The 144,179-nt window shown below is 37.3% G+C and overlaps 1 protein-coding gene across 1 annotated transcript; it reads left to right on the plus strand.

Moving 5' to 3' along the window:
* Positions 1-21,309: 21,309 nt before the first annotated feature.
* On the plus strand, positions 21,310-113,300 carry LOC115434372 (contactin-associated protein-like 4). The gene is made up of 24 exons (XM_030156292.1): positions 21,310-21,581; positions 45,360-45,470; positions 58,656-58,849; positions 65,841-65,988; positions 66,622-66,822; positions 73,092-73,267; positions 73,388-73,540; positions 74,783-75,050; positions 78,812-78,961; positions 79,198-79,369; positions 87,203-87,309; positions 89,155-89,274; positions 89,434-89,634; positions 89,758-89,920; positions 92,017-92,144; positions 93,649-93,819; positions 96,011-96,229; positions 100,269-100,508; positions 102,085-102,315; positions 104,379-104,512; positions 106,875-106,962; positions 107,919-108,134; positions 109,477-109,548; positions 112,217-113,300. The coding sequence occupies exons 1-24, from the start codon at positions 21,497-21,499 to the stop codon at positions 112,411-112,413; spliced, it is 3,945 nt and encodes a 1,314-aa protein (XP_030012152.1). The 5' UTR covers positions 21,310-21,496; the 3' UTR covers positions 112,414-113,300.
* The last annotated feature ends 30,879 nt before the right edge of the window (positions 113,301-144,179 follow it).

The raw sequence follows: 144,179 nt of genomic DNA on the forward strand, positions 1-144,179 counted from the left end.
AGACTTAATATAAAGACAGATAACATGGTGCTGTTTCATGCTGCTGTCAAGAAGAAAAGACACTTCTCCAAACTTCCCTGTCAGTTCATGAAGTAGAGCAGCAGTGACATAACCGAACAGTACTTAGAGCTGTCAAACATGTATTTAACGCCTCTGCCCGTCTGCACCTGTGATTAGACAAAGTCTGCATCATGGAGTACATTTTCTACAGTCTACAGGAGTACGTATAATAATTTTTTTTTCTCTGAACACTTGAAATAGAATATGCCCAAAGTAAATTATGGACTACCTTTCAGCTATTAAGCACTGCAGCTTTAAAGTTTTAGTTTGTATGATTAGGGTGAACTCATGTGCAGGAGAAGATTTGGTGTATGATCTGAATTTTATTAACCCTGAAATGAGGGAAATTCAGGGTTTTTGGTTCTACAAAGTGAAGTCGGTTTAATTCTGAATCATTAAACCTAACCCGCACTTTGCCTTTGCATTCAGTCATGCCGATGAATCAGCATGTATAAGCAATTACCAAATAACTGACAATGTCTCATTATAAAAATTGTCTCAGTAATAAAGTTGAATAAGTACACTACCAGTCAAAAGTTTGGACTCACCTGGTTTTTCTTTATTTTCATGACTATTTACATTATATATTCTCACTGAAGGCATCAAAACTATGAATGAACACATATGGAATTATGTAATTAAAAAAGTGTGACATAACTCAAAGCATGTTTTATATTTTAGATTCTTCAAAATAGCCACATTTTGCTTTTATTACGGCTTTGCACATTCTTGGCATTCTCTCGATGAGCTTCATGAGGTAGTCACCTGAAATGTTTTCCAACAGTCTTGAAGGAGTTCCCAGTGATGCTGTGCACTTTTTGGCCATCGGTGGTCCATCTCATGTCATTTAAATGAGAAGATGAGTCCAAACTTTTGACTGGTAGTGTATGTATTATTATAGACTGACCTCTGACCTTGTGGTTACATATTACACTTACATGTACGCTCAGCACTGACTAAAATCAGACAATTTTCAGTCTTTTGGGTAAGTGGATTGAGGATAAAAATGTACCATGTACACTCAGAACTCTGTTTGTCAGGACAGTTCACCTACAGGGAAACATTGAAAACATACATTGTCACTCTGTTTAAGTAATATAATATAAAAGAACACCAAGTCTACAGGTATAATAGATATATAATTAACGAATCATCTCTGTTGTGATGTGCAGAGTCACACTGAAGACGAACTCAGCTACATTACAGTAACAGGATAATGAGAACATTTAAAGAAACCAAGTGTTGCAGTTTAAATTGTTATGTTTAAATGTCCAATCCTGCAACATGTTCAGCAACACAATGTGGTTTTAACTGCAGAAAGTTGAGATTAGTTATTTTTTGGTGCATTCTATATTAACCCATAAGGACCGTACTACTTTTGTGGCAGTTCCCAAATAATTTTTTTCTCCAAATCAAGTATTTTCTCATCAACTATTGTAATATAATCTTTTTTTTATTTTGGGTTTTTTCAGTGTAAATCATGTATTTTCCTATATTTCATTCACTGATCATGTAGATGTTAATAAAAGCTTTGGCTATTATAACAGAAACAGAGAAAACTGAAGAAAAAGTGAATACTTCAGTAAAATATATCATTAACTGAACATAAACCAAGTGTCTCCATCCACTGTCATTTATCCAACTCCATGGGTTTTACTGGTGAATCAATGTTATAGAAGATGTTAGTGTTTCCACGTTCAGTACAGAGCCTCTGAACGTCCAAATGGACCATATCTGATGAAATGAAAAGATGACAAACTGCATTTTACACCAATTATTTACATGTATTGATAAGATTAGTGGATCAACAGGTATTAAACAGTTTAGATCAGTAGATGGTCTTGGTCACCAGTGGCTGTTTGGGTCTTTATGGCATTAAATTCTTATTGGATTATGAAATTAATTAAACTTCATTATGGAAATCAGTGCAAAGGATCAATGAACAACCCGTGTTAAATACGTTTTTCATGTATTTTTGGACATATTTCTATCTTGACTTAATTACCATGGTGGCTCTGCCTTTTGTTCACCCATTGCCATAGTGAATCATCATGTCTTACGTGCATTGACAATGGTTTTTCCTATTCACCATGCACTGAACTCATACTTCGAGTTGACTGAAACTACTGAACGGGCGCTCTGGAACCAAAAAAAACTCTGAGTTTCACATCTCAGAGTTTGGTAACACAGAGTTCAGGGTTAGACTTAGAGTCAGAGGAACCAGGGCCCAGGTGTGAGCTGGATGTTTGCTGATATCTGACTCTGTATCTAAGCTAATGGTAGCTGGTGTTTCTGTAGAGGTGTGAGGATTTTCTACATAGATGTCAGTGTATAAGCTGTTGCCAGAGATGCATGCAGTAGCTCAGAAAACACTCTCAGTTAATGTCAATAAACAGCCAGCTCCTAAATCCATAAAAAAAAAGTTCCACAACAAACTTCATGTAAGTACACAAGCATACACACATCTCATATTGAACTTTAAATGAGTTTATTAAAGAAGAGAAAAGACCAATGATGTCTTATAGATTTTGCTCAGCCTCAGATACCATTATGACCTCCAACAATGAAATCCACATTCCTCCTTTGCAAACTCCACGACTACACACAGATAAGGCCTGAAATGACAGATTCACCCTGCAGTTTGTGATCATCTGTTACTCCGACTGTGTAGCACTGTTTATTCATCCGAGCTGACTACCAGATAGTATCATAAACACTCTGTTGACACTGTCCCCATACAAGAGGAACCACTTCTGCTTGTTAATGAGGAAAAATAACACACTCTTCTTCTTCTCACATAATTTTGCCTCTTACAGTAGAGCGTTTTAATGTTTTCCTACTGCCGAATGGTGCTTTGTGTGAGAGAGACAAACCGAGGGAGATGTAGTGACATGAAAAGAGAGAAAGCAGAACAGACAGACACAGAGTGGGAATACACAAGAACACAGAGCATATGGAGAAACAGGTGGAAAGAAATCCTCTGTAGTTCCACTTCCACTCTTTGGTTGCTATTCATGCTTGTGCTACGTTTAACGCCTCAACAATTATCAAACCCTTAATTAAACCACACCACATCTCTAGAGTTTAGTAAGGACAAGAGGAAACAGAAATCAAACTCTGTCTGGGTAAGAAAGTGAAAACAGTGGGGAGAGAACATTTCTCACATTTCTCTGAGCTCGAAGCAGCACATCTATAATTACACAGTGATTAACACTGTTACAAAAAAGTTAGAAATGAAAACAGTGCATAAATGAGACGAAGAAAAACAGGTCAAAACTGTTTTCTGAAAATGAAAATGGTGCTGTCTTTGGGGACTCGTACCAACACTGTCACTGTATCATATCAATTTGTACTAGAAAAAAGAAATTTAACAACAATTAAAACAGTTCTGAACTTGAAACAATCATAACAATCAGGAATCCAAAATCTGATGTTTATGCATCATTGCGAAGTCTTATTGTAGCCTCTTAACCCTGTAGAGCTTGAACCATTAAATTATTCACAGAAAAATCCAGTTCTTTGAAACTGGAGCCTTTATTAGTCCTTCTGAACAACCCCAAATTTTTTTTTTCAAATACCATTTTCCATGTATGGGTTTCAATTTTGTATCATATTTGATACATCAGGTCTCAATGCTCAAATATTATTTATGAACAAACAAAAACATAATATAACACAAACATGTCTAACAAACTGGTAATTCCTTTTCAAAATTGTTAAAGTTCTGCCTCCTTCCTCATTAATGACGATCTTGTAGTGTCACTGGACAGGCCTCTGGGGAACGAATTCCTCCCCCTGGTGGATTGTATGTGTATTGCATGTATTTAATTGTATACATCAGGTTTTTCAGTGAAAAATATCACTCTGATCATGTAGAGGGCTTCAAATCTCATGTATCAAATATGACACGTTCAGCGATATAGGGTTAAGCCCAGTTGCCTTTGGCAGCCATAGTTTCATCTGTGTTGCCATGGTAATGCTACACAACACCTGTAGCAATATACACATTCTATGCATCCTTGTAAGTAGAAGAATGTCAGTCAACGTCACTTAAATGTGCAAATATTTAAAACAAGGTAAGTCTGAGACCAACATATGTCATGAATAATTTAATAAACCAACAGACCAATGAGACAAACTTTGCAGCACTGAGCTAACAATAAGCAGATCCAAGTGTTAAAGTATTACTTTTCTTTTGCTAAAACTCACTGAACGAGACAAATAAGAGCAAAAAAGGTCATGTTGTGAAGAGATTATGATGAATTTTGTCTTACTTTTGCTGTTTTCTGATCATAACTAAAAATGAATGAAGCTTCTGCTATCAGCTAATCTATTGTTTTGTGTTACATTGAAATGATTCCCTCTAGAAACAAATGGCCCAGGGCTTAACAGGTTTTGCGCAATATTTCAGAGAACTTTGAATATAGGTCTAAAATGGCTTGAACTAGCCAAAAAATACTCAAAGTTGAGAGTTTTGTGTCCCAAAAAGATAGAGAGAAGTGCATCCACACTTTCATTATCCAGTGGAGTCTATTACTGTAATGGTGTTTTAACTGGACTCTAACACAAAAGCAGTAAACGGCAGAAGCTCATTCAGAACCAGGACCAAGAGAACACAACACATAACACAAGGTCTAAAACCTTTACACTGGCTTCCAATAAGTTACTGAATAGATTTTAATGAGCTGCTCCTAGTCTACAAATCACTGAATGGTTTATGCCCAGAATCAGTGTTGCCAGGTCCTCAGTAAGGAAAGTAGCTATTTGCTGTTCTAAAAGTCGCTAACAGACGTTGATGTGGTTTAAATTGCACACTCAGTAGAACCTCACCTCATCCTTCTTCCCCCTGAAAAAAATTGCAACCGGGGGGGTGATGGGGGTTGGAGAAAGAGAGTTCTCCGTATGTAGCATGACATACATTAGTTTGGAATGCCACAAAAAGTACCACCACAAAAAGTCACTGGATTTGTTGCTAGTCACTTTTGAAAAAAAAAAAAAAAGTCACCTAGAGGGTTTGAAAAGTCGCCAGATTCAGTGACAAAGTCGCCAAATTGCCAACACTGGCCAGAATACATTAGTGATGTGTTTAAGGAACATAAACCAAGTAGGACTCTTAGATCTATGGACCCAGATCAACTGGTCTAGTCCAGAGTTCAGAATAAACATGGAGTAACTGCGTTTAGCTGCAAACAACTGGAACAAACTGTAAGTAGAGCTGAGATTTGCCTCATGACATTTTTTGTCCAGGTTGAAAACATTTTCCTTGTCATTTGTGTGTGAAAGAACTCTACTCTCTATTCATGTCACACTGTAAAAGTCTTAATTAATTCTTACGGCTATGTAAGTCTGGAGGACTATATATTCTTCTATAATACTGTTTTATGTACACTGTTTTCTCTTCTTATTGTATTTTTGAATATTCTGATCTTCTATTGTTGTGGATGTTCCTGGTATTTATGTAAAGCTCAGTGCATTGCCTTTGTGTATGAAATGTGCTAAATAAACCTGCCTTGTCCACGACATGATGAAAGTTAAGCCAAAAGCACCAAGCTACTCATTTATTCAGCCAGTCATGGGTTAGTCCTTAAAGTCAACTCTATGTAACTGCTCTTGCTCTTCTGCTTTTTGACCACTACACTCTGTTAAAGCGTCTGTTTCCCAGTACTGTTGGGCAGCTGGCACTGACCTGTGACCTCCTTAGAGTAAGAATGAATAAAGAGGCAAATTCTCCATGGGGAAGGTTAAAGAACATTATTATGATTAAACCCACTGTAAGCTCTTTGCCTTGAAACGTTCAATCGCGGGACTCACCTTACACTTGACCTTACTGCTTTGCATCCCTCTTGTCAGTCATTCTGATGAAGTGTCTGCCTTGAAACAGGATCCAGTCTGAGGCTGGAACGACTCTGTTAAAGCACCACAAGTGCTGAGGAAAGCAGTCTGTAGGGAAAACAGGAGAATTATGTTGTTCACAGTGTTTCATGGAGATTTTTGCATTTAATTTGTGCACATTTTGATTGAGTCTTTTTGCTTAACATATAATTTCCTTAACTTCAACATTAACATAAACCAATACACATACATACAAAGAGTACGTGGCAAAAACAGACAAATCTGTTAAAACTGCACAACCAAAATAAAGAAAAATCACTAGAATTTGAAAATGTAAGCTTCATTCTGCAGCTCTCTCCTCTCTGTCCAAACTGTCAATTTGTAGATTGACCAATTATATCTACTTAGGAATGTACATGACCTGCTGTAATTTCATACTGCAATGGAAAAGAGAAGCTGCTTGTCTAAACTCACAGCCATGGAGCAGAGTGGTAGAGCTCTCAGAGTTTTAATAGGAACTGTCTGTCTGAAAACACCTGTTATGTGGCAAGAAATGAAGAATAATATTAAGCAAGCACATTTATTAATAATAAAAAGAGCTCTATACTGGTCACATACAGTAATTTTGTGGATAGATTGCACATCTTAAGTTGACCAGCTGCAGTTTCATGTTTATATTTAGTGCTAAAATATGCACAGATAGAGGTTAAACTTCTTCACTGCCCTTTGACGTAACTTGCTGTGAAGGAAATATTGTAAAGTTTTAGTTCAGTTTTCACACCACTGTGATTCAGTGCAGTCCAATAGTTAGCCTTTGGAACCACATTTCATGGTATGAATGTGTGAACCTCCATTTCATAGCCCACTAATGAGAGTGCAGATTGCCGCTTACAACTCCTGATTAGGGTGAAGGGTGTGTGTGTGTGGTTTAGTGCGGACGATGACAGGTAAACTTCACAATCACAGATTCCTTCGAACAAACAAGAGGAGCTAAATCAGGATGAAGTGGGCAGAATCTTCTGCCAAGTCTGACAGAAACTTTAATTTTTGTTTCTTAAATGTAATCAAAGCTTGTGGATAGGTTTTGATTGTGCAGAGCATCCAAAATAATACAGTTTCTGCTTCCACAATCATAAACAAAAGACTAAATAGCAGCTTTGAACAGCTGTGTGCTGAAAGAAAAAAGACTTTGAAAAGCCTTTTGAGACATTTATTTATTTATTTACACTCTTTAGATTGGAAACTAGACTCACTTTTAAGTGATGATGATAAAAATGTCTCTTTACCCATTTAAGAACAGGTGAATGATGGACTATCATAACCTGCTTAATCTGTTATATTGTATTTATTATTTACAAACTGCTAAAGTTTTTGTGGTGATGATTTTCCAAAAAAGGTGCATCTTTTCTTCTTTGCTGTATGCTATATATTATTTGTATTACAACTGAAAGAAATCAGATTTTACTCATGTCATTTTGAATCATTTTAAACTAATTTTTTTGCCTTAAGCCAAGGTCCAACTGGTGCCGTTTCAGTGTTTGGGAACTCAGTCAAAGTGTTTTCATGATCCATTTAGATATTGACTCCAGCTGACAAAAATCTGTTGAGCTTTCTTGAGAGTTTACTGAAACCATTCCAAAACTGCACATTATTATGGTGAGAACAAAACTGAACATGAGCAGAATATATTAACAGAAGCATCCAGCTTAAAAACGTAACTGGGAAATCAATCTTAAATCTTTGAATTATTTAAAAATGGTTACCAGTAAATGTTGCAGTTCATAAGTTGTGTTGATAGACAATGATCAAAAAACATTTATATCATCTATTTACAAAAAAACAGCTGATGAACCTCAATTTTTCTCTGGAGTGAGTGAAACCTTCTAAAACAAAGGGCAACAAGAGGGGAAAATAATTTTCAAACACTTGGAAAAGATCCAAGCCTCCCTTTTCCATTTCCCTTATCAGTGTTTGCAAGCGACAAACTGAAATGTAACAAATGACAAATTTACAAAGGGACAGGAATGCATTAAGCAGCCTTTTTGCTGCATGGCCTGAGCTGAACACAGTCCTTTTCCTTTTCACAATCATCAAATAGATACGAATGACTCTATTTAAACTGTTGGTCAATGATTTAAACATCAGTTTTGCAGCCAGCTTTCAGTCACTTGTGTCTCCCTTCAAGTGTCTCAAGGTTTCAAGTATATTTTAATTTCTGGCAAAACTGAGTCTGAAACACCACAAACAACCAAATGCATCCACACGCTGAAAAAAACTGCATATGGATCTAAACTGAAACTCTTCTTACAGTAAGTCAAAAATGCAAGCCACACATATAAAATTAATTTTTACATGCCTTCAAGTGCAAAAGCAAAGTGGGGCAGATTAATCCATTTAGAAGTAATCTGATCGAAAATAGTTTCCCCAAGTAATTATCCTGTTTCTGTAAAGTTAAAATGAACGTCAGGGTATAAAATAGATAAGAGCATCAAAACAACCGTTACATTTATTTGCATATATATCTTTTAAAATGTATTTCACTCATTTTTAAAGAAATTCAGGGCAGCCGAGATGTAGCTCCTGAAAAGTTTTAACTATGACCTTTACCAGGACCTTTCAGAAAACTGCACAGCTTTGAAGACTGAGTGCTGGATTCTGATTTAAAACCTAATTAACAAAGCAATACAGCAAATAAATCCTTCTGTAGCACGTCAGTAGAGGTCACAGAGGAAATCGCCATAATAAAATGTGTCATGTCTCAGTTTGGCAACAATAAAGTTTTTAGTCTCGCTTCTATTCTACTGACCCTTTTACCCCCACAGACAAAAGCAAAAGTAAGTTACCTGATTTATCGTCCTCTTCCTCCAAACAGACAGAGAGACAGAGATAAAGGTAGGCGGGAAAATTTCATTTCAGCAGAGATGAAAAATTGCCCACATGACATCCTTCAGTGTAACAGTGAGCAAAAAAAAACACCAGGGAAAAGATGCAAAGTGCAACACTGCCATATGTACGCAGCCACAGAAAGTAATGAATAATAAGAGGGCATCATTAAAAATGTGAGCAGACAGGCTAAATGGTTGTGTGAAAAAGGCTTAGTGATATTGTTTTACTACTGATTCCAGGCGATCTGTTTTTCTTAACATGACAAAATAGTCTTTGAACACTAAAGGCAAACTCTTTTTCCTGTATCTAAGGGGAAGGTTATAGATGAGAAAATGAGCTTAGCAAGCCTACAAATGCAAAACATGTTCGCCTGTAGTTATCCAATTTAGACTACTTTCAAACACTTCTAACATTATCAATTATGCATGAATGAACACAGAAGTCATTTGCATTTTATACTAGCATTTTATTATACTACAAGCCCACTTTCTGGCATATTTACACACTCCATTTAGAGTAGCCGTGTGTAAATGTATTAATAAACACCATTAAGTCTCTGCCTTTAGATGAAACATACGCGGCTACGTACAACTTTGTGGTGATAAATCTGTACAAACTGTAATGTGATTAGTGGTAATATTGTGTACTGGCTTCAGAGGCATCAAATAAATAGCAGCGGTAGTAAGTGCTCATTAAACCACATTGATTTACTTAACATTAATCTAAATAGGACTGTAGATCATATTTTTATATTAATACTATACATTAATTTACTGAACCACTTAGGCCATGTCCAAATGAAACCGCATCTTTTCCTATCCAATCTTTGTCTTTGTTGTTTTCAAAAAAGTGCTCTGTAAACACAGAGTTGTTTCAGGAAATATCTGCATCCACACGAAACCCCTGAAAACGATGTAGTACAAATGCCAGGCCTGGATGTGGCATTGTAATGCTCTCGCAAAAAACAGAGAAGATGTGGAGCATGCGCGTGGAGCATGCACTATATACAAACCATAGACGAAGAACAACAACTCTCTGCAGTAGATCCAAGAGCATGTAATGAATATTGCTAGCTATGGTTGTTTGTTGCTCATTGTAATGAAAGAGTAGCTGAAGATTTTGATTTAATATTTCCAGTAAGCTCAATAGTTGTTGTAACACGAGCACTGCTCTGTAGTCTGCCATTGTTGATGTTGTTGTCGTTGTTGTGAAGTGGCATCTTGCTTCTGGGGTGAAAGGTTAGAGAGGTGGGGCTATGATATCATTGTTTTAGAAAAGTTGCGGTTTGATCGCACAGATGAAGAACCGGCGTTTTCAAATTTACCGGGACCCAGTTTCAAAAAGTTGCGGTTTCAATAATTGAAAACGCTGGTTTTGTGTGGACAAAAGGTCTATCCGATACAAAACTTTTGTGGGTACGACCAAAACAGTCTTCGTATGGACAGGGCCTTAGTCCTTGGGAGGGTTGCAGGGATGTCAGAGCCTATCCCGGCTACCTTTGGGCCAAGATGGGGTAAACCCTGGACGTGTTCCCATTTCATTGCAGGACTGACATTATACAGACGAGCAACCATTCAGTCTCATACCTACACATACAGGTGATTTTAACCTCTTAGTGTATGTCATTGGATAGTCTGAGGGAGCTGGAGTACCCAGAGAGAACCCACGCAAAAATGGAGAGAACATACAACTCCACACAGAAAAGCCCACTCTGACTTACGCTGGAATCGAACCCAATTAACCTTCTTGTTGTGAGGTGAAAGTCCTAACCTAGCCACTGCACCAACATGCTGCCCATTAATATCAAGTATACACTTTGCTACAAAAAAATCCCAAAAACAATTAAAGTGTTATTTTAATATAACTTTAATAAAGCTCTTACACTGAATTAAATGGTGTCTAAAGCAAAAGTGTAATATTCTGTGATGTGATCAGAATCAAATATCATCACCATACCTCAACAAAAAAGCATTTCAAGGATCTCTTTTTTATTATTTAGAAAGCATACAATCAGAAGTTCTTGAAGAAGTTGAATGGTTTGCGGCAGAATAAAGGGGAAGAAAATGCATTAAAATAAAGTAGATAAGGATGTCTGACTTTCTTCTTCTTTTTGTCTGATTTGTGGCTGCCAAAACTTCAGACAACTTTTAATACACCATAACAAAGACAGATGATTCATCCTTTGGTTCCGCTCTTTTTCTGTTTTCCTTTATCATTTCTCCTCCTTTTTCTCCTCCATAACGTGCTTTCCTCCTTACATTGCTCTAGCAGTAATACCCCATTAACCCTGTGAACCTGGTGCTACTGATGCACAAAGAGCTCCATTACCATCTTGTACAGTCGTTAGGCTCTCCATTAATTCGTCACCTCTATACTCTGCCGGTTTACCACAATAAACCGGCAGCAGTAGGCATTTCCAACAGCTGACTGATTAAATGCGCACATCTTGAGTGATTGAGATGGATCCTTCAGCAAAAGACGGATTCAGAGGTGCATAATGTCTGTCTCAGATGCAGAAGAGCTTTCAGACTCTGAAAGCCTGTGATGAAAAGTGATGAGTGCTTTCCATATGCTGATGCACTTCTATTGCTGCAGGTGTTGATTTTCATGTTTGGCAACAACCGGGGTTTCGTGTCAGTCTTGATTTTGTTTGACAATATCAGAAAGTTTTTGGGCTTTTTATGCATGCACATGAGAATGTCACAAATACAAAGAAGTAAATGGTGCCAGAGCTCCTCTTACATTTTTCTACTTAATTGTTGGATACATGGCTTCAAACACATTGGAAGCAACAATTAATCCTAAAAGACCGAGAGCTATCTTTGTGGTGACTTCCAAATACATTTTTCTCTTCATTCAACCTTTCTTAGAGTAATGCAACACCATTTATGATGATATTTTTCTCTGAATTTTTTCAGGGAAAATCAGGTATTTTCCAATATTTAATTTACTGAACATGTAGAGCAAGGGTGCCCACATTTTTTAGCTTGCAAGCTACTTCTAAAACCAAGTCAGAATGATCCACAGTACTAAAAATAGCTAAATATATATTTATTTCTATACATACTGAGTATACTTTATATGTACACTATAATTGCATAAACCTTATGGCACAATACAATTCAACACATTTGTAGTCAGTATCTTACTCTGATCACTTGCACTTAATGTAGTTAGCCAGGCTTGAATAGACCGCACAGTAGATGCTGGTACCAGCGACAAGCAGACTTCCAAATGATCATCAGTCATGGAGGAGAGGTATTTGGACTTAATAATCTTCATGTGGGAAAAGTGACTGTTGTCTAATTAAGTGTGATATTAGTTCCCTAACCTTTCTTTCTCAGCTTACTTCACAGAGGGAAGTCAGTGTTTTTATGAACAGTTAAGTATAATAGCAATAATAGACTGACAGATCAGACATTTTGGTGTCTTATTTGGGCTAGATCTTCCACTCATTAATGTTAATTAAGGGACCCTTATAGTAAAATGTTACCCACCCCTTTTTAAACTGGAAGGCTAACTGGTTCATTTAGCTCGCTGGAGATTTTCAGTCGCTCACACAGCTGATCCCTGTGTTAAATCTAAATCTACAACCACTGCCATTTGTTAAAATATGTTTTGTTTTGTTTTTTTACCGCTGAGTCAATGTTTTTAAAAAACTAATGCTTCATAGTTGACTACATTGCCTCTAAACAGCAAAAAAGACACATCTGATTCCGTGAGAAACTGCATTTTACCAGAATTATTAAAATGTATTGATAGGATTCATGGTCCAACAGTTACTAAACAATTTAGATCAGCAGTGTTGGGAGTAACGTGTTATAAAAGTAATGCATTACAGTAACTGATTACTTTTTGCTTTAACGCAGTAGTATAATGCATTACTAATCAATTTTCAATAATATTTTACTCTGTACATGTTCAATGGCACTTGCGTTACCACGCACTTCTCTCCCAGAATTTAACTGCTCAAATGAAAAAAAAAAAAAAAACCTCAAAAAACAGCAAAGCCATAGGACCTTAAAGCAGCGTATGATGTTCATCACCAATTTTTCATCAGATCTGTAAAACCTGAGCCTAAGTATCAGGAATCCGTTAGTCTTTCTGTGATTTCACACCTGAATCACTTCCCTCATGGTGAACAACTTCGATGCATCACAAGCAGTCCATTTATTAACCTACCAAGCCAAAACTAAAACCAAACCGTCACTCAGGCCTTTTCGGAATTCCACGCAGCAGCAACAAACATGGAAACGGTTTCATTGTTTCTTGCTCCTGCGGCTGCATGGAATTCCGAAAAGGCCCAAGTGACGGTTTGGTTTTGGTTTAGTTTGTACCATTCTGAAACAGTAATATTGTAAGGTAAGGAATTACTTTTAAATAACAGTAACACTTAAACTGTAATGCATTACAGTTTGGAAGTAACTTGCACAACACTGCAGATCAGTAGATGTTTTTGATGGCTGTTTAGATCTTTGAGAGTTAATCAAACCAAACTGACATGATGGATGAGCAACTAAAACTAGAGATGTTCAAACCATCTAATCACATGCAAAATAACTACTTGGATATGCAGGTTTTCCATATCTGGTTAGGGATTTTAATTAGTTTTATTGTTGTGTTGTATTATTAAGTTTGTTTGTGAATTGCATATGACAGCAAAGGTTCTGCAGAGGTTGCTTCTCTCTGTTCCTCACAAAAGGAAGACCTGTTTGGTTCACTTAACCCTGTTCTTGTCTGGAGGAGGGGAAACAGCTGTCAGCAGTGACAAGAACGACATTATGGAAATGACCAAGAAAGACAGAGACAACGGAGGAAAAACACAGAGGACTGAGGGAAACAGTGAAACAGAGAGAGCCTTGATGTGGATGGTGAGTGGGTTGAGAAGCAGAGGTTATTTCGCTCTCAGTGACAAATTTGCTTGTTCCTGATCACAGAAAATGGCAATCTGCAGAGCAACCGCAACCAGAGTTTTACTGCCTTCGTAAATTTGATGCAGCAACCACAGAGAAATGAAATAACAGCCAGGGAAGGGGAGGGGGTTGTGGTGCTGCTGAGCTGCTGCATCAGACAGTGAGGAAGATGTGATGAAGAAATCTGTGGGTCAGCTTTACCGTGAGATTACACACAGTTCGGAGGATGTGTGAAAACTAGAGCAGGAGAATGAATGTAATGGTGTTAACAGAAACACATGCTATGAATCTGTAAACCAATGTCTGTGAGCATCATGATGTTTGTATGACAGAACAGAGAGTTGTTATACACAGATGATTGTCAGTGCATCAGGGTTCTGTCAAAAACAACCCCTGAATCTGTATTTCTCAGATACACATATGCATCGTGACTGTAAAACCTTCAAGAAGAGGAGGTGATTTACTTTCCCTCCACGTCCAGAATGAAGGTTTTTACATTTTTACTTTCCCACCTTAAACACCTCAAGACCTTAACCAGGAAGACTTTAAAATATTAGGATGTGGAAGTGCGACTGGTCTATAGGGGGCGCTGGGGAAGAAGGGTGACGTAAACATAAGACTATATATAGCAAATAAGATCTCTGAAAAAATGTTGAAATGATTATAATACTAATCATGTGCTCTACATTTCATGTTAATATTTATTAAGATTATTTTAAATTGCATTTACTTTTTTTTCTGTGCGAAAATGTTCACTTCCTGGTTGCACAGGTGTACCCTCAGTCATCAGCCCCTTTTACACAGCAATTCTGTTACGGTAATATTTTGCCTTTATTCCAGAATGACGTCTGTGTAAACAAAATGGTGGGATCATTTGGTTCCATCTCTGTCACGCCTCTAGAAGTAGTAACAGAGCTGTGATGAAGGTGGAATCATGATACCAGAATTCTATGTAAACAGAACACCTCTCATTCCACAACCGAGGTGTGGCGTTTCGATGATGTATTGCGTGTGCGACCCCCGCGAAGGGGGAATTCAAAAATTAATGAGGGCCGTGTACAATAAACAAACATATTAACGTGATCAGAAAGATGTCGAACTGGGGAAAAGCTGAGATCTGCGAGCTGTTGTCACTTCAGGCGGAGGACTCTATCCAGGCTAGCATTTGTGGAATGGTGAAAGACGGGCCAACTGGAGAGGTTAGCAACACCGGTACGCTCGGGGTATTTCCAACACACAAGTTATACGTCACACTATACATTGCACTGCGTCACCGCTCCTTTGATTCTGGAACACAGGTCCACTGTGTAAAAGTCCAGCCTGTCTCACCTCTGTTACTCCTTTGGCCTGGCTGTGTAAATCGGTCAATGGTGGAAAAAAGGCGGGATCACCATCTCACCTTTTTCTGGGATCTAAGTGTAAAAGTGGCTATCGTTTTGTTGAAGTCTTTTCACTGACTGGACTCATGACATGTTAAAGAGGTATGAAATAAATCTGAATTATAGATACCATGGCAGGAGAAGAAGTTCTTCTGTTCGATGTTGTATTCGTTAAGTAAAATGACCAAATGTGCATTCAATTTTGTGTGTTAAATGCTGTGTTCATATTCTCCTGTGCCCCCCTCAGTCCTATTTAGCACCATACACCACTGTTTATGATAGATCTTTATATATTCTAATGAAAAATAATATATATATATTATAGTTAATGTATGTATTATAGTTAACCCATGCAGTTATTACTGTTTTGATACTGGGATATTTTGACATCAGGTTTTTCTACATAAAACATATCTAAATATGTTGGGTAAACATGACTTTTAATTTTTTTTCCTTCTGTATAACTTTATTTAGAATTAGCCAGTTTGGATGTTAAACCCTACTACCACCAAAGGACTCTTAATGATGTTAAAATATAGAAGTGTTTCCAGTTTACTGAACCTCATGACCTGATGCAGATCCACCTGACATTGACTTGGATTTAATTTGTGGTCTGAATTAAATGTGGGGGAGGTAAATTTTGTTCATGGATGCTGTAAAAGTAGCACAATAGTAACAGCAGTCATGTAAAACAAACACTGGCTTGTTCATGAAATAAAATGGCTTTCTGGCCCAGACAGAGTCGAGTCTTTACATTTGGACTGAGGTGTGTACCTGTGTCAGTTTGTACATGCATGTTATCATTAATCTCTCTCATCTGACAGTTCTGCTCTCTGCATACTGCGCTCCTGTTATCTAACCAGTAAAAGTTGCAGCTCGAAGCGGTGTTTTCTTCCAGCTGAGTAGCCCTGTCAGTCTCCGCCGACGGGTCAGCGATGCTTTGAGATCGTTAAGGCTATGAGGTTCCCAGCACGAAGAGCTGCACCTAATATCACGCTTCACATCCCCGTCAATACCCTCCAGCACTGCAAAAAAGGCAGCCAACTCAGCCTAAACTCTCCCAGAACACCAGAGGACACACATTCAATTCCCCTCTGCTCACAGAGGTCAAAGCCACTGAGAAGAAATCAGCTGTGAGTTGTCGGGAGCAGTCATCAGTCATCACAGGAGGCAGTGAGACAGTCAGTAAGACAGGCATTTAGCTATAGTCCAACAGTTACTGAGTCCAAGAGTCAGACAGCCAAACAAGTGTCAGACACTTTGTGAATCAATAAGTCAGTCATTCACCCAAACAGCTTCATTCAGGCAGTGATTCAGTCATTTAGCAAAGTCCAGATCTTAGAGGCAGTAATTCAAGTTGCCTTGTAATGTCGGCCAAGTGCTTGTCAGACCTGAAGGACTAAATTCACCATTCAACGTATTTAGTCAGTGTATTTAAATGAGTCCATTTATTAACTGAGTCACAAAGGACACAAATAGGGGCAAAATATATATGTCCACACAGACCTCAGAGGAACATGAATCTAAACATCACAAAACTTTAACACTAAACCAAAAAAAAAAGCTCACAATGGGATGGATGGGACACTTACAATGACATTACACTCTAAAATAATCTTCAGTAAATGTAAATGAAGCCCCCCAAAATATTAGGATTTCTGTGAGTGATATCTCATTGTGCACTGCAATTGTACTGCATGAAAGTTATGAATTTGGCTAAAAAAGGTTCCATAATGGTGGGATTTTGCATTCTTGGAAAATCTGCTGGGACTATTATTTTTTTTTATTATAACCTTTATTTAACCAGGAAAAAATGCTCATTGAGATTAAAAAATATCTTTTTCAAGAGTGTCCTGGCCAAGACAGCTGCAGCAGCAGAAGTTACACAAAATGGAAATCACAGCCATACATTCACACTAGGTACATACACACAATGAAATTCTGTACTAAAAACAAACTTAAAACTGATAAGAACATGCATGTAAAACATCACCATTATTTTAAAAGGTAGTGGGAGCAGAGTATTTAAAAGCTTTCTTTCCCAGACCCCTTTTCTGAATGTCTTACCACTGGTAGTTTCCACCAACTGATTAACCCCCTAATCTGTGGAGCTTTTTTTTTTTAAATTTTCATTTATTTTTTATTTTACTTATTTTTGACCTTTTGTCCCATGTTGTTTGCAGAGGAGCATGTATGAGTGTGATATGATTTTGTTATGTGTGATATTTGCTGTATCTCAACCAAAAAATGGACTGTGCTGACAACATGTACACTTTGTACAGTTTGTACTAAATATGTGTATAAATCTGTTTAAGATCAGCTGCATTTAACAATCAGAAGCATCCACAGAAGGTTCATGGTGGAGCAATGACATTTTTAAAAAATAGTGATAATTTTGATAATTCATTTACTACAATAGGTCTTTTACCAATCAAATGTACTACAGATACTGGTTTGAGCTTTTCCAATGTGGAGATTATCTATTTTTCAGTGTGTATTTTATGGATGGTTAAACAGGACAGCCTTATTACTGGGTTTTGTTCAGTTTTGCTGACATCCAGCAGCTCTACTTTTTGTCCCCTCACTTTGCCTTCAGATGACTTTACAGATCTGAACATCTGAAGACTAATGCAAACCAAACTGTCAGATATCTTACACCGAGTACTGGAGTAACCTGAAATATACCATTAAAAGTATGATACATACAGAGGCTGGCTCAGAGATTTCAGGCTCGCAGATGGACTCTGGATCATTCTTTTCACTGATGTTTGGTAACAACATTCGTGAGAGGAAAATATCCAAGGTAGCTGTTTGGAGGTTGGTTGTGGCCAGAGAAAGCAAACATTTCTTGTACACAGCCAGTAAGGGAAACTAACCTAAACTCGATAAGAACACACACAAAAGGACAGACATAACCAGCAAACTTTATGCAGAGTGTCTCCAGTGTTTGTTGTTCACATTCAATTAAATGTAAGAAATAGTCTCGTTTCCAAACTGCAAGTGAATGCACTTTTCTGGGAGAAAAATGTTACAGGCGGCCCATTAAACAGGGCTTTTCTCTGCTGTGCAGGGCCTTCCTGTAAACAAGTAACTGTGCATGTAGCAGGATCATCTTTCTTTCATATTCAAGGTGACCAAAGCCTCAGAATTTGCATTTTATCCATTTGCACTTTATGTTTCTTTTTGGTACTTTCAAACAGGTGATGAGAAAATCATGAAAGGTGTGTGTGATACAAACAAAACTGGAAACAAAATAAAATAAATTGTTTTGGACTTGCTTTTTCTTTCTCTTTGCTGAGTACCTTTGCTGTGTGTTAGTAAATCAGGTTTTTACCCCTGTTTAACCTTAGATGGTGACCCTTTGATACTGTAGATGTAGACCACTCCACTGTGGTGTGCTGTGCTGTCTGAAATGCTCACAGCATATTAAAATGCTTGTAAATATGATCTTTTCTACGCCAAAAAATAAAAGATGCATAGAAGTGTGTTTCTGTGGCCTGAAATGTGAGCTGACCAGCAGCAGCAATTTACAGTCAACAGCAGCATCATCTTGTCTTACAGAGAGAGAGAGAGAGACAGAGACAGAGACAGAGACAGAGAGAGAGAGAGAGAGAGAGAGAGAGAGAGAGAGAGAGAGAGAGAGAGAGAGAGAGAGAACTTGGGTCAAGCCCTTATGTCCCTCTGTATTTACAGTGAAAAGTTAACACATTCTTCTTATTTTTGCCTCTCTCAATAAAGTTTCCAACTCCCCAAACTCTTTTCTGTTTTGGCTGACCAAGCTTCAGGCCAGGCCAAAAGCCCTACAAAGTCTGCAGCAGGTGTTTTGAATATAAAGTAGAATTGAGAGTGCATCAGTCATCGTCTGCAGTCATTTGGTATGCAAAATAAAAATGAGTTATACAAAACAAGTGCTAGCAGGAGGCTGAGGAGGACCTCAAATGCAGCTGCACAGCAAAATGCCAACGTCAAAGCCAAACAAGCTCTTTAATTTATTAAGAAAAAAAAAAAAAAAATCATAATATCAGTGTAATTTAAGTGAAGTAGTTGAAAGTTGAGGAGGTTGAGCTGGTTAGTTGGAGTTGGTGATAACTCACTATCACTATAAGATAAGATGAGACTACAGTGTGCCAGGGTGAATTCTTAAAACCACGTCTGCTTTAACCTTTTATCATATAAAATCCTCTGCTGTAAATTAAATCGACTACAACTTTCCTCATCTGTAAACATTTTCTTTTCCTATTCATGGGCAGTTATTAACAGTGATCCAATAATTTTCATTGATTCAGTGATTAATAATCCAACTTTAATCCATGAATGTCTGGTGTGAAATCAAACAAAAGGTAAAAGAATAAACCTAGTAAGAGTTTAGGTTTTGTCTCTAAAAACAAATATGCAAATATTTCACCCCACATCTTTCCTTGCTTATCTCTCCTTTATGCTCTACAAAAAAAAGGTTGCAACAAACCTCAGTTTATGCAACAACGCAGATGTACGAGGCACCATTACTCTCTGTATCTGCTTCCTCTAGCACACAAGCCTGCCTCATTCACATGCAACATGCTTCTCTGCCCCTGAAAAGCCTCTCAAACACCCCTGCAGGGCTGTAGGGTAAGTCATCATGGCAGATAAAACAAGGACTGTGACGTGATGCAATAGTAATAATGACTGTGATACACAGATAAAGGCTGTAGTGTAATCTCTGTCTTTGCTTAGCAGAACTGAGATATTTACACAGTAGTCAAATAAAAGAGTGGAAATCCAATTTGGTGAGAGAAATTGCTTCTCTCGCCTTCTCATTGTGCTGTGGTTTTTACAAAACATGTGACTGTGACATGATTGTTGCCAAACTTTTTGATAAATCAACAAATGAGACATCATCAGTTCAGTTCTTCGTCATTCCATTTTTCAACCATAAAGGATGGAAGCAACAAACACTGTCTTATGAAACGTTTCAATACCAGGATGGATAGGCTTTGGCTTTCTTTGTCTAGTAACTCTTTTTTTGTAATACAACTATGTTAGTTATGTTTGGTTGTTTATTTATTTTTTAAAATCCTCTCTTTAAATTAAATTGTAAATTAATACACCCTGAAAATTGATTGTAGAAAAGAAGTGGGTGTAGCTACAAGGAAGTCACATATTGGTGTTGGGCGACATTTTTCATTTTCACCATCACCATCTTGGCTTTTTGGAGGCAGAAGTGACTTCCATATATAGGCTAGAGGCAAGGGCTGGTGAGTGAGTTAATATTAATGCAACTTATTTACTCAGTAAAGTGTTAAACCTGAAAACTGAAACATTTGAAGAACTGATTGTAGAAAAAAAATATTAGAGAAAGAAGCGCCAAAAATCAGACTTGGCCAATGAGCAGGTTGTCACAAACACCACTTAATCATTTCCTAACATAGCCCTAAAAGCTCCTACTTGCTAAAATTATATGAATATAAAACCGTCAGAAAAATTATGAGAAGATTCAAACAGAGGGACTCCTACAAAAATCTACTGTCTCAGAATTTCTCAGTAGGAGTTCAGTGTAAGTCTATGGTCAATATTATTCCACTTTGAGATAATTCTGTATTGGCTTCACTTTCAAGCTGAGGTTATCACTACTTGCAAAAAGTTGTTAGCCAAGAATTTCCGCTAGCTTACTGAAGATTACCTACTTCTAGCAAAAAATAGCATCTGTCACCAACTTCACTTAAACACACAAGCACTGGAAAATCTTACATATTGAACCTTTAAGTAGAGATAAAAATCTTGTAGATTTTATACTGATTGTGTTTATGTACCTGAGTGGCCTGGGCTTCATTTTACATAGCATCCAAGGAAAAGAGTTCAAATAAAAACTTTAATTTGATATTTTCTCAGAAGACAACTATGACAGCCAGTGTTTTATAGTAATGATATTATTGGTGAGTGTGCCAGCAGAGCTGAACGTCAGGACTACACAATGACAAACAGACTGTGCACAGCAGCCTGGAGACTAATGGGACATAAGATGACTCTTTCTCAAACATTGCTGGAGCAGAACAGTCTCGCCTGCAGTAGGCTAAAGGATTTGGCAGAGCTGAGGGTCTTCCAGACATTTTAATGACTAAAGAACCTTTCACTGTTTCACCAGAGCTGTGACAGTAATGAAAGCTCTCTCTCTCTCCCTACTCTCTCTCTCTCCCTCCCTCGTCCCTCGCTCCCTCCTCCTCTCTCTCCTATCCCCTCACTCTGCAGAGTGCAGCTGAACAGAAAGCAGCCTCTTACTTCTGTCATTCCAGGGGAGGCAGGCGGATGCTGCTGAGCGCTGTGGATGCAGGACTTAGAAGAGCAAAATACATTAGAGGTCTTTGTGAAGAGTGTGGAGGAGGAGTGAGGTGAAGTTAAGGGGAGAGGCAGTCTCCTTCCTTCACTTATCAGCAACATCCTACCATCATCATGGATCTCTGGAGTAATAAAGTCAGTGGAATAATTGCACAGGTTGCCCTTCTACTTTTCTGCACATCTGGAACAACGAGAGGCGGTGAGCTCTGGAAATGTTTATTGTTGGACACTATAGTCATGTAGTGACAAATTATTTACATGAAAATTATTATTATCTGAAATTTTGTATGAAATTTATCCAATCAGTTTTTTACATGTGGGCGATTTTTCCTCTTTTAAATGTGAAAGTCACTTATTTTTCCAGGAATATTGTGAAAGTAAGTGAGTTTTGGGAAAGCTCCTCTATGTGAGTTGGAATATGAGTGCAGAAAGTGTTAACACCTTATTCACCCATGGTTTAGAAAGTCTTTGGCTTTTGGAAAAAGCACTTGAAGAGGTGCAGCAGCTACAGAGGTCTATGTGTGCACTTGAAAGATATACAGTCCTGGAAAAAAATATTAGACCATCAAAGTCATCAAAAACAATGGTTATACAATCAAGTATTTACCCCTGTGTGTATCATGTGACTAAAACAGACAGAAAAGAAAACATGGAATGCCTAAAAGCACTGTTTTTGGCAGTACAATGCCATAGCTATTGATGTAAGAACTGAAGTGATTTTGGTTATTATCAAGAAAACCATGGAAAATGGCTAGATATCAGCTCTGAAATTAAACTCTGATGAGCTGTTTTTGTTGTTATCATTACATTTGTCCAAACAAATGTACCTTTAGTTGTACCAGGCATTAAAATGAACAAGAAACTGAAGAAAACAAGGGTGGTCTAATAATTTTTTCCACAACTGTATATAAGATTTTTTCAGTTATTTGTGTTTTAATTGTCATTGATGATTAAACTGTGACTAATTACATCAAGTGGAATTAAAAAGGCAGCTGAGGGAAATCTGTTGTCACCTGTGGCAGTGTCTCAGGCATACACAAATTTACATTTGTGGGCTTTCTGCTTTGTCAAAAACTTAAAAAACATGTCTGTAAATAATCTAACGCACTGTCGATTTTGCAATAAAACCTCCAATATAAAACAATTGACTCACATAAGCCCATACGCAACAGATTTTTTATTTAGGATTATACAGTGATAGAACAATATTAAGGAAAGCGTACTTTTGCCCATTTCTAATACAGTTGCTGGTTAATGTGCATTTGTCATAAGGCTGCTGCTGCATTACATCATTTTCTGGTTCAACCTGTTTGAGCAAATAAGAGTTATGTTTTATCAAAGAAAATAAAAACCCAATGATGGACTTAAGTCATAAAGAGGGAAAGATAAATGTGTAATTCATGTTAATATTCTAGTGCACATGTAACATCTGTTAGACTTTGAAAGATTAAAGTAAAAGAGCCAATATTGTGGCCTTCAGGACATGGGTTTCAGGAACAGAGAAGTGACTATGAGAAGCTATAACCAAAAAAGCAGCAGTATCTCGCAAATCAATGATAAGTGCTCAAAAAGCCTTCTTTGAGAGCAAACATACAGAACATCATTCACTTAATAATCTCTTTTGCCCAGACGCCTCTCCATATTTTCTTTGACTTTGTGTTAGTGCTGAGCCAGTGCCATGGGCAAGGTCTGACTGAAGCTATTTGTCAGAGTGAACAAAGGAGGGAAAATCATCATGAGAGGGCAGATGTTTATGCCTCTGTTACCACTCACAGTGACCCTGCACAGCGGTGAACCTATATCCTGTACTGTTGTTTTCTCTAAGTGGGAAAAGTAGTTCATGCAGTGAGCCATAGAGTTTATTCCTGCTGATAACATTATTGTATACAGCCTTGTGTTAAATTAACCTGTTATGTTATTTTTGCACTGAGATTACATATATTGTTATTGGCTGATAACTCACGACCAGGGACCAAGTCAGTGAGTAGTAGGTCACAACTTAATGCAGTGGTTCCCAACCTTTTTTGGCTCCTGACCCCATTTTAACATCACAAATTTCTGGCAACCTCAGACATTCAAAACTTTTTTTGCTAAAATTAATTTGTTTTTGATCATGTAGTAGTTTGCAATACTATGTTGCAAATAAACATTAATTTTAGACAACATTTAGGATATATAATGTATATTATTGTGGACAGAGGCCGAAAAGCCAGGTTGAGATTACTGCACAGAGTGAGAATTTTATTTTCCTTGGTCAGGATTTACAAGGCTGCAAATTAATATTGAAAAAACAATAACTCAAACTATGAATTATGAAAGAGCTGCAGCATCTTAAACTGGCCACAGTAAACATTTGAAAGGTAAACAGTACCACAGTGCTTCAGTTTCAGCCTCAGAGTTTGTCATGTCTTTTATGTATTGTGATTATCTCTCTCAACTCAACATATGTTTTTTATTAGTAAGTTTTAATTTTAATTTTAATTTTTTATCAATTACTAGAAATTTCAGGCGACCCCATATGAATTCCAGGTGACCCTACGTGGGGTCCCGACCCCAAGGTTGAAAAACACTGGCTTAAGGGGTTAACAGCGTTGTATGTGACCTTTAACTGTGGTGCACTGGTTTTCCATTCATGACAGTCTCTTTCGCAGAAACATACTGTATAAACTGCAGCGTACTGACACATTACTGTGGAAAAAATGGCTTAAATGAATGAATAACAACATAAATAAATTAAGCAGCTGTTTCCTATTATTTCAGCTCATTTATTATAAACATTATTGGATCTTCTCTGTCTGTAAATGTCAAAGTTGTTTATCATATTTTTCATATTATCATTTTAACGAAAGATGCTCATACATTATTCAGGAATAGGTTTTCAAAAAGAAGAATTGCTGATTCAAAAGCAACAAATACTGGGTTCTATGCTCATCCCTGACAGATGTAGCTGAGAGGTGTGACTTATCTGAGATTATCAAGTTTAGGACAGAAATTACCTGACTTGAAATTCTTTAATGAAAGCACAATAAAAGTGGAGCTCACGAAAGAAAACTAAACAAAACATGGGAGCTGGTCAGGGCTGATTAATGGAGATGGTGTTGATATGACTAATGTAATGTTTTTTGGCAAACTGTTGAAGCTTTCTGTGAGAAACATGACCAAGCAGATAGCCAGGTACTGATTTCAGAAAAGAAGCTCAAAAAACCCATTCCAAACCATCCACCAAATGACAAACAAACCTATGAAAGAGGAGATGATGTACAACCCAAATAAAAAAAGCAGGGATGCTATTTAAAATGTAAATTAAAATAGAATATAATAATTTGCAAATCTTGTAAACCCATGTTTTATTCACAATAGTACATATATATAGATAACATGTTAAATGTTTAAAGTGAGAAAATGTATCATTTTTAAGGAAAACCCAGGTAGCTTTGAATTTGATGGCAGTAACACATCTCCAAAAAGTTGAGGCAAGGCCATGTTTATCACTGTGTTAGTATCCCCTCTTCTTCTAACAGTCAATAAACATCTGGGAACTGAGGAGACCAGTTGATAGGGTTTTGGGAGAGGAACATCCCATTCTGGTCTGATATTGGAATCTAACTCTTGGATCTTCTTTGTTGTATTTGTCATTTCATGATACAACAAATGTTTCCAGTTGGTTAAAGGTCTGGAGGGCAGACAGGCCAGTTCAGAGCCCAGATTCTTCTACTATCAGTCCATGCGGGACATGATTTAGTATTCTCTTGCTGAAATATGCAAGGTCTTCCCTGAAAAGGACATTGTCTGGATGAGAGCATGTTGAACTAAACCTGTTTATTGATTTCATCATTGGCTTCATCTGACCATAGAGACATTTGTCTGGACTATGTTCATACAAGGCTTTGTCTTTGCAGGATAGAGATCTTACCGGCATTTGCAGATGCCACAGAAAACTTTTTTTTTTTTTTTTTTTTTTTTTTTACAGATAAGGATTTCTCAGAGGCTTTCTGAGCCCATACAGAGTTTTCCATTACAGATTAATTCCTGGTTTTAATTCAGTGCTGCCTGAGGTTCCACAGATCACGGGCATCTACTACTACTACCTGCTTTTCCAATCTTTTGTTGCCTCCTTTCACATTTTTTGGAGATGTTTTGCTCGTCATCAAGTCAAAATTACCTTACATTTTTCTTAAAATGGTACAACAGCTTAGTTTAAACATTTGATATGTTTTCTATGATGTGTTTTGAATAAAAGGGGTTAATGATATTTGCAATCATTGCATTCTATTATTTACATTTTATGCAGTATTCCAACTTCTTTGGAACTGGGGTTGTACAACATATGGATGGATGGGTTTGTTAAAGCAACAGACCTCAAGAGGTTGAGATCTACAACGGTTTTAGAATAGCTAAGGGTTGTTCTTGGTATGATGGGAACTCAACCCCTTTAGTTGTTCTGTAATGACTGTAAATTATGACTTGACATGGCTTATTGTTTTTATTAAAGAGTTACTACATGAACCTGGCATAGTTTCACAAGTGAACACAAAATGAAACAAACTTTTCACCAAACTATGTAATTTCACTAAACTATACAAAACGTTTAAGAGAATGATTGCCAAGAAATACATACATGAATCAAAGATTATTAAAATTTATCTGGATTTTCCATAATTGCAGTAGTGTCCATTTGGGTCCACACTCTTCTTTTCTTGTATTGGGCATTGTGAATCTGAACACAATACCACAGTGGATGATTTTTTTCCCAGCATATACTTTCTTTGGTGTTTGAGGGCGATAGAAACTTTGCATGGATGATTCACATCTCCGCCCCATCACTGACATGATTTTATCGGAGAGTTTTTCTTCAGTTCTTGGCACAACAGGTCTGAAAATAGCAAATGTACCTCATAGTCTGTTTAGAAGTCATTTCTTTGGATCTTGACACATCTAGCAATTTTTCCCTCATTAATTTCAGCCTGTCTTCTTTGTGTTTTATCTTCCTACTCCATCCGGTCCATTTCTTTGCACCACTCATCTACAGTGAGTTCACCCTCTAAATCACAACAAAATTGGACATTTTGTTTGGCACAGTAATACTGCTGTAATTTACTCACAGGTGTGTGTTTATAGAGAATTTCACCACAGCTCTGAAAATGGTTCAGCCAATCATAACAAAAACAGGAGTGCCAGGTGTATGTCTAACCAAAAAACTATGAAAATAGGTGGAAGGTAAATCTGAATTTCTCTTTCTGCTTCCATTGTGGCTCATATGTCCTCTAGGGTGTTATTATCTCTAAGCTCACCTGATTTGGAGTCACTGAAGTGTGTGTCCTAATGTGTAATGAAAGATAATACTGCTGCTCTTGTGTGTTTGTGCATTCTTGTGAGGATGTGTATGTGCTCACCAACACCACTTGTGAACATGGTGAGAGGAGGATGCGGAAATTAGGGATGCACCGATCTCACTTTTTCAGTTCCAATGCTGATACCGATGCTGGGACCTTGTGTATCGGTCAATACCCGATAACGATCCAGTATCATTGTTGATTTAAGAAGCTACAGTCTGTAGAGCAGGGGCCACCAACCCTGGTCCTCGAGAGCTACTATCCTGCATATTTTAGATGTATCCCTCTTCCAACACACCTGATTCAAATGATAAGCCTATCATCAAACTCTGCAGAAGCCTGATAAGCCGTCAGGTGTGTTGGAAGGGGGAAACATCTAAAACAGGCAGGACAGTTGCTCTTGAGGACCAGGGTTGGTGACCCCTGCTGTAGAGCATCTACCTAGTTAGCTGTGTACTACCTCCAGCAGCAGCAGCAGCTCCTTTTGATCTGCTGAGGCGCTGGAATTCCTCGTGCTCCTTTGCGTGGTGCTTCTGCAGGTGCTTAATTAAATTTGACATGTTATATTTGGCAGTGCTACCACCACCCCTGGCAACATTCTCTTTACAAGCATTACAAACTGTCGTCAAGCTAGTTGCTATGGTAAAGCTGGAATGCAGTCGTATTGTATGTCACACCAGTTCTTATGGCATTTGGCGTACGATATGTACACATCTTCGACCTTTTGCGTGTTATGCAACACCATTTGGTAGCGTGCCAGTTTACGCCAAGATCTCTGTTTCACCTAACCGTAACCCCTAACCCTAACCCTCACCATAACCCCTAACCCTAATCCTAACCATAACCCTCACTGTGTCATATTCGAAGTGGTGGAACGTACACACAGAAAGCTTATAATGCGTAAAGATAACACGATAATTAAAAGTGCCGTGTATATTTACGCGAGTCATGATACCACGTTAAAATCACAGACCCCTTAGTTTGCTCCATGTTGCCTGTCTGTATTTCCAACAACTCCACTCAACTCTTGGAATGTATGATGTAGCCCGTGTCGCACAAATTTAAAGGGAAGGTTCGGCCTTACAGACCGGTTCCGTTTACAAATCCCCGATCCAGCTAAAATACTTATATGGGGACGATATCCGATCCTAATATCAGATAGGAGCAACCTTAGAGGGAATACTAAGCATCACTCTGGTAAGTTAGCCAGGATTTGTGTGTTGTGTCCAGATAACAAATGATTCACCACACACAGTTAAGTCTCCAAGGAGAGATGTTGAAGTTAAAACTAATGAGTCAGAAGGTGCCTCACTGAGACAGAAGACAGAGAGTTAGTTCTGCTTTGATTCTGTTGGTTCTAACCCTTAGCTGTTTTGATGTGGGAATTCCTTGTTAGTGATACATGCTCAGCTGTAGATTCTACTCTACACATCCTCTAAGTAAAATATATGTTTGGTTTGTGTGGAGACTCATCTTCTACATTAAAGAACATTTTTAATTATTGGGCATGCAATATTGTGGAGCTGCAAGAGTCACCTTGTGCAGCTTTTGAGCCAGATGCCAAAAGAAAAATTAGAAACAAATGGAAAATTTACCGTATCTTTATCTTATCCACTGTACATAATGTAAAAAAAATGTCTGTCCTGTTTTATACAATATACTATTTAAAGGTGGTATGGATGTGCCTACAGTTCTACTGTATTACATGCATAGCAATTAATTAATTTCCTTTTAAAATTATAGTTCACCTCAGGTTTTGTTGACTTGTGGTTTGCAGCATTGCATGTCTTTCACCAGATAAAATATTCAGACTTCAAACTATAGTGTTTTGTCCTTTATTTTACATTATGGTGTTAACTCTTCAATCAAACTATATGAGTTTATTTTATTTATAGCTATTTACAGCTTTTATAGGTAGCTATAAAAAATATTTCAGACCAGCCACATTATTACTAAACTCTTAATAGCTATGATAAACTCTTAATAGCTATGATATAATAAGACAGTATATGTACAGTACGTACAGACTCATGTCGTACAAAAAATATGGTAATGCTGATTATACATTAAATGAGGTAAAGCTCATCTGTCAAAGCTGTTTGTCGATTCCTTAAGCTCCAGCACCGACCATTTTAAAGTAAATTATGCAACTATTTTAATCTAATCTCTCTGATCCTTTTAGGCGATGATGAGCAAAGTTTAAAATATCACGCTTACCCCAATGCTCTCATTTTATGAGTCATTTAACGACGAGGACAAAAGTACATAAAGTACTATTTCACCCACATTTCTCAGCCTGGAAGCAATGTGAGTGGAAAACTGATCCACGTTAAAGCATTTATCTTCTGAAGTGTCCTTGAGCAAAGCTCTGAATTCCCAGAGCTCCCATGACACTTTTCTGCATCTGTACTGAATGGCCTGAAACCCCTCTGGGGAGGGGAACAATCAAAATGTTATTATCATTCTATTATTAATACTTTGAAGGACAGTCTTGTTGAAATAAGCTTTGGAGACAGAAAGGACTATAAGAGAAATTGGGAGAGTGTGATTATTCAAGTAAATGCTTTCAGTTTGGTTTGCCCAGATGTGAGGTTTTTCTCTGTAAGAATCAAAATATCAGGTGAGCGGGAAATATCAGGGCTTAATTTAATATATCCACACAATGGTATTTATTATGAGTTTTACTTGTTGAGTGGGAAAAACAAACATCTAAGCACTTTGCCATAAATAATTTTTGCATTTTGAGGGGTTTTATATTGTTTGCCAACAACATGGTCATGTGCCAGTATTGTCAACCACTCAACATATAATGAGTGTGAGTCACTGGTGAATATTGTCTCTTTACAATATTACTGTTTTGTTATTTGGACATCTGTTCAAATGTACTCCATGCATGCATTGTGCAATTATTTTATTCCAAGATAATTGCCAGATAAAGATGGTGTTCAGTTTTAAATTACACTGCTAATTTCTCCAGAGATGTTGCTTCCTGCTGGGTAGGCCTGAACGTGTATTGTCTTCTTTCAAATTAATCTACATGATAATTACAGGTTCTCTATATTATCAAAAGTGAAGCCAAAACATCTCAATTAGGTTGAAGCTTAAGCTACACTCCCAACCTTTTAAAGCACGAGTAAATGGGTCATGGGTCAAAGGTGAATTTTGTCTTTTTTGTTTGATTTAATCAGGCTGATTTATGCCCATGTGCTCATTTTATTCTGATTTATTTGTTTTGATGAGTTGGAGGTAATTCCAACTGAAATAACCAATCACTGCTGAAACTCTACAGATGAAGTGAATCAGAACTCTGACCTATGGACGTCATATCTCACACCTCTAATGAAGCCAACATGGTTGCACCTGCACAATATTTTGGCCTCAATTTTCCATAGTGACAGGAAGCGTTGTTATGTGATCATCCTCTATATGTGGTCGATGGGTTATAAAGAGACAGAGGCTTTTTGCTGATTTAAGACTGAAAAGAGTCTTGTTGCACCATTCTGGGATGCTGTCCAACTCTACTGTACTGGAAATTTCACTCAAAACATCCTAAATTACTCTTTTCCAGTGAGAAGGGTGTCTGTCTTGTGATCTGATAATAGTAGAGTGTGAATGTGTTGAGCATTTAAGTGCAAATCTCCACTGCTCTTTACAACTCATGGTAAACAGCAACAGAACAGATTTTAAAAAAGAGAGAGGAAGCCATGGAGAAAGACTAGCTCATTCTTCTTTTTTCGTGTCATTTATGAAAATGTATTTTGGAGAAGGAAAGCCGTGAATAGGATGTGATGAAGTCAAGGCTGAAGCAAACGTGGAGCTGTCATTCACGAATCTAGATTTATCAGCCCTGAGACAAGTAGTTAAGTGATAAAGCTGACAGAGGACCACAGTCTATCCATCTGAGTTTGTGACACATTGATATTTGCTCAAGGCCAGTCCCACTGGAGCTCTGGCTCCCTAAACACACTCCTTTTTTTTTTTTTTTTTGTTAAATAACCCTGCCGTCACCTTAGATGATAGGTGGTCCAAGAATCTGTCCATTTCTTTTAAGGTCAGAGAGCTTTGTCACTATGTGTCGCAGTGGTTGAGCCCTGTTAAAACTTCTGGTACCGACGGAGATAAGTCCATGGTACAGGCATAAAACTTCTTCACAACTGGGTTTTCTTATCTGTTTCTGACACATATCACATGCTTAATACATGTTTACAGTTGATTTTAATTACAGAATTGCTTTTGTCCTTACGATGAAAAAAATTCCAATCTATCTGTGACATATTTCCACTGACTAAAGTTTTGATCACAGATTCATTCATTTATTTATTTGTTTTGAGCAGAAGAAAAAACAAAACTTTTTATGTGTACAAGGAACTAATAGCAGAACAAATACATTAATAAATAGAGGTGATCAAGACAACTGCATAAACATAAACATGAACATAGACATAATTGCCATGTACACTAGTAATAACAAAATAAATCCAAAATGCATTTTTGAAAAGGAGTTGGAAGAAGACAACTTATTAAATCCCACCCCCGTCTCTTTTATACAACATAACACATTACTTTTGCTTCCTTAATGATAAAGTTACATCTGTTTAGAGTCCTAATAATGTAAATAACAGATAGTAAACAGATTAGGAAAACTGATCTATATTACACATAGTAACTATCTGAATGATTGTCTCCCTAACTTACAATACAATATATTTCAACAATAATCGCATACCAACAATGGTAATGGAAGTGACACATACCAACATGGTAAACAACGGCAAGCACATACCAACAAAGGTAAGAAAGAGCCAGGAATGTCATGCCCCAGCAATTAACAATAAGCCCCGCCCTCCCTGTACCGTGACCAAACCATATATTTGTAAAGTGCCTTAAAACTGTGGATATTTTGGCATTGCTTGTGATGAAGATCCAGACTGTTCCACAGTTTCACCCCACATACAAACAGACAAATGCACTTCCAGGGAGTTCAAACCTTAGGTAATGCAAAATTTCCAAAGCCGCTTATGCCATAAGTACTCTGTCTAAGTACAAAAAGCTTTGTATGTTATCTGGTAGTGATTTGTTAAATGCTTGATATTTTCCTTCACATATATTATATTTTTCAGAACAACAGAGTGAAAAACTATTTATAATTATACAATTTAAGGGTAGTTAGTGCCATAATCAACTTCTGAGGGTATTACAGGATTCCTGAGCAAAATATAACAAAATTACTACAAAGTAGAGCTGTTTGCATATTACTTTAGACTGTAAATCTCCATCTGTTCATTCTTACACTCAGGCTGCCACAAGGGATAATTAGATTGGAAGCAATGGCTTGGTAAATGCAAGTGCAGAAGAAACGCTGCTGGTACTAAGACTGTGGATGAAACTGAAAACCGCAGGACAAAGCTGAGTCAATGCCAAAACTTTAGGATGCAACAAAGATTAGGTATCTGATGTGAGATTTAATGACGCAGTTAATGGGGTGGAATATATAGGATAGAAAGAAGAGAACAGACCTGTGGGTTTGCTTCTGAGGTTCTCTCTGAAGCTTTGCTCCTTTTCAAGGTGTTTCAGGTCAGGGTCAGTTTCAGAAGAAAGTGGAAAGAGGAATATCTTACACTCTCCCAAAAAGTGTCACATAGACATTTCTACACAGCCAAACAGTTTCCACTATGAGTTGTCATCATTAGTGTGGTCTAAAATGCAGTCTTTTTTCACTCATGCAGGGTTCATTCATTTGATGTTGTCTCATGCCAATTGCTTTCTGCTGTTTTCATCTTTTCTGTGCTTGATACTGCAGTGCATGAGAAAGTTACAGATATTCCACAAGAAGCAAACATCTGATATTGATCAGACATTCTCCAATGATTAAAATGCCTCAGTGACATAATAAAATAACATTTCTAGAACACATCTGACTTGTCATATCTTTATGTGATGAATCTGGGCAAAAACAGGTTAATAGTATAACTTTAAACCTCTGGGTTAAGGACAATCGACAAGTAAAAAAAAAAAAGGTCAGGAGTGAAAAGTGGAGAATATCCTTCACAGTTTCTTAGTAGCATTAAGGTTATACTTAATATTTTGTGAAGACTGAACCACACTTAATAAATATTTCAAGAAACGTACTTGTGCCCTTACATTCTGAGCTCTAAAGAGGGACATATTGTGAAATATGCATAAGCATAGTTTTGCATGGTTGGGGAAATGTGATGCAGGGGCCAAAGCTGCTTTTATCACAAGCTACATCTGTTTAGCTGTAGTGTCATGTCAAATGAATGTAATAATAATAAAGAAAAAAATAATTTGCATACATAAACAGTCAGTTTTACTGTACACATGGAGTTATTTTTACAGCCCAAGAAGATGGCAGCTTATTCATATTTCAGTGAAGGAAATGTGTTAGTCTTTATATAAAAACATGTTGCATAATAGGTTGCTGACCGGCGGTTGCAGCCTAATGATGGATGTTCGAAAAACCTGAGTGTAAACTACAGGAACCATGGTACAGATTAGGAGATTGCTTTTTACACAGGGAGTACAGTGAGCATACTCTGCACTGAACTGTTTTTGCATATGATCCTGAATCCCTGCCAAGTGCAAAAGTGCTGATAGCTTAGCCTGTGTGTTCATCTACTTGTGATTTAGTGCTTCATGAATCAATAGAGTGACACAGGAGAAGATGTTGGCTATCGGCACAAAACTTCACTTTAACAGGAGATGTTGTTTTAATGTCTGCCTGGTTTCAAGAGACTGTAACATGAGGCCTTAATGTAAAGTATGCGGTGACACATGACCCACATTCACCCACATACACAGACACACACATATACACACTGTGAATGTCATTAATGGGTATGTATAATTTATGGTTACGGTAATGCTAATGGTGACAGATTGAATATATGTGATGTGTCTATAATAAGATGGTACACAGACACAGAAAATCCCATATTTAGTATTGCATGGTGCATATGGTGTATTTATGCTTTAGACAGCTGAAAAATTAGAACATTACCAAGGGCTGCACTGGGTCAGCAGTGATCATCTTCAACATCCTACATAAAGATGCTGCTGGTTAATTCTATATGTGATGATTGAAGTCACTTGACACATTGAATATGCCCTGAGTATGTTTTCTCCTACTTCTCTAACCTGCTGTGTTCCCTGCATATAAAGTTATTCATTAATGGTGACATTTCCAAGGGATTTGACAGAAATTAAACTCACAATTTGCCAAATTAACTACATTGGTGGTATGGCAAAGGGCAGAATGTGTTGATGTGGACAAACTTATGAGAGCTGCTGTTCATCAGATAGATACAAATATTTCTGGGGTAAATTCTTTCCTTATATATTGGTGGGGTGACGTCCCTTCCTGCCTCATGCAAACTTCGCCCTTTCTGTTCAGCCTCCTAATGATGAAAATCCATTTCACTGGTTGGCAGATTGACAGAGAATCAGAGTCTGTCTGATCATAATATGTAGTAGTACTGATATTTGAAATTCAACAGCATGGGGAGGTCGGATCATTGAACATACAGTCATGGAAAAAATTATTAGACCATAAAAAGTCATCAAAAACAATGGTTATGCAATCAAGTACTAACTCCTGTGTGTATCATGTGACTAAAACAGACAGAAAACAAAACATGGAATGCCTAAAAGCACTGTTTTTGGCAGTACAATGCTATTGATGTAAGAACTGAAGTGATTTTGGTTATTATCAAGAAAACATGGAAAATGGCTAAATATCAGCTCTGAAATTGAACTCTTATGAGCTATTTTTGTTGTTATCATTATATTTGTTCAAACAAATGTACCTTTTATTTGTACCAGGCATTAAAATGAACAAGAAATTGAAGAAAACAAGGGTGGTCTAATACTTTTTTCTGCAACTGTATTTACAGCTGCCAAAACCATGACTAAATGCAGATCCACTACAAATCCATAAACTGTATCACTGAATAAAGTATAAAGCTCATTGCTTAGCCAGATCTATATTATCATTTCATCAAGTTTTTGACTTCAAACAAAAACTCTTAGCTGCTTATTTTCACAGTTCTTCAAAAGAACTGTTTCACACTCTCCATGTGCTGTGTCATCTGATTATATAACAGTTCAGTTAGCTAAGATCCATTTTCTGTATGGTTTGCGTTGTCAGTAGCTACACTAAAGATCTATTTGGAATCATCCAAACAAGGTGAGAACTGTCACGGTTTAGTAAACTTATGAAACTCAGTAACACAACAGCAACAAACTTTATATCCCCATAAGGTTCATAATGAAACTCACCCATGTGAAAGCATTGCTGCCATTTCAGCATTAAACTCCATTCTTTTCATTTAGAGCTGTAGTAGCAGTGAAAACAACAACAGTGTTTCTAGCTTTTAACACTTTGTCACTTTCTTTGACTCTAAAAGTAGTTTCTTAGTGGATCTCACCCCTTCTCACTTTCTGACACAGAAAGGCCATGTGGCATCAGTTTTTTTTTTTTTTTTTTTTTTTTTTTTTTTTAAGACCTTTATTTAGTTTTCCTCACCATGGAAGACCAGCAGAGTGACTCATTCCTCCCTCTAGTGGCCACATAAATCCACAGTTGATATCTCTACAGTCCAATACATTGTCTTCTTTTCCATAATGTCAGGACTCTATATTCTACACACTCTAATGCTAGTTTTAGATTATACTTGATATATTTAGGTTTATATTTAGTTTTTTTTATATTTGAGAGAATTACATCACGTAACCCCTTTAAGTCAAGGATAATCCAAGCTCAGAGGAGTTGGCATCTGGTCAAAGATAACAGGTATTCTGTTCAAATCTTTTACAGTCTACATGTCACCTTATGTGTCACATGTATGGAGCCTTCAAATGTGCACCCTATTCATTCAAGCTTTATTAAGGACACAGAAACTAGGTCCATAGGATAAGATAAAAACATCGCCTCGATCGCCAGTGAGACCAAATTTAACTAATCTTGGGACAGACCGGGGCTTGTACTATTGAGTTTGATAATTTTGTAACTCTGCACATGAATGAATACGTAAAATGCTGTATAGCAGCTGCACAGCATCGAACATCACAATCCACAAACATCTGACTGGCACTATAATGTCTTAGGACCCTCAGCGGTATCCTCATTGAGTCATATATATATAGATTGGCACTTAAAATAAAAATGATTTGGGCTACGTTACAGCTGAGTGCTACCATTCAAGTAGCTGCATTTTATCAACAGAACAAGATAGTGTTTTACAAGCATGTGTTAAGGTAAAAGGCTTTGAGAACCCTGCTTACACAATGCTATTGTTGTTAACAATAAAAAATTAACAAAGCATCAGCACTTGAAACTACCAGCTACCTCAGTACTTGTGCTTCCTAAGCTGTTTTCAGTTCAGTGTCCTTGTCCTAAATTATATGTGAGTAGGGCACTGAGAGCACTTAGAACATGCATCACTGAACACAAGAATACCAGCAACACAGACAGATTTTCCCTCCCCTGTTGTTTATAATTTCCTCTATGCAGCATGAGTAGCTGATCACAGAATTATAGCCATTACAGAAATATTGCACACAACAGGAGTTCAATGTGGACATAATGATTTTTCGATTTTTTTTTAAGTCATGCTCTTTGTTTAGTCTGTAGGCTATGGTATGATTATTTCTAGTTGAAGGATTTTGAAACACAAGATGGATCACTTCATCTGCTTCTCTTCTCACCCTGATGCGCCCATCACTCTGGAACAGGGTCAGCCTGGACTCATCAGACCACATGACCTTTCCCCATTGAAACCAATCTTTATGCTCTTTATCAAACTGATGGTTGTTTAGAAATGAGAAGCTCCTCACTGCGTCCAAACTTGTTGCAGCTCAAACATATTAATCACTGCAGTAATTTTCCAGTGGAAGGCTCTAACCTATTTGCTCAGTGAAATCCAGGTGGTGACTTTTTCTTTGGCTGGACAGTTTATGATTCATACAACAGCCTTTTTTTCAATCAGATGTGGTAGATTTTTGGTATAGTTACATAATGTGATGCAATCCACACAAAAAAACAAACAAAAAATAAATGTGTAGTTCAGTGTAAATAAAATTCACAATCTCTTATACCATGCCCATACTAATGTTTTGCAAAACAGATCTTTTTCTCTATGTTTGGGCCTCACGTCCACATGTAAATATTTCAGGTCCCTAAAACAGGCACTTTGCCATCAAACCCCAGTCCACACATGGCTATTGTTGCGTCCACCAGAAACACAAAATACATGAAATATAGGTGTTTAATCAGTGCACCTGCAATAGATGACATTCAACACAGATACATTTGTGAGACAGACATGTGTATTACGTAATCTACATAATTTAAAGAACACCATTTGACAACCAAAACCAATGCTAAAGTTAACTTAAGCTTGTAACTGTCATTGCTGTTCAAGTTCTTGACAGACTAAAGACTCTGTGTCTAATATTCTCTGCTTTGTCCACAGTTTAATGTTCACCAGAGACAGTGGTTTGTCTGAGTGTTTAACATTGTAGTGTGGGAGTCTATAAAGTTAAGGTCATATGGACAGAAAAACAGTGAAGGAAAAAGCCTGTTCATCAGTGTGGACAGGAAATTTGTTTCCTACAAACAGCCAACTCTATAGACAGTGATTTCTATTGAGTGGATTGTGCTGGGATTTCCTGTGAAAATCCTTACTCTTATTCTCAATTTCCTCAAAGCATTTGTACGATTAGTTTGGATGCAGAGTCAACAAATGATGATGAACAACCACTTCCCAACACAGACTTCACAAAAAACTCACATAAACACAGAAACATGAGCAAATGTTTCATATAGATCCTATTACAAAATTGGAATGACGTGCCTCTGTCCATATTTATGTATATGTCCACACTAGGGCTGTCAAAATTAATGCGTTAATGCAGATTAATCCATCATCATGATTAAGCTGATTAATAATTTTAACGCAATTAACCCATGTGCAGCGCAGAATGACTCTGAATATCTCTGCCAACACATTTCGGGCAGTTTGTCCTAGTAGAGTTAGTGTCGCGCATATGCAAATGAGCAGTTGATCCGGTAGTGACAGGCAGCAGAACCAGCCCATAAAGATAGAAGATGCTAAACAGCACGTCAGCCCTCTCGATGGGAAATTTGAATTCCAAAAAAAAAACAAAAAACAAGACAGAACAGTCGACCAACATAAAGTATTATGCAGACTCTGCAGGAAGGAGCCTTCTTTTCACCGAAGCACTTCCAGCTTATGCTAGTCAGGGATTCTGCTAACATTTTGGCTTGCAACAAACACGTTAAGTGCATGTATATTCCCTTCTTTCTTGAGTCTGTTTGCTCATGTAAAATGAAACACAATTCATATAAATTAAAAATAAATGATATTTAATCGTGATTAATCAAAATTAATCCACAGCAACCCCGTGATTAATCTGATTAAAAATTGTAATCGTTTGACAGTACTAGTCTACACATGACTCTTATTTCACATGTTACAGTGCAATTTTGTTTCCTTAAAAAAAAATCAAATAAAATAACTTTGGAGTAAATACTGCTGAACCTAGCTTAAAATGATATCTGGTGACTTTCTAGGAATAAATGTGAGAGTATTTTGTTTATATGATGGAGCCTTTTTTACAGTCAACTGGTAATGTCCTGATGCATAAGGTGAACAGTGCAACTATTGGGGCCAGTTTAGCTTGTTTGCTAAATCCTTACTGTTTTAGGTGTAAATGACTTTTACTGGTCATATATAGTACAGAACCTTTACCACATCTACTTCTGTAAATACTTACTCAAACAACATATCTCTACTTCAGATGTTAAAAACACTGAAGACAAGTAGCATCGACATTCTGACAGGCAAATAAAAAACGGCAGAGAAAAACTGGAGTTGTTTTGAGCAGTGAGTGTGCATGTGCAGATCTCAACAGATCAGTAGGTGCTGGATCGACAGCTGGATTCCTGCTGAGAGTGAGGCAGGCAGGGCAGGGCAATGTGATGAAATAACATCTGCATTATCAGCTCAGCATGTCATATTGGGTCAAATTATTACTCCATCACTGTCAGACGTCTGGTGTCTCAAAATCTTCAGTCAAGGAGGAGCCAAAGAGATTTCTCAGCTGAACGCCTTTGTTTTATCTGCATTATCAGGTGCACTCTGCAATATCATTAAATACTTATTCTCAGAGAGTAAATAATGTCAACTATTTCAGATGAAGTAGTTGACATGAGTTGACATGAGTGTGATAACACTGAGGCAAATGTATGTAGCAACGTGAAATTCTGACTTAATTAGCAGTGGTTAAAAATCTCAAATAATTGCAGCTTCTCATTGTTTTTCATGTTGTGGCACAAAGGTTGATTTTTGTGATCACTTTGATCAGTACTTCATGATTTATTGTCAGCATTACCTAGTTATCGATCAGTACTAAACTACAAGTGCCAATAAATGTTTAAGAGCTCTGAAATCCTTGATTGTTATTATTTAGATTAGATTAGATTAGATTAGATTAGATTAGATTAAATTAGATTAGATCAGATCAGACTTTATTGATCCCACAAGAGGGGAAATTAAATGGTCAAGGCAGCAACAGAATAAAGTGCAAGAAAAAACAGTGTACATGCATAAAGATAATGCAAAAAACAAGCAATATAATGCTGTAGATAAGAAAGATGCATATCACTTTCATGGGGTCCTAACTGGAAGGCTGTGTTGTTGACAGAGACTTGGGTGGATCAAACAAGACAACTAAAGTGGACTGAAAATGAAGGGAGCACAAGCTGGATGTATAATCAAACATTGTCTTTGGTGAATGAAAAATGGTTGTGTCAAGGTTATAATAATTTTGGATTTTTTAATATAATTTAGTTTTATTTAGTTTTGACTTTTTTTTCTCTCTAATTCAGTTAGTTTTAATTAGTTTTTAGAGCAGATTTGCTAGTTTTTATTAGTTTTTGTTATTTTCTAAATGCTTAGTTTTAGTTTAGTTTTAGTTACTTTATATATTTTATCTTCTTCACCGTTGAATTCAAATAAATCCCAGACAGGACTCTGCTGCTTTCTCCCAACTTTAGTCTCCATGTTACCAGGCAGAGTGGGGATGAGAAGACGCCTAAACGACAAGTGACAAGAAGTGACGGACGGTTAAATATCATATGGTGCCAGCAGCTAAAATTGCTTGAGGGAAATAAATTGATTTTATATCAATCTGACATTGACAAAGACGAAAACGAAAGGAATTTTATCGAGAATTTTTATACGTTTTAGTTTTGTAAACACACAATACAGTTTCAGTTAGTTATCTTATTTTTCTAATTATAGTTTTTATCTATTTCAGTTAACGAAAATGTTTTTACAATTCTAGTTTTCGTCATTTCGTTAGTTTTTGTTAACAATAATAACCTTGGGTTGTATATGTTGCAATTAACAAAACCTGGAGATGTTGAAATGTGACATTTGTCTGTCAATTACAAGCATTTCAGTAAGGGAAGTTCATATACTATGAGACAAGTATTAGTCTGTGCCTTCAAACTAAATAGGACACAAAGGGAAGATTAATTCTATCAATGTCCAAGATCCGTCAGGCGAACACATCATTAGCACCAAGTTTCATAAGACAGAGACTAAAAAAAGGTGCCAAATGGATTTAACTAAGCAAATATGGATTTTATTTTTTGCCGGGTAGTGTATTAAGAGTGTACCAAAACCAAGTGGGAACCTTAAGGACCAAAATGTGAAGCCAACATGGATGTGTCAAGAACTGCAGTACCTTGAATGTCCACTAGAGGCTGACTCCAAAGGTGCATCAATTCTCATAGAACCCCATGTTAAACCTTACAGCTATGAACATTCAACAGTCTGGGGCAAAAATCCCTTATATCAGTTTTATTTATATAGAACAATATCATCAATCTCAGATTTGCCTGAATGATTTATGAATGAATGTTGAATTATTATGTAAGTCAAGCTTTAAGATTATACTCAGGCTGAAAGTTATACATTATTAAGAAAGTGATCGCTCAGGCGTGTGACTTCCATCTGTGCTTGACCTGTGGGTTTGGTTTATAGCATGCTTGGGTGTTTTACTGGACTTTTGGAGCTTGTCTCGGTGGATCTAAGTCCTGTTTAGCATTACATTTGGTTGATGTTTTCCACTCGCTCTTCCCTTCTTCTACTCTCCTACCACTTTTTCCCAAAAAACTAACATGTTAAAAGTGATCTGAAGAAGCTTTGTCCATTGTTAACCCTTAGGGGTCTGAGCCTGTTTTAGCTGTTTTTGAGTACTTTTGATTTTGCCTTTATATACTATATAAAGAAATGTTTATTATACCCATGTTTGGTATCTTTTTTTTTTTTTTAGCACAACTTCATCTATCTCATCTGCCTATTATTTTTTCACTTTAACCTCAACAAAAAAGGCCAAAAACTACACAAAAAATATAGAATCCGATTTGAAAAATTTATATCACCAATAGCCTAGGTTAAAAGTGAATGTATGAAGACAGGGTTACATGATCATAGTGAATTAATATTCTGTTGTGTTATGTGGTATGGTGTATGAAAAATGTGGAGCACTTTAACTGGACATTTGCTAATACCTTAAGACAGATGAAAGTTTGAGAGAATTCAGAGGGGTTACATGGTCTGGTAGATAACACAATGCTGCTTCAGTCCGATGTGGAAAAAAGAAGTCAAAATATTGTACCTGTGGCGAATTTTGCAACAATGAGTTAATTTGGTCGAGACACAAGGCCATGATGTCACCTTTCTCCCCTCAGCCTCTTGATAAGCAATTGGTCATTTCATCTGTTAATAACTGTATTTTGTATTATTAAATGGTGAAAAACTAATGAAAAGCAAATCTATGAAAAGGTGTTTACTTGAAATACAATTCAGTTCAACAGAATGTAGATTAAAAAATACACAAATTACCTGAAGTACAAAAATACAGCATGTAAAATTCTTCATTGTTAACAGTTATTTGCCACTGTCCTTTGAGTAAATTATCTGTGAAGTTTTTCAACACAACTGAGAATTACTGTAATTGAGCAAAATCCTTCCATCTTTATGGGGCTTAACTGCACTCTGTCACAGTGTGTTTGATGTAACACACACCATGCACTGCAGATGGAAGATGAATATAATAATCCTTATTATGATGGTGTGCGGGTGGCTCATGAGAGCATATGATGAAAACCAAAGATGAATCTCATTACAATAGTGCAGGTACAGCAAAACATACAGGGGGTTATATCACAAAACTTTAAAAGATGAGTTTCTCTGCACACTTTACTTTTATTCTCTCCAGACAACGAAGCAAAAAGCTTTCAAGTGCAGACTTGGCATTCTCTGATTTCTTTCTTTTTTTTTTTTTTTCCTTTTTTTCTATCAAATATTCTTTTTGATATCTAGACCCTTCCCCCCATATCCACTGCCAACAATACATGTTTTTATTTAATGAGGGTGTACAGATATGTTTACTTGGAGCTTCCACAAAGGATATTAATATATTAAATACAACAGACTGGAGTTATGAGAATTGCATCTGGAGTGGTCCATTTTTTTCCCCTCCAAATTAGCCATGACTAGTCTCAAGTATGTGCATCATGTCCTCAGTAATGGGAAATGTCCTTGATCTCTTGAACATGAATAATATGTAACAATTTAATTTAACAGATGACAGATTATGTCTTAAGTATGATAGAAGCAGCAGATCGTAGTACATTACAAACATAGCAAAACATTCAACAAAATACACTTTCAGGCACTAAAGTCAAGCACCTTAAAATACAATATAGAGCATTTTTCCTAAAAAGCAATAGACCTTTACAATAATAATCATTTTCAACCATCACTTCTGACCCTCTGTCAATGTGTGGTGGTGTATTCTACCTGCAGGAACCCTGCCCTGTGCCTGTTTTTCTTTTTTTTTTTTTTTTTCATTTCTTTTTTTTGTGTGTTCTGGAGTCTTCTAAGAGCTGTGGACCTTTTGGGCAGTGTGTTTGTGTCTCCATCCACTAACAGCATTTTGCAGCATGTGCAGGCAGTACAATATATAAAAAAACTGCCTTTCTTACCTTCTTACACTTAGAATGACAGCAGTTCTGTCCCAAAAACAAAGCACTGGGCAGAACACACAGTGACACCTCTCTCACTAAAAATATACAAATGTAATAATATAGAAATGCAGGACCGGAAGGAGAGGAAACAGAATGGAAGAAGCTTGAGGACGGTGTTTTGGATGTTTTTCAATCTACAACATTTCCATAGAGTTTGGCAAACATGTGAGTGCATTTGTCATGTTACAAGTGTTTTTTGGAGCAGAAAACCTGTGAAAAAATCTGAAAAAATGTGCTTTTCTATCTCGCAGCTTTCTCTCTCCATTCAGTCTATTAATCACTTGAACACTACTTTTTCTGTTTACATAACAAACAGGAGCAGAAATGTTTATGTACTTTGCCTTTAAGAAGCAAAAATCCATTATTAAAGCAGAGTTAGTAAGTGAATCTTGATATAAAAAAGTTAACATCCATCATTTATAATATCCCATTCAGCCTTCAGAGATGTCTTACTCTCTAAAGGAAACATCAGTATACAATGCAACGCAACATCATTATTATCGTCACTATTGTCTGTGACTGTCAAAGCATAAGAGGCATTAAAAAAACATTAGTCACTTTATTGGAGGCCATTTTGTCTTATTAACATGTTTTCTCCTTAATATAAGTCGGACACCATGTATTAGTTATCTAGAACCAAAGCACAAGGGTGATATGATGATGAAATGATAATATAATATGAATATTAAGAGAACTGAGGAAAGCCCCCTCATTCGGTTTTGAGCTGAATGGCTGTAGAGGTGATAGTGACGGATCAAGTAAATGTTTCAATAATTAGCCAGATGGATTGCAGTGACACTTTGTACAGGCAAGAGCACGATCCATCAAATGTGGTGATGTCCTACTTCTTATGCCAGAGGCAGGGTCACATTCAGTTCCATGGCACAGAAACAGTGAGTCAATGATAGTGAGACAATATTGGAATATTTTGTTTACAATTTATAATTTTAAGTCATCTGTATTTGTGCTGAATTGCTTTTTTTTTCCCCTTTCCAGTTTCACAAAAGTGAGTGTTGTTACACCCCTTAAGAAGGAGGGTTAAAAAAACAAAACAAAACAGCAACTTATCATAAGAATATACAAGTAAATACTTTAGTTTTATTATAAGTAAAATTGCACCAAGATTGCTTAATTTATCCTATAATCTATAGTAGGTTTTAGCATTACCTGTATCAAAAAGTTAATGTTCATAATGTAGTGTAGTGGTCCTGGGAGAAGTTTGTTTTTTTTAAGTCATCCAGAAAAAGGCCCTGTCTTAGAAACAGTGACATGTAAGACTACTCTATTTAGTTTATCTAAAATCCATCAGTAGTATTTGATCACTATTATAAAATTATCATGATTTGATCAAGAGCAGTTTGTAGGCATTACTGGTCACACAAGCAGCAGCATGAATGTAAATGTATTCAACATGAGGCAAACATAGGATAATGTTAGCCTTTCTTAATGTTAGTATTTCATAACATTAGCCTGTCATAATGTTAGCCTTTCTTAATGTTAGTATTTCATAATGTTAGCCTTTCATAACGTTAGCCTACTAGTCACACAGTTTAACTGTTAGCGACAACATCTCTTCTCCTCCAAATGTGCAGCCATATGACTAGTAGATTAAACAGTGACTCATTTGGAAACCACCTTAAAACTTACCTCAGAATTATGTATTCCATGAAAGTACGTTCTCTCAATATGTGTCACTCACTTGAAAGATGTTTATTCTGCCTTTTGCTTTTCCAATAATTGTGCATTTGTCAATGAGATGTGCAGTGACCTGTCAATCAACTGGGGTGGCACTGGAACCTGAGGTGGCCAATCAGGCTCCAGAGGTGGCCAGCGCTAGCTAACAATGTTTTCCTCAGCATGACCCGCCCTACTCTGCCTCTGATTGGCTCATCAGTCCTCATGCCTAAAGTTTACCAATCTAATCAGTGAAGGCAGTGAGTACTAGCCAATTACAGGCAGAGTAGGGTGGGCCATGGCTTCACCATCCTAGGGGAAAAAATGGGCAATTTGGCTCAGATACTACAGAATGGTATGCATCAGGGGGGATTTAGAAGTGGGTATATGCAATGCTGACTGAAAAATAAGAAGGTGACCGGTGTATACCCTGGATTACACCGCTGAGTGTAGTGACTATTAACCTGCAAACAGATACTAAACATGGCAGACTATACATCCAGCTGCTTGGAGTCAGTGAGTATGTTGGTGTTACTGGTGTTAGCAGGTTTAAAATGTCTGTATTTCTTAAATGGTTAATGCAGTGTGTTTGTTTACTCCCTTGAATTAACTATGAAAGTTCACACAATCACATCTTCATTGATAAATTTCAGATCTACTGTGATGGTGTACAGAGATAAAATGACAAAATCTGTATCAGTCCAAATACTTGTGAACCTGACTGTATATGTAAACTTGAAGAATTATACAGAATTTGAACTATGACAAAGAATTGCTGTATACCAGGAGTACTAAACGCTTTATATATTGTCTCCTCTCTGATTTCCAGATATGTGTGACAGTCCCCTGGTTTCTAATCTGCCACCATCATCCTTCAGAAGCTCCTCACACTTTTCAAGCAGCCACGGGCCCGGCTTTGCAAAACTGAACCGAAGAGAAGGTGAGTGCCATAATGGTGCAGAAATTACTGCTTCTGGCTGCTTTCAGTTTATGTGACTATTTTCATATGCAGGGTGGAAAGCTCAAATACTGTTATCTAAAGGCTAATCATCCTGCTGTATTAAAGCCCTATAAATGTAGTAGATCTGACAAATCACTATGATTTTATTGGATACTGAAAATCTGGAGGATATCGAACCATATTTCAAATAAAACAACAGTCACTTCTTAGCTGTTTCTTTTCCTGTCTGATCACCTGATCTGTTATTGGAACACACGTTTGTTTTGGATTAATTTATACAAACACAGAAGTATGGGCTCAGTGTGCATAATGTCACATAACACTGCACACTGAGTATCAGATTTAATGTTGTACACTTGGTGTGATTGATTTGATGCTTTTTACTTCCGATGTGTGTTGATGTATAATGTCAGTTATTTCAGCTAAGAAGTGTTTGAATGCTAGTGTTAGCTGTTTATATTGTTTTACCTTGAAATATGGTACAGTCCCCCTCCCTGAATGATCTGTTGATTCCCTGCGTTTATACAAATAGATCACAGCAGTACCATTGCATGCTTTTGCTGATAATATTTGGCTTTGGAGAAGAATGGCTCCCGTGTGTTGTGTTTCCTTTTTGGCAGGCATCACCGTGTCTACATACTGAACAGTCAGTGAGTTTTGTAAATGCGCTCTGCCGTTTCTCAAGCCGGGTTTTGTCTTTTCTCTCTCAGGGTGTTGAGAGCGAGAAGGGAAATAAGGAGGATTATTGTAGGTTGTATTAAGATTAAACTAAATTAAACCTTACACTATGGTTTTATGGTTACATGGGGTTTCTTATTCACAACAAACAGACCTGGGAAATGTCAGCTGTGCTACTCTGTGATCTTTAACTATTCCAGCCCTCCTTCAGCTATATTCCCCTGTATTCACATTTAAAATTTAGCAGTTTAACATCAATAAATTATGCCGCATTCAGGTCTCCTTTTCTTCTATCTTTTTTTATTCGCTCTGTGTTTTCGGTGGTTTTGCAGATAGCCTGTGAAGGGAAGCTCCCCTCTGTCTTTGTTCTGATGTGTTCCAATACCATAGCCCACTTTATGACTCAGTTCCTGCAGGACCAACGTCACATGGCTTCAAAGTCAGCTCTCAGTCAGATTCACAGTAGATGACGTGGAGTGGAGTTTACTTAGTCAGTGAGACGCAGATGAGGCCAGATATTTATGAACACATACAAACTTAGGTTTCTTTGCTGTTTTTTTTTCTGCTGGAGGGAAAGAACTACCTCGTGTCACAACTCACCTAACAATATAAACAATGTGCAGTACTTCCCGACATTTACATAACAACATGCACATAACATTGTGCAATATGTTTCATTATTCGTATTTCAACATAACAACATACAATCTGGGTATCTCTGAACTGTTTACACTACACAACCACAGTCAGTTGACAGCTGGGAACTAAAATCACCTATAATATGCTCTTTTCACTTTATTGTCTATTTGAAATTTTATTATTTATTATATTATTTATGACTTTTTATGCCTTTTTTTAATATTTCCTCAAACTTTGCTTTTTAAATTAACTTGGGGAAAGACAAGGATTTGAATGTGCATAACCAAATGTATACCAAATGACAATAAATTCTATTCTATTCTATTCTATTCTATTCTATTCTATTCTATTCTATTCTATTCTATTCTATTCTATGTCAGTTAGTTTCCAATTACTGTAGGTACTTTAGCTTGATGTTGCAACATTTCGAGGTATCAGTGACAATGTTTCATGTAAATTTTTTTGTTTTTTTATTACTTCCCCAGTCTTTGGATTTATTTCTTGTTTTACTCTGCACATCACCTTTCTTGTGTGCCCTTGCTTGTTTTGCTTTCTGGGTATTTCTCAAACTCAGCGATACCTTTGTATACCAGACAAGAATCCTTCCTACTAATAAATGGATCCCTGATAAAGATACAGATACAGATAAACTTTCTTCAGGGGAATTTCATTTTTCATGAACAGAACGTCATATTACTCTCTTTTAATATTATTTAATCTATTCTGTGGTTTCTTTGGTCAATATGGCTGTGTGTAATGATTTCCTTTTCCTCTAGATGCAATATTTATTTATAAGCACAGTGAAGTGTCTTCATGCATGAAATGTGCGAAATAGTGTAAATAAACTTGCCTGGCTTTGCTTAATCAGATCACCTAATTGAAATGTGGTGAAGCAAGCATCTCTTTATTCTTCTTTGCTGAGGTTTCTTTAGTGGCATATTTTAAAGACTTACGCAGAGGATTGTGGGAGCTTAAATGGTGCTGAAGATCGCCAAGAATCCACAGAAGCATCCTTGAGAATCCAGCCTTTGGAGAGTTGATGACGGAGCTTTATGTAAATGAATCCTTGAAGGATCCTTCCTCGACTTTGAGAAACACTGTCTTTGTGTTTTTCCATCCACTTCTCTACACCTTCTACTTTCCTGGCCATTCTTCCAGCTGCAGTTTTCTCTCCTATCTTTGGTCTCCACCCCTCACCCACCTGCTCCTCATTCCATAATACAGTCTATATATACCACTCACCTTCACTTTGTTAGTTGCTGCTTTTTTAATGCTTGCTTACAGTGCATGGATCCATCAAGTTCACACAGGTTCACCTCACAATAACTCTGTGTTCATGGACTTCTGGGTCTGGGTGCTTCCATTTGTTGCTGGCATTCACATTCTCAGAGGTTTAGAAGTTTGTTGTCACCATGCCACCACACAACAACTTGCAAGTACCTGGAAATGAAAAAATGTGTATAAAAATGTAAAAGAAAAGAAAAAAAACTTTAAAATGTAACATTTATCTGATTATTATCACTGGAAATCAGTTAAGGTCATGCTTTCAACTGAATTTTTGAGCATACCTTCAGACCTGGGTTTGATTATTCTTTTTATTATATCACGGGAAGCTCTAAAATAAGTCTTTAAAAAGATAAAAGAAGATCATTGAAAATAAATGATATACTTTTCCAAGTCTGTTTCCTATTTGGGCAAAACTTTCAAAGATTTGGAATGAACACTTTCTTCTCAACAACAGTCAACTAATATAAAAACCACAGACTATTGTCAATATGTGATTTTCAATCTAAAAAATAAGATTTTAAGTAGTCAAAATCTTCCTAAAGATGATTTTCCTACAAGCCTCAAAACAGCCAAGAGGAGGTGAAAAAGTCTTGATTCTTCCAACCACTTAGATCACAATATGCTGAAACATTTTGAAATTTTTATCCAATAAATAATGCATACAGAGGCTTTACCAGAGTGCATGTAAACTGAGAATAGCCTGGTTAGATTAAAGTGGAATAAAAATGACTGTTTCCATTACATACAGTAAATGGCTGGATTATCATTCTCCTTTGTTCCTATTTTTACATACAGTAAATTCCAGAATGACAGTGGAGGATTACAGATGTCTACAACACTGACACAGAGCTCAGTGTGGAGATTGATCTGAGAAACTGAGACTGAGAAACAGAGAGAACATGATAAAATGATAACAAATTCAGATTTACCTTAGTCATCCAAAAGGACATTCATTTAAAAAAAAAAAAAAAAGCTGAAATGAACCCTTAAAACCCCCAGAACTATTTCTGGGTGACTTCCAAATGCGATTTTTCTCATCACATCTAACCTTTCCTAAGTAATTTTTCACCATTTATCATAACATTATCCACTGCACTTTGCATTTTTAGTGTAAATCCGGTATTTTCCTGTATTTAATTTACTGAATATGTAGATGTTCATAAAAGCTTGATATGTTATATTATATGAAAACAGAGAAAACCGAAGAAAAGGTGACTTTTCAGGAAAATGTATGATTGAATGAACATGAAACAAGCATCTACAAGCACTATCATTTGTCAAATTACATACGTTTTACTGGTGAATCAGTGTTACAGAAGATGATGCTGTTTCCATGTTGACTATGGAGCCACTGAATGTCCTAGATTGGTTATCTGATGACCATGAGAAGCTGAAAAACTGCATTGTACCTGAATTATTTACATGTATTAATAGGAGTTACTGTGCAACAGTTATTAGATATTTTAGATCAGTAAATGCTTTTGGTCGCCGGTGATCGTTTAGGTCTTTAAAGCTTATAATATTACTTTTACTCATCTCAGATTTCACAAGTAATAAATCTGAGGGAAAACACTGGAATGGTGAAAAACCAACATTAAATACATTTTGGTAAGGTGTACGAAAACTTCCAGCCAGCCACCCATCTTCTGACTCATCGGGGTCTGGGTCATGAAGGCAGCAGCTAAAGCTCCTTCTGGAAACTTCTGACATCAACTGTAATTGAAGCACATGCTACTTTATAAATGCTACCCCATTACAGTGATTATAGTCGTCTCTTTCTGCTCTGTTTTTAGGAACATAAATTACAGCTAAATTAGACAGTGCATCATAGCTTTCACCAAAGGTCAGCTTTCATCTTCGGAAGAATGAATCTTTCGTTAACAAGTGCTAAAAGAAGAAAGAAAGAGAGAGAGAGATGGAGGAGGAAGAGACAGTGACAGAAACAGTGCTGATGTAGGGGTTTAAGAAAACAAAGCTTTCTTTTAGGTGTGTTCAGCAGAAGGAGTTGGGTTGTTCACACAGTGATCGGATAGACACGCTGTGATGTCTTTGTCTTCCGTACAACTGAGGATATGAATGATTTCCACCACCTGGGAAACTACAGGAAGCAGTCTGTGTCTTGATGTTTCTTTGTTGTGTTTGATGGAGAAAACTGCGAGACATCACAACCTCTATGTTCTTTTATTTCAGTCAAACTGCTCTGCCTGTTTAGCAGTCAGAGTGTGATCTAGGTAAAGGAGAGTGAGAAGCATCTGAAGATAGTTTAGATGCACCTGAACATAACATAATTTCATTTAATTTAACATTTGGAAAAACAGGAAATTAAAGAGATGAAAAACAGCCATTTATCAAGGAGACAGAGGAGCGGCGCATCCTTGTTGTGGTGGGGAACATTTCAGTCCTGAACTATTAATGAACAGTGAAAAAACACACTTATCTTATCAAACAACTGAAATCTGCCTTATATGTTATTTATTTTTTACAAACATAATCAGTATCTTGACCATTCTTTCATGTGACCCCTGACCCACGGCAAGAATTTAGTTAGAATCATCTGACGTGTTGAATAAAACCTGGTGTAAAGCATAAGAAAATGACTGCAGTAACTTGTGTAGACAAAAGGGTTAAAGACATATTAAGTGCAAAGCGAGGTGCCACTAAATGTGACCAGTTTGGTTTATAGAAGTTGTTTTTAATCCCTGAAATTTGTGTGTTTAGTGCTGTACATACTTCCCATATATAAAGATTGTGTCTTAACCCATAAAGACCCAAACATCCACCACCAACCTAAACCATCTACTGATTTAAGATGTTTAATACCTGTTGATTTACTAATCCTCTCAATATATGTAAATAATTGGTGTAACATACAGTTTGTCATCTTTTCATGGTCATCAGATATGACCCATTTGGATGTTCAGAGGCTCTGTAGTGAACATGGAAACACTGTCATCTTCTACAACACTGATTCACCAGTAAAACCCATGGAGTTTGATGAATAACAGTGGATGGAAATGCTTGGTTTATGTTCAGTTAATGACAGATTTGACTAAAAAAGACACTTTTTCTTCAGTTTTCTCTGTTTTTGATATAATAAGGCTCAAATTTAGTCTGAGCTTTCATAAACATCTACATGATCAGTAAATTAAATACAAGAAAATACCTAATTTATGCTGATAAAATGCAGAATACAGAGGATAATATAATAATAAATGGTGATTAATCACTTAGGAAAGGTTAGATATGGAGAAAATTTCATTTGGCAACTGACATAAAAGGCACGATGGGTCTTTATGGGTTAATACAGAGATTGAAAATGAATATGTGTGGTCATTAGAACTTTACTAAACCAACAAACCTAATTTTGGCCTAAGGATTTTGTACAGTACTGTATATATATTTATTTATAAATTATTTATGTTCCGGTTAAGACTTGTTTATTGATTTTTATTTTTACCTGTTTGAAATAAACATTCTAAACTAAACTAAAATAGACATTGAATCTGATTCAGACTGCTGTGTAAAAGTCTTTCTTTCGTACTCAGGTGGTGCCTCCTAACCATGTTAGTGTTTCTAACTTTAAAGCTTTCTGTTCCAAATCGCTCCCTGGAAAAACATCAAGTGACTGTTCAGCCTAAAAATTGTTGGTACAACATTGCTTTCTTTGCCAAATGTTATGAGAAGGAACCAAAAGCTGAGCTGAACTCTGCTGTGGTTTTGGTTCAGAACAAATGCTGTGTGCTCAGAATACAGACTTCCTTCAGTGAACATCCCCATTATTCATTTATGTCAGTGAAAAAGCAAAAACTGCAAAAAAAAAAAAAAAAACAACAACAACAAAAAAACAAAACAAAAAAAAATAATAAAACTGCAAAAAAAGAAAGAAAAACTTCCAAAATTACTGAATTACTGGGAGCCTTAAATTTGCTTTTAACAATTTATTTGCATGTGGAGTGACAGCAAAAGATGTAAAATGCACATATCTTTACATAATATATACATAATACATAAAGCCAATGCAAACTGAGCTGAAATGATTGATTTACTGTGTGAAACAGATGAGCTTTAGATTACAGACGATGACACAGGTTAATTGATTTGCTTGACTAAATGTCAAATGAATATTGAAACTTAGCTCTTGTAATTTTGATGTTAAACATAAATAGGTAACATTATAGACATCTTACCTGTATATTGTACACACAGACATGCATGCTGTAGTGATGCTTTTAACCCATCACTAGCTGAACAAACAGGATCACACCACACACTGCAGACTAGGAGCAGTGCCAGTGTTGCCATGTTGATTACCCAGGGAGCAAATTGTGGGTTCAGTGCCTTGCTCAAAGGCAGATACTTTCTTAGGCCCTACTATAGTGAAAACACCTCTTTAGACAAGAATGAGAATTGAACCCATGCTTGCAGATTACAATGAATTAGCAGTTCATCACTTTAACCACTCAGCCAAGGATGGGACAAAACAGTTGGCAGAAACGGAAAAAACACCAACAAGACTTAAGTTAGTCGTTGGCTGGAAAGCTTTGAAACTGTAAAGGAGTAGGAATTATGACATAGTTTATAAATGCAATCTTAGAAAAAAATGATTTAGTGATTAATGATTTATTTTCTGAACATGCAATGAAATCTAACAATATATATGAACAATCAAAACATAAATAATAATAAAAAATTCAACAATCAAGACAATCTTAGCCAGAAGAACAGGACAATAGTTTCATTTACATGCCTGAAAAGGGAAAAGAAGATCTCATTAACATATTTTATTCCCTCAACAACACAACAAATAAACATCAAGCATCTAAGAAATGTTTCAGGCCAACCTCTGAGCCAGCCCAGTGATGAGCATGGCCCCCATTAGCATCAATAAATCCCATAATCCTTCTCATCACAGACAGACGGTGGTGTCTGACTTGGATCTGAGCTGTGGCTTCCCATTCCTCAGACCGACCAGATGACTCAGTCCCAGTCTCAGTCTCAGTCCTATTGTATTGAACCAATGCTGGAGACACACAATTGTGGTTTGACTGACCAGACTAAAGCAGACAGATGGTCATGTTCCTCTTTGTGTGCATCAGCCATGACTTCTGTCCTGACAGTCGAGGGTGATATTGTGATATTTTCAAGTAAACAGATCAGATACTAATTAAGGATGGCCAGAAAGCTCAGACAATCACCTCAAAATTTCAGGTCTGACATCAAACTGTTTTTTTTTTTTTTTTTTCCATAGATTGCAAAACCACTAAAGCCGAACAGACCCAAAAGCTTCCACTTTTAATGATTTTCATCCAGACTAATAGGCTTGATCCCCGATACGAGAACCTACAGAGTGCTCATGGTGTTTTAATTCTAACATAACCCTATTGATCTACTAAAGTTTTCAAATCAGCAACGCACACTAAAAGAACGTCCTACAAACTTACAAATGTTTCATTAATGAAGGGATATGTTTTAAGTTCAGGATCCCAGCTGTTCTCTGTCGAAATCTGTGAATAAATTAAGAGCTTCTACTTGTTTATGTCTCCTCCAGCTGCCACTAACATTCCTCATACGCTGTAGTCGTTCTCTGAGGAGCAGCCTCATTCTGAGTTAATTTACCAGCAAAATGAGCAGAGACTCTTAGAGGCAACCTACAGCTAGGTTGAAAGGGAACAGAGCTATATTTGCTTCCACCCAATAAACTGCAGCATCCTTTGGCATTATTAAGCTGTTCATTAAACTATGAGAAAGCACAATTAAAATAAGAAATGCAAATTTTAGGTCGTAAGATTAATTATCATCTACCCATTATACAGATTTATCCAGTTCTATAAAAAGAGCTGAATCCCCTGAAATCAGTGTCAGGGGTATAAAACTACAACATTTCATTTGTACATTTTGTACTTCCATGGTCTAATGCTCACTGGGTCTCAATGTCTGTTTTTTATTCCTGACTGTTTCAGCCTGTCTCTATTGGTTTCTGGTATTGGTCTGTCAGAATAACAGTGCATTATTGATGACAGGGATTGGTTTTTGGTTATCTACAGCTAAAGGTGAACCCACAGCAGCACTGCTTTACAGAACAGGTTTGTTCTGCCTCTAAACAGTAGAACTCCACATAGATCTTATCTTATCTCAGCTGAATGAACAGACAGGGCATAGCATCGCATCAAACCAGAATGACAGATGTTTGGGTTTAACCCTGAGGACGGCTGAGACACACTGATCTCTATCGACTGCATCACATAAAGACATCAGGCAAAAAAATCAAAATTTAAGTCGAGACATCACCACATGTTGTTTTGATCAGAAAAATGAATTGTGAGTGAGCAAAAAACCTAAAGACCCAGCGTTACTTTTATGTTCATTCCCAAATTAAATTTTCTCTATATTTAACCTTTCTTAAGTGATTTATCACCATTTATTTATAATATTATCCTCTGTGTTTAGTATGTTATCAGTATGAATCAACTATTTTCCTGTATTTAATTTACTAATGATGAAGGTGTTCATAAAACCTCAGATCAAAGTTGAGGGTTATCATATTAAAATCACAGAAAACAGGGAAACTTGACTTTTTCAGTCAAATTTATCATTAACTGAACATTAAAAAGTGTCTCCATCCACTGTCATCGATCAAAGTCCATAGGTTTTCTTGGAGATTCAATGTTGTAGAAAATGACGGTGTTTCCATTGATAACTATGGAGCTTCTGAACATCCAAATGGGTCATATCTGATGAACATGAAAAGATGACGAACTGTATTTTACACCAATTATTTACATGTATTAATAGAAATGCTGGATCAGCAGGTATTAAACATTTTGGATTTGTAGATGGTTTTGGTCAGTGATGGATGTTTGGGTCTTTATGGGTTAAAAATACCCTGTGAATTAGGGCTGCTCAATTATAGGGAAAAAAAATAATCACGATTATTTGAGCAATAATTGAAATCACGATTATTAAAAACGATTATTTGTTAACCTTAAAGTTGTTTATTTTTTTCTTGCAAAGCAATGTAAAATATACTCTTTAAACATAAATAAAGCTTTTAACCACTAAAACAAAGTATGTTCACTTTTGTATGAAACAAAAAAATCTTTGAATGCAAATAAGTGTACTGTAAATTCAAGTATGTTTCCTTTTGTAAATAAATAGTGCACTGTAATTAAACTGCTATAGACTTGCCATAGAACTGTAGCAATAAAAAAAAAACTCACGTAAAATGCAAATTATAAATTCAAGTATGTTCAATGTAGTATGAAACATAGTAAATTCAGTGACGTGCCGTGAGGTTTCAGTTCAGGCCTTCTGTATGTCAGGGTTTTATGGGTTAGGGTTAGGTTAATATGGGAGTTACAGCGTAAAAAGATTCGGAGACTGAAGATTGCATTGCGGACGAAGTTGTTTTTATGCGTTTTAGTTTTTCATAAGATTATGATAAAGGTCGCGGTGGTTAAACTTTAGATGGTTACAAAGGTTTGTTGTGTTACCGGTCAGTGCGGACACAACTACGAAACACTTTTTGCACATGATGTGTTTTTGCTCTTCGTCTTCTTCATCAAACCCAAAGTGCAAACTACAATTGAATTTGACTTGCCTTTTTTGTTTACCAAGCACTTCTGCTGTGATTCTCCTGCCGTTTTTCTAGACCGCTAGGTAAAACTTTCCTTTTGGGGTGGACCTGCCGGCTAGCAGGCAGCAGTAGCTTAGAGGGGGGCGGGGCAGAGCAGCTCATGGGAGCTTGCGTGCGCGTGAATTAAAATGACTCAAAATTAATAATCGTTTTTTCTCGATTACATAATTTTTGTAATCGTTGCGTGTAATAATCGAAATCGTAATTGAATTTCGATTAATTGCACAGCCCTACTGTGAATTTAGCCTCTTGTAATTTTAATACTGCTGCATTTAATCACCAAGGTAAATGCAATGATTTGTATGGGTTGTACACAAAGAAAATGAATAGTCATTTTAATTACTTAATAAGAGTAATGCATGTTGTTGTTGCAATAATATTGTAATACCGGAGCCCTTTACTCAATTCAGAAGGAAAACGTTGAATTTCATGAACATAAAGGCTCATTTCTCCAGTGACATGTCCACCTGCTTTGGCATGGTCATCTGGTCTCAGTGAGCCATGGCAGATTCAGGTAGCCCACAGCCACATTCTTACTCCCAACATGTCATATATACTGATGCTTGGTAAGGGCTTCATATCTGAGCTCATTGGATACCCCCAAAGCGTAATTTTTGACATGTGGGATAGTTGTCATTTTTCAATGAATAGGCTTGTTCACAATACGTCTAGACACTTAGGTTTGGGTTAAGGCATAAAAACAGTCTGGTTAGGATGAAAAAAGGGTGAGGCTTAGGGGCAAGAAAACATGGTCTGAGCTGAAATAAGAGACTAAAAGCTCATGACCAAGCTGTATTATGGGACAATTTGGGAATGAGATTGGGTTCTTTGGAACAATGATAGATTAGCAAAGTAAGTAAGTAAAGTTTATTTTTAAAGCGCTTTTCACAGATAAAAATCACAAAATGCTGTGCATAAAATGGGTGCAATAAAACAACATAAGAATAATTTCATAAAATAAATAAAAAATTATAAATCCATCAACCAAAAGCTTTCCTGATTAAAAACCTCTTGCTGCTTTTTAAAAGAGTCCACGGAGTCAACCACACGGAGGGACAGGGGCAGGTCCTTCCAGAGTCTGGGGGCTACAGCCTGAAAGGACAGGTCTCCCCAGGTTTTAAAACGAGTGTTTGGGACCTTCAGGAGGCTCTGGCCTGAAGACCTAAGGGTGTGGCCTGAGGAGTAGGGGCACAACAAGTCAGCAATATATTGGGGGGCCTGACCATGCAACTCCCGGAGAGTCAGGACTAGAATATTAAAATCAATATAAAATTTGACTGGAAGCCAATGAAGAGCTGACAAAACAGGGGTAACGTGGGCTGTTTTGAGCATATCTGTCAACAGTCTAGCGGCAGAATTCTGTATCCATTTGAAGTCTGTTGAGAGCCGTCTTATTGAAACAAGTGAACACAGAATTGCAGTATCGGCAGCACAAAATCAAACAAGAGAACCAATCTAAGGCAATGTTCAAATCTGACTGATACGTAGTGGAACTGAATTATATTATGAGGTCAGAGGGTGTGTTTCCCTAAATGCATATATTGTGTTGCATTGGAAAATGTTTATGGAAATGGCAAAATATAAGAAAAAATTGAAATTTACTAAAAGGTAGCAGGTTTTTGCCTTTCTTTGTAAAAGGTATAAATGCATATTGGGTATGGAAACACCATCTGACTTTAACTTGTGATTGAAAATCTGACTGATCAGGAGTTTGCTGCCTCTTTCAAGATATTCAGCATAAGTGTGAAAACATGGCTTGTAATGCAACAGGTAGTGTTAACAGATGTGGAAATGGAATTATTCACATCTCATCCTTGCAAAAAAGATATCACAAGCATTTTAGATGGAAACAGAACAGACAAAATTGAACATGACATTTTCTGCTCTGTTATTAGAGCCAAGTGTAATGTGCAGCATACAACATAGAATATTCACTCCAAACCAGTTTATGGAAACATGCTTTATGATTTGAATTTTCTTCAGTGACTTTGCTGCAAATTCACTTGACATCGTATGGAAACATATCAGCTGATTAGAGTTTATTTTTTGGAATTAAACAAATCATGATAGGACAAATTTTACACAAACTATGACCGTGTAATTTATGTGCTGATACATGGTGGTTCAGAGTTCCCGCTTTACATTTTACAGGAAATAAATAATTTGCTGTTGGTGTTGAATTTCTGTTCTTTGTTCTTGTGTGTTCTTTTGTGCAAAGTGAGGGCAATTCATCTCATCCTCACCTTCTTTTGTTATAATACTGTATATCCATATGGTGTTGTGGCTGCACAATATCACATGGATATGACTCTGCACTTTTCCTTGTGTGCACAGTAACAGACAAACACACTGACCATGGCACACACCTTTAGTCATTTTAATTATTAAACCGGGTTTCATCTTATGGGTGCTTGCTCTTTATAAGTTCTCGTGTCTCTGCCCTGGCACTCCGATTATATGAAGGTCTGTTATGAACTGGCCGGCTTTAATATTATATAAGGCTTATGGTGTTCATCAGAAATGCCTCGACAGCAGCTTATTTTATGCACAGAAGCAGTCCTTGAGCTACAGATTAAACTATTCTGACTGTTCCAAATTAAACATCAAACACTGAGGTTGATAAAGCATTTGTGCTCAGGGGTGTTAAACTATGGAATAGTTTATGTGTAATGAAATAATTTTAGAACATTTCATCTCCGTCTAAGAAATATCTAGAAAGTTTATGGATGTGCATTCATTGGAAAACTTGTCTTTTTCTTCTTGCTGGTGAAACCATTTAAAGCATTTAGTATTGTGCTGTCAAATATAATCTTTTTCTATTTACTTCCTTTACATGCTTCACTGCTTTACACTGTTATTCCTGTTTGTATAAACCACATCTATGTCAGCTTTTCCCCCTCACATGCTCTTTTTTTCTCGTTACCCAGGAGCAGGAGGGTGGTCTCCTCTGAGCTCAGACAGGTATCAGTGGTTGGAAGTCGACCTTGGTGAGCGAACTCAAATCAGTGCTGTGGCCACTCAAGGTCGCTACGGCAGCTCTGATTGGCTGATAGCCTACCTGTTGATGTTCAGCGACACTGGCCACAACTGGAAGCAGTATCATCAGGAAGATGGTATAGGGGTGAGTGTCACATATTTATTCTTGAATTACATGAACATGTACCAAGAGGAGGACATTTGGTCTGATGTAATAAACTCTCCTGTCAGCCTCTGTCCTCAGAAATGACATTCATGTGCAACTAAATGGTACCAATATAATACAAACCAATGCTGTTCCAACAATAAAATGCTGATGCCAATTATGATACTTTTTGTTGTAATTTTTGCACACTAGTAGTACTTGGTTGGGATCAGCGAATGATAAGAGGCCTTGGTTTAACCCATAAAGACCCAGTGCTGCTGTTGTGTCAATTCCCAAATGATTTTTACCCCTTATCTAACAATTCTTAAGTGATTTATCACCATTTATTATATTATCATCTGTATTTTGAAAGTTTCACTGTTAATGATGCGTTTTTCTATATTTAATTTTCTATATTCGATTTAGAAATTCATGAAAACTCAGAGTAAATTCAAAGGTTATTTTTATCAAAACAGAGAAAACTGAAGAAAAGCTGACTTTTTCAGCAAAATCTATCATTAACTGATCATATCAAACTCCATGGGTTTTACTTGTGAATCAATGTTGTAAAAGATGATGGCGTTTCCACATTCACTACGCAGCCTCTGAACGTCCAAATGGGTCATATCTGATGACCATGAAAAGATGACAAACTGCATTTTACACCAATTATTTACATGTATTGATTGGATTAGTTTTCAATAACCCTAAAGGCAATAGAATTTTGAGATCCTCCAAAGAAACATCAATTTTCATATGATTTTTTTTAAATAAATGTAATCTGGGCAGCTTTATATCTATTATAAAAGGTGATTAGATTTGCCGTTGAGTTGGACGTGAATCTAACTTCTGATGATTCCATCAAAATCAACCCAAGTGTGATGGCGAGAAGAGGAAATGCTACAACTGCAGAGGTTCATACTTATAAAATTGACTGGCACTGCTGTTATGCACATCCTCACCTCAGGGGTGGATCGACACAGGGGGTGTGGGGGCAGCTGTCCCTCTGTTTCAGAGTCTTGTCTGCCCCTAAACTGTTGTGTCTTTAAAACTGTACTTGTACAAACAAACCACCACTATGTCCACAAGCTTCCCCAACTATTGAAACAAATTATAAATGCACCAAAAGTTGCACCCTAGAGAAAATAGTTGAAATGTTTAACAGAGCAGAAATATTACTTGAAGTGAAATATTTTCATTTTGTTATTAATACTTGTACTTTTTAAGTGGTGTACAGATTTGTTTTGTATGAACATTGGCCTTACCCCTGTTGTGTGGAACCCTTGTGTAGGTCATTGATACAGGGCATCACATCACAAATAGTTTGAAAATATTGTTATGGATCTTTTGTTGAATCCATTTACATATTTGCCATTCCTGTAACACCCTGTGTAATACTTTCTAGATCCACCACCAAAGATATTTTGATGTGGAAATGTTCTATATTGTACCTTTAAGTTAGAGGATGTGAGTATCTCAGGCCTTTGAAAAGCATGTGGTACCACTGAATACATTATCAAAGTAAAAAAAAAAACCCATCAATTTTACAGAAAGAACCATTTCTAGAAACTACAAAACCTAGTAATATTAGAGCAGGTGTGGGGCACGCACAAAATCCCAAGACATACAATAATAGCTCAGATACTTTTGGAAGGGAGTTAAGAAATAAAGCCATACCAGCTTTTGACATCATGTCTCCAGCAGGCTGGTGTTCATTAGGCATAATTAGCCTCCCCATCTTATTAATGAGAAATTAGTGTTATCATGTGCATTAACTAACCCTGTTGAACTCCAAAAGGAACATGAGCTGGAGTAGACTGTTCACCAGAGAACTGCAAGTAATTGAAAAATTGGATTTCAGTGCTCTGGCAAAGCTCACTGTTGTAATGCCTGGCCAACAAATAAAGCTGTATGTCAAAGAAAATGCTCCAGTCTATTTAAAGTGACCAAATCCAGACATTTGCATCTCATTTACTTATGCGGTTCTTTTTAAAATGTTCTCTTTTTTTTTACCCATGGGCTTTATCACTGGCTGTGTTAACTGCATTACACTAAGACTGCAAGCAGAGGCAGTCAAATATTACCTCGTAGCTCCCGGTAGCAGCAGACAATTCTCTCCATTAAAGTGAGGGTGTGTAGAACAGCTTCAATTTAAGGCTGATGAGAGGTAAGACTCTCACAGCGAGGGTAAAATTAATGTCAAGCTAAGATTCCTTCAGAGAGAGAACAGAAAAGGCTTTAAAGCTTGTTGATTTCGCACTCACCATAAATCGGGATAAATCCGCAGTATGTCTCAAAAGTCTCTCTAAAGCTCCATATTAGTCAGCCTAGTTTATTAAGGCTTTTGGGGAACAAAGTCAACTGCTGAGCTGCTTCATCAGTCACAATTCCTGCAGGACTGCTCTTTTCCTTTAAGCTTAGAGGCCAGAGTTTGTGGGGCTGAGTAACGCTCTCTCAGTTTCTCTTCCTCTCCTATCTCCTCTCACCCTGTCTTTTAATGTCTGCCACTAAGGTGAGAAAGAGCAGATGGTGTTAGTGAAATATTTTCTGTAACACCATGGAAGATAGCATCCTTAAGTGTGGGTTCAGGTGATAGGACTATAAATGTATCCTAGATGTCACTTAGAAATAGAGTTGCCTCAAAGTGCAAAAAAAAAATAGTCCTTTATGTACGCAAATTTGAAAGAGACTTTTTCCCTTCTTGAAAGGACCATCTGAAGGACAACCAGCTTAAAACTAGCCGCAGATAAACATTGCAGTAAACATTATGGAGGTTGTTTTCATTCCTCAAAGTGAAGCAGCTTAAAGGACTCAGCATCCGACAGAAGCTCAGTCTCTATAAACCAAGTTACTGCAGGTTAGATAATGTGATTCTTATCTGTTATGGATGTTGGTTAATTAAACTTTAGGTTCACATATTTTAAGACGCCTTCACCTTAAACAGTGATGGAATCTACATATCTAAGAAGTTTTCTCACTGTACCTGTATTTCTATTTCTATTCCTATTCCAATTCCAAATCCAATTCCATTCCAAATGTGTTTATTGTGAATATTTGTGATAAACTCAAGGATAATAGCCTGAGGAAATTCTCCTGCTTCTTAAACTGAAGAAAGTTAAACCACCTGGGATTTACTGGAAAATGCAGGGTCACAAAGTGGAAAAAAACTGTTTTTCTGAACAGGTGAAATGACTTTTTAGAGACATATAGTTTTCACAGGACAACAGTGCAACAAACATATGATGATCTACATACCAATAATAAAATATTAAACTGCATAAGTAGTAAATCAAATGCAAAAAAAAAAACAAATAAAATAGTAAAACACTGACAGGGACTGTTTTGACATTTTTACCTTTCATATATGCACATAGTGGAGTTTTTACAGTGTCTTCCTTCTTTTAACTTTACTGCCTGGCCAAAAAGGATTTACCTGAGCAAATAATGTTATAGATAATGCTCTTTATCCAAAAGTCTTTAACTAAAGTTCCACTGATGCAGTGAGCAGCTTCTCGTTTCTTAAACAACCACCAATGTGATAGAGAGCTGAAAGATTGGACTGTGTTTCAGTCCAGACTGACCCTGTTACAGAGTGAAATCAGAGTGAAAAAAAAGGTGGATGAAGTGGTTACCCATCATGCCTAGTGCTTACAGTACAAGCCTGTGGGGTGAGGTCAGGTCTAGGTTCAACAACATTATGTGTCCATAAAATTAGGTCAGCTTAACCTGAATAAAGTAAATGGACAGTTTTTTTTTTCTTTCATGATAAGATAGGTATATTTCAAGATGACAATGTAAGGATTCATCAGACAAATTGTGAAAGAGTGGTTCAGAGAGCTTTAGACGTCATTTTCGCACATGGATTGGCAACCACAGACCTGAGTCCAGACCTGAACCCCATTGAGAATCTTTGGAATCTGCTTTAGAGGACGTTAGGCAGTAGCTTTTCCATCATCAATACAAGATCTTGGCCAAAAATGAATGTAACTAAGGATGGAAATAAATGTTCTGACATTTACTGTGTCACTACATAGTGCAAAAAATGCCATAGCACATGCGTCCTGTAATCAAAGCTTAAGTCAGACAACTATAAAACATTGGCTGAGAAGTGTATAGTGCTGGAAAAAATAACAATTTTGGACACCCCATGTATTTGTGATATAATACATTAAGAATCACTGTGCACTATAATTAGTCTGTATATATTGAACCATCCTGTGCAATACATTTTTACATTTTTTATATTCTCAATTTTATCCTTTTATCTTCATATTTGTATATAAAGCTATCTGCACTGTCTTGTAGACTTTATTTTGTACATATTTTGCACCTTATATTCTATATATAGTTACCTGTTTGCATTTAAAAAGGAGAAGCTCTCCAGTCTCATTGTACATTCAGTTTAATGACAATAAAGGGCATTCTATTCTATTCTATTAAATGTGAAGTCCAGATGGACTGGGGTTGTGGGTGTGAAATGATGGAATGGACCTGATGATGAATTTAAGTTATTCACTCCTTTGACAAAGTAAAAAAAAAAAAAAAGTCATAAGTTTAAAATCATTTAGGAATATTGAATTGAGATAGTAGACATGTTTTTGGTGTTGTTGATTTTTTTTTTTTTTTTTTTTTTTATGATGTGAATGCTTGATGTTGTACACATTTAATTTATTGTAAGCAGTGTATCAGGTGAAAAGGATAGGCAAAAAATATGCTTTTGCTTCTAGCCTATTCCTTCTTTGGTTTTTATGTTTATTACCTCTGCCAAGGAGGTTATGTTTTTACCAGCATTGGTCTGTCCGTGTGCAAGATAACAGAAAAAGTTATGGACGGATTTGGATGAAAATTTCAGGAAATGTTGATACTGGCACAAGGATCAAATGATTAAATTTTGGTGGTGATCCGGGGGGGGGGGGGGGGGGGCACTAAATGCATGAGTACAATGATTAATGTACAAACCAAAACAAAATTCATTTTATTCTACTCTATTCTATTCTATTGTAAGTCAATGAACTCTGCCATGTATTGTTCCAGTCTCCAAACCCACATGCTCCCTTTTGTAAATGCAAGGTCAAAACTGAATGTTTCAACAAGATAACGAAACACATCCAGGGCATGATGTGTCGAAACTGTCAAGAATTTAGTTTTGTTATTTTTTCTTGTTAACAATAAGAAAAAAAAATCTGTCTGATGGAGAAACACAAAGAAGTTTTTCTGCAAAGATTTCCTGATAATATTTGAGATTGTGAAAAATTCTAAGGGTATCTGAAAACGTGTTTCTACTACTTTATCTAAAGGATCTAAATACTTCTCACCAGTACCTTTGAATAGACCTGTCTGTTAAAACATTTTTTGGCTGCTGTCAGCACATCCTGTCCATATTGTCACATTAAGTCTTACTTTGATGACTCTCTGTCACCTTCAGCTGATGTCTATTTCTGTCAGACTCCTGTTTGCCTGAATTTTCTGTGGGAAATTCTCCACCTGCTTGGCTCCCTGGTTCTCCCCTAAACCTCTCTTTCCCCTTTTCGCTCATTTCTTTCCTTCTTTCTCTGTAATTAAAAGCTCCCATAGGAGGAAATTCTATCCTGGCTTGGTCGTATATCAAAAGCAGGTCTCCTCATTTGTGGAGGTTAGCTAGTGGAGGACTTTGTTTTCTGACAGGCTCTGATGGTTCAAAGAAGCACGAACAGAGCATAAAACAGAATTTGATGATTCACAAGATGTCACTTTTAAGATAGGAGAGTGACTTGATGTTGTCTCTTTGAAGGACAGCACCTTTACTTCTTACTGATGGGTGACTCAAAGTTAGTCATCGCTAGATATGAAGAAAGTTTTTTTTTTGACACTCACATTTTTATTGAAGTTTTTCACATTTTAACAAAGAGATACATATTCAAATTATGCATTCCATCATAGAGTTAGAGAAATAGAACAGATGTGTTCAGTAAGAAAATAAAAACAGAAGAAACTGGAAAAGCACTCAGACAGTGCAGACCTCCAAGGCAGATCAGCCGCCCCCCCCCCCACCCACCCATCACCATGAAAATTTAATCATTTGCTCCTTGTGCCAGTATCAACATTTCCTGAAAATTTCATCAAAATCCTTCCTTAACTTTTTGAGTTATCTTGCTAACAGACAGACAAACAAACAAAAAAATCCATCCCCCCGTCCCCCACTCCCAGTCACCACCAAAATTTTGTGCAAGTATCAACATTTCCTGAAAATTTCATCCAAATCCATCCATAACTTTTTGAGTTATCTTGCAAACAGACAAACAGACAAACCCTGATGAACTCATAACCTCTGCTGTTCCTTGATGGAGGTAAAAACAGTCATGGTTACCAATATCTATCATTGAAAATAAGATACATACATTCGAGTTGAAGAAAGTTTTTAAGAAATCCAGCAATTTAAAAAAAAAAAAAAAAAAAAAGTCAGGCACAACAATTCTGACAAAAATATCAAGTTGAGTTTTACAAAAAAATCTTGTTTGTTATACACCTCATTGCCTGGTAGATGATACAAGACCAGCTCAAGACCGAAAATGCAGTGCTTTAAGCCCAACTTTGCAGTGAAATGTTTGAGTGTGTTGGGATCGAGGAGGTTAATAAATGTTATTCTCCATGGACCAAGTGTTTACCAAAGCGTCTAATACATATAAAACTACAACTAGTGCTTCACAAATCTAATTTTCTACCTGATTGAGGAACCATTCACCAGGAACGTGGCCTTATCTCCAAACCATTCCCTGCATTCAAGAGAAAAATCAAACGTATCAGTTCTCGCAGATACCTCGGGGATTGCAGTTCAACCTCAAAGAAAAGATGAAAAGGAAAATGTTCAGTTATACAGTACCAAGACTGGTTACTATCAAGACCCAGTAGGAGAGAGTACTTTACTTCGTGTAGCATTTCAGTGAAATGGAAGATGGCAAAGGTTGAAGAATTTAAGAAATAGTCTTAATCGCTGCTGTTGTGTTTTTTCCAGGTTTTTCCAGGCAACAGTAATGCAGACAGTGTGGTCAAACACAAGCTCCAACAGCCAGTGATCGCTCGCTATGTCCGACTGATCCCCTTGGACTGGAATCCCAACGGCAGGATTGGACTCAGACTAGAAACTTACGGATGTCCTTATGGTCAGTTTTTAATGTGAGATTACCTCACAGTAGCACTATGATCTTCTCATTTTATATCAGGAGTGATGAGACGCAAAATGATGTTTAAATGATGAATAATATACTGAAGAGATTGTACATAAACAGTTATATGAACAGTAATAAGTTTTTACATTTTGCTTCGTATTTGTATTGCATCTTGTGACATATTTATTTACTTATTTTGGTCTGGTATCGTCATTGTTTTGCATCATTTTGTCAGGTATATATTTATCTATGTTTTGTATTTCCTGGACATGTAGTTTTGCACTTGGTTTTGTATTCATTTTGTATTATCTTTGGATGTATGTAGTTTGGTTTGTCTGACTTTGTACAGTATGATTTTATTGCGAGTTGTGTATGGCTAACCATTAAGGCTATTATTATTTAGAAGGGGGCAGGAAATATAAGATTTTCTTCATCCTGCTCCTTTTCGAGCATGGCTGTGTATATGTTTGTTCACTTGATGATTGTTGAATGTCTGCTGATGAAATGCGCAACCATGAATGAAATAAATGAAATAAATGAAAATAATTAAAAAAATAAAAAATAAAAATCATGATAAAAGACAATGAAAAAAATGTTGAAATATTAAAATCATTTCATTATTTTCAGATTCTGACGTCGTGAGCTTCAGTGGCCATAGCAGCCTTGTCTACAGACTGAGTCCTAGGCCGAGGATAAGCAAGGAAAGCATATCCCTGAACTTCAAAACCCTGAGGAACTCTGGGATATTGTTCCACGCAGAGGGACAAAATCAGCAAAGCATCACTCTGGAGTTAGAGAAAGGAAAACTTCTTCTGCTGCTCCAAAAAGGTAGGACTTCATCCTTTACAACAGGGGTGGGCATCTCCGGTCCTTGAGGGCTGGTATCCTGCATGTTTTAGATATTTCCCTCTTCCACCACACCTGGTTCAATTAAAGATCAGCTCAACATCAACCTCTGCAGAAGCCTGATAACGATGTAATGGCTTCCAGGTGTGCTGGAAGAGGGAAATATCTAAAACATGCAGCATACCGGCCCTCGAGGACCAGAGTTGCTCACCCCTGCTTTACAAGATGCCATTACTGCTTAACCCACCATGAAACTCTTGCTCTTTGATTTCTATTTGAACACAATGAATTAAACTCATCCTCTCTGAGATGCTTAGGTTAAATTTATAAAAGCCACAACAGTTAGATCCAAGATTTATGTAGAAAAGTACTGGTCCATGAGGGTTTTTCTGCTGCATAGTTTAACATATTCCAATAGAGAATAGGATAAAACCTAACTTTTTCCCTTTGTTTTTGTCCTGAAAACTGATAAATAAATGTAAATACACTCTTTCAACATGGTGGCATATCAAGTATTTCTGCTAAATGGAAAATGGGAATGGGAAATTTGGGGAAATCTGCTCTTCACAACTGTCCTTGTAAGCCCTTATACAATCATGTTTGCCTACACTGTGAAGTTTTCTCCAACTACAGCTGGATGAATTTAACATTAGACAGCACTTTTTATTTATCTAATGTCATTACATTTTGAGCATAAGGATTTCTGTAATTGGATTGTTCCTGTTAACATATTTAGTACCTTCTTGTAGACAATGCATTTGTTGGCTTTTTTCACAAGATTTACACCAAATGTTTAGGATGTTGCTGTAGTTGCTACTTTTGGTACCAAATATGCAGAAATACCTGCGTTTCTGTTTACAAGACGTCTAAAACTTTGCAAATGGCAATATAGGTCAATAATAATAGTAATAATAATAGTAATAATAGTAATAATAATAATAATAATAATAATAATAATAATAATAATAATAATAATAATAATTTTCCAACTAGTAAATGCATACTTGAAGAGAATTTAACAAGAGACATGTAATATACTCAGTTACTAAAATATGCTAATACTGCTATATTTTCCAAATAAACCAGATATCAAAGAGACCTTATAGTCAATATTAATGTAGATGTAGAGAACAGATGGAATGTTCTGGGTCTAGTGTAGTATAGAGTTTGAATCATATATAGAGTATAGTGCATAATATATAAACATATACTTAATATGGCTCCATTTATTTTTAAAATACTGGCTGCATAGGATCTTATGAAACTGACAGGTTCTGATAAAGATGCTGAAGGTTTTTTTTTTTTTTTTAATATTATTACTATGCCTTTCAATTTGCTGAACATTAATGCTGAGGCTTCTCTATATATTATATAAACTAGGCTATAATTCATAATTAGGAGCTCATCTAAAACCCTGAGGATGCACCTGTTTCAGTCTGCTCCACTTTTGTAACCTGCTGCTGCGTGTTTGCACTGCTTACAAAATAATTCATTAATAATGACATTTTCATCAGTTTTAGACACTGAAATTCCTCTCAGAATATGATATTTCTATCCACATCTGTTCCACATTTATTCCTACTGAAAATCTGACTGTTAGATAGATGAGAGACTGAAAGATAGAATAATGTGATTGAATTCACATAAATATTGGTTGGTACAATTCTGTCAATCTAAAATATTGACAGGGACATGTCTATACTGTCCATATGCAAACCTACACCCTAGAATCATGTACAGCAGTGGTTCTCAACGTTTTTTGAACTAACGCCCCCTTACATCAGCATGAGCCTCCTGCCCTCCTGCCCAACCCCCCCCCCCCCCCCCCCCATAGCTTTGTATCTGTTTTGTCTGTTTGTTGTGTGTTTGTCCCTTGGCTGCCTTTTGTAAAGCATCTTTGAGTACCTAGAAAAGCACTATATAAAAGCAATGTATAATAATAATAATAATAATAATAATAATAATAATTATTATTATTATTATTGTTATTATTATTATTATTGTTGTTATAAAAAAGTGGTGGTGGTGGTGTGTGTGTGTGTGTGTGTGTGTGTGTGTGTGGGGGGGGGGCATTATAATGCTTCGTAGGTAACGCCCCTCATCATTATCTTCCTTGTTGTACACCGACATTTAGCCCCTTCCGAAATAAGTTGTTGGGGGTGGGCTGAGGAGCAGTGCATTAAATAACATGACAGGCCTCAGTGCAGAAGACCGGGGTGGGTGGGGTGGGGGGTGCAGTAGACATACAGTGCGTTCATCATTTAGATAACATGCTGGTAAGTAGGAAAGCAGCAGCACAAGCAGCGCTGGAAACAAAGTTTCTTCTGATATGGATACTTATACATTGTGACGAATACCACTGACTAATGCCCCCCATTTGCACCTAAGTGCCCCCCTCTCAGCTTTCTCCTTCTAAACACCCCCTAATGTTGTTCTAACGCTCTCTGGGGGGCTGTACCGCCCCTGTTGAGAAACACTAATGTAGAGCTACACATTGTTTTTGCTCTGTCACTTTTTTGTGACATTCAAGCAGTAGTAAAGCCGTAAAGCTCATTAAGTTCAACAGTGTATTAATTTTATTCAGGTTACACCATTCAGAACAGCACACAAAAAGAGAGCGCAGCTAAATGGATCTATTTCATTTATTCTGATGGTTAAATTCAAGGCAAAGGCTCTAACTTTCACCCCAACAGTTAACAGAAGCGCATAACTCTGATGCCCAGAGTTTTTCTGGAAATGGATGAAATTAAGAAGATTGATTTGTGGTTGTATTAAAACTGCTTGAGCTGCAAGTTCAGTTCCTGCTGGAGCCTCAGTAATATTAACAACAAGTGATGCAACTGTAAATCATTACAAATATGTCAGGAGCAATGGTTGGCTCTCTCTGTACATGAGTTTTGATCATTCTCAAATATGAGCAGAAACCTTCCACATTCTCAGCTGCACTCAGTGTATTTTACTGCTTAAATCAATAATAGAATAAATAAATTATAAGGATGTAGCCACAAATTCATGAAAAAACAGATGCCTAAAGGCAAGACTCATCCTGGATATCCATCTGTTGATGTCGTTCATCTGTATATATGCACTGTTCAATACAGCCACATTCCCTTTCCATGTTCTAAGCTATCAGTACTGAGTTAAAGAGCAGGTTTTATTGTCTTTATAAACAGATACACCACATGCTTTTTCTAATTTTACAGTCCACAGCTGACTCATTCCAGAGGCACAGAGGTGGTGTCTGATCAGTTTCAAAGCCTTCAAGTTGTGAATGTGGATCTGCAGAGTCTTCTGAAACTTTGCCTCTTTTACTAATTACGCCACAAAATGTTTTTCTCCGTATAAAGAATGCTGATTTCTGCTAATTGTTTTGAATGATTTTATGGACAGCCAGAAAGAAAAAATAACAAAGATTACACTGCCTAACAGCAAAAAGGTAATTTCTAACATTTTGACAACTTCTGCATGGTGAAACAAAAATAAAACTTTTAAAATTCTACATCTAAAAGGAATATTTGTGACATCCTGTTGGAATACATGGTGTGAGCAGCTTCACAAGTTGCACATTATGTTTCTTAACAAATGTGTGTTCTGTCTGAACCATTTAAGCTGAATGAAATGGAATGAAAATGCTCAAACAATTCCATCAGTCTGTCATCTGATAAAACCTGTCAATGTTTCAAACTAAATTAGATTTAGACTTCCAGTGAAGCGCTGTAATGCAGAAGCAGACAACAGATGATTAGATGATAGTGCCTTAGGGAACTGTCTAGTCTATAATACATTATACACTGTAAAAGATTTTTGAAAACTTAAAAAAAAAAGTTTTTAGCCTTGTGCTTCAGCAATTGTGTGGCACAATTGATATTTATGTTTATTTAATAAATGATCATTAACATGACAACAAACTGTAGGTAGAACACAGTGTTCAGTCAAAAACACTGAGGGCCACATCCACAAATGAATCGCACGGCTTTTGTGGATATTAAACCAAATGAGACAAAATTATTGTTTGATATGCAGACAGCACCCGCAAAGGGTAGAATGCCCTGCAGTGTACAACATTATGCACCTATGTAATTTATATCCAAGCAAATATAATTTATGTGGCTGTAAATTAGAGAATATATATACATTCAGCACAATATTGTCCCCTTTCTATGCAAATGAGCTTGTTGGATAACCTCTTCTCATAAAAGACTAGGGCAAAGTGTTACACACAGTTCATCTAATGCAAATACCAGCCTCTGAAAGCTGCAGTTAACTGCAGTCACACTCACTCCTGAGCCACTGTCTCTCTCCATATATCCTTGTATTTCTGCAAATATTCTATTTTAGAGCACTTGAATGTTATTGAATGAATGTTTAATAAAGTCAAGTGGGAATCATCAGTCAGATATTGGAAGAATGAGGTTGGTATTAGTGTTGTCTCTGAGGTTCAGGTTTTTAAATACCGTAAGAGCAGCTGATGATCAGACTGATTTATTGCATATCCATTCATCCTTATTCTCCTGTAGCTAATTCCAGAGTGTAACATCTGCAGAAGGCATTACATAAATGACTGTCAGATCTGCTGTTAATGAAGATACTGCTGCTGCATAAATACCCACAGCTTCTTCTGGAATGCGGAGATGCTGTAACGTACATCGAGCTGTGACACCAAATAGAACATCAGCAGGAATATTTCAGTGAAACCTCACATGTATTCAGAGACACATGACCTTATTTTGAGCCTATTTTGATGGATATTTAAGGAGATTATGTTATTGATGTGAATTACTGTAGAAGCACGAACTTTTGATTGTTTGTTAAGAACTCTGTATGTGTGTGTGTGTGTGTGTGTGTGTGTGTGTCTACTAATTGAAAACATGCCATCGTAGGGTTTTTTTCATTTTCATTATGGACCAATTGATGAGCTCAAATGTGAAGAAACACCTGGAACACTAAAACACACATAAGACATATAAAATAAGCGGATATTGCCTTCAGGTGCAAAATTTTATGGACTTATTTGCGCCACCATTAGAGCAAAAACTTTAATGAATAGGTGATTAAAATAGAGCAGATTAATAATGCAATTCCCTGTACATTTTAGCAGACACAATCCATTCTTTGTGGATCAGGCCTTAGAATCACATAATTTAGTTTATGAATAGCATTCCTGATTATTATTGGGCCACCCATATTCTTCACTTCTCACAACAAGTGTATAATTAAATACATTTGACTTTACTCTGACCTCAATTTTCTGTATAAACATTGGTGTGATGATTGGTGATTAAATACTCTTATCCTTTCAGTCTGTCTCTATCTTCTTCTTCTCTCTCTATACACTGCTGGGCTAAGTGGCTGTTTGACAGGTCAATGATGACTGATGACTGAAGCCATTTGACTTATTTTTATTCTGTCTTCTTCTCTTTGTATGCACAAGGCTGGCTCCTCTCTAACAAAACCTAATTCATAATTTATGACTAAAGTGGATTCAGCTCTATCTTCACCTCATCTTTACACTGAAACCCTATTGTCTGCCAAGATGTGAGGGAGAGCAGAGATCAGACAGCTTTCTCTTTGACATTTGTTCATGCTCTCTCTTTTTCACTCCCTTTAGTATTCATTGTGTTTTCTCACCTTTTTCTTTTTTAGTTTGCGTCAGCAGCAGCTGTGTCACTGCTTCGGGTCTTAAGTGTGATCCTCAGAGGAAAATTATGACACTAATGCAACATTTTAGCCAACAAAAATAAAGAGCAATGAATGCCCTTTTTCATCACAGTGACAGGGATACAAATATTTCCTACTTAACAGCCAGAAATTACTCGAATTTTAGAATTTAGAACACCCTGAAGAAAGCTCATGGTCATGGCTCATGCCGACACGCGTTGGTGTGTTTTTTACTCCACCCCCTATAAACTGATCCACATGCCCTCATGAAATAAAAGCTTTTTAAATTTTCTAAATTACTAAAGTGAGTGCCTGGATTTTGGTCTTTTTCCAGTTGTTCATGCCCGCTTCATGATCACCTTTGGTCTGCTGGATACCAGTAGATACCTGTTTAATAGTTGTTTTGTCTCTTTGTTTTTTTAATACGTAGTTTTATTTTTTGCCAAAGATAAATTGTGCAATTGATGTCATTAAATTTTACTGATTTAAAAGAAATGTTAATGACTAACATTCAAATTCAGCTGCTCTTCTTGGATGAACATCATTCTCCATCATCTTCCCTCTTTTATACTGTCGCTCCCTCTGTTTTTCAGGCAGAAGCTCCTCTCCCGACAGCCGACATCTTGTGTCCCTGGGCAGCCTTTTAGACGACCAGCACTGGCACTACTTTGCAGTAGAGCATCACAGCACTCACCTCAACCTCACAGTGGACAAAACCACACTATGGGTACAGATTCCATCCACATTTAGCCACTGGGACCATGATCAGGTGTGTTTGGACACAGGACAGTATGACACAAACAAAAAAAAACCACATTCCACTGGCTTTTCTTTTTATTTAACTGTTTTTTTTTTTGTTTGTCTCTTTGCACATAATTCCCATGTACAGATGAGTGTGGGAGCAGATCTGGGCTTCGATTCTCAGAAGTTAACTGGGTTAAGCACAAACAGAAACCTCTACGGCTGTTTAGAAAACCTCCTTTACAACGGTCTGAACCTGGTGTATCTTGCAAAACAGAAAGACCAGCGGGTTACTGCAAAGGTACACAGTTTTATTCTCTGGTGCTGAATAGCATGTGTGTGTTCAGTCTCATCACGTGGGTTTCCGATGGATGTTTAAGAGCAGCAGAAAAGACAAAATATTAGTCCAAAGTTTGTGGGTCAAAGGCAGGTTTGGCTTAAAAATCGTACTTTTTCTTTTTTACTTTCAGCACATGCAACATGCTTACAAATACACACTGTTAAAGAAGGGCAAATATTTGAGACACGCTATTATAGAGTACACCGCAGACTTTGACCCTCTTATACAAGTGATTTGAAGAAGAAGTTTGCGATTTGGGAAGGATGCAGAACAAGATCACTTAATGCTGCCTTGGCAACACCACAAAATGAATTATAGCAACTTCACACTTGGAATCTGAAATAATTTAAGCAGAATAACATAATTACAAGAAATATAATGAATGTATGCAAAAGACAGGATCAGTACTAACATATATTTCATAGACTGAATGATTTGAATGAATGCGTACTAATTAAAATTTCATGAAGCTCTATGAAAATAACTCCTCATTTACACTCCTTATAAGTGTAATTGCTTATCATTTATGATTATGTATTTGCCTGTTTGTGTGTGCATTTGTGTGCTTAATGGATTGTGTCAAGCTATCGCACAACATCACTGAATCTCCATGACACTCTCCTCTTCAGCCTGCATTACTGTATATCACTTTAACCACCCCACAAAGAGCTTTTAGGTTTGATCAAGTATCAGTGTGTTGCAAAGGCCACTGAAAATAGAAACCTAGTATTCCCAATAGGAACCTTAGGATGTCATATATCAGTATTCTAAGCCCAGCGGTAGATTTACTGCAATTACCATGACTCAGATCTGTGCGCCTGCATACAGAGACGACCAGCTGGTATCGGACGCAGTTGCCTCCAGTCACTTAATCTCTTTCCCACGTCTCTCTGCTGTCACTTTTTCTACCTCTTTTCCTCCCAAGCCTTCTGCTCCCTCATACTTCCTCTGTGACCTTAGCAAGCTGTTGACTGACATTGGTACTTTGAGTTTGATCTGCTGGTACTTATTCTAAGCCTGACTATTATCATTATGGTAATACTCTCATGCTCTTTAAGTAGACCTGCTGATGAGATCTGTGTGCATCAGAGCGCCGCCACACAGCTTCGAAAATTAATTCATATTCATGCATTATCGTGTTTTTCCTCTTTCTCCATAATAATTTTCTCCCCTCTCCACTCCCCTCTTCTCCGTCTTTCTCAGGGCAATGTGACCTTTTCATGTGCTGAGCCAGTTTCTGTTGCCATGACGTTCACCGGCCCTCAGAGCTTCCTCTGGTTACCGTGGATGACAGGCTCGTCATCGGGGGGCATGTCAATGGGGCTTCACTTTCGGACATGGAACAAGGAGGGGCTGCTGTTGACCTTTGACTTGCCGGAGAGGGCTGGCGTGGTGTGGCTTTATCTGAGCAAAGCCAGACTCTGTCTACAGATCCACAAACCTGGCAGAGCGCAGCTAGAACTCAACACGGGTCAGAATGTCCTCTGTGTTCAGACTGCAGGCAAAAAAGCTCCATCAACAATTACAAAGATGCACATAATGCTCAGTCACATGGAAGTAAACATAGTGGCTGCTGAAATTAGGGTTTCATTTAAAGGCTGATGTGCAGTGGAAGCCAACAAATTTAAGAATAGAAGACAACAGAGATTAGAACGAAGAGAAAGGGGGCCAAATTTTTAATTAATTTTTCTACACCAAGCGACATCTGCCAGTGCAGTTAATCTAGACACAAAAAAATAAGACTTTGGCCGCTTTTTGCCTCTGAATGTTCCCAAATTGTCCCAAATCTATGTTTTGGCTTGTCTTTTTTTTTCAGAACAGCACAAATATCATGGAATCTGATCTTTTCAAGTCTAACTTGGGCCACTTCCATATGTGGTCCTCAATCCAATACAAATTAATTCAACTACAACATTCCAAACACTTGCCTCAGGATTCAGTGTTCTCATCAATCTGGATGACATTAAGCATTTCTGAGCCTCAGTGTTACTCTGTGAATAAACATGATGGAGGAAGTCAGTACAGTGAAAATGAAGTGTTTGACATTACATGTGTTTAGGGAGATAACTCTGGACTAGCTGAACCTGAGGGGACATACAGTTGTGGAAAAAATGATTCAACCACCCCTTGTTTTCTTCAGTTTCTTGGTCCTTTTAATGGCTGGTACAAGTAAAGGTACATTTGTTTGGACAAATATTATGATAACAAAAAAAGCTCATAAGAGTTTAATTTAAGAGCTAATATTTATTTTTTATTATTATTTTTATTCTATCTATTTTCCATGGTTTTCTTGATAATAACAAAAAACACTCAAGTTCTGACATCAATAGCTATGGCACTGTACTGCCAAAAACAGTGCTTTTAGACATCCCATGTTTTCTTTTCTGTCTGTTTGGTCAAATGATACACACAGGAGTTCGTACTTGATTGCATAACCATTGTTTTTGATGACTTTTGATGGTCCTATATTTTTTTTCCATGACTGTATCATATGTGGTTTGTGTTTCATTGAAGCTTGTCTTGGTTCAAACTCCACATAAACACACCATCATACTACAGAGAAAAAACAAAAAATATTCTGAATTATTACCAGAGCAGTCAATAAATATTTATTAAAGAAAGGGAGAGGTAAATTGAGAAACACATTTATTTGTCTAGAGTTCACTTTGCTATCCAGCTGAGTTCTGAAAAGTCCCTAAACAAGAGGTCTAGAGGTCCAGAACTCTGTAATGAAATCTAAGGCTTTCATTACAAAGATCAATAAATGATCACACTCCTCATTTACTGTTCCAGAGCTCACAGTTTGAACCTTTATCCTCACTATTAAAGTCTCCCAAACACCTCACATCATGCTCTAGTCAGCCAAAAGGTCTTTGTAGGTAGTAGAATTTTTATTTGAAAATCTCTCACACAAATTTCTAATACACACACACACATATATATATATATATATATATATATATATATATATATATATATATATATATATATATATATATATATATATATATATATATATATATATATATATATATATACACATACATACATACATACATACATACATATATACAGTACAGTATAGGCCAAAAGTTTGGACACACCTTCTCATTCTTCGCATTTTCTTTATTTATACTATTTACATTGTAGATTCTCACTGAAGGCATCAAAACTATGAATGAACACATGTGGAATTATGTACTTAACAAAAAAGTGTGAAATAACTGAAAACATCTCTTATATTCTAGTTTCTTCAAAGTAGCCACCCTTAGCTCTGATGACTGCCTTGCACACCCTTGGCATTCTCTTGATGAGCTTCCAGAGGTAGTCACCTGAAATGGTTTTCACTTCATAGCTGTGCCTTGTCAGGGTTACTTAGTGGAATTTCTTGCCTTATTGATGGGGTTGGGACCATCAGTTGTGTTGTGCAGAAGTCAGGTTGATGCACAGCTGACAGCCCTATTGGACAACTGTTAGAATGCATATTATGGCGAGAACCAATCAGCTAAGTAAAGACAAACGAGTGGCCATCATTACTTTAAGAAATGAAGGTCAGTCAGTCTAGAAAATTTCAAAAACTTTGAATGTGTCCCCAAGTGCAGTCGCAAAAACCATCAACCGCTCCAACGAAACTGGTTCAAATGAGGACCGCCCCAGGAAAGGAAGACCAAGAGTCACCTCTGATGCTGAAGATAAGTTCATCTGAGTCACCAGCCTCAGAAATCGCAAATTAACAGCAGCTCAGATTAGAGACCAGATGAATACCACACAGAGCTCTAGCAGCAGACCCATCTCTACAACAATTGTTAAGAGGAGACTGCGTGAATCAGGCCTTCATGGTCAAATAGCTGCTAGGAAACCACTGCTCAGGAGAGGCAACAAACAGAAGAGATTTATTTGGGCCAAGAAACCCAAGGAATGGACATTAGACCAGTGGAAATCTGTGCTTTGGTCTGATGAGTCCAAATTTGAGATCTTTGGATCCAACCGCCGTGTCTTTGTGCGACGCAGAAAAGTGAACGGATGGATGCTACATGCCTGGTTCCCACCGTGAAGCATGGAGGGGGAGGTGTGATGGTGTGGGGGTGCTTTGCTGGTGACGCTGTTGGGGATTTATTCAAGATTGAAGGCAACCTGAATCAGCATGGCTACCACAGCATCCTGAAGTGACATGCCATTCCATCCGGTCTGCGTTTAGTTGGACCATCATTTCTGTTTCAAGAGGACAATGACCCCAAACACACCTCCAGGCTGTGTGAGGGATATTTGACCAAGAAGGAGAGTGATGGAGTGCTGCGCCAGATGACCTGGCCTCCACAGTCACTGGACCTGAACCCAATCGAGATGGTTTGGGGTGAGCTGGACCGCAGAGTGAAGGCAAAAGGGCCAACAAGTGCTAAGCATCTCTGGGAACTTCTTCAAGACTGTTAGGAAACCATTTCAGGTGACTACCTCTGGAAGCTCATCAAGAGAATGCCAAGAGTGTGCAAAACAGTCATCAGAGCTAAGGGTGGCTACTTTGAAGAAACTAGAATATAAGAGATGTTTTCAGTTATTTCACACTTTTTTGTTAAGTACATAATTACCTCCGCCAAGGAGGTTATGTTTTTGCCAGGGTTTGTTTGTTTGTCTGTCTGTCCGTTAGTGTGCAACATAACTCAAAAAGTTATGGACAGATTTGGATGAAATTTTCAGGGTTTGTTGGAAGTGGGATAAGGAAGAAATTATTAAATTTTGGTGGTGATCAGGGGTGGGGGGGCCCACGGGGGGGGCCACTGATCAGCCTTGGCGGAGGTCTGCGCTCTCCGAGTGCTTCTATTTCCACATGTGTTCATTCATAGTTTTGATGCCTTCAGTGAGAATCTACAATGTAAATAGTCATGAAAATAAAGAAAATGCAAAGAATGAGAAGGTGTGTCCAAACTTTGGCCTGTACTGTATATATATATATATATATATATATATATATATATATATATATATATATATATATAATTTTTTTTTTTTTTTTTTAAGGCAAAAGAGGAAAGTATGACAACAGATGACATGAATGGATGTTTTCCTTTAAATTACAATCAGACAGTCAGAGATGCTGGATGTGTGTGTTTGTGTGTGTGTGTGTGTGTGTGTGTGTGTGTGTGTGTGTGTGTGTGTGTGTGTGTGTATGTGTGTGTGTGTGTGTGTGTGCATGCGTGTATGCGTGCGTGTGTGTGGTTATGTCTGCATCCTCAGGGTCGGCTCTGAACGATGGACAATGGCACAATGTAGAGCTGATTTCCAGACGTGGACATGTAACTGTAGCTGTGGATGGAGATGAAGGAGCCACTGCTCACACCAGCCCTTCACTGGTCATAACTAAAGAAAGCAACCTTTTCTATGGTGGTAAGAGCAAAATGAAAACATGTATTTATTTATGTGTGATAGAAAACACAGTGTTAATTCTCATACTTTATTAATTGGCTTTTAAGTGGTTTTTAATATGTTGCTCATCAGAGGTTTTGATAAAATATAAAAAAAACATATTCCAATACCATCAACCTTCAGCTCCTTTATGGTTTTCATCTATGTTGGTTCAATGGTTGACTATGTTTTCTTTGTTATTATTTATTGTTTTGCAGGTTGTCCAGCTGATGTGACCAGCCACGAGTGTACAAACCCCTTCAGGGCTTTTCAGGGCTGCATGCGATCCATAACGATAAATAACCAACCGATCGACCTGATAATGGTGCAACAGAGACTGCTGGGAAATTACAGCCAACTGCAGATTGACATGTGTGGCATCATTGACAGGTAAGACTGAAAACATTATACTGTAAGACTGGGGGTTTTTTCTGATGGAGGTAGGTGGTAGCGCTCCATCATACTGATTAGGAGTCACTATGACGTGTTGTATGATGTTTTTAAGCTTCTTTATGTGGCTTTAATTTAATTTTTAACACATTTATGCAAAATCATTGTCTTCCTTTTTAATAAACTTGTTGGGTTTACTAGCCTGAATGTGTTTAGAATACCCAGTGTGTTTTTCCATCAACTTTTGCAGGACCAAATCACCTACATAACCATTGTTACAGTTAAAAATGTGCGACGGTGACAGAATATATTTATATTTATTTATATAATAGACTTATGTGATTGTTGCATTCTCTGTCAAAATGCAAAGAAAAAGTTGGTTTAACTACGGTTTGAAACAAAATGCATTTAGATTTCATGAGCCACAAGGCAGTCAGGGAGAAGCAATTATATTAAATGTTTGATGATAGTTGTCATTTTTCTGCAGTTCCCAGCAATTGTGTCAGCTTCTATAGTCTCAGATGGATTTTCTGTGAAATGGGGTTACATATAGATTAGCAGACACCAGTGAATTGGATACAGAGGGTATTATGACAACACTATACAGTCTCAGTGTTTCCCAAAATATTGTTGGGAACACAATCTTGTTATTGTTTTGTCATCTAGTACCATTACTTTTTGTTTGTTTTTTTCATGCAGAAATGTGGTTTAGTTTTTTTTGTTTCCTGAAAATGGAATTCATATTTGAGGAGCAGCGATACAAAAACAAAATTCACACACTCACACAAACACACACAAGAACATTATTTTTGTTTTTGCTTATTTTGACTTAATGTTCAGCAGAGATCAAACCAGTGTAGTTAAAAAAAAAGACAAAACCGGCAGCTGCCAAAAGTCCATTCAGCTCCCAGTATTTTATCTGTGAGGAATTGATTTGCTTTGTGACTGAGTGTATTATTCAGTTTGGAAAAATTCTAGGATATGGTGTTTCAAAACTAGTGTTGACATATGAAATGTATTGGCTTCGCTTATTTGGGTTTCTGGATCTAATGTTTCAAATTGTTCTTACCAGTGTTCATCCTTAGTAACATCCTCACTATAACAATCTTTGCAAGAGAGAGAAAGTGAAATAGAAAGCCAGTTTTTGGAATAATTGCGAGTTAGAGTTTCCAGATTTAGTGTAAATGTTTGTCTCTTGGATGATCTCAGAAACTGAAATCACAAACACAAAGGACCAGATTAACTAAGGCCATGTCTACATGAAATTGCATCTTTTTCTATCCGATCTTTTTCTTTGTCATTTTCAAAAAAGTGCTCAGTAAACACAGGGTCATTTCAGGAAATATCTGCGTCCACACAAAACCGCTGAAAACGATGTAGTACAAATTCCAGGCCTGTATGTGGCATTGTAATGCTCTTGCAAAAAACAGAGAAGAAGATGTGGAGCATGTGCATAAAGCTTGTACGCTGTATTCAAACCATAGACTACAGGAGAAGAAGAACAACAACAACAACTCTCTATGGTAGATCCAAGAGGATGTAGGGAATATTGTTAGCTATGGTTGTTTGTTGCTCATTGTAATGAAAGAGTAGCCGAAGATTTTGATTCAATATTTTCAATAAGCTCAATAGCTGTTGTAGCACGAGCACTACTCTGTAGTCTGCCATTGTTGTTGTATTTGTGGTTGTTGTGAAGTTGTGTCTTGCTTCCGGAGTGAAAGGTTAGAGAGGTGGGGCTGTGACATCATCATTTTAGAGAAGTTGTGGTGTGGTCATACAGATGAAGATGTTAAATTGGTGTTTTCAAATTTTTACACTCTTCAAAAAGTTTCAAAAATTTGCAGTTTCAGTGACAAAAAACACGGTCTGGACGAAAGGCCTATCCGATACAAAACTTTTGCAGATATGACTGAAACCGTCTTCGTATGGACAGGGCCTAAGGCAGCACAGTTTTGTCCCAACCATAGCACTGAATTCAAATATCTGTAATTCACATCATTATCATCAATGACATCATCATTAACCTACATACATTTGTTCTATATAGTGACAGGGCAGTTGTTTTAAATATCAGAAATACGGAGGAAATGTGAGTGTCATTGAGCTGGAAATGTATTGCATTTCATTAAAGTTATTTGGCATGAAGATCTATGACTTAATAATAATAATGGGTTAGATTTATATAGTGCTTTTCTATGAACGCATACTCAAAGCTCGTACAGTGGATCCATTATTGGTGGTAAACTACATATATATCCACAGCTGCCCTGGAGCAGGCTGATGGAAGTGTAGCTGCCAATTAGCGCCTACAGTACCTCCGAACATTCATAAGCATTCATACAGCAGCAGCACTGGAGGCAAGGTGGGTGAAGTTTCTTGCCCAAGGACAAAATAGCAACTAGGACAGAGCAGGATTCGAACCACCAACCCTTCAGTGATTGGAAAACTGGTTCTACCCCCTGAGTCACAGCCTACCTAGTTTATGTAAAAATATATCCTCTGTTTGACTTCTTGAGCCCCCTAGTGAATTGGTAGAGTTACGATCAGTGTCTCTTTCCGATAATTATCTAAGGACCAGGGGAAACACAGGTGAAAATATGGACTGTTTTGTGGTCGATCTGCTCTGATAAGGTCCTCCTCTGTAAATCTGAATGAATTAAGATGAATAGAGAAAATTCTGTGTCTTCTCCAACAGCAGCAGCCTCATATGTGCGTAACTGTCATGGTCATTTCAGGCACAAAAGTGTTAAGACATGATTTACTCAGTGTAAAATCATGACACAATCGACAGTAAATCACCAGTTGCAAACCCTTATATGTGCAATTAGGTCGGGCACACGCTTTCCAATTTTGCGCCCCTTTAGTGAATCTAGTAGCAGGTTTGGACTGGTGTAAAGCTGCAGTAAATCTGGCCCAAATTGTCTAAATATGTATGAACACATTACTTTGGCTGTTCTCTAAAAATCCCAGAGCCTCAGTGTGAATAAAGAGTAGAATATTCTTTAAGAAGTTAGATGTACTCACAGGAAAACTCTGTGAAACAGGAGAAATAAAGGTAACAGCTTTAACATTTCAGTCGTTGGATAAAATTGACATGTGTATATTACTCAGTCATTAAATACTGAAAGAGCTGTAGTCAATAATTTGTCTGTTTTCCATTTCAGAATGGTATAAAATGTCAGGTCAAAAACTTTTGTGTCAGTTTAATGTTTTGTTCAGCCTGAGCAAGAACAATTTGCTTTCAGAACATGACAGTAGACCTTTTTTCCAAATCATTACAGTCATTGCTAAATGGCATTCATATTAACCACAGAGCAGCTTTTGTTTCAATAAAATGTCAAATTAAACAATTTATTTACACAGCTTCAACCCTTTAACTGCATCCCAGAGTGTATTTTCCAGATATAAGTACTGCTTGACTGATCACATGTACGCTGAATTTGTGACAATCCCATGGGCCGGAACAAATTCTTGACTTATGCTCTGCAAAATATGCATGTGTGCAGATAAGCAACAATGGAGCGGCAAAAATGTATGATGCATTATGTTATTTAAATGGTCTAAATGCATGCTGGAGTAAATATGAATTGCTGCACCTGCATCTGTCCCCACTTCATTTCTGGAAAAAAAAAAAAAGAGAAAAAAAAGAAAGAAATGCTGCTAAAAACCAAACTTTACCACCTGGCCAGTTTGCTGACTAAGTATTTTCAAAGAGTGAATTTCCTGAAAGATTAAAAATACATGCTGTGCTCACTATGCCACTTTCTGTGTCTGAGCAGTCACGATTTGCTGACCTCATTTCCCCTCCAAATATGTTTACCCAGTCGCTGCTGAGCTCCATTCATCCTAACCTTCATCCCCTTTGTTGCTCTGCCACTCCTTCCTCTTCTTCAGTCCCTCACTCTGCCTTAATTCCCTCCCAGTCCTCACCACTTCTCCCTCTCTACACCCTCTTTCTTAATTCTTAAGTCTCTTTCTTCTCACTATAGCCCATGTTTAATTTCTTCTCATCTCTTCAAACTTATTTAGTCACTTTCTTGCCATCCTTAACACTATACAAACACAATTTAGCCACATCAGGCAGATAAAGTAACATTAAAATGACATAATCCAAACAAAAAAAAACATATTTTGCTTGTGTTACTTTTTTCTGCACTCAGGATTAATGTGAAATTAAATAGTCTCTCTCAGTAAACATGAATATTTTTTTTAGTTTCCAGGGCATATTTCCCAGTCAACAATGCTACCAGAGGAGTTGGAAATGACAAGAGATGCATTTTATTTCCAAGCACAAACACTGCAAACAACCACACACATGTAGCTACACATGCTCACCCATGTGGCCTGTGCTATTGTGCACTCTGAGGCTGACTGACTGATGATGAAAACAGACAACGAAGGAAAAAAAAGAAGAAATCCCTGTCACTTTGATATCCATTCAGTGAGAATTACTAAAGATCTGGAGGTGTAACATTTGACTCAGGTGTGAGAAGTGTCTTTACATATACAGTCATGGAAAAAAAAATATTAGACCACCTTTGTTTTTTTCAGTTTCTTGTTCATTTTAATGCCTGTTACAACTAAAGGTGCATTTGTTAGGACAAATATAATGATAACAACAAAAATAGCTCATAAGAGTTTAATTTAAAAGCTGATATCTAACCATTTTCCATGGTTTTCTTGATAATAACCAAAATCACTTCAGTTCTTACATCAATAGCTGTACCATTGTACTGCCAAAAACAGTGCTTTTAGGCATTCCATGTTTTGTTTTCTGTCTGTTTTAGTCACGTAAAACACACGAGTTAGTACTTGACTGTATAACCACTGGTTTTGATTACTTTTGATGGTCTAATAATTTTTTCTGTGACTGTATAACAGAGTTTCTAAACCTTTTTTTAACCAAGCCTCACTAACGGCATCATCAGCACCCCCCCATGCCCAAAAAAATTTCTGGGATGGGGGGGTGTTACTTACTTCAACAAGTAACATGACAGACCTGTATATGGAGGATGTGGTGGGTTATATAGGTCTGTAGATGAAGCTGTGAGTGAAAGTGAGAGCTTCCCCTCACCTTTTTATTGAGTACCTGCTGCCCCCCCACAAATTTGTGACGGGGGGAGGGTGGACGACGATGTGCCACACACCCCCCCGTTATGGACCTTGATTCATCCTCAATTTGGACCTCAATACATAATTCTACAAGTAACACAACGAAATCTGTATGTGTATGTGCCCATAAAGTGAAAGTGAAAGTGAGCTCCCTTCACCTTAATTAACTATCTGCAGTATGCGCCGAGTGATTTATAATGTTGCGATGTACAACAGTAGTCAGTAACGCACCCACATGCACGCATGACAGTGTCACTCATGACCCCTACATGTGCCCAGTTGAGAACCACTGATATATAATAAAGGTATCATGTCACGTTGCACTTGTAAAACTTGCAGCTCAACGCAATTAAAGGGTAAAAATTATGTCATTTAATATTTTTCCTGTTATCATGAAAAGATAACAGCAACGAAATTATAATAATAACAGCTGGGTGTTGCCAAAGGCAGAAATAGTTAATTTCCTTTGTTGCACAGAAGTCCAGCGTTATCTAGAAACTATTAAAAACACATAAAGGAACCATACTGTTACAATGGATGACGTATTATTTCATTACAATGATGAAAGAGGCAGTAGAGACAGAAAAAGTAAGATATTAAAACGGAAATGTGTTTAGGTTGTGGCTGTGAATTAGAAAGTATATTCCCTTTTATTATCAGTGACCCGGGTTCAAGTCCCAGTTCACTCAAAAAACTTTTCTCCTTTAGGTAAAGTTTCCCATTTTAGTGGAGGTTTTGTTAATATTGTTTTATCAAGAAAATTCTACCTTGGCCTTATAATGTAGAGATTGTTGCATAAAAGGGGTTGTTCAAGGTCGAAACACTGATTAAACTCATTTACACAAGTGAAAAATGGAAAAAGGGCAAGCTCTGAAATGTCCTCAAACTATGAAAGTCAAAGGTTCTGTGCAAACTAAGTTAACCTCATATCACATTAATATAATAAGATAAAAAAAAAAAAAAAAATATATATATATATATATATATATATATATATATATATATATATATATATATATATATATATATATATATATACTGAAAATAAATTTACCTTTTTCCAAAGTGCCAAATTTTCAGTATAAGCTGAACCTGAATCATCATCAAGTCTTTTCTCTCTTTATTTGTCTGTTTTTTCTTGTTTCATCTCTTATGTCTTGCTATGTTTCACATGCATAATACACAAAAAACCCTCCTACTTGGAGTTAATTAAGCAAATAGATAAACGCCTTCATTGGATAATTACGACTGCACTGATAGGCTAAATATGTTTCAACTTACGCACCTTACAGTATTTGTTTCAATGGTAAAAGGTCATGTGGTCTGATGAGTCCAGATTGACCCTATTCCAGAGTGGTGGGTGCATCAGAGAGAGAAGAGGGGTGTTTGAAGTGAGTACCCATCATGCCTAGTGCCTACAGTACAAAGCTATAGGGCCAGTGTTAAGATTTAGGGATGCTTCGGTTGGTCAGGTCCACAGGGGTTGGACAAAATAATGGAAACACCTTAAAAAATCAACAAAATATAATTTAATATGGTGTAGGTCCACCTTTTGCGGCAATTACAGCCTCAATTCTCCGAGGTATTGATTCATACAACTTGTGAATTGTTTCCAAAGGAATTTTAAGCCATTCTTCAGTTAGAATACCCTCCAACTCTTTTAGAGACGATGGCGGTGGAAATCGACGTCTTACTTGAATCTCTAAAACTGACCATAAATGCTCAATAATGTTGAGGTCTGGGGACTGTGCCGGCCATACGAGATGCTCAACTTCATTAGAATGTTCCTCATGCCATTCTTTAACAATTCTAGCTGTATGGATTGGAGCATTATCATCTTGAGGTGAAGGTGTTTCCATTATTTTGTCCAACCCCTGTAGGTTCAGCAGCATCATGTGTCATTGCATAAGCTTTTCAAAATAATATTATGGTGAATAAATGGTTAAATCAAAGCTAAAGCTAAAACAAAATGCAAGTAAATATTTGTGGGGTTTTTTTTATTTTTTACAGGCTGTGTATGCACTGATGGCTCCTACTCACGAGTTTGGACTTGTGGTTCACTTTTTCCAGTAGTTGAGGAGCATGGACACTAAACATGCATCATTTTCTTACAGTATGCAGGTCATAGTAAAATCTTAATTGTGTGTTTCAGGGAAGTCTTTTAAAACAACACACAATATAAAGGTGTGTGCTTATTCTCATGTCACTTTTTTTTACCATAACAGTGATAATCTTATTGTATCTGTTGTATTTAAGACCAGTAATTAGGTACTTGTACTCAATTACTTACCTTGTGGATGTCTTTTTGCTTAGTTGTAATTGTTTGCATGATTTTTATTTTTTTATTGCTATTGCTGTGATAGATAAAGCTAATTTTACCTCTTTTGTTCTTCACCCTCCTATGGGGTTTCATGTGTCTCAAAAAGAAACACAATATAGAATGTTATCTAAGAAATGACATATTTGATAATATAACACTACAAGCTTTCAACATTGAACACAAAATAACATGGCACACTATACAAATGATAAGAAAGATTAAATTGTCCTCTTGTTCCACCTTTCCTTTGTTTCTTGCTTATTCCTCTTCTACCTCTTCCTCCTCATCTTCCTCCACTTCTCCACTTCACTTCTTATCCCTCTTCATCTTCTAATCCATCATTTCTTCTTCCTCCTCTCCTTCTTCTCCTCCTTCTTCTTCTCCTCCTCCTTCTTCTTCAGATGTTCTCCCAGTCACTGTGAACATGGTGGCAGATGCAGTCAGTCATGGAGTACCTTCCACTGTAACTGCTCCGACACCGGCTACAGTGGAGCCACCTGTCACAGCTGTAAGAGCCCAAACCTTTGATCGATCAAAGGTCACACATTCAGGATGCAGACTCAGTGTGTATTTGTTCATGTCTTTCAATGCCTCTTTTAACTATGAGTCCCTGCAGACATTGTTGTGACAGAAGGTCAGGTCGAGATCAAATCCCTTTCATGTCTTCATTGTTTTGTGTACAGTGAAGTAGCCTCAGTTGAGAGTAACATGGCTGACATGAGAAGAAAAGTGTAGACACCAGAAAGTACTAGAAAGTTGGGAAAATCAATTATTTTGTTGATATGTGTAGCTTTTTTTCAGCCTATTTGTTGTATTGTCCTTTTGGAAAAAGAACATGACAAATCAGTATCACTGATTCAGATCACTAGAACAAAATGTGAGTTTCAGATGAAGAAAATGCTCATTTCAAGATGATTTTATTGGTTTTAAGCATTGCATGGGGCATACATTTCTGTGCTGTAAACCCCTTATCCCTTCTAATCCAGTGATCAGTCTGTGGTCTCCATTCCATCCAAAATCTGACAGCATTTCCAGCCTTAAATTAATTCAGTTTAAGTGAAAGAATGCAATTGCAATGAAATTTATAAGGTGAAAACTGCACAATAATATGTGTGTCTGTGACTTTCTCTTTGCTTCTTTATCAAAACAAAACTATGACTTTCTACAGTCCTCACACTGGTGGACTGTGACTCTGCATTGGAGGTAAAACTCCTAATAAATGCAAACTTTCATTTTGTAACAAAGTTAAATGTTCTGACTCATATTCCACAATTATCTCCAAAAAAGAGCAGAGCTGAAAAATTGTTTTACTAAGTCTGTTCTTTGACTTAAGCATAATTTTCACAGCAAAATATATCCAATTCAGTCCAATCCAATTTTATTTATCAAGCACTTTAAAACAACTACAGTGGACCAAAGTGCTGAAAATATATAATAATAGTAATACATGTTATTCATAGGCACCTATCCTGGCACTCAAGGACACCGTACAATAAACAGGAGAGTATAAAACAACCAATAAAACACAGCAAAAAGCAAAAGGCAGGTTAAAAAAACTGGTCATTGCAGTTGAGAAAGTGGTCCTAAACAGATGAACTCTGGTGGCAAGGAGTTCCAGAGTTGGGGAGCAGAGCTTGAAATAAGGAAAGCAATCCTTGTATCAAGACTCTTTTATATTCACTTCACATTTCATTGTCTTTCATAGCAAACAAGGGGAAACAAACAGTACCCACCCTGTATAAACAAACAAAATATTCACAATGAACAAATGAATAAACAAATGTTATACGTGTATACTGAATAGCTGTATTTTCATAATTTGGCTTTTACACAGTGTTCATAGTGTTACAAAGAGAGAAAATAATTCATACAGTTCAGGAAATTAAATCTGGTATCACTTTGGAATAGTGTGGAATATTTTTAAGGTGTTATATGTAGTATTGATATTCATTTATGTTCATACCTGTAAAATTAACATTTATTCTAAACTGTTTTCATAATTTTAGGTCATTTTAACATTTTTTAAAGTAGCAATACTACACATAGCCCCTTTAAGTCTCACCTAAGACCCTTTTCCTTTATAATATTATAATCATAACCACATTGTGTCTTTTCTTTGTATTTTTCTGGTTTGTATGTTCATCTGTATGGTCTATGCTTTTACTAACCTATTTATTTTCTCTTATAAACTGTATGGTTTTATGTGCTTTATGTATAAACTGACTTGATTTAACTTGACATGATTTATGACCCCAGTGAGACGCATGTTATAGTGTAGTAAAACATCTGTCTGCTTATGTGTGACATGTTTTGTTTTCATCCATTTTTTGTCACAATGGCTGTCTGTTCCCAGCGATACACGAGCAGTCCTGCGAGGCGTACAAACACAAAGGCAACACGTCGGGGTATTACTACATTGATGTGGATGGCAGCGGACCCATCAAACCACAACTAATATACTGCAACATGACAGGTAGCAGGCACACACGTCCAAACACAAACACACCATGCAGACATCCTTGTGTTTCACCGCTGCGCTCGATTCGCTTTCTGTCTCTCACTTCTGCTGAGTAAGCCATCTATTATAGTTTTGAATAAAAAAATAAAAGCTTTCTGTTTCTTTGTCCGTCAGAGGAGAAGACGTGGATGGTGATACAGCACAACAACACTGAACTGACCAGAGTCCGACCTTCAGTGGGAAAGAACCAGCACTTAGCTCACTTTGAGTACACATCTCAAGATGAACAGCTGATGGCCATCGTCAGCCAATCAGAGCACTGCGAACAGGAAGTGGCTTACCACTGCAGGAAGTCCCGTTTCCTCAACACACCAGGTTTGCAAGTTGATATATCAAATTTTGTTTTGTCTTATTGACACTGAAAATAACTGATTAATCAAGTAATATTAATACAGTATCCTCACTGTGTAAAAAGCAGTTGTATGTGTGATTTTTCAGAGGGGTCTCCTCTCAGCTGGTGGGTAGGAGGTCCAGGTGTGGGACAGGTCCAGAACTACTGGGGCGGAGCTCAACCAGGCAGCCAGCAATGTGCTTGTGGGTTTCAGGAGAAGTGTGTGGATCCAAAACACCACTGCAACTGTGACGCAGACCGTGCTGAGTGGTAGGTTTATTCATTATTATACAGAAAATGTACATGTGGACAGGTAATGTACCATGTACGCCAGTGACACTATAGCCCCTTTTCCACTGCAGGAACTTTTATCGTTTACGTGGGATTTTGAAAAACCAAAATTAAACACTTTCCCTTGCCTCCAAACTTTCCCTGAAAAAGGTACTAAGTAAGGGGTAGGACTTTTCAGATTCATTTTCAGAATTCTTGATGTGCTGAAGAACATTGAGTGGTGGAACACATCTGCAGCATTCCACACTTATGCTGCGTTCCAGGTAACTTGTAATCTGTGTTTTTCAAACCTTCTACCTGTGAAAATGCACTGGAATGGCAGTCAAACCTGTGACTTCCCGCCCGTTAACTCATACTAGATTGATGTACTCCCAGTTCCACACTCTGACGTCACATAGTCCCTGAAATAACAATGGCAGTCCCCATCGATGCAGTGTTTATGCAAATTGTTTATTAAAACAAGGTATTGTTCTAATGTTATTTATCCACAAATGTTATGCATAATCAACAGCTACTCTAGCATTAGCTAGTTTTCAGTCCATTGAGTGCAAGAATAAATTAATAAATATCCAAATATCCAAATAACATAACATAATAGATATAACAGCTTCTCTTGCCTTATGCACCATTATTCCTCCTGTTTCCCTCAAATCAGCAAGGACCAAGCACATCTGAGATAGAAATAATTGTGAATGAGCATAAACCCTGTCCGGTCCACCATACTGGTTTGTTTACGTCTACCTACCGCAATTCCTTGCGCTCAGGCAGTTTGGCATGACTTGCCTGAACGCTACAAAGTAGAGTCATGGCTTGAAGTTGTGACTAACAGGCTCAAAAACCTGAGTGGAATGCAGTATTATATTCACCCTCCATGTTTAAGCCAATGTGCATCTGGGTCTTAGTGCATGGTTTTACCTGCAGTATGCTGAAACACAAAGAACAGTAGAAAAACTTGAGCACACTCCATCCTGGCAAATTTTGTCTCACAAATGATGATGCGAGCTTGTCGGTTGCTTCATCGTACTCCTTTGGCTTTAAGCTTCTTAAAGCCACCAGCTGGTCTGGAGGTGTATCTCAGTTTCTTTGACCACTTCCCCGAACATTATCAGCCTGATTTGAATATATATTCCAGAACTTTGGAAACACAAACCACACTTTTTAGCAGCTAAAATAAATTCCTGGAAACAAAAGTTCGTTGAATGTTAGTGGAAAAGGGGCTTATGATGCATTAAAGATTTTGATGTTTTCCATGTTTAAGTCATTTGAAGTGGATAAACCAGCGTGACTTCACCTAATAGTTTATAGACTGCAGTTTTTGGGCTTTGGGTTTAGCATTTTGGTCTCCAGCTGAATAATCTGACTGTGAATATAGAAGTGTGAGTATTTCCATTGCACAGTGGCAGGTTTGTAATATTCCATCCTTTTGGTATGTGTGTGTTATCACTTTGAAAGTCCAACATCCAAGCTGCAACTATGAGATGTGCACATGTTCCATCAAAATTACTTTTTTTTTCTCTTGATGCTATTTTGTAAATGCACAAAATCCTGTGCTCAAGAACTAACCAAGCAGCCTGATGACTTTTACCCCTGTTCCTACACGATAGTGGAGGATTCCAGACTTATCTGACAAAGTGAGGAGATAGGTCTTGCCATGCAAGACTAGCAGCTGGCAGCTATAACCGAGGAATCCTTCCAAATGTGTGACATCGCATCCAAGTTGCACTGAAAAAGCATTTTGATATGAATTTTAGTTTAATTTCTACATAGCGGGAGGACATGTCATCAGGTTGTCCATCTTTAAATACACTATAGAGTTGACAGCCCCATGAAGCCATTTAGGGAAGTGCAGATATTGGCATTTTTGTGTTGTTTTCATTTTTCAGCTCTAGATTGTTGGTATTATTGTGTGTTAGGTTTTTAGTGATGACAGTAATGAATTTGTTTTTTTGTTCTGTCAGCTTCTTCATCTGATGTCAGTAAGGATGATAAGAACTCATCTGTTCTCTCTTTTTTGTCACTATAATGCTTCTCCCTATTGTCAGTTTGAGTTTTTATGTCCACCTTGTGCTTTGTAGGACTAATGACTCAGGCCTGCTCACCCAGAAGGAGACCCTTCCTGTCAGATCTCTGGTTCTGGGTGACGTCCACCGGCCTGGATCAGAGAGCGCCTACAGAGTTGGACCGCTTCGTTGTCATGGAGACAGTAAGTTGTCACAGAACCCCACTTCTTAATATGTGTGTTTTTAGTTGCAGCCATACAAGAAGTGAAGTCTGTCAGTTGGTCCTGGTTACGTTAAAAACCTGTTTTGTCAGCTGTTTCAAATGAGATCGATATGGAACTACTAGTTTGTAGTTTTTCTGCTAATGCAGCTCAATTAAAATTTAATGTGGGTAGTGTACATAACATTAAAGGGAATGTGAATTATGAACTTGTGTTCTTTATATTTATTTTTTGTACTCAAATACAATAAATTATAGAATGATGTTAACATTTGCTGGAATGGTAAAAAAAAAGTATCTCTCTGCATTACAAGTCCAGAACAGCAAGGTAAATGCGGGCTAATATTTTGACCAAAAAATATAATAATAATTACACTGTAATAATAACAATAATATTCGAGTTATAGCAACATGGTATCAACAGTAAAAGTGGAAATTGATATGAATTTTATAACTAAGGGGAGTTATTGAGAAGCATATTAAAAGATATTGAGATAAAACAAATCAGTAATAGCAATAGTTTGGTAGCAATATAGTACCCTGCAAAGAATAAGATCGTACAATATTAGGATTTAAAATGGTGATATGATGACATTAATGTTTAACAACCTGATAATTATGGTAATTTACATTGATATTGTCTCAATATTTTAAGTGATTATCAGCACAGTATCTTAAAAATCACATAAACGTTTAAAAATGGTATCCATATTACCATGTTACACTGAATTCAAACATTCCCTTTTGTTCCAGGGTAATGCAATGTATTGCATATCCAATAACCTGCAGTACCTGTGGTAGTTTCTGCACAATGCCAAACCCCTATGGTTATATCAACAATTTTCTGACTAAAGATACAAGATACAATTCCAATTTTCATGTGTAATTATATCAGTCTTGCATCTACAAAGGAAGACCAGAGGCTCCTCTATTTGAGTGGAGTCCCAACTAAACTAATTGATTGTTTTGTGAAACAAGTGGCCGTGTTAGGTGTTATGACAGTTGAGGTCCATTTACAGCAGCTCTGCAGTCTGTCTTGTAGCCCAGTCCTACACCAAACACACAACCATTTTTATATATCTTTTGTTCTTTAACATCATAAACAAAGATAAAATGATCAAAACTCATGAAACATGTCATTCATTTGTCCCATCAGGACCAAGAAATCCAACATCAGGGAACTGATATGATTGACTGATAGAAGTACATGTGATCAGAGCTTGAGTTAATGAGTCACACTTTAGTCATTGCACCATAACATTTGTCCTTTGTCCTAAATATCATAGAATATAAATAGATATATTAGATCAAGTGGAACACAAAGTTATGATAATTTACATGAAACACTTAATTATGAGGTTTCATCTGTCATTTCTGCCAAACTTTACTTTATTTTGCGACAGTTATTTACGTTTTGTGACATTTAGTTGTATTAAGCGTTTAACCTTTAACAGGGCATGACTGACAAGTTGTCATTTAATTTGCAGAAAACGTATGGAATGCTGCTTTTTTTGAGAAGGAGACTTCATACCTCCACTTTCCCACATTCCACGGAGAGCTGAGCGCCGATATCTCCTTCCTGTTCAAAACCACTTCATCCTCTGGTGTCTTCCTAGAAAACTTGGGCATCAAAGACTTTATTCGGATTGAACTCAGCTGTAAGTAAAACCCGGAGGTTAGATGTTTAATCTGGACTGTACTTAGATGTGAGTACAACTTGAGAGAGAAGGATGATCCTGGGAGTTAAAGTTTCAGGTGGTTTGAACCCAGCTGGAGGTGAAGAGTCTGCTCAGTACTCATCATCAGTATCAGTCAGCCTGGAAGACATGGATTTTCAACAATACCTCTGTTTATTTCTCCTCATTTGGGAGATCGCTGCAGTATTGTTGCTTCAGCCAGTTGCAGTAGCTTTCCTCAGTGTAAACCCTCTTTATGGCAGAGCATAAAGTGTGGGGATGATATTGTATGTGGCTTTACTAACAACCAGACTTAATCTACCACCAATCTGCACTAAATCATTGTTAATTACCCCGCCCCTTGAAGGGAAGGCAAGGGGTATTGTTTTTGGCTCAGTTTGTTGGTTTGCTTGTTTGTTAACACTCTAGCAGCAAAACTATTGGTTGAATTCATACCAGATTGGGTTCATAGATTACCAGTGACCCAGAATAGATCTAATTACATTTTAGGGAAGTAGGTCAACATTCAAATTTTTTATGAATTTTTTAAAAAAAATTTTTTTTCGCATTTACTTATAATGGGCGAAATTTCAAATGTCTGTAGCAGCAAAACTATGGGTTGAATTTATACCAAATTGGGTTCATAGACTGCCAGTGACTCAGAATAGATGTCATTCCATTTTGGGAAAAGTAAATCAAAGTTCAAATTTTTTTATGAATTTTTAAAATCTTTTTTTTTCCCATTTACTTATAATGTCCAAAATTTCATGTCTATAAATTAAAACATCAGTTTTGTTTCAGTTTACTTAAGACTTGGCACATGTATAACGGCAGTTGTTATGCTGACATCACCACCTGCATAGACATGATGACATCAGCTGGATTGATGCCAAAATAAGATACAATACATGCAAGGGGTGGGGTTTGTTGTGCCTGGCACCACTTGTTAAAATTATGATAATTACATTGAAATAGCGAATTTTTTTTAAATGCAGTAAATCATGTTAGGGCAACATGTGTCTGAAGCTTTTCACCAGATGTCTCCTCTTGAAGTAATGTTGGAATAATTCAAGTCTATCGAATTTATATAAAGCCACTCGCATCCTGCATTTTTTTCATGAGTATATTATGTCTTGAATATCTTAATTTGGATCTAATTCTAAACTTATACATGTACCCTTCTCTGCATCCCATTGTACCGATGAAAACATCTTTCCACCACAGTCATAAATTTGACAAAACATTTGATTTTCACAAGAAGGTTAGGAAATAAGGTTAGAACAAAACATAAAGACCAGGATAACTAACCCTACAAAATGCAGGTGTGTGCCATATGTCACAGGCCTATGTAAGGCTTGCAGGTTGTTGTTTCAACATTTAACCATTGCATCAGGCTCAGATGTCCAGTCCTCACTGTAGCTTTGAAAGTTGTCAAAGTAACGGCGTCTTTTTTGAGCCACTTGGTGACAGTAGCTGTTTTTATCATGCATCTCCTTATCAAAGTTTCAGTAGAGCTCATGCGTCAGTATGTCAACTGATTCTGTTCAAAATCTGCTTCATCTTTTTGACTTCAGAGATGGTGTTACCCTTAAGGACAGTGAATCTGAGGTTCAGAGTGAATTGTAGCCCCTGTAAATTAGACGAATAACAAGAAAAAAGGGTCATAGAAGAAAGTGTGTAAAAAGAAAGGAGCACTTGTTTTCATGACATCAGTGAAAAACCTTCACATTTTTAATATTGTTCTGAGATAAAGATGTGTTGTTTGCTACTTCTGTGTTCAATACGTTCAGAAAGACACATGTAATGCACCACAGCATCTTGACTCAGTGTTACAAAAAGAAAGCATTATATACTGTTAGTGAGATATCAGTAAATCTGTGTTATTTTAGATGAGTCTGGACCACTTTAGTTTATTACCTCCACTTATGAGGATTTTTTTCTATCTGTCTGTCAGGTTTATGTGATAAATGCTAGTTAGATTTTCATGAAACCCTGTGGAAGGGTAGGGACACTCATTTATTGCATAACGAAGGATAAATGTATAAGTATTTTTCTATAAATGCACCGTGTCGTACAAGCCTTTTTAACAACACACTCCAGAAAAACATGACAAGAAAGTAAGATTGCAGAAGAGGAACCTGAGTAGTTATAGTATGTGTTGATTTTCCTTCAGCTTCCACTGAAGTCCTCTTCTCCTTTGACGTCGGTAATGGACCATTAGAGGTTCGAGTGCAGACCGGCGCCCCACTGAACGACAACAGGTGGCATCGTGTCCGAGCTGAGCGCAATATTAAAGAGGCTTCACTCCGCCTTGATGAGCTGCCTGCTGCCACTCAGGAGGCTCCTGCCAATGGCCACATCCACCTGCAACTCAACAGCCAATTATTTATAGGTCTGTACGGGGCTGTGTGTCTTCAGAAGTCTGGTTCCAACTATCAGTAGCAAACTCAACACTTTTAAAGGGAGTTCTTAGACTTCTAATGTTCCCTCTTGCTGGTCATCATTGAATGCTTCTTTGAAATTCTATTGCTTCAGGGACAAATTGCATGAGAGCAAAAGCAAGCAATAGATTAATTAAATGCAAATCTAAAGAGAGCTGATTAAGGTCAAAGATATTATAGGTGAAATAAAACAAGTGAGAGCAGCGGCTCAGACCTCTTTATGAAATGTACAGACTCATTGTCTAAAAGGAGAGTGTCATAGAATTACATGAAAGCTAAAGTTTATGCACCATTTTACAGTTTAATGAATCTCATATATTAAAATAGTTATGAATTTCAGATTTTTTAAGGTCAACCTGCTTCTTTATGATTTAACCCCTTCAGTTTACTGTGTACCATCTCTTCTGCTCACTGAACAGGAAATAAATGTACTCTCTTATGTTGCTTTTCAGTATCATCTCAACTTACCTCTACTTCCCTTCTAGGTGAAGGTCAAAATAAACTTTGTCCCTTTTGTAGCTTAATAATACCCATATCAAAAACAAACATAAACTGTCCATTTCATAACAATACACAAATCAGAATAAACTATCCATTTCTTAGCAGTAATATGCATATCAAAAATAAACTCTAGTCTGATAATTTTTAGTCTAAGCAAACATATTCACATCTGAAAAATATTCATATAAATTTTAATTTAATATAACTTAAAGTTTTAGATTTAGCTTTAGGTTTTCCTACTCCTTTATTACTTTGCTTGTAGTTGCAGTGGCACTGAAGACAATGTCATTTTATTTTATTTACCTGTAGTGGCAACGCAGTGTGCTGGTGCCAAAACCAACCAAGTGAAAAGCAGCTTATCAAATGCATTTGTGGACCCTAGGGAGGCTGAAGATTATCTTCAGCTTTTCCTGAAGTAAATAAACCACAGAAGCCACACTTGTCATTAGGACTCAACACTAATGTTCTGCTCTAAAGTGTGCAGTGAATATTACATAGCTGATTCAGGTTACTGAGGCTTTGTTAAATGTCACTGATCCATGTTGAAATGACAGGTTTGTCCTTGTTCTTTGGCAAAGTTCTCAACCCACTGAGGCCAAAGGCACATTCTGTACGGATGTTAGACTGCTATATACAATAAAGTGACAGCAAATCTTCACAAACTGATAAATGCCCTCAGGACGAAGGAGTGAGGAGTTGTATTTGTAGTGGCCAGTTTCCTTGCTGCAACCTTGAAAAAGTATTTGAACTCAGTCCATTAGTTAAGGTAGTCCTTCCCTGACAGTTCTTGATGAAACTCTGGGCCCTGATATGAACCTCATCAGCTCTGCACTCCTGGAAAGCTGTTTATCTCATCATAACAGTCCTAAAGTTGCCAGTTTGGCACTTAGAGACAATTATAATGTTGCAGTGCCTGAACTCGAGGGTACTTGGAGGTTGTAATGAGAAGTCTAAAAACAATAACTTTTCCTGGTTTAAATTCTGCCTGAGAAGAAGAAAAATATATATATGTTTTTCTGTCACAGTCAGCCATGCAGGCAGGACAAGAAAACTGTCAGTGAGATTGACAACTTGCCAACTTTCCAGATAGCAACAATCAGCATGGTGCTCAGCCAGCAGACAGACTGCCAATAAAAATCAGCTCCTTGGATTTTTTTTACCTGCTGTTTTGTGTTTCACTGCTGTTTCATCACCTTATCATTTAAAAAAAATTCAGCATGAAAATGGTGACAAATTTTTCCATGTAGGAGAGACTGTTACAATAATTTAAAATCAGGCATCAGTCAGTGTCATCCTCTGCTGAAATGTACAAGATGACGATATAAGTTCAATTAATGGTGTCAGTGGTAGCTGTCAGTAAAACTGAAAGTGTTAGCTGCTTGAATTAAAGGAACATATCATTTATCTAACCTTTGAAATGTACTTTAGTTGATTTAGGTAACCTATTCCTAGTTTACTACTGGCCTTTTTGTCCTAAATATAACAAGAAAAAGTTACCAGGACACCAAAACTTGAAAATATTAATAAATGAATGCCAGGTTTAGAAAAAAATGGACTCTTCAGGGAACAACTATGGGGTTAACTGACAGTTTTCCTCAGCAATGGAAGTAAATGGAAGTAAATTAAGCCACACAAGTTGATGGAAGCACTTTTACTCTGTGTATAAAAGTAATTAGAATAGTTAGTACACCCTCTGACATATACTCGGACATATCGCACTGCAGTATTTTGCCATGAAAAAAAACAATTAACAAAGGGAACAAACAGAGTTAACAGACAGATCATTATAAGTGTAGATTCTGTCTTTACAGAAACTTTACTGCTGATTCCTGTATATTATATTTTTATGAACACCAACTCCTCAACTTTTGGAACATACAGTCACAAATACACACAGTGAAATAGTGTATTTGTACAACTTTGTGCAGTTAGCATTTTAATGTTCTTCCTCACTTATAGATTAAAAACAGAGCATATTTAAAATGACAATATAATCACGGAATAGCTTGCATTAGTGTGGGACTAATTGGTTATCAGTCTGTTCAACTGACAATTGAGTTTGATCATTTCTAAGTATTATTGTCTAAGACACATTGGATTTCTGTGCAGTGCATAATGTTCGTAGCTGATCTATTGATTGATTGATGTATTTATTTCGAACATGAATTTCAAACAGAAGAAAATAAATAATCAAAACACTTAAACATAAGACATATAATGAATATTCGAAAAGGAGTGAGAAGAAATACAACTTATAAACTCCCACCCCTTCTCCTTATATAATTAATAACAATAATAACCTTCCTAGTCTAATCATATCTATACACTATGCCATACTATGACTGATACTTACTAGTAAATAATTAGGTTTCTGGACTTATATTATTATGAACAAATATGACTTACATAAACACATAATACAATAACACATATATGTAAAAATAACACATATATGTAAAAGGAGTAATTTACAAAAACAACTGAGACATAATCAAGAAACAAAATACAACCAAACCGCATAAAATATACTCAAAATCATGCACAAAATGCTCTTAGTTTATAACACCGTTGCCCATGAAGTTGGAATAATCTTGTTTTCAGACACATTCCTTTTTTTTTTTTCCAGTAATCACCTTTAACCTAGTGCAATGATTTCATACTGAGTCCCAGTTACACTTTATCTATCATGAATAAATCACATTGTCACAATCATTTCATGGAAACTAAAAATGTTTTATTCCAGCTTTATGGGCAACAGTATATTTGAAGCAATCAAGTGTGTACTGTATGAGACAAAGGCAGATAAAACAAAAGCATAGGATTTGTTGTTTTTGAAGGGTTGAAATGAGAATGCATGTCTCTTTTCTTCAGATACAACAATAAAATACAGGAAATATGTGCACAGAAACACAAAAAAATGAAATAAATGGGCTCTAAAGGTTAAAGTCACTATTTAGTGTGACCCCTGACCCCATGATAAGAAGCAGCACAAACAGTTTCAAGCATCTGACGTGTGTTTTATTGACATCTGGTTTAAAACATCAGAAAATGAATGCAATAAATCTGATATAGTCAGAACAAAAGTGTCAGAGGTCAAATTAAATACGACCACTTTTGCTTGTAGAAGCTATTTTTTGTCCTGAAACTTTGTACATACATTCCCATATATCCAGATAGTATGTTCATGCAAAGACTGAGAAATGTATGTGTGTGGTCATTATAACTTTACTAAACCAGCAAACCTAATGTTATTCCAGTACTGTATAATAATATAAGCTATAGAACTGATATTAGTAGATGATACATAATTTCCTCCAATAAAACATAAAAAAAAACATTTCCCAGTAACTAACTGAATGCATGCTCTGCAAAGAATGTTGTAACCATCGTAGTTCTATTGAGGATGGAGCATTAACAAGTTCAAAGAGAGAGGAAGAACAAAGTAAGTGGATTAAAGTGTGTTGAAGTGTGTGTTTGTTGTGTGTTTAGGAGGCACAGCATCCAGGCAGAAGGGCTTTCAGGGCTGCATTCGCTCTCTGCAGCTGAATGGGGTCACGTTGGATCTGGAAGAGAGAGCAAAGATCACCCCCGGGGTTCAGCCAGGATGTCCAGGCCACTGCAGCAGCTACGGATCCCTCTGCCAAAACCACGGCCACTGTGTGGAGAGAGCCAGCAGCTTCTTCTGCGACTGCCGTCCATCTGCCTACACAGGAGCCTTCTGTGACCGAGGTAGAGAGGCTTTATCTCAAATGTTTCAGTTGTGCTGGTGTCACAGAAGTAGCCGCTTTGTAGACACTGTTCAGCAGGAGGAACATGGGAGTAATAATATACGGTACAAAGTGTGTTAGATCAACTCACTGATTAATCTAATGAGATGCATACACCACGGGAGATTTCCTCTTGTTTTAGTCATCACAGGAACAATGAGTCATCCCGTCAGCTCAGTAATGTATGTGTTCATTAGTGTTCTGTGTTACTAGCTGTGTTTGCTGTTAAAACTCCACAGGTACATCAAGGACAGAAATCACAGCTCTACTGCATGAATGTTTTCTAATTATCAGAGTTTCATATTGCGTCTTTTATCTGTCAGCTTGTTTTCTGAGGCGACTCTTTCCACCTGCTTACTAATTAGGTGTTGTCACTGCTGCAGAGGCGCTGCACATACAGTTTGTGAACTGTTACTGCTGTAAGACTCCTGAGGAAGTTGGTTGTTGCTTACAGAGAGTGTAAAGACACAGTGTACTCATGCAAATGCAAATCACGCTGTCATATTCTCTACAGAAAGCTACAATGATGTGTAAGTGTTGGGGATAGAATTCTATTGCACTATATTTCCAAAGCAACGTCGAGTCAAAAGGAAACACCAAGAATAAATGTTTCCTGTTAGAAGTTAAACTAGCTATAGCTGTTGTCATAAAAGCAAAACCTATCAAATTACTATCTGTATTGTAAAACGGTGCAGTGACTTTCTTTCATTTTTTACCTGAACAGCCTGCAGCTTTACTGGTGTGTGTCCTGTCACTGCTCTCATAGAAGTGTTTTCAGCTGCATGCAGTGTTTACAACAAATAGAAGCTCTGAAAACTAAATTAACTGAACTTAATGGGGGAAAAAGCAGCTAAGGAGTAATTCCCCCGAGAGAAACCTGAGGCAAAAGGTAGAGTTAAATCATGGACTTGGATTTAGTGAGAAAGGGGAGACACACTTCTAACTCCCTGTGCATGATAACATTGTGTCATGTTAAATAACGCTGTTGATGTTAAATAGTTTTGCAGCATCAGATTAAACACATACTTCAATTTTTTTCAAAATTATAATCAAAGTTTTTATTGATTTTTGTTTTTTACAAGAAACACACAACATACATATCATTTTAACAACTAACACTTGCACTATACACACCCACTACACAGCCAGGGCAATAAAACAGAAAACCAGTAATAGCGTTACATCGCAATATAATAGAATTTAAAAAAAAAAAAAAAAGGATATAACACATCTTGAATAGAATACAAATAGGACAAGATACATAATTTTATATTTATTTATTTATTTATTGTAAAGTTCGGATGGGATTTATGCATGATAATACTTTTATTATGGGGCACTAGTCAGTTGAAATTGAATAAAATGTTGGAAGTGGGACCAGACCTGGTAGAATTTACCCCTACCATCATTCAGTCTTGCAATGAGATACATACTTCCGTATTGTACGTTTACAGCTAACATTTACAATACAACTATTTACTATAAACTGCAAATGACTCCAGTTCATCAGTACTGTGACCTTATCTGCCCCTTCACAGAGGTTTCAGCCAGCTTCAAATCAGGAACATCCGTCCACTACACCTTCAAGGAGTCGATGCTGAATGAGCTGAACGGAAGCAGCAGCACCCGGTCCTCGTATCTCAACCCTGACATGACCCTGAATGCAGAAAACATCTCCCTAAGCTTCAGAACCACTCAGAGTCCAGCCTTGCTCCTTTACATCAGCTCCTTCTACAGAGAGTACCTGGCTCTGCTGCTAAACAAGCACGGTGAGGTGGCTTTAAATCCATATAATTTTTTTTTTTTTTTTTTTTTTCATTTAGGATTGTACTGGTATGAATATGGAATATGTATTGCTCAGAAGTGGTATATGCTCCTACTGTTGACTTATTCTCACTGTTCACTGTGTTAGGGGGTTTGTTGTGTTATCAATTGGCTGCTTTTAATAACTCAGAGTGGAGGAAGCTGATAGCCAGCAGGTCATTAGAGTTACTGAGGTCTGCAGGTGGCTGCTTTCAAACTCAAGCACCCCATTAAATCTTTGGCACCTGGAACAGGTTTCTTTAGGTGATAAAACTTTCCTAGAGAGGTGAAATAGAACAGGAAAGTTGTTTGTCTTGCTTGCAACAGGAAATGCGTCTTGGTAGCGATGTTATCTCACATTACAGTAATTTGTTCTGTATTTTGCATGGTTTGGGAGTCAAAGTATCTGCATTAGTATTAAAAATCATGTTTTTTTTTTTTACCCATTTAAGACCCACTGCCTATTTACAAAAGCTGGGCAAGTGTACTTTTACATTGATTTTCCATATATTAGTTCTTTTAAATCAAAATCTTTTTTATTTGTTTTTCAGGACATAGCGCACAAGTGTTCAGTTGTTACAGACATGTTGCATGAATATATGCATGTCACCATCTTAGCACATTAAGAAAAAGGAAGACTAATGCTAAAGAAAAAAGAGAAGTAAAAGTAAACAAAAACAAAAAAAATAATCCCCTGTCACTGCCAGTGAGTTTTAGAATATCGGTATTAGCCTGCCATTACAATGATGTATGTAGTGTGGATTGGTAAGATGGGATAATGTCAAATGTTCACAAGGCCTGAAACATGTTTAAAAAAGGCCCCCACGCCTACTGGAACTTTCCATTTCAATGCCGGAGTGAATACCTGACTTTTTCGAGATTCAGGCAGGACATGATATCTGTCAGCCATTCTGTCTGAGCGCGCAGAGTGGAATCCCTCCACCTGAGGAGGATCGACCGACAAGCCAGAAGAGAGGCAAATGCTACAGTGCGTTGTGTTCCCATGGATGATCTGACCTCCCCTCCAGTGACCCCAAAAAGAGCAATGAGAGGGTTTGGCTCCAATTTTACCGTCAACACCTGGGATAAAGTACGAAAGACCTCCATCCAGAATTTGTTCAGACCAATACTTATAAATACATGAAGCTTCAGAAGTTTTACATTTAACACAGAGTGGACTAACCTCAGGGTAACAGGTAGCTATTTTGACTTTGGAAATATGAACTCCATGTACCACTTTGAATTGGATGACGAGCAATATTGGTTCTTTTATACCCTGAAAGTTGGATTACAAGAGCTTGAGACTTTATTTATACACCTGAAATTTAGTCCATATTGAACATTAACATTTTTTCTATTTCATTTACTTATATTGTTCATCAGAGTCAGAGCACCAGTAAATCAAACTCCTGAAAACATGCAAATTGGAACATATTCCACACCTTTTTTAAAGCAATATTTGCTCATCTGTGCCTTAATATCCTAATGACAAAACTGGAATGCAGTATAATAAATGATGTGTTGTATTTACAGACTGATTGTCATATTTGATGTGTTAAATCAGGCACCATCTACTATTTAATAAAAGCAATGACACTGGTGGCAGATTAATGTTTGCTCAAAATGACTCGTAATTAAAAGAACATCAACTTCTGTGTGCAAAGGCTGGCAGGTTTGTCAACAGTCTGTTTGTGGTTGGAGTCATCTCAGTCTGTCAGCTCTGTAATCACCTTCTATCACTATTTAATTATGGTCATTGTGGTATGAACACACAATAAGGCAGCCTCTTGTTTTCCTTTCTTCTCTGAGAGAAAATCTTCTTTTTAGTCATTTTGTGTTGCTTTGCCAAATATAAACAGCACTCTGACAGCATTCAAAAGTCACACTTTTTACCTGCAGTGAATAATGATTGAGTTAACATATTACGATATATCTTTATGTTTTAAAGTCATCCTGTTGGCATACAGTGTTTGTTATTCAATCAGTATTATAGAAATTATGTTTTTTTTGTGTATTCATATGTGTGCAGACAAGCTGGAGGTGAGATACAGATTGGATAGCAGCAAGGACGTAGATGTGCTGAGAAGCAAAGTGAGGAACCTTGCCAACGGACAGCTACATACTGTTACAATCAACAGACTGGTGGACAGCGTTTCCATACAGGTAACACACACATGGTTGGTGGTTCTGAAAGAACACTCCATGTGCTTTTTGCCCACAAGTCAAGCCTTTTGTTGGCGTCAGATTTGTTAGATTTTTAGCTTCAAGTATTTGCCAAAATCTCTTTGTTGTTTTTGGTTTGTTTTTTATTTTCTACTGAGCCGTAGATATAGAAGGACAGATCTACAATACAGAGGTTTTTTTTTTTTTTATGGCCTTGGGGTACAAAAACTCTGGACACTCCATAGAACTGTGTAACAAATGTTGATTTTTCATCCTCTTCAAGCCACAAATGTTTTGATCAGTTATCAAAACAGATAAAACAAAGACATAAACACAATGCAAGTTTTGGACACTTGCCATCCATTCACATGCAACACTCTCCTTTTATTGAGTCCCTGCCAGATCTCTTATGTAACATACACTATGTTTGCATACAGCATATCCTCACAGACTGCCACCACAAGGAATGTGCACAAAAAGACAGTTATATTTTTGATGTGGCCAAATTAAGAAGGATTAATCAGGCTGTTTGAGAAGTAAAGGACAAGACATTCTTCAGTGTAAAAGAATTGAAGGCTAATTAACTAGCATTTGGTGGTCAGTTAGCTGACTGTCTGAGGCTGATCCATTTCTTGTTATTTCAGGGCCTCTGTAGTCAAGATTCCAGGACAGAACTGACAAGGCAGTATTATTTTGGGTATAGGTTAACACAATATCTTATGACATAAACTTTTTCCAATGTCAGGTAAACCATTGCTCCAGTGTAAATGAGACACCACTGACAGCTGTGGCTGTTGTGGAGGAGGAATTGCAAGTGACATCTGGCCACTGCACTTGTGTGGCAGGGTTATTATAAGTGTTTATATGTATATATATTTTATGTTTTTGGGATTGCACACAATCCTGCCTGAGAAGGATCTCAGACAGGATTCTGTGCAAACACAAGCCAGATTTGGCTCCTCGAAGGTTCAACAACAACAATTCAACATTTTGGGTAAATAAATGTTCATATAACTGGTCTTGTTTCTCTCTTCCGATGGGTGTTTTATGCATATTATAAAAGAACTTTTAACATGTAGATTCTATATGTACGTATTTCTATTGACAAATATTTTAAAAATTACCTTAAAAGCTTTAGAGTTCAGAATAAAGAACCCTGAAGCTATACCAAAGACAACAGTGTTTTGGATTGCACAGATATGAAATGAATATATTCCAATGGACTGTTGTATATTTGTGACCACTAGTGAGAGTAATGAGTCACTCTGTCAGTCTCCCATAATGAGGAGAACTAACACCACACAGTCTTTGACCAAAGTATTAGAAGCAAAAGAACTTCTAGACTCAAAGAAAGTGACAAAGTGATAAAAGCTAGAAACACTGTTGTTTTCACCATTGGACACCCCTCTAAATGAAAAGAATGCAGTTTGATGCTGGAATGTTACTGTTTCTTCTACGCACAGCGGATGCATTTGATTACAAAGGTATACAGTTATTATATGATGTTATTATCTTTGCTAAGCTCACCATTTGTTGATCTACAGTTCAAACTAAACTGTGACAGTTCTGACTTTATTTGAACAATTCCAAACAGATGTTCAGTGCAGCTACTGACAACACAAACCGTACAGAAAACAGAATGATTTCTGGTTTTACTGTGGCTCATAGAGCTATAGTGTAAACTATCAGCTGATGCAGCACACAAACATTATAAGGTATAGTGTTATTTTGACCGACTGCAAAAATAACCAGCTATGAGGACAAAAACTTGATGATACCATAATACAGATGTGTGTGTAAGCAATGGCCTTTATATTTTATTCTGTACGTGATACAGTCTGTGGATATGTTGATTTGATGTTGTTTGTGGTAGTCCTATGTGTGTCCTGGTATATGACCTCCCCCTGCTGCTGACAGTCCAGAATATCCACACTACATATAGCCCTTATATCAACCCTTATAACAAGGCAAGGCAAGTTTATTTGTATAGCACATTTCAGCAACAAGGCAATTCAAGGTGCTTCACACAAGACATTGAAATAAAAGAAACGAAAAGAAACACATTTAAAACATTATAAAAGAAACATATAAAAGGTGATTAAAAACAGCAAGTAAGAAAACAACACATAAAATCAAAAAATAAATAAATAAATAAAATAAAATAAAATAAAATTAAATTAAATTAAACAAGTCAATAGAGTCTCAGATGTTTGTGCCATTGTAAATACAGTTGTCAGTATGATGGGTACTTTCATGAGAGGTTATGTTTCCTTGCAACTTTCGTTTCTATGTTGTGGATTATTTACCTAGTTAAGGTGTTTCTTCACTCTTCCAAAATAAAGGTCTTCATTCATTTTTTTAGGTTGATCAGAACAACAGAGAGCACTTTAACCTGACGTCTGATGGAGAATTCAATGCTATCAGGTCACTGGTTCTTGGCAGAGTGCACGGTAAGTGAGGCAGCTATGAAAAGTGAGAAGTTTGTCATCCTCAGACTGTCATGGTGCGCTCCTGCGTGCCACAGACCCCTTTGGGATCATTATTAGTTACACCTGCTAGCACTGCACCTGGAGCAGGTCACCATTAGGAGCCTTTATAAGCAGCTCCTCTGCTCTGGTGTGGTGCTGGTTCATCGCTGCTGTTACTGTCACTACCTCCATAGTCTCAGCCGGACCCTGACTGTTTCCACTTTCAGGTTTTTTTTGTTTTTCGTATTTTTGTTTATTTTTTGTTAATAAGTCATGTTATTTCCTTCAGCGCCATGCATTTCAGTCGATCCTTTTACTCTGTTATGACACAGACACAGACAGACTCTGTATTACTAATGTAATATCTAAAAGGATCAGTGGTACTTTATCCGACAGCAAGGTATATGGACTTGAAAATCTTCAAGACTTTCTTTTGTTTAGTTGTATTTATTTTAACCCATACTTTTATGGCAGTTCCAAAATATTATTTTCTTTGTATTTAACTTGTCTTAAGTGATTTATTGCTATTTATTATGACATTATCCTATGTGTTTTGTGTTTTTTCAGAGAACATCAGGTATTTTCCTACATCTAATTTACTGATCATGTGGGTGTTCATTAAAGCTCAGATTAAAGTTGATGGTTATTTTATCAAAAACAGAGAAAACTGAAGAGAAAGTGACTTTTTCAGCAAAATACATAAATAACTGAACATAGTTCACTACGGAGTCTCTGAACGTCCAAATGGGTCAAATCTGATGACCATGGAAAAAATGGCAAACTGCATTTTCCATCAGTTATTTGCATGTATTGATAGGATTACTGATTCAGAATTCATTAAATATTTTACATCAGTAGATAGTTATGTTCGTCGATGGCTATTTGGGTCTTTATGGGTTAATGAAGCAAACAAACTAATGTAATGTGTTTATCTCCAGACCTTACTGAGTTGGATCCAGAGCTGGGCCGCCTTGCCTCTGTGGGCTTTACAGGCTGTTTCTCTGCTGTCCGCTTTAACTCCATCAGTCCTCTGAAGGCTGCACTGCTCCACGCAGACACCAGCCCCCTCACCGTCACCAGCCCACTGGTTCAGGCCAGCTGTGGCTACAGTTCAGGAAATCCCTATGCAGTTGAAACCACCCACCACCTCTCAGGTACGAGGGAATCTGTGTTGTAGTAGTCATCCACACCTGACAAAAATATTTCAAGGGAATATTAATAGAAAGAGAATAAAAGTCACTAAAGGCTATGTTCACACTGCAGGGAACAGTGGCCCAAACTATCCAATTTCTGAGGTTATCAGGTTATTCTAGTGATCATGTGAATGGCATAATCGGATATGCTTTATCAGATAACAGCAGGTATTAACAAAACAAAAACTACTGACACACATGGATTTTCCCCCAATACTTTGATGTCTTCATGCATGAAAACCTGCTAATCTGATTTATTTTTTTCATTCTTTTACGACGAAAAAAAGAATTCCTAGAAAATGGAAGTGACGTAGTCATGTGAGCGGAAGATGCTAATAGAAAGTTTGAGTCACTACATACATATGTACTCCGAAAGAAATCCAATCATGGAGTGAAACGTCTAAACCAGGGTTTTTCAGTTATCACATTTCTGAAGTGCATGCAAATACATCAGATCTGATTATTACCATTATCTGATTACTTCCAGTTATCTGATTTTTATGGTCATGTAAACAGGCTCAATCTGTTTTTTATTTATTTTTTAAAATCTAAATCAGACCCAGGACTCTTTCATATGTGGTCCTAAATCGAACCCATATCTGATATTTTGCAATGTGACAATATGACTTGTATTTCATTTGACATTTACATGATTGAAATGTAACAGATGTCACAATTCTCTGCTGGAGGAGGCGGAACCGGACTGGTCACATATGAGGATTTAAATTATAATGTGAACAACCGCACACACACACACACACACACACCACACACGCACGCACACACACACACACACACACACACACACACACACACACACACACACGCACACACACACACACACACACACACACACACAAACAAATCAGATTTCAACAAAAAACTTAAATTGAGCATTAAGACTTGCAGTGTGAATGTTGCATATGTTTAGGAAAATGCAGAATTTGTCTAAGAGGAAAATTCTTTTAATTAATCTCTGTCACTGGATGTTAAACTAAAACAACTTTTGTATTTGTATTTTAAGTTTCTTGTGCAACGCAGGTAAAAGTGTAGGCTGCATGAAAATTAATCAGATTACATTCTCAGTCTTCACACATCTTTCACCGTTGTCCAACTCTATTATTCAAGTCACTAATTATTACCTTTCTTGGCTTTTTAAAAATTCTTAAATGGACTTTGTAATTGCTTCTTCCCCCTCACATCCCTCTGCTCTTTTATTCATCTGTGGCAGTTCTTCTTTGTCCTCTCTTCTGTGTCCTTTATCTTTGCACTTATTTTCTCCTTTTTAATGTCTTTGCTCTAGGCCAGTCCGGATCTGTGGAATCAGGTCAGCCCTTAGTTAATGCCATCAGGAGTGACTCAGCTCTAATTGGAGGTACTATAACATCAGCCCTGACTGTTCTGCTGCCAGTCTGCCTTTACCATCAGTTATGAAAAAGAAAATGCCTTCACAGCAAATAGGGACAATGTGATAACCAGGAGCTCAATAAAATACTCAAATTACCAATTTGTCTTCAATTATTTCAGGTGTAGAAGACAGGAGAAGATATTGTAAATGTGGCTCAGTCCTTGCAAAACATTTTTTTAAATCCTTAATTCCTGATTTGATATCGATGTTGCATAGTATCAAACAGTTTTCTCTCAAACAAGACTGTGTCTAATTGCAACTACTGAAAATACAAATGACGTCATTCTATAAGCAGAATAAAAATGCAAAAATTTTATTGTAAACATCAGTTCACACACTTTCAAATAGCTGAAACTGGCTCAGGAGCTTGTGGGAAATGAAGCAGTTCCACTAATAATGCACTCAAAGCAGCAGTTTAATGTTTTCATTCTGTCTGCCGGACAAAGAGGAGCTGCTCTTAAGTAAAGTGTTATTTTTTACAGTGTGGTCATTAAAAGTACAATTATTTGTCTCCAAATAGTGTAAAATACAAAGAAAGGCTTGTCTCATTAAAGTATAAAGAACAGACCTATCAGAAATGTAGATTCTTCAGTAGGATTTAGATATGTTTTATTGTGTTCAGTTTATTGTTGAAAGTTTTTTGAATGCCTACAAACTTTCCTAAGCTTGTAACACTGAAAATTACATGATGGTGTATAGTTGTATATCAGAGGCTATAAACATGCCTGTGTACAGGAAGCTTCTAAATAAGACAAATTATCCACTTTCATCCTGTTTTTACCTCATCTGTATATTGTACATGAACTCTATAAGTAATTACATGTACATACAGTCTATAGGTTGTTTTGCACTATATTGACTAAAGTGGTAACCTAAACATTACACCAACAGGAGGTTTTATGACATCCTGTTCTAATCCTATAATAATATGGAGTCTGTCCCACTTTGCTGCTGCAACAGCTTCTACTGCTCTGGCTCAGCTTTCTACATGATTTTGGAGTGTGTCTGTGTGAAACTTTGCCCATTCATCTGGAAGAGCTTTTGTGAAATCAAAAATTGATGTTGGACAAGAGGCTATCTCCGTTCTGGTTCTTTCCATCATCTAGTTCGATGGAGTTCAGGTTAGGGCTCTTTGCAGGACAATCAAGTTCTTCTATATCAAACTCATCCAACCATACTTACATGAACGTTGCTTTGTGCACTGGAACAGAGAAGGATCTTCTCCAAACTGTTCTCACAAAGTTATACGCATAGATTTGTCCAAAATGTCGTGGTACACTGAAGCATCAGGATTTTCCTTTAGTGGAACTAAGGTGCCTTGGCTAAACCCCAGAAACACCACCCTATAGCATTATCCCTCCCCTACCAAACTTTACAGGTGCCACACTGCATCAGGCAGACATTCACCAAACCCAGACTCATCCATCAGACTGTCAGATAAAGAAGTGTGATTTGTCACTCAGAGTCCTGTGGCATCCGATGCTTGGCCTTGTGCTTGGTGTATGCCGCTGCCCAACCATGGACACCCATGCCATGAAGCTCACAGTCCACACTGCAAAAATCTAAATCTTACCGAGTGTATTTTTCCTCATTTCTAGTCAAAATATCTCATCACATATAAAATAAGACATAATCACCTGAAGAATAATTTTTCAGTGAGATATACGAACTTATTTTTAGACAATAGCTCTTGAAAATCTTTTAAGAAATCTTACCTAGATATTTTTCACTTGTTCCATTGGCAGATTTCTTTTGCTTAATTCAAGATTTTTTGCTTAATTCAAGCAAAAAAAATCTGCCAAAGGAACAAGTGAAAATTATCTTGGTAAGATTTCTTAAAAGATTTTCAAGAGCTATTGCCTACAAATAACTTCTTATATCTCACTGAAAAGTACTCTTTAGGTGATAAGGTGATTTTAAGTATGATGACACATTTGGACTGGAAATGAGAAAAATACACTTGGTAAGATTTAGATTTTTGCAGTGCACAGTTCTTGTACTGAGGTAATCGCCAGAGGAGGTTTGGAACTCTGCTGTTATTGAGGCAGCACCAGCGACTCCACTCTGTAATGTTATGTGCTCTGCCTCTCGATGGCGGAGTTTCCTGTGGTTTGAAAATGCTTCCACTTTTCAGTGATACCACTTACAGATGATTGTGAAATGTCTAATGGGAAGAAATCTCATGAACCAAGTCAGTGAAATAATGGTATTTATTACAGTATATTCAGTGTGCTTTTTTGAATGAAATGGTCTTTCACAGTTTGTAAAAGCAGACTTCAACTATAAGTGCTTGATTTGAGTTTATACATCGTTGGTAGTGTTACGGAATGAAATAACTGAAGTCACTGATAAAGAGGTGCTGCTTACCGTAGAACTTTTGTCCATGGAGTGTTATTTTCTTTATACATTCATTATTATTATTATTATTATTATTATTATTATTATATGCTTGGTCTTCCTGCTTTGCACATTAAGGAGTTGCTGCAAATAGTCCTGTAACTGCTGCTGTTACTGCTGCTGCAAATACACATCTTCATACTGAGACACACAGTACCTACAGGATCTACACTGACTGAATACTGACTAAACCCAACATCTCCACTAAGCTTTGTGCTTGCCCTCTCTGTTTCTGCAGGTGTGATAGCTGTGGTCATCTTTGTGACTGTGTCTGCTTTGGCGATAGTAGCCAGACTCTTATACAGGAGGAAATGGATGTGTCAAAACCAGGATGTGAAAACCGTAAAACCTGAAGACAGCCCAGAGCTGCCATTCAGCAGCCAAAACAACTCACACAACGGCCCCAGTGAGAACCAAAAAGAATATTTTATTTAGGTGGAACGGTGACCTGCTACTGACCCGACAGTGTTGGTGCTGAGGAGGCAACTAGAGACAGACGCCTTTACTCTGTAAACCGATCCGAACTCTGGCTCAACAACACAGGACACAAACAGAACTACAGTTTGTTTTGGTCTCCTCTTGTGGGTGTATTTTTCTAAAGACTGTGTATAGATGCACAAAAACAAAGTGATGAATTTATAACGTGCCAATATTCTCTGTTCAATTGTAAATATGATGCAAAAGCTACAAATCAGACTTTGTATCAGTCTTTATGTGTGCAGTTGAAATGTTTCAAACTCTTAAATGAGTGATTGTACTTTTATTGGGTGATGAATGTAAAGGCTCAAAAAACTTTGCAAAAACTGGACTGATGATTCAATTCATTTTCCACATTGATAATACATAAACGTGTTCTATGAAAGAGTGAATCACATGTATTGGTGTCAAGCGTTTTGGATGCTGCAAACAGATTCAGTTTCTGTTTCAGTTTGCTGTTTGTCTCTTCTATCGTTTTATTGTGTCAAAGCAAAATCTAAGCAAAACCTCATTTTCACTTCATCATTTTTTTTGTTTAATTTTTTGAGTTGAAGCACAACCCTGTATCATATTTCTTTTTCTTTTTTTTCTGTCATTTACCAGCTTCCAAATCTCAACATGCTCTGAACATCTACATCAGACCATGAGATATTTTATTTGTCCTCTCACAACAACTCGATGCTAAGTGAGAGATGGTAAATGTGATCTACTGTGTAATGATTTCCAGTGAGTAATGAACAGTAAATATAATCAGTTGGTGGGTTTGAGCTGTAACATTTTGATCTGTACAAATATTTAGTAACAAACAAAATTATGTAAAGTGAAATAAAACAATTGATGCCTTTTCTGAGGCCGGTTTCTTTTGGCTGAATGATGATAAATTATACATGCTTGTTCTATGTGAAGTAAAGCACCTACTGTGAAAAAAGAGTGTTTGTAAAATGGTGCAAAAGCAGAACTGAATTAATAACCATCAGAGTTTAACTTTATTAAATACCCACTGTTTAGTGCCTGCAAAAAGCAGCATGATTTTACATTCATGAATCTGATGTCTAATCAATTATTTACCACTTCAGTAATGGAAGAGAACAATAACTTTTTATTCTGTGATCAATTACACCAAAACAGCATATTTATTCCCCATAAATGTACAACTCTAAATGAACTGTCTCTCCAAAGTTGCAATAAGGTGAGTTTTGTTGTTGTTTTTTTTTTTTTTACCTTTTGATATTTCACTAGAGGATGAGACTGTCAATGTTCTGGTTCTGATTTATTTTTCTCAAAAAAGTATCTAACCTCCCAGTTAAAATTATACCCCATGAACGCAGAGCTCGCTGTCACACACGCTCAACATTCACACAGTAGCATCTGATCATCCAGTGGCAGAAATCCGATGACTGTCAGCTGTTACGGAATAATTTGCATCCATGAGTCACATCACACTTCAATGTATTAGACAAGAGGACGCGTAATAAACATCACAGCACCAATAAGGAAAAGTAAGTACCGTTGTCATTACCTCAGTTATTAAATTGTCATCACGCCAGTAATTCTGTATAATATAATAATGTGCCACAAACTGCATTATTAGAAAAATATACTAAGAAAATGTGAACTTTTGAAGAGTATTTAATTTATAATGAGGAATTCTGAGGCACAGTGGAGATATGTTTATGTGTAGATGGATATGGGGAAGTCTTGTGTTTAAAAAGACAAAACACTACTATCAAATATTACTATCAGCAAAATTACAGACATAAATTTACTGGTAACTTTGTCTCCAAGTTCTGGATCTTAAAATAAGGTCAGTATGTATCTATCAGTTATCATAATACTGTCGTTGACTGTTGTTCATTTCTAAGGTCTGAGATATGACACCTGTGCTAAGAAATTAGGACAAGAAATGCCACAAGACGGGTAATCACAGACCATATATATTATACATATCATGCTTCTTGACTTTCCTCTTTAAACCCCTTCTTTATTCATACTATAAGACACAACAATACAACAACAATAATGACGATTAATTCAAGTTTAATGGCCAAATGTGAAAACTTCTTCACACTTAAGGTAAATGTGGAATCTCTAAACTCCATTTATTCTTAAGTTTATTTGCTGTGCAATAGAATGTTTCCTACTTCCCTACTTTCAATATTTTTCACTGAGGGCTTGATGTCTGTATTGCATTCATAAAACTTCAGCCCACTGTAGATTGGCTGGGAATGTCTAATGGGTTTAAGGCAACAATGTGTGAGAGATAGGCCGATCTACCGCAGAAATGGAATATAATATACACAATTATGTTGTCATTAGTGTTTAATCATGTGAAAATGAGGATCATTATGTTTTCATTAGCTTCGAATAAGTGGTTTAAATCTATGGGAGGGAGCCAGTCCCACCTGCCAGTGGTCCCATGGTCCGCTGGTCACCACTGTGTCTTTTCACATCTATTACTAAGACGCATTAACTTACCTATTTAATTTGAGTGTTAAAGCTAACACCTCCTTAGCTAAATCCAAATATGGAAAAAACAATATTGGTTATAATAAGGAATTTTTGCGATGTTTGTGGCCACCATAGGACAGTGTGAGGGGGTGGAGGTATTCAGTTGTTTGCATCTGCAACTTCACCACTAAACATGTGTTTGTGCTGTAAAAAACAGTCTCAATTTAACTCTTAGAGAGTTGAATTAACTCTGTTTCAGATAACATTTGGTCCCACTCAAAATTAAAGTAAAATTTACCCTATGGCCAGTGTCAAATTTTCAGAGTTAATTCTATTCAATTCAGTGTCAAAATTAACAATGAAATGTGTAAAAATATTCAACACTATTGAGAGTAATATGATTACACTTTATAGAGCTATTTTTACTCTACTTAATTGTTAATATTTATTCTGTTGCAGTGTCAATTTCTTCATCAGTTTGCACCCTCCGCTAAAATTGAAACAATGTAGACCTGCAGGGGTTCCCAGGTGGGGGTCATGAGATGATTTTCATAAATTTCTTGAGGTAGCTCTTGGACTGGTAATGATAGATTAAATGTATTATTGTTACACTTACAATTTGAAGGGAGAAAATTTACTCTATGGGTTTCAATCACCCCAGGGCATGCTTTTACTTTGAAAGAGCTAAGGCCTCCTCACCTCTCCTTCCACACAGCGACAGTCAGGTAAGGTGTAACTAATGGTTTCACATTAATTAAAAATAAACATAGAAAGGCCAATAACTTTGTAAAACAGTCACATTAACCTAAATAAACATTAACACAAAACCCCTCCTGAACCCCTGCACATAAATAGAACATGATGATTAAAATGTCCAGTACCCACAATGTAATGCAGCAGACTGGCACTAATCATCACTCTGTAGAGATGAATTTACACTGCATCTTTTGCATAACTTACACTGACTTTTAACTCTGCTGTTAGAGCTGGTTTACTCTCCTAGAGCTATAAATACTCTATCTAGGTTAAAATAGCTTGACTCTGAAATACTGGCACTGCATTTTTTTACTGTGTGTCTTAAAGTAAATTATTTGTAACGTTCTTATTTTAACACAAACCCCTGATTTCCTACCTACCTTAACGCTTTAAGGAACAGTTGCGAATTATTGTGATATTTTACGTCTATATATTTAATGTATGAAAGTTGTACAGGAAATCTTGGCAGTCTACTGTAGTTTCGGTATGGGACAGGTTGACAAGTGGCATAATCACCTATTCATCTTAATCATGATTGGCTCTTACTTTGTTGTGATCATTGGTCTGTCCTTCATATTCATTCATTTTCATATGTAGGTGAACACAGAGAAACATTTAGATGCTCAACCAGAAGAATTAGTTGACCATAAAGCAAAATCACTATTTAAAATCTTTGAATGTCTGATTTTGATATTCTGATCTGTCCTCTCTGGTGTTAAGTTTTATAAATAACTCACAGAGGAGACGATGAGAACAGTTCTGTGATGTTGGTTTCTACCTTAAACAGTTGTGTGATCATATTAATTAACAACTTCATGCTGGTGTTCTCAGAGACCTCAAGGGACTGCAACCCCAAAAACAGAAACAACTCCAAAACCACCTGATTATAAACGATAGCACAGACCTCAGTGACGCCTGTTCATCCATCATAATCACATGGGGAATAGCCTTCAGAATATGAATGTGACACTTATTGATGTTAAACAACCCCTCAGCTGTGTGCGTGTGCTGCTGTTTGCTCCGTCAGATTTAAGGTCGTGCCCTTCCACGTATCCGGGCGACCAGCGTTCCTAAAACACCTGCGACAGACTGTGGAGGCTGGCGTTCACTGACAGCTCAGTCGTTAAGGTTCAGCCGCGCAAAAGGCCAGAGGTTGAACTGCTCAAGTGAAACTCCAGCTGAGTCATATTTGGCTCATGACAACTTTTTTTAGTCTGTCGATGGGGGAGAGTCAAAGCGGCTGTGGAACTCACCACATGATGCCAGAATCACAGGAACAGTCAGTCCATTTCACAGTTCCAGTTATCAGCTCTGGGCACTTGGTTTTTTATGTAACTTTATTTTATTTCTACCACTCATACTTACCCCACACACCTACACCTGAACATAAGAGCAGTGCATGACAGCTGGCCACTACTGCTCCTCTTTTCTCTCACCTGTTCTGTTTTATTGTGTGATTACTGCACAGCTGCCATCAAGGTTGGTAAAAAGGTTCCCACAGAGCCCTTATTCTTTAAAAATGTGAACACCATCATGGAAAAAGCACTTTACACTATGCCCACACTGGTACAGATAATTTTCTTAACAAGTATATTCCACCTACTCCTGAAAAACTTAACAAATTCAACCCTAATATCCCATATACCTGTATAGAATGTGGAACCGAGAGAGGTACCTTGTATCACTGTATTTGGAAATGTGAACATATGCAAGAATTTTGGAGAAGGATAATTAACACAATTTCCAATATTATAGAAAAAAAAAAATACCAATGTGCCCGGAGATCTGTATTGTAGGTCTTATTAGAGAGAGCTTAATTGTTAATCTTCCCCTGCAAGTCACTTTGGAAAAAAAGAGTCTGCTAAATGCATAAATGTAAATGTATTCCAGAAACTTTAGCACTTAGAACTCATGAAAGTAGGGTGGTGAACCTCTGTCTAATACATACAAAGTGTCTTATGGCCAGACACTGGAACAGTGTTGATTGTTGAAATCATGGATTGCAGATCTTTCACCTTGCATATCTACTGAAAGACTCCCATAAACAATTAAACGGAAAAAATCTTCCACAAGATATGGAATTCATTTCTCAAATTTTTGAATCAACTCCCGATATCCCATCATCATTGCAAAGTGAAACCATACCCCTTTTTTTTTATTTAAAGGATGTTTGATTATGTATCAGACATACAAAAAAGCATGTTGACAAGTATTCAAGTCACTATTAGTTATATTGTCTGTCACTTATTATTTTGTGTTTACTTTCACTGCTGTTTCAATTTCAGGGGTGGTCAGGTGGGGTGGGGGGGCTTGTTGTTCTGGGGGTTTATGCATAGGGGAGACCCACACAATGTTACCAATTCAGTCAGAAAAGATATGTAATGTGTTAAAAATTGGAATAAGAGTGTGTGTTAAAAAAAAGTATATTCCACCTCCATTTAAAAAAAATTTCTAAACCACTTTCTGGGGATAATTTTATTCATTCATTTATTCATTCATTCATCTACTGAACCCCTTTATCCTCACCAGGGTGGTGGGGGGTGCTGGAGCCTATCCCAGCTACTTACACTGGGAAAAAAAGTCCCTCTAAAAACAAGTTAAAAAAATTATGATGCAATAGTAATACAATATATAATAATATACAAGATTCTTTGCTCAAATTAAGAACAAACAAACAAAACAAATATCTGCAATTGGAACAAATGAAAATATCTTGGTAAGATTTCTTGAAATAAGACATTATGTTCAAGCCAAGGTGATCTTGAAATTAGCTTATAAAACTCATTCTAGCTCTATTTTACTAATATTGTGAATTTTATGTCTCATAATAACTTGTGATGCTCAAAAGTAGTATTTTTTTTTTTTTTTTTACCTTTCTTGCTTTGTCATCCTCTTCATTTTATGTAAATTGAATGTATTTTAGTTCCAATTGTGACACTATTCCATATTTAAGCCCAAAGGCTACATGAAATAAGACCAGAAATTGGCATTTTGAGACAAATGTCTTGAAAGTAGAATTCTTGACCTGTATTAGGAAAGGCTTTTCGTCCCATAATAAGCCATTATTTTCCAACCTGTCATTCAGTTGTGTTACCAATAATACAGTTTGAGTTTCAAGACATTCACCTACTTCTAACAAGACAGAACATAATGAAAACAGGTCTTGCAAACCAACAAAATTTATTTAGAAACTGAGCAAAAAGTCAGGTATGGTGAAGGTGGGGTTCACTGCAGGGCTGATATATAGAGACGAACAAGCAATCACTCTCACATTCAACCTATGGGCAATTTTAGGTTGACCACTTAACCTATGAGTGCATGTCTTTGGATGGTGGGAGGAAATCAAAGTGCCTGGAGAGAACCCACGCAAACACTGGAAGAACATGCAAACTCCACACAGAAAGGCTCCTGGTTGGCTGGTGGATATTGTTGTGTCAAAATCATTCATTTTCTTAGCGGTAAACAGCAAACTCCCAAAGCTGATAACTGAGGGATGGGAATTTAAAATGGGACACAATGCATTGTTGGGATTGTACTACTGTGGTAAACTATTGACTGTGGTTGCACAATGTCTTGTTACAATAGAAAGTCTTCAAACTTGTTGCTTATCCAGACAACAAGAGAAATGTTTGGCTTCTTTTCCATTGGAAGTTATTTTACCATCAAGAGCCAATAATATGGACAAATGTATGTGCACAGATCTCCTTTAAAAAACCCTTTCCTGGTTTTCTGGATGTCAGAGACACATCACTCCATCTCTGTTTGCAAGTCTGTGTTCTATTGTAATTACAATATTTTGCTTTTCCACCCTATCTGTGTTTTTGTGTGCTCATTCAAATTTTCTGGAGTGCTACAGGTAAAAACTTAGGTTATGCTGTAAACACAATAACTGGGAATCTCATTTCCATAAATGTTTTTAATGTGTATTTGGCATTGGAAAATATTTGTGGAAACAGCAAAAATTTGGGGAATTTTTTTTTTTTTTGCCATTTTTACCATATTCTAGGAGAAATGGAAGCAACTTTTTTTTTTCCAATTCATTCTGACATAGAGAGCAGACTGATGTCAGCTGTTTCCTGCATTGTCCCAGATATTGTGATGAAGTGTGAAAACACAGCAGCTCAAAAGTTGCAATGGCGAAACCTAATAATTCCTCTATCCCATCCATGAAAAATATATCAAACGCTGTAGATGGAAAACAACTAAACACCGTGTCTTCTGTTGTTGGAGGTATGTGTAATGTAGTCCACAGCGCCACCTACTGGTTAAACAATGCAGCCTAGAATATTCGCTCCAAATCATATACTAAAACACACTATTTACATTTTTGTCTTGGTGACTTTTTAAAAATTTGCTTCAAATTGTTTATTATTTATAGAAACAATCACCGACTCCTATGATAATAATTCCTCTCAGTCTATCACTTATGACCTGATCTGCTCAGACAGATGCAGCAAAAGCAACTTTGCAAATAGTATCAGGGGAGACCTCCTTATGAATATTAAAAGGAAAACATCATACAAAAGGTAAAATATTTTTGTCAAAACCTTCCCATTCTCACCATGTAGTTAGAGTTTGGAAGTTGTTCTTTCACACAGTGAGGAGGACTTTACAAACAGTGACTTCCCAGACAGCAGAAGGGAGGATAATGATGACTGAAAGAAGAAGAGGAGCAGGATTATTCCCAGCAGAGCACATCCTGTGAGTCCGACTGAAGTAACCCAGCTGAAAACCAGTGGTAATGTAATGACACAAGCAGTCAGCCGGACAATTGGATGTATACACAGGTTAACAGTGATATGTCCCCGTTGTCCACTTGTTCTGGATCCGTGAATATACTTGAAAACTAATTGTAACAGGGTCTAAATCTGTGGATTAACACCCTGATCTTTGTAGATTATATTCTGTGTATTTGTCATCTTTCGTGTAATGGCCAACAGTGACACCAATTCAATTCTCCAATCAGACGAGACCTTCTTGAGTGCATTCATTGTTGTTTGTGTGTTGGATTGTTCTGGCTACACGTGTTACACCTTCTCACAAAGCAATGTTACACTTCATTTCTCTAATGCTGCAATTTAAAAGCTGCATTAACTGGTCTAATGGGACTGCAGTTGTGTGGACAATTCAATTTACTTTGTACGACGGATAAGCCAATCAATATCAGTATTGCTTCCAGTGAGCCTAGACCTCATCTCTATAATGAAACAACTCCCAGCTCCTCGTTCGAACATGTTTTGTGGACATCTGGGCCACTGTCAATAAAGACATGATTAGCTCCAAAAGACAACAGAAAGCAAATGTAATTAACAGCAGTATAGCAGCATTCATTCATACTGGAATCTACAGTTAAATACGGAGATTTGTCCTTACTTTGACATTTACAATGAAAGATGCAATGTGTATAAATAATTAAATGAATGAGTGTTGGATTACATTGAGTACATACTATGCATGGAAGTGTATTTAGATGGGTAGGTGTAAAGTTTATGGACGAGCAGGTATATAGAGCTGTTCATTAGTCCTAACCCCCTGCCCTGCAGAGAAACAGAACACTCTGAAAACAGACTAGAGAAGGAGAGAGAAACATTTCCAGCAATAACTTAAAGATGAAGCTAGACATAAAAAATATAGGTGTTGTGTTACCTGGGGAATATGAATAATGCATTTGTAAATGGATCTATTTAAGGCCACAGGAGTGTTGCGCATTTATTTGTTGAGCCAGCGACCAGCAGTACAGCTGTGGAAACAAGCAGCTGCTAAGACAGTTTTATAACTGAGGTTCACCTTCCCTTCCCAGAAGCTGCACCTACAACAGGACTAATGCTGCGTCTCCATGTCACCACATACAGTCATGGAAAAAATCATTAGACCACCCTTGTTTTCTTCAGTTTCTTGTTCATTCTAATGCCTGGTACAACTAAAGGTACATTTGTTGGGCAAATATAATGATAACAACAAAAATAGCTCATAATAGTTTAATTTCAGAGCTGATATTTAGCCATTTTCCATGGTTTTCTTTATAATAACCAAACCACTTCAGTTCTTACATCAATATCTATGGCATTGTACTGTCAAAACAGTGCTTTTAGGCATTCCATGTTTTCTTTTCTGTCTGTTTTAGTCACATGATACACACAGGAGTTAGTACTTGATTGCATAACCATTGAGTTTGATGACTTTTGATGGTCTAATAATTTTTTTTTCCGTGACTGTATTTCTATTCTGCACCGGCACACAATTCAATGCCAGTCCTTGTATTATAACTTTCATCAGTTGTTCATTCAGCTTCTTCACATATTGTATGAATTATCAATACACTGTCTGTTTATTTTCTGCTTTGTCAATAACTCCAAAGAAATAAATATACACTGATCATCCATAACATTATAACCACTTGCACTCTAAAAGTGGTCATAATATTGATTATGCCATTACAATGGGTCAATGGGAGGGATGTTTTAGGCAGCAAGTGAAAATTTAGACCTCAAAATTGAGGATTTTTTATTTAAAAAAAACACTACAACAAAACAATAAAGATAAATAGATAAATAAAATTCACAAAATATTGGACCATTATTATTATTACCATCAGACTGTACAAACATTTGGAATTAGAAAACGCACTAGATGGACAAAAATATTGGGACACGTAACACCTACAGGACCAAGGACTCCCAATCATTCATTTTAAATAATATTACAGTAAAAAATGTTCAAGTTTAGTTGTCAATAATTTCGCTTTAAATGTCAAATAAAACTTTTTTCGGTTTGTTTGTTTTGTTTAAAGCTCATTATTCTTCCTTCATGACAGTTAAAGAAACCATGCAGTGATTTGTGGTTTAGAATGTTAATTATGGTCAAAATGTACATAAACATTTAAGAAATCTAAATAGGGCATTCTGAAAGATCATAAGGATAAATTAAAAAAAAAAAAAACATTTAAGTGCTTTAGATTAGATTGCAAACAATTCTTAATCTTAAAGGTGAACTAAGATCTTTATTGGAATGATATTCTTTCTTATTTGTTCTTTTTTGTTGTTTGTATAATGCAGTGACATAATTCCAATTTCCAACAAAACAACAAGCAAAAAAAACAAACTCACCAAGAAATCAACTTCTGGGTCATTTATACATTTCTGAGTGTATTTAATCCAAACTAATAGCATTTAACCTATCACTCCATATTTAATGAGCAGTACACTGTTGAAAATGTGTACATTTAATTCCAGATCAGGAATTGGTCATAAGCCATCATGTGTGAGCTCTGCGCTTTGACACCATCATACTGCATCATGTTTTACACATCACATTTGCAAACATACATACTCATTACAGGTGCAGATGTGGGTTCACAGGGACAGCTCTGCATTAAAGCTGGTTTTGAGTGTCAGTTCCATCACAATCACCTCCCACTCTGTGATTTTCACTCTGCATATAATCAGCTTTGCCATGCTATCGTGTTCAAATCAAACCTCTTTATTCATATTTATAACCATCCAGGAGCCAGCTAGGCAGCGTACTAAAGGTCCTCTGCTCTTCTGTGTAATTATTCAGTTGCAGTTGGTGTAATACATCAGTAATAGTGTTTATGGTTCAAGGTCAGAGCTGAGTGTCCAGAGAGCCAAGGCAGTGATGGATTACTGTTTTCCACCACTCTGAACTCTGCAGGACAGTGACAGATTTCTGCAAATCAAGAAAAAGACCCTTTTCTCTGAGAAGCTTTTTACTGACACCTCCGAGTGGCTCAAGGAAAAATGGCCCCTGAATTTTTCCCGGGTGAGATGCTCTGATGTGGACCCTCATCATCCTCAAGAATAAATGGAGTGTCTCGCTCTGAGGAAACAGAAATCTCCAGCTTTTAGAAGGAAAACTCAACCTTCTTTAAACCAACACACCTTATCTTCCTCCTCTGCATCATTAATGAGTTGCCGCTTTTTGCAGTAAACACAATGGCCTGCACTCATCAGTATTATCTTTGCTTGGTGCTTTTATACATTGGCATGCATAATCACAAACTTGTTTCACAGTCAAAAATATTAAAGGTGCCCTGTATTTGACATCAATACAATCAATTTGACATCAGCTAGAAGCATTATAATGCAATGTTTTTATGGGATTTGTTGACATTATAAAGGCTAAGTCTGTTTTCCTAAAACATTTTACAAAAGTGGATGTTCCTCTTTTGTCATCATGGACTATGGTGTGGCAACGTTTACAGATAAAATGAGCAGATGTTTGATGATGAAAACAGTTAACTAATGCTGCATTTCCACTACATGGTACCAGCTCAACTCGACTCGACTCGACTCTGTTCCTTGAGACTGTTTCCATTACAGGATTCTACTGACTTTAGAGTACTAGCTGGGTTGCGCATTGATGACACAATGACGCAGAGCCAACCCTCTGACCAGTCAGTGGTCTGCAGTGTTTACATGTGACATTTTAGTATCTCTTCAACTGTTTTGGAACCTCGGCCTACCAAGGACTAAAAAAGTAGTACCAGGTACCAGATTCCAGTTTCTGTTATGTAATGAAAATGCAAAAAGGCAGAGTTGAGTCGAGTCAAGTTGAGCTAGTACCACGTAGTGGAAAGGCGTCATATCAGTTAAAACTGCTGCTATTTCCAAAGGTGGAGGACAAAAGCTGCAGCTCAAATGGAGCTTATATAGAACTTTTTTGACTTTTAATGGTTTAATATGTTTGATATGTAAGAAGGGGAATATTTGTTTTATCAATGTGTAGCATAAAACTTTATATCAGGCCTCTGTGCCAGTGGTCTGCAGCTTTTAACTGTTAATATTTTTACAATAAGCACTATTGATATATATTGTTGTCATCCAGTTTTCGTATGGAAATCTGGATGGAAGCTCCAAGCAGAGCTAGACATCAATGTTTTCTCTGAAATCTCTGGTTGTATTCTGTTGCATTTGAGGAAAAATTCCCCTCTGGAGGCCTTATTCAAAAGTTTCCATTTTAACTCATCTAAAACTATGTTTCTGTGTAAACAGGACCCCAAAACACAACAAAACCTTTGTGTTTCATCCCAGAAACATTGTTGTATAAACAGGGCCTCAGTTATTTTTGTTATACCCCTTCTGAGTTCAAGTGCATTTCATGTGAAACAGTTAAATTCATCATGAACTGCATCATCGCTCTAATTATTATGAATACATGACCTTCATTTCGGTGGCAGTTTGCTCTGACCTTCTGTCTTTTGCTTAATCTCATCAGAAACTACATCGTGATCCTTGTTTGTTTTTTACTTTATACACATGTGAGTAATGAACTGCTCCACCTTGTTTGTACTCATACTGAATTCCCTCTGGAAGCGCAATACAAAGAAAACAACACTTTGTTTGTTACTTGAAGGGTTTTTTGTTCATTCACATCTCAGCTTATTAACACAGAAACACTGAGCGTGAACCCGTTACTTCAACAACATGCATCCCACACAACTTCACTTCCTCACTGCTGCTTGGGTTTTTTTCATGCTATCAATCTCTGTTTTTCTTTCTTTCTTTCTTTCGTTTTTTTTTTTTTTTTCAACCCAGCACAACAGTGAACTCCATAGGGCTTCCATAACATCAAGAGAGCTTTATATGAACATAAAAGGCTGCAGATCAGAAGCAGGGTGCTGGTAGGCCTCTACAAGAGCTGCTTTTTTTTTTTTTTTTTTTTCAATCAGCAAACAAGTTACCTTTAAAACGAGACTCTCATGATGCACTCAGTGAATATCTCACAGTTTGATTGCATCAAATGTAGAGTGATGACCGATTTTTTTTGTTGGCTCCAACAATATATGCACTTTGCACCCATAGTATGCTCTGCAAGATGTACTTCACTTTTCTTCCATTCCTTTATATTCGGCATCATATTAATTCATCCCAAATATTTATAAATAAAAAATAAGCTCTTTGTGCTTCTGTAGACAGACGTCCCAATTAAATTCATGCTTGGCTGAAAGGCATGGGCAAGATTAGAATTAATATGAGCAAAATTTGTTGTTGTTCTCAGCTATCTCAACCAAAAACTAGGGAAATGAGCTTCATCAAAATGGTACAAAACAAAACATTCTATTACACTGCATGTTTTTCATCATGATTGAAGGACAAACAAAGATAAAATCAACGACGAAAAATTAAGGGTTGGTATTTGAATGTCTGTGAATAGCAGTTTTATTCACTAGTTTTATTTGTGCGGCAGTAAAACTATTCATTTCACCAAACAGTGGAGAATGGGGGTTCCATGTTGTTCCATTCTTGGGTGTAAGTAGAAGATGAGCCCAAGGTGCAGTCGCTATAATAGAGGAAGCACAAATGAGCTATAACAAGCCACCAGGACAGGAGGATCTGGGCTTATTTGGCTTAGATTTACTTTTGTTGTTTTGTAACAGTTAAGTTTGTGTGGATGTTCCTTTTGGTTTAATTATGCTTGTTTTTGGAAACTTTTTTGGAAGCTACTGCTCATTTATTTATTAGTTATTCACTGTGTTTTTCTTATCCCCTTTGTGTTTGACTGGACTGTTCACATATATATAGCCCATTTGTTCTATATCTGTCAGGTCAGTTGAGTGTATCCAGTCAGTTGGTTTGTGAAGTTCCTTGTACTATTTATTTGAACCTCTTTTATGGGCCCCGAACCAGATTTTTGGCTGTCGTAGTTTGAATATTTCCCTTTTCTGCACAGGAAATTTGCCTGAGTAAAATTTACTCAAATTGAAGAAAATTCTACTCTACTCAGAAAACATTTGGTCCCTCTCTAAAAAGAGTAAAAGTTACTCTTTGGGTAGAGCTGTCCAAACTCAATGTAGAGCCAAATTTACTCTGTATAGAGCCAAATTTACTCAATGTAGAGCCAATTTACACAATGTAGAACCAAATATTACTCAATGTAGAGCCAAATTTACACAACGTATGGCCAAATTTACTCAATGTAGAGCCAATTTACACAATGTAGGGCCAAATTTACTCAACGTAGCCAAATTTTGTCAATATAGAGCCAAATTTACTCAATGTAGAGCTAAATTTACTCAATGTGGAGCAAAATTTACTCAATGTAGAGCCAATTTACTCAATTATAGAGCCAAATTTACTCTGTGTAGAGCCAAATTTACACAATGTAGAGCCAAATTTACTCAATGTACAGCAAAATCTACACAATGTAGAGCCAAATTTACTCAGTTGTAGGAGCTAAATTTACTCAATGTGGAGCCAAATTTACTCATGTAGAGCCAAATTTACACAACGTAGAGCCAATTTTGTCAATATAGAGCCAATTTACTCAATGTAGAGCTAAATTTACTCAATGTGGAGCCAAATTTACACAATGTAGAACCAAATTTACTCAATGTAGAGCCAGATTTACACAATGTATGGCCAAATTTACTCAATGTAGAGCCAAATTTACACAATGTAGAGCCAAATTTACACAATGTAGGGCCAAATTTACTCAACGTAGAGCCAAATTTTGTCAATATAGAGCCAAATTTACTCAATGTAGAGCTAAATTTATTCAATGTAGAGCAAATTTACTCAATGTGGAGCCAAATTTACACAATGTAGAGCCAAATTTTGTAAATGTAGAGCCAAATTTTGTCCAATGTAGAGCCAAATTTACTCAATGTAGACCCAAATTTACTCAATGTACAGCCAAATTTACTCAATGCAGAGCCAAATTTACACAATGTAGAGCCACATTTACTCAATATGGAGTGGAATTTACACAATATAAAGCCAAATTCACACAACGTAGGGCCAAATTTACTCAATATAGAGCCAAATGTACTCTTTTTAAGGAAAATACTTTTGACTCTGGAAAAAAATGCTCAGTAATGTTTCCTGTGTGGTATAAATAAAAACACTAATATCACGGCAGGAGAATCGAATCAGAAATGAAGCAGCATTGATGGGATTAAGATTAACACAGTTATTAGAACAGATCAGGATTGTGGGGGAGGGAGTTTCCTGTGAGGTGAGGAGAATCAATGTTGTAGAAGATGACAGTGTTTCCACATTCACTACGGAGCCTCTGCACATCCAAATGGGAACATATCGGATGACTATGAAAAGATGACAAACTGCATTTTACACCAGTTATTTACATGTGTTGAGAGGATTAGTGGGTCACAGATATTAAACAGTTTAGATCAGTAGATGGTTTTGGTCACTGGTGGCTGTTGGGTCTTTATGGGTTAATACACCCCATCCCACCCCAGCATCTCCTTTATTCATCAGGATCTTGATAATGTGCTTCGTCCCTCACTATGGTATGAAATGGTACGTATAACACTCCAGCCACCATTGTTGTCCTCACTTCTGACGCGCTGAGGTGCTTCTCAGTCTTTGAACCCCACTCAGCATTCAGTCACGGCCCTTGTTCTTTTTCCCTGCGGGCTAGCTGCCTCAGAGCTTCCACTTTGTCAAATCCACGACACTCTTTGCATGCCATGGCAGGTCCCATGGGCTCATGAGTAATCTTACATCCACTGACAACTTGTAAGTAGTAGTGTCCATGATCCGACTTTTGATTTGTCTGCCGGAGCAGCCGACACAGCAAACATTGCTCCTTTCTGTTCATCGCACCTGACCTTTGCAGTCACAAACACATGATCGGTGGCGTTGTTGAAATTCCAGTCACATACGTTAAGAAGCACATACCTCGTCTGATTCATGAGGAAGAGAAAAATGTTACTGAAAGTTATAAAATCCATGAAGGATAGACTGGTCTCACACTGAAAACAAGGTGATGATTACATTTTGGCAGCCACAACAGTACAGAGCATATAATGATATAAACTCCATGTTTTTGTCTTTTTCTCAGCATCTTTCAAATATTAATACTTGCATTTGCAATTAGAGATCAAATCAGTGATTCCATTTTGCCGAGCATGTCTGCAACAGCGAGAGCAAGGTCTGTGTCATTTACCGCTCTGACTGCAAATGAATCTGAGCAGCCTGACATGAACCAGCCAAGTATTTCTATCTATACAGAAAGCAGAAATTAGAAACAAATAAAGCAAATAGGATAATAGTTATTTCCTTCCATTCATGGCAATAACTCGAGCAACAATAATTTGGAGTTTTAAAACCCAGAGGAGATGTGTCTGATGCACTGTAGCTGATAGTTTGATTTTTAAACTTCAAGGGAAGCCAATTAGTTGCTTTAGCATGTGAGAACACATTAAATAGTGTCTGACGTGTCATTTAAAGCTGATATTTGTTGTAAGCTCCCCAAGGAAATCAAATTTGGCATTTAATTAACTTAAACCTTAAACGCCCATAGGTATTTTTTTATGGCAACTTCCAAATGATTTTTTCCTCCCATTTTTAAACATTCCTGAGTGATTTAATCATATTTTTTTTATACTGTTATCCACTGAATTTTGCATTTTTCTGTGAATATCTGTGAATATTTAATTTGCTGATCATGTAGATGTTTATAGAGCAGAGAGTAATTCAGAATGTATGATATCAAAACAGAGAAAACTGAAGAAAAGTAACTTTTGCAAGACAATAATGAGTAAGGTTAAGCATCTGCAGCCACTGTCATTTATCAAACATGAGTTTTATTGATGAGTCATTGTTTTAGAAGATGACAGCATTTGTACATCCAGTACGAAACCTCTGAACATCCAAATGGGTCATATCTGATGACCATGAAAAGTTGAAAAAACTGCATTTTATACCAATTATTTAGATGAATTAATGGATCAACACGGATTTAAATAGTGTACATAAGTAGATATTTTTAGTAGATAGTGGACGTTTTGGGTCTTTATGGGTCTTTAATGAACATCTACATGATCAGTGAATTAAATATAGGAAAATACCGGATTTTCACAAAAAAAAAAAAAAAATACATATATATATATATATATATATATATAGATATATATCTAGTATATTATATATAGAGTATAATATTTTTTTTAAATTGTGTTAAATCACTTAAGAAAGGTTACATAAACAGTCCCTCCAGGATTCGCGGGATTTTTTTTTTTGATCGTTGCGGCCTAAAATGCCTGATTTGGCGGCAGCTTTTCCAAAAAATTACGGTGAAAGTTGCAATGAGTTGAGGCTTCTTTTATTAAAGTCAAAGGAACATGCGCATTTGCAATTACCTAGAAATGTCTCTTTTGAGATTTTAGCCTTAAAAAGCACCAGGAAGCCATGATTTTAAACAAAAACAGGCTTTTTTTCATTCATTCATTATTTGTTTTGAGCAGCCAATGAGAGCAGGGTGTCACAGAATGTCAGCCAATGAGAGCGCAGCGTCACAGAACACCAGCCAATGAAAGTGGAGTGTAACAGAATGTCATCAATGAGAGCGCAGCGTCACAGAAACACCAGCCAATGAGAACGTAGCATCACAGAATGCCAGCCAATGAGCGCAGCGTCGCAGAAAGTCAACCAATGAGAGCGCAGCATTACGGAACACCAGCCATAGAGAGCGGAGCGTCACAGAACGTCAGCCACTGAGAGCGCAGCGTCAAAGAACGTCAGCAAATGCAGGAGCGCAGTGTCACAGGACGTCAGCCAATGAGAGCGCACGTCACAGAACATCAGCCAAAAGAGCGCAGCATCACAGAATGTCAGCCAGTGAGAGAGCACGTCACGGAACGTCAGCCAGTGAGAGCGCAGCATCACAGAACGTCAGCCACTGAGAGGGCAGCATCACGGAACGTCAGCCAATGAGAGCGAAGCGTCACGGAACGTCAGCAATGAGAGCGCAGCATCATGGACGTCAGCCAATGAGAGCGAAGCGTACACAGAACGTCAGCCAATGAGAGCGGAGCATCACAGAACCCCACCAATGAGAGCGCTAGTGTCAGGGAACATGAACCAATCAGAGTGCAGCATCACAGAACGTCAGCCAATGAGAGCGGACCGTCACAGAACGCCAGCCAATGAGAGCGCAACGTCACGGAAGATCAACCAATCAGAGCGCAGCATCACAGAACACCAGCCATAGAGAGCGGAGCGTCACAGAACGTCAGCCACTGAGAGCGCAGCGTCAAGAACGTCAGCAAATGAGAGCGCAGTGTCACAGGAAGTCAGCCAATGAGAGCGCAGCGTCACAGAACATCAGCCAAAAAGAGCGCAGCGTCACAGAACATCAGCCAATGAGAGCGGACCGTCACAGAACGCCAGCCAATGAGAGCGCAACGTCATGGAAGATCAACCAATCAGAGCGCAGCATCACAGAACACCAGCCATAGAGCGCGAGCGTCACAGAACGTCAGCCACTGAGAGCGCAGCGTCAAAGAACGTCAGCAAATGAGAGCGCAGTGTCACAGGAAGTCAGCCATGAGAGCGCAGCGTCACAGAACATCAGCCAAAAAGAGCGCAGCGTCACAGAACATCAGCCATAAGAGTGCAGCGGCACAGACCATCAACCAATGAGAGCGCAGCGTCACAGAACATCAACCAATCATTGTGCAGCGTCACAGAACGTCAGCCAATGAGAGCGCAGCATCACAGAACGCCAGCAATGAGAGTGCAGGCTCACAGAACGTCAGCCAATGAGAGCACAGCATCACAGAACGTCAGCCATGAGATCGCAGCCTCACGGAACGTCAACCAATGAGAGCGGAGCGTCAAGAACGTCAGCCAATGAGAGCGCAGCATCACAGAAACATCAACCAATCAGAGCGCAGCGTCACAGAACATCAGCCAATGAGAGCGCAGCGTCACAGAACATCCACCAATCAGAGTGGAAGCATCACAGAACGTCTAGGCCACTGAGAGCGCAGCGTCAAAGAACGTCAGCAAATGAGAGCGCAGTGTCACAGGAAGTCAGCCAATGAGAGCGCAGCGTCACAGAACATCAGCCAAAAAGAGCGCAGGCATCACAGAATGTCAGCCAGGTGAGAGAGCCACGTCACGGAACGTCAGCCAGTGAGAGCGCAGCATCACAGAACGTCAGCCACTGAGAGGGCAGCATCCACGGAACGTCAGCCAATGAGAGCGAAGCGTCACGGAACGTCAGCCAATGAGAGCGCAGCATCATGGAACGTCAGCCAATGAGAGCGAAGCGTCACAGAACGTCAGCCAATGAGAGCGGAGCATCACAGAACCCCAGCCCAATGAGAGCGGACCGTCACAGAACGCCAGCCAATGAGAGCGCAACGTCACGGAAGATCAACCAATCAGAGCGCAGCATCACAGAACACCAGCCATAGAGAGCGGAGCGCACAGAACGTCAGCCACTGAGAGCGCAGCGTCAAAGAACGTCAGCAAATGATGAGCGCAGTGTCACAGGAAGTCAGCCAATGAGAGCGCAGCGTCACAGAACATCAGCCAAAAAGAGCGCAGCGGTCACAGAACATCAGCCAATGAGAGCGGACCGTCACAGAACGCAGCCAATTAGAGCGCAACGTCACGGAAGATCAACCAATCAGAGCGCAGCATCACAGAACACCAGCCATAGAGAGCGGAGCGTCACAGAACGTCAGCCACTGAGAGCGCAGCGTCAAAGAACGTCAGCAAATGAGAGCGCAGTGTCACAGGAAGTCAGCCAATGAGAGCGCAGCGTCACAGAACATCAGCCAAAAAGAGCGCAGCGTCACAGAACATCAGCCAAAAAGAGTGCAGCGGCACAGACCATCAACCAATGAGAGCGCAGCGTCACAGAACATCAACCAATCATTGTGCAGCGTCACAGAACGTCAGCCAATGACGGAGCGCAGCATCACAGAACGCCAGCCAATGAGAGTGCAGCGTCACAGAACGCCAGCCAATGAGAGCGCAGCATCACAGAACGTCAGCCAATGGAGAGGCGCAGTGTCACAGGAAGTCAGCCAATGAGAGCGCAGTGTCACAGGAAGTCAGCCAATGAGAGCGCAGCGTCACAGAACATCAGCCAAAAAGAGCGCAGCATCACAGAACGTCAGCCAATGAGAGTGCAGCGTCACAGACCATCAACCAATGAGAGCACAGTGTCACAGAACATCAACCAATTCATTGTGGCAGCGTCACAGAACGTCAGCCAATGAGAGCGCAGCATCACAGAATGTCAGCCAATGAGAGCGCAGCGTCACAGAACGCCAGCCAATGAGAGCGCAGTGTCACAGGAAGTCAGCCGATGAGAGCGCAGCATCACAGAACGTCAGCCAATGAGAGCAGAGCATCACAGAACATCAGCCAATGAGAGCGCAGCATCACAGACCGTCAAGCAATGAGAGCGCAGCATCACAGAACGTCAACCAATCAGTGTGCAGCAATCACAGAACGTCAGCAAATGAGAGCGGAGCGTCACAGAACGTTCAGCCAATGAGAGCGGAGCGTCACAGAACGTCAGCCAATGAGAGTGCAGCATCACAAAACATCAACCACTCAGAGCGCAGCATCACAGAAAATCAGCCAGTGAGAGTGGAGTGTCACGGAATGCCAGCCAATGAGAGCGCACGCGCACAGAACATCAGCCAATGAGAGCGCAGCTTAAATCCCCACCTCCATCTCACATTTATACAACACAACACATGACTTTTGCTTCCTTAATGCTATAGTAGTATATTTAGGGTTAGGGTTAGATGTGTACATGCACACATACACCACATACACATACACACACACACACACACACACATACACATACACACACACACACACACACACCTACACATACACATACAAACACACACACACACGTACAATACACAGAAAGGAAAGCATGCCTCCACAGGTTCTTTCTTCTTCTCTTCTATTGCCTTATAGAGTACATCTGCGCTAACCTTGACCCTTTCAGCTCCTTCTATGTTCTGGATCCAACAGCCTCTGTCATCGGGACTTGTCTCGTCTTTCCTCTTCCAGTTTCAGCCGTTCTCCTGCATGTTTTGCGGTTGAAAAGTGTCTGTGGAGCGGCCACTTTCATTCATGTTCCACTACAATATTGCAGGCAGTGCAGAACAGTATACTTCCACTTTGTGGATACACATCTGGAAACTGATTTGCACGAACTTTTGGCAGTGATATTTGTCCGTAAATATGAGTGTTTTGAATCGCACATGTCTTCATCTTCTCAACCATCAACAAGGAAGTGAACGTGATGACGTACATGCACGTAGACAGGGGTGGGCGAAAGGGGGCTAAGGTGATTGTCAAATTTGCAGAAAATTTGCGGTGATTGGACGAAATTGCAGCGCCGTGCAGAATTCGTGGTAATTGGTTGAATTTGCATTAATAGTTGCAATCACAACATCATGAATTCCTGGAGGGACTGAATAAAGAGAAAAATTCATTTGGGAAGGGCCACAACCGTATAGCCCTGTGTCTTATCAGTAAGGAGAATTAGTCATTTATACAAGGTTTAATGGCAGAGGAAACCTATATGGCACAGAGAAAACAGATAAAACTCTATTCCAGCTGCCTCTGCTAAAAGGTAAATGTGGAATTTTTGGCCAGTGATGCTAAAAAAAATCAATCACTGCATTTTTATGGTATTTTAGCGACATTTCAAAGAAATCACTAAAGTAATTGATGACTCTTGCTGCACTCAGGGTGATGTATTAATTTCATATCCAACAAAACACTTTAAATGTGTATTTCCCCACAGAGGACCAGTGTGTTAGCCAGCAGATCCAAGCTGTTATGGGTCGTGTCTCCACTATTAGCATCAGTCATTCACAGGAGAACAGGGTTTTTTTGGGTCCCTCCATTGATTTGTGGTTTTTGCAAGAAACATCTAACATAGGCTAAAGCAAATGACGCTCTGCTTTCATGGGGACCTCAAAGCCTGCACAGCTCAGATCCAATGTTCAGAACGAAATCATCGATCCGATCAATAGGTTTGGAAGCCAAGGCCGTTTGTCAAAAGCTGTGGTGTTGCAGAGCTTCTCCACATCTCTTATCCTCCTCACACACCACACCTCCCTCTGAGATCAAACACATGATGAATCCCTGATCACGTTCACATGTGGCACAAACACAGACTGCAGACGAGCTCCTAATTTCCCACAGCTGTTGTCACTTTTGCTTTGATTGTCATGTTTTCTGTCATATTGTGGTGTAAAATGTTTTGATTTGTGCTTGTGGGTGTGAGGGCTATAACAACTGCTCTACACGGTGAGCTATTCAGACATTGGAAGGCATACTAATCTGTTCTGATGTTTGAGATAAATGCCTAGAGTCCCAGAGGATGTACCACACGGATGATTGCTCTAGTCGCATTTTTAATTACCTTTAATGGATCAATTTTAAATATGCTCAAAGACGATGAATCAGCAAGCTGTGTGACCTTATGAACAGAATGGAAAAACTCCATCCAAACGTGCAAATACCACTCAGAATATTCATTTTACTCAAAACATTTTAACATCAATGTATCCAAGGGAGTACGTTTTATTTGACATTGGTGTGGACACAAAAGTGCTCGAAGGCAGTACTCCTAAAAGTTGATGTTTTTTTGCATTTGCAATCATAATTTCACGTCCTCTAGAGCTGATCAAACAATCATATCTGAAGATCTAAAGACAATACAAGAATTTAATGCATTCTGCAGTTTTATTCTCATGATTAACATATCCATTGTTATGTAACCTCACCTGTGAATTTCCAGGCTCTCCTCCTCTACCTCCTCCTTCTTCTTCTCCTCCTCTACCTCCTCCTGCCTCTCTACTGTCTGTCACCTGACATAATATGTTGATGCATGACATATGAACAGATTAGGGATACAATGATCATAGAGTATGATGATACAGTTACTGCCTGAGCAAAAAATGCTTTTACTTTCTATTATTACATGTAATTTATTCCCCAAAAATATGGATAAAATCACATCTAGAATCACATTTACAGTCTGAGGTTTTAGTGTATTTTCCCCCACAAATTTTCTTTATTTGTGTTTTTTAAACAGTTGCTCTCTTCCATAGAAATACATGAAAATAATAAGTAAAAAAAAAAAAAAAAAAAGTGTATCTGTTTGGCATTAAATACAGTCTTTATTCAATATCTGTATAGTTGAGCCTCTACAGTTCTATACCCTTGAACTAACTTACACTTTGACTCCCAAAGAAGTGTCTTCTGTCCAGTTTCTTTTCTTTGACATTCTTCAAATCCTAATTACACACACTAAAGCACGCACGCACGCAAACAGACACATGTGCAAATGTAAATGTAAATGACACCATGATATTCAAATCTGTCTATCCACATGACTCAGGCAGAACAAATGTCAAACATATTGACAATTTACGTTAGCAGTCCAACTAGCAGGTTCCTTTTACAAGTAGATGGAGTGACAGCAGGACGACCAACCACATGTGCGTTAGCAAAACCAAAGAGCCAATCGGAGAGCGATATGTACGTTAGAGGCGGGACTTCTAGTAGAGACCAACTGTTAACCCTTTGTGTGCTATAATCATTGACCTAAACACTACGGACAGTGGTTGTATTGATAGGGACTACACAGTAGTGGCTGGATATTGGTAAGGACGTGTCCTAGCATCCCTACGCAATTCTACGCCCCTGAGTGTATCTATATTTTCAGCCCTTATATACAAAGGCTGGTCACTTTCATTGAATGTATCTTTGGGGAGTTATCCACGATCCATCAGAGCACATCACATACAAGAATATATGAAGACCATATGATAAAACAGATGCAACAAGATGAAACTGGGGGGAAAAATTAAATAACGATTTGTGTTCTATTGCTAATATTGACAGCTAATTGTACATGGGGACTTAGGACTACCAAAACCACCAACAAATCAATTCTATGTATCCACAGTCTGTATCACTCACTGAATAAAGTATAAAGATGATTGTTTGCGCAAATCTGTGTTATGTATCATCAAGTCGATTGAAATAAAATCTTATAATCTGTACATGGCTGATAGTTTACATTATAGCTCTGTTAGCTTAGCTCTGTTTTTAGACAGAAAGAGCCACAGAAAAACCACAAATCACCTCTGTTTTCTGTAGGATTTGTGTGTCAGTAGCTGCAATAAAGATCTGTTTGGAAACAATTTCAGAACTGTCACAGTTTAGTCTGAACCATGGATCAACAAACAACAACTTAGGAAAGATAATAACATCACAATATAACAGCTTTATACCTTCATAAATCTCATAATCAAACTCACCCATGCAGAAGAAACGCTGTGAAATGTCCAGAACATTTATTCTTTGTAGCCTAATGATCCTTTTAGGTCATTTTTGTAATATTTGAAATTAGAAATACGACATATCTTAATAATTTCCACATTATATTAATATGAAGTGAGCATCAGTTAGCTCTGTAAAGACAGAAATGTCCAACAAAAGACTATTTTTTACTTTACATAATTTCTAAGCTTGTACTTTTCAAACAAGTCTTTATTTTTACCAGTCTTTTTCTTCTACTTAATTGAAGAATGTGTGTACTTTTCCCACCCCCGGCTGTGTCATCTCTGTCTTTATATCTAGAAATAGTGGTGGTTTTAATAACACAATGATTAACCGAGTTAGAAACAAACACCAACTTTATATCCTGTGAAGTCTGGCCCTGTTGAAGTTTAACTGTGCAAACACTCTTTATGAGTTAAATGTGCAGCTTCTATTTAAAGAGGAGAGACTTTATCTACAGCCAAGAGAGCGTCAAACTGGTTGTGTCACAAGGTCTAGAAGCAGCCTTCCTCCTCCTCATCCTCCTCCTCCTCACTTCGTTTGTATGAGGCCTCTGTCATTGCATCTTGGTGCTGCCTACTTTTATTTTTCCCTCTCAGTTTTTTGACCTTTACATCAACACTTGATGAAGTGAAGCTCTCCTAGTTTTTTTTCCTTGTTATTTAAGTTAATATAATGGGTTGGAATATATAGTCGTTTCATTTTTATTCAAGAGGAAAACTTATCAGTCAACACGATGCCACATATTGGTGTTGACTCTCAGTTTCTCATTATAACCTGAGCTTTTTCACTTCTTCTTTCTCTGATTTTACTTAAAATAATAGGTCTGTTTATCTGCCAACTGGTAGAAGAAGATGCACAATAGAAATATGATATATGACTTCATTCTTCCAATTAAAGAATTAAGAAAAGCATATTTATTGCCACAACACAAATGATGTATAAAACAGAAAAAAGATGAAAATAGTAAAACATGTAGCAAGACAAAACATAAAAAGGCTGAATAAGAGTCAAACATGTAACAAGAGAGAAGATACAACAAGATTAAAATGATATTAAAGACACAAATAGAGATGTTCAGAGACAGTGTTTTTGATGAGGGAAGAGTCAGTGAAATTTTTTTTCTATATCTTTGGCAATTCTTAATATGTTTTTGTAAATTTGGGCCCTTAAGAGACACCAAATTATTGCTTTGGGTCTCAAACTGAAAAGTTTGTTTTTGTGTCTTTAACCCATAAAGACCCAGTGCTACAGGGGCCATGGCTCAGTTGGTAGAGCGGGTCGTCCAATAACGGTTCGAATCCCTCTCTGTCCATGTGCTGTTATGTCCTTGGGCACGACACTTCACCCCCCTTGCCTCCAGTGCTGCTACTCACACTGGTATATGAATGTGTGTGAATGTTTGGTGGTGGTCAGAGGGGCCGTAGGCGCAGATTGGCAGCCACGCTTCTGTCAGTCTGCCCCAGGGCAGCTGTGGCTACATATGTAGTTTACCACCACTAGAGGGAGGATGTGAATGAATGATGGATCCACTGTGTGCGTTTTGAGTATGCGTTCATAGAAAAGCGCTATATAAATCTAATCCATTATTATTACATTTGTACCAGTTCCCAAACAATTTTTTTCTCTCTATTTAACCTTCCTTAAGCTATTTATCAGCATTTATTATCATATCATCCTCTGTACTTTGCATTTTTTCAGTGAAAATCAGATATTTTCTTATATTTAATTCACTGATCATGGACATTTTCTTAACCCATAGAGACCCAAACAGCCACTGGGGACCAAAAACCTTTACTGATCTAAAATGTGTGATAACTTCTGATCCACTAATCCTATCAATACACTGAAATAATTGATGTAAAATGCAATATGATCCATTTGGATGTACAGAAGCTCTGTAGTGGACATGGAAACACCGTCACCATCTACAACTTTGATTCACCATTAAAAACCCACAGAGTTGGATCAGTGACAGTGATTTATGTTCAGCTAATGATATATTTTACTTTTAAAAAAGTCACTTTTTCTTTAGTTTTCTCTGTTTCTGATATACTAACCCTTAACTTTAATCTAAGCTTTTACAAACATCTACATGATCAGTGAATTAAATACAGGAAAATACCCAATTTTCACAGAAAAATGCAAAATAAAGAGGATAATATTATAATAAATGGTGATAAATCACTTAATAAAGTTAAATATAGAGACAAAAATATTATGGACCTGCCTCAAAAGTAGCACTGGGTCTTTATAGGTCAGGGTCACCAACCATCCCTCCTCCAACACACCTGATTCAAATGATAAGCTTATCATCAAGCTCTGCAGAAGCCTGATAACGACTGTGAGGTGTGCTGGGAGAGAGAAACATCTAAAACATGAAGGACAGTAGCCTTCAAGGACCAGGGTTGGTGATCCCTGTTATAGGTTTAAAAAAAAAAAAGCCTCATTCCAGTCCAGCGCATCTCTTTCTTCTTGATTATTATTAATAGTAGTAGTAGAAGAAGTGGCAGTCATGAGAATAAAGTTATATAGTTACAAAAATACACATTACAACACATGTTAAAAAATAAACACAGCTTTCACGTTCACTTCAATGGGACATGAACTTTGGTCTCCTGTGTGTGAGGATATAAACACATCCATTCATAACCACCTCTTTCTTAGGATCGTCTTTATTGATCCTTATTTAACAATATTCACCTTTTCTTTATTTCTGCACTTTGTCATTTGACTGTAGAATGTTTGTCCAACAGCCACAGTGAACTGTTAGATGTGGGTGGTTTTAATCTCCTTTACTCATTCATAGAAATGTCTGACTATTTTTAGGAGTATTAAAGTGCATATTAATAACCTAGACTAAAATAAAGTAAATAAATAAGCAGCTATCTGTTTTGTCTTGTCTTTTGTTGGACAAAGCACCGAATCAAACAGCAGCGTCTCATTAATCAGATGCGCCACATTCCTCTTGTGGGATATTAGCTGCTGAATGGCTGATTAGTTTGGAGTAATGTGGTGTTAGGGAGGCTCTGGGGAAACAGCTGCGATATGAACCACTGTTGAGTAAATACAAAGCTGTTTGTGGTCTCTGGAGCGATTAGCAGGGTTTATGACAGACTGCACACAGTGATTCATGCACACTCACACATGCAGCACAAATACACTCTCAAGCAAAAATCACACAGAGACATGTTGACCAAACATCCCATTTTATTACACAGACAATGGAGATGCTTTCCATTCCACTTATTTACTGTTGATTAATTTACTGTTATCAGTCGTTTAGTTTCTTCTATTGTTAACTGATTTCTGTAGTGATTCCACATAAAAGCATCATTTGGATTGTTGTTAAAAATGTCTAAAGATACTGGATAAAAAATGTGAACATGGCACAACTGTCAGTCATACTTATACGCTCCAGAACAGGTCAGTGTATAACAAGAAATCAGCAGCTATCAAGAAAAATAAAACCATAATCCCTCAAAATTCAGGCTCATTAAGTAGTTGGAAGAATTTACAGTATTCTTTATTATTTTGTTCAAGCTTGTTAATTAAGTTTTACAGTGTTTACCTACACTTAAATAAAATGTATTTTTCACGGTTCCTCTTTTGCTTTAAATTATATTGAATAATGCTGAATATGAGAAATGTTTTCGGCTCTATTTTACATTTTATTTTTCATTAAATTTGGCAATTACAGTTGAAATAAGAAATGTATTTCCATGGTTTTAAGTCCAGTTTAATATGGAAAAGCAGCAACAAATAATGTCAGTGCAAATGTACTTTATCTGCAGTAGAGTCCAAAAGTCTTGGGCCACCTTTAGCTTTGCTGTTTTTGCACAGCTGAAATGAGCATACATATTTATTTGTCACTAGTCACTTTTCCATTGACCCTCAAATTGCACGAATATAACTTGCGCATAAAAATTTGCAGAATGGAAAATTACAATTTTGCCCAAACTCTTGTTTTTCAATGAAAAGTTTTTGCGCTAGCAAGAGGTGGATTTTTGGGTGCAGCACAATTGGTATATCATGCACAAGTGCAATGGGATCACCTTTTTTCAGTCATGTGAATAAAAAAAAGGGATGTTGATTGGTATTACAACAAGCGAAGAAGAGTTTTAAAAGAACATGGCACGGTATGTGAGGACACACCAGGAAACCGAATCATTTTAAAATTTTGTACAAGATAGAGGTGTAATATATTATAATAATTGTAATAATAATAATAATAATATATCAGTAAATCAACATGATATTTACGTTCGTTGCCATGTTTATTGAATGACTTCTTGTGTCATCTCACAATAATAAGTAAACAAATCATCGCATTTGTGATTTAATGGAAAAATTCGACATTATGCACTTCTGTTTTTTCGACATTTAGTAAATATCGATAAAGTTTTGCAGATGTCCACTGGAAAAGCCACTACTGTTCTTCAAATACAACAACAAAACACCAAGAATACATGCACAGCCTCAAAAGAGACACAAAAAAACCAGAACTGCCTGAGTTCTAAAGGTTTAAGTCACTGTTAATGTGACCTTTGAACCCATAACAAGAAGCAGCACAAATAGAAACATCTGACATGTGTTGAATGAAACCTGATAAACATCAGAAAATCAATGCAATAAATTTCATATTGTCTCAACCAAAGGGTTAAAGACATATAAGTGTAAGGGAAGTCACATTAAATACTGCCACTTTGTTTTTTAGAAACTGGTGTTTGCATGAAACTTTTGTTTTTATTGCTGTACATATTTCCCATATATCCAGATTTTACCTTTATACATTAGAACGTTACTAACGAACCTAACATTTGCCTTGGACTTTTGCACAGTACTCTATGTGTTAACCCATGAGGACCCAGTGTGACTTTTGTGGCAATTCCCAAATGATTTTTTCTCTATATCTAACTTTTCCCAAATGATTTATCAGAATTTATTATAATATCATCCTCTGAATTTTGCATTTTCTCCAATGAAAATGTTCTATTTTCCTGTCCTTTAACTGACTGATTATGTAAATGTTCATAAAAACTCAGAGTAAAGTCAAAGGTTATTACATCAAAACAGAAAAAAACAAGGAAAGGAGACTTTTTTCAGTAAAATGTATCCTAACTGAACATAAAAACAAGTGTGTCCATCCACTGTCATTGATCCAACTCCATGGGCTTTACTGGTGAAACAGTGTTGTAGAAGATGACAGCGTTTTCCGTGGTAACAGTGGAGCCTCTGAATGTCCAAATAGGTCATATCAAATGAAAATTAAAAAAGTAAAAGATAAAAGATGATAAACTGCATTTTACACCAATTATTTACCTTTATTGATAGGATCAGTAGATGAACAGTTTAGATCAGTAGATGCTTTTGGTTGACGGTGGATGTTTTGGGTCTTTATGGGTTAAGTGTTTTACACATGCAGTGGGTGTACAGCATATTTCATGAAAGCTGAAGGTTACTGGAAACACCTCAATCAATATTTTGTATCTGAAATATCTGAAATAAGAGGGAGAACTATACTTATTTTTTAAACGAGCCTAATTGTCTAGTAGATTTGATCAATATTTTTATCGATTATTTCCAAATGTGTTGTTAGCCTTCAGTCTGCTTCAAAAACGGAAGTTAGAACATGAGCTTCTATCCTGCTGAAAGACAAGGGTTTATAGAATACTGTTTCCCATGCATGCACTTCAACCAAAGACAAAAATGAGGAGAGGAATGATATATCAGGCCTTTATGTGGGTGAAATAAAGGAGAAAGATTGATCAACAGGAAAGCAAATATGTGGAAAACAATGCAAAACACCTGAAAATCTATATTGCATTGTGCCTTGGTGCCTGAGGTTGTGTTTCCTTTCAGATAAAAATTTATATATATATATAATATATATATATATATATATATATCATATATATATATATATATTCAGTACAGGCCAAAAGTTTGGACACACCTTCTCATTCTTTGCATTTTCTTTATTTTCATGACTATTTACATTGTAGATTCTCACTGAATGGCATCAAAACTATGAATGAACACATGTGGAATTATGTACTTAACAAAAAAGTATGAAATAACTGAAAACATATCTTATATTCAGTTTCTTCAAAGTAGCCACCCTTAGCTCTGATGACTGTTTTGCACACTCTTGGCATTCTCTTGATGAGCTTCAAGAGGTAGTCACCTGAAATGGTTTCCCAACAGTCTTGAAGAAGTTCCCAGAGATGCTTAGCACTTGTTGGCCCTTTTGCCTTCACTCTGTGGTCCAGCTCACCCAAAACCATCTCGATTGGGTTCAGGTCCGGTGACTGTGGAGGCCAGGTCATCTGGCGCAGCACTCCATCACTCTCCTTCTTAGTCAGATATCCCTCACACAGCCTGGAGGTGTGTTTGGGGTCATGTCCTGTTGAAAAATAAATGATGGTCCAACTAAACGCAGGACCGGATGGAATGGCATGTCACTTCAGGATGCTGTGGTAGCCATGCTGATTCAGGTTGCCTTCAATCTTGAATAAATCCCCAACAGCGTCACCAGCAAGCACCCCCAACCCATCACACCTCCCCATCCATGCTTCACGGTGGGAACCAGGCATGTAGCATCCATCCGTTCACTTTTCTGCGTCGCACAAAGACACGGCGGTTGGATCCAAGATCTCAAATTTGGACTCATCAGACCAAAGCACAGATTTCCACTGGTCTAATGTCCATTCCTTGGGTTTCTTGGCCCAAATAAATCTCTTCTGTTGTTGCCTCTCCTGAGCAGTGGTTTCCTAGCAGCTATTGACCATGAAGGCCTGATTCACGCAGTCTCCTCTTAACAGTTGTTGTAGAGATGTGTCTGCTGCTAGAGCTCTGTGTGGTATTCATCTGGTCTCTAAATCTGAGCTGCTGTTAATTTGCGATTTCTGAGGCTGGTGACTCAGATGAACTTATCTTCAGCATCAGAGGTGACTCTTGGTCTCCTTTCCTGGGGCGGTCCTCATGTGAGCCAGTTTAGTTGGAGCGCTTGATGGTTTTTGCGAACTGCACTTGGGACACATTCAAAGTTTTTGAAATTTTCTAGACTGACGGATCTTCATTTCTTAAAGTAATGATGGCCACTCGTTTGTCTTTACTTAGCTGATTGGTTCTCGCCATAATATGCATTCTAACAGTTGTCCAATAGGGCTGTCAGCTGTGCATCAACCTGACTTCTGCACAACACAACTGATGGTCCCAAACCCCATCAATAAGGCAAGAAATTCCACTAAGTAACCCTGACAAGGCACAGCTATGAAGTGAAAACCATTCAGGTGACTACCTCTTGATGCTCATCAAGAGAATGCCAAGGGTGTGCAAGGCATCATCAGAGCTAAGGGTGGCTACCTGAAGAAACTAGAATATAAGAGATGTTTTCAGTTATTTCACACT

This window comes from Sphaeramia orbicularis, chromosome 15, assembly GCF_902148855.1.
Source record: "Sphaeramia orbicularis chromosome 15, fSphaOr1.1, whole genome shotgun sequence".
NCBI classification, from domain to species: domain Eukaryota; kingdom Metazoa; phylum Chordata; class Actinopteri; order Kurtiformes; family Apogonidae; genus Sphaeramia; species Sphaeramia orbicularis.

What these genes read in the sequence shown, in the direction of transcription:
- LOC115434372 (XM_030156292.1), top strand. Translation starts at nt 21,497, where the DNA reads ATGGATCTCTGGAGTAATAAAGTCAGTGGAATAATTGCACAGGTTGCC. An exon ending in TGGAGCCACCTGTCACAGCT is followed by an intron (nt 87,310 to 89,154) that starts GTAAGAGCCCAA and finishes GTCTGTTCCCAG; the next exon opens with CGATACACGAGCAGTCCTGC. An exon ending in TGGACAGCGTTTCCATACAG is followed by an intron (nt 104,513 to 106,874) that starts GTAACACACACA and finishes TCATTTTTTTAG; the next exon opens with GTTGATCAGAACAACAGAGA.